At 38.3% G+C, this 144,179-nt stretch overlaps 2 protein-coding genes across 5 annotated transcripts in view; both read left to right on the top strand.

Annotated features, from left to right (window-relative positions):
• Positions 1-44,811, top strand: part of MRRF (mitochondrial ribosome recycling factor) — a 53,169-nt gene extending 8,358 nt beyond the window's left edge. For 2 of the 3 annotated variants that reach the window (XM_074211645.1, XM_074211644.1), the window contains exons 3-7: positions 4,608-4,763; positions 11,336-11,454; positions 20,808-20,899; positions 37,765-37,924; positions 44,170-44,811. In XM_074211645.1, the coding sequence (XP_074067746.1) occupies positions 4,697-4,763; positions 11,336-11,454; positions 20,808-20,899; positions 37,765-37,924; positions 44,170-44,247 (516 nt within the window). In that variant the 5' untranslated portion in view covers positions 4,608-4,696 and the 3' untranslated portion in view covers positions 44,248-44,811. The remainder of the gene's footprint in view (positions 1-4,607; positions 4,764-11,335; positions 11,455-20,807; positions 20,900-37,764; positions 37,925-44,169) is intronic. The other variant, XM_074211643.1, reaches the window with a different exon arrangement.
• A 25,721-nt stretch (positions 44,812-70,532) lies between these two features.
• On the top strand, positions 70,533-129,938 carry PTGS1 (prostaglandin-endoperoxide synthase 1). Of its 2 annotated transcripts, XM_074211641.1 has the most exons (11): positions 88,533-88,644; positions 88,954-89,025; positions 110,570-110,686; positions 110,849-110,989; positions 111,787-111,930; positions 112,592-112,773; positions 115,188-115,271; positions 115,971-116,217; positions 119,683-119,969; positions 123,735-123,882; positions 127,358-129,938. In XM_074211641.1, the coding sequence occupies exons 1-11, from the start codon at positions 88,638-88,640 to the stop codon at positions 127,711-127,713; spliced, it is 1,785 nt and encodes a 594-aa protein (XP_074067742.1). In that variant the 5' UTR covers positions 88,533-88,637; the 3' UTR covers positions 127,714-129,938. The 2 variants fall into 2 exon arrangements, with proteins under 2 accessions (XP_074067743.1, XP_074067742.1); XM_074211642.1 differs by lacking the exons at positions 88,533-88,644; positions 88,954-89,025 and adding an exon at positions 70,533-70,574.
• Positions 129,939-144,179: the final 14,241 nt, after the last annotated feature.

Here is a 144,179-nt window from a genome sequence, read left to right as displayed (position 1 = left end):
TGGAAAGCAGTCCTAGACATAAAATGCTAGAATTGGAAGAAGTCCTAATTCCAAGAATGATAGAATACAGAAGAGACTTTAGGTAAAAGGCTCACATCTTCATAATAATAACAAAAACAGTGATAAAATAGCTAACATTTCTATAGCACTTCCTATGGGCTGGGTGCTGTTTTAAGAGCTTTATATTTATGACCTCATTTGATTCTCACAATAACCCTTCAAGATGAAAAAACTAAAGCATAGAGGGTTAAGTGACTTGTCTAGGGTTATACAACTAGAAAGTATCTGAGGTCAGATTTGAAGTCAGGTCTTCCTAACTCCAGGCCTGAAGCTCCATTGTACCTCTAGTTTGGCTCTAACAGGCACTGAAAAAAATTATACAGTCATTCCTTCTCAAATCGCTTAAATACTTTGTATTGCTCCTGTTTTTACTCTTTTCTGGAGAATATTATAATATTTTATGTATACATACTTTATTGTAAACTGTATTTCCATCTCACAAACTTGTGGATATTTTCATTTATTTTAAATTTGTATTTTTTTAAAACCCAGTGACTCAAAATCTTCTCTTTCCTCCTTTTCATGCCTAACTTTTCAAGCATTTGACTTATATTGAAATATTTACTATATAAGTTGGACTAGATGATTTACAGAGGGGTCCCTTTAATAAAGTTCTGAAATTCTCTGATTCTATGAATATTGGAATTTTGGTAACTTCAGGGCATCACATTTTAAAACTATAAGGGATCTTAGAGAAGTCCTTTAGCCCAACAATCCCATTTTTATAAATGAAGAAACTGAGTCCAAGATAAGAAAAGACTTGCCTCATATTATATAGCTAGTTGATGGCCAAATCAGAATTGAATTCAGGATTTTTGGCTCTTGGCTGCAGTGTTCTTTCCTTTATACCACACGGCTTCATTTGAATAGTTATGGGAGTTAAACAGATTTTAAAAAGAATAACTATTAAATATCTATTTCTTAGAAAGCTTCTTAGTTTTCTTCGGTGCTGAGTTCTAAATTAGATATCCAGTTAAATTGATTCTTTAAAATGGTGGTTTCCATACTTTTTGGTCTTAGGACAATTTTGCAGTCTTAAAAATGATTGGAGGTTCCATTTTCCCTTCCTCTTTTGTTTATATGGGTTATATTTATATTTGCTATATTAAAAATTAAAATCCCTTAGTATTATATAGAAAGCAATTTTGACTTCATAGACCCCTAAAAGGATCTTGGTGATGTGGGCCTGAAAACATCACCAATCAAAGCTCTTAGATCTTATTTTTGAATACCTTTTTGCTACTTTTCATTTTGACAAAGCGATATTCAATGCTTACTATGTACAAGAGCCCATTCTTGATGTTGAGAACGCAAAGATGAAATAAAGATGATACCCATTCTGCCCTGAAAAAGCTTATGACTTACTAGGAGAATATGGCATGTAGCCAAATAAAGGATATATATCTATATCTATATCTATCTATCTATATCTATATAGATATAGATAGATAGATATAGATATAGATAGATAGATAGATAGATAGATAGATAGTAGAATGTCATAGCGGTACAAAAAGCTTCCAAAATATTTTTGGACAGCTGGGGATTAGGGATGGGGATGGGGATAAGCTGAGATGAGAAAGGGCAGGGATACTCTTTTGGCACCTGAACTGAGCATTTATTTATTTATTTATTGAGAGATTTTATTTATTTTGAGTTTTACAATTTCCCCCCATTCTTGCTTTCCTTCCCCTGCCCCCCCCACAGAAGGCATTCTGTTAGTGTTTACATTGGTTCCATGTTATACATAGATCTCAGTTGAATGTGATGACAGAGAAATCATATCCTTAAGGAAGAAAAATGAAGTATGAGATAGTAAAATTACATAATAATATAACACTTTTCCCCCCTAATTTGACGGTAATAATCTTTGGTCTTTGTTCAAAGTCCATAATTCTTTCTCTGGATACAGATGGTATTCTCCATTGTAGATAGCTCAAAATTGTCCCTGGTTGTTGCACTGAAGGGATGAACAAGTCCATCAGGGTTGATCATCACCCCCATGTTGCTGTAGGGTGTACAATGTTTTTCTGTGAACTGAGTATTTAAAGCAAAGAATTTCAGAGATAAGGGACAGACATACAGACAGAGGCAGAAAGATAGACATAGTCACACATGCACACACACACACACACACACACACACAGACTCTCTCTTTTCCAGGCATGAACATTATTTTCTGTATCACTCATCTGTCACTAGCTCCTCTATAATTTGTGGGACCTTGGGCAAGTAATTTAAGTCTCATAGCCTAATTTATTATCTATCAGATACGGATAATAATCCTTGTCTTTGCTTATCTCACAAGGTAATTATGAGAATGAATTTTTTTAACGAACGATAGGAATTTATTCATTCATTCATTCATTTATTTATTTAGTTATTAGAGGATTTTATTTGAGTTTTGAGTTTTACAATTTTTCTCCCAATCTTACTTCCCCACCCCCACAGAAAGCAATCTGTCATGTTTATTTTGTTTCCATGTTGTACATTGATCCGAATTGAGTGTGATGAGAGAGAAATCACATCCTTAAGGAAGAAACAAAAAGTATAAGAAATAACAAGATCAGACAATAAGATAACTGAGGTTTTTTTTCCTAAATTAAAGGGAATAGTCTTTGAAATTTGTTCAAACTCCACGGCTCTTTATCTGGATACAGATGGCATTCTCCATTGCAGACAGCCCAAAATTGTCCCTGGTTGTTGCACTGATGGAACGAGCAAGTCCATCAAGGTTGAGCATCACCCCCATGTTGCTGATAGGGTATACAGTGTTTTTCTGGTTCTGCTTATCTCACTCAGCATCAGTTCATGTAAATCTCTCCAAGTTTCCCTGAATTCCCATCCCTCCTTGTTTCTAATAGAACAATAGTGTTCCATTACATACATATACCACAGTTTGCTGAGCCATTCCCCAATTGAAGGACATTTACTTGATTTCCAGTTCTTTGCCACCACAAACAGGGCTGCTATGAATATTTTTGTACAAGTGATGTTTTTACCCTTTTTCATCATTTCTTCAGGGTATAGACCCAGTAATGGTATTGCTGGATCAAAGGGTATGCTCATTTTTGTTGCCCTTTGGGCGTAGTTCCAAATTTCTCTGTGAGAATGAATTGAAACAGCGAATGTGGACTGCCATGAACAAACAAAAATGGTTGCTTTTCTTTCTTCCCCATTCTCCTCCTTCTCCCATCACCACCACCATCTTATATTAATATTTTTTCTATGAATATTCTGACTTTCCATCTAGATTTAAACATTTTTGTGAGCTCCCACAGGAAATATTTAATGATAATAATAATTGTCCTTTACAGTTCTCTGTCAACTTATCCTCTTTTAGAGGTAATCCTAGGATTTTGAAACCTCTGCCATGGGATTGCGAATTTTGACAGGTTCTTACCAACTCAAAAAATCTTTGATTATGGGATAGAGCAGTGGTGGGGAACCTTTTCTCTTTTAAGGGCCATTTGGATATTTATGGCATCATCCATGAGTTGTATGTGGTCAAACAGTTGTTAATTCACCCCTAAAAAACTCCTAGATTTTTTTGAATTTTGACCCCCCCCCCCATGCTTGCCTTGGCAATGCCAGACCAATACAGCCTATGGGCCAGAGATTCCTTGCCCCAGGCTAGAGGATAGACTATGTTTGTTAGCTCTGGACCAGGATAAGTAAATTCAGAAAAACTCATCACCTAAAAGAGGACTCCTTGATGATGTGGATTGTTTTATTTTGGTTTTTGTTCAGAATGACTGCTGAAGGCTGTGTCCCAAAGCATGGGAGATCAGTGATCTGTTCTTAGTGATTGCCCATGCCAGTGAAATCTCTTGAAATAAAAGAGGCTCAGATTCTAGATCTTAGCATTGGAAGGACTATATACCTTTACCCATTTCTGAATAAAAATTTCTTCTAGAATGTCCCTGATAAGAAATGGAATCTCTTGTACCTTGCTATTTATTGTTTTATTTACCAAAAATCCCCGAGAAGTAGGGAGGACAGTTTGTTTGTTTCATTTTGTTTTATTTTTTGACAGGAACTATGATCTCATTGGACTAGGGAGCTCTGTTGTTTAAACTAACTTATTCTTTTAGTAGCTTTTAGTTAATGTTTGGCAACTTAAAGCCTGAGAGAATTCTCTAAGGCCCTAAAAAGTTGAGTGACTTGTCCAAGATCCCAGCCAGGAAGAGTCATCAGGGGAACTTGAATCTAGGTTTCCTTAATCCATTTTGGCTCTTCGGCTGCCATACCTCAGTGCTTATTTGGCAGGTTTTTACTATCCTTAATGAAGAAACGGAGACTCAGTGAAGGAAAATGATTTTTTTAGTATGTAAATATTAAGGGGTAGAGTTGAAACCCAGACACAGGTCTGAAGTCTCTCAAAGTCTCTTCATTTTGAGGTCAATTAACCAATTAACAAGCACTAGGGGTACTAAGAAGAGATAAAAATAGTCCCTGCCCTCAAGGAACTGAGATTCTAAAGAAGTCCAGTGTTTGTTGATGGTAGAGCCACTGCTGTCTGTATTCATTGCCTGTTTTATTCCCAGCCAAAGGTAAAGGACATCCCCAGCCCAGAATCAACATCAATGCATCCTTGGTGGAGGACATAATCCATCTGGAAGAGGTAGATGTGGAAATGAAGTCTGTAGTAGAAGCCCTTAAGGATAATTTCAATAAAAATCTCAATATAAGGACCTCTCCAGGTTAGTATCATATCTTTTGCTATCCAATATATAATAATACATTATTTCTATAAATTGAGTACATAGAGACAGGGGCTTAATCTCTAGTTTCAGTGATATAAGGCTGAGGAACTTTTCTCCACCTCTGCAATTTCTTGTCTTTGGGAGTGTCCCAGACCTCTGGAAAGTTGAGTTACTTGCCCAGGGTCACACAGCCAATATGTTTCAGATATAAGACTTGAGCTCAGGTTTTCCTTTCCCTTATGTCAGCTTTCTATTCAATGTGCCATGCAATAAATAATTAGAGCTTTGATCTGCATCCTAAGATTTCTTCTGGTTTATTATTTTTCATCACTTATTGGGGAACTGAATGACTATATCCTTGAAATTTCCAATTAAAGAGTTTCTTCCTGGGCTTGACCAGGAAGAATCCGTTTGGGTTAATAACTTCCTGAAAATGACTTTTTGTAAGTGGGAAATGTCAGAAATGTCTATGAGAACTGTTTGCAGATGTGACGAAGAGGCAAGTTGTCAGCTTGCACGTCAGCAAGGCAGGAAAAATCCAATTTCCACTAAATGAGCCTTTTGGAAATTGTCATCAGCCTAATGTCAGGCTCATTGGCATCTCTGGAGGTAAGGGAATATGGGCAGGGATCCCTCCTTCCATTCCCTTTCAGGATAGGCTGTTTTACATAAGAAATCTGAAAATATTTTATGAATTTGCTCTTGAGCAAACAAAGAGAAAAACATATGGTTCCATTTGTAAACATCATTATATACATACACTGAGCTATAAGATACAACCGGCATTAAGCAAGAAGACCATTTCACTCCTTTGTTAACCTTTGTCAGCTGGGACATAGCTTTCTTTGCTGACAGGAGAGCATGCCATTCAATCTCTTTAGCTGTTTATTTTAACCCTGCTTATTGTTTTTGGTTTGAAATGAATAAAAGGTTGTAGTGTTTCCTAGTGTATTCTATCTGCTGGTATTCTGTAGTTAAAACCAGAGAGCAAGTGGAGCAGAGAACTGGGAGAAATATGATACTTAAAATTCACCAGTAAAATCTACTTCACTTGACCAGAAAAGATCTGTTGGACTGGCAGAGAGAGAGACCATTGAGTGTTAGTTTGTTAAATGTTAACCTCAGGGAATGTGAAGGGCAGAAAAGGGGAATGGTGAGAGGGAGGCATTTAATATGCTATGGATATACCTAAGGGGGTGAGAATTAGTTGTCATTATTATAGATTAAAAGTCACACCATTCATTTTTCTTAAAATTTATAGTGTTTTCCGTTTACCAGACTTTTGAGGTAAGGGGGCAAAAATTATTCTTTACAAATTTTCAAGTGAGAAAATTAAGTGACTTATCACTGGTGTCACAGCTAGTTTGTATCTAACATAGTGATGTCATTTTGATCTTCTTTGATAACAAAAGACAAGAACCAATCTACCAACTAGTTTGTTTTGAATTGGGATTTGAATCTAGTTCTTCTGACTCCAAATTCCTTATTCTTCTCATTATGCCATGCTGCTTAAAAAGATTTCCACCAAGATCACAAAAGTACCTCCTGTGGCAAAGAATCTCTTGATAAATAAGCAGAGTGGAATTAAGATTCATCAGAAAGCATTTCCCCCCCCTTCGTTTTCTTAATTTTCTTAGGGATTTTTATTTAGTGATGATAAGAGCTCAATTGGCACCAGTTTGACAATTTACAGTTCTTTCCTCAAATACTCCTGTGAGGTAGGATTATAGATTTTAGACCAAAAGGAATCCTAAAGATCATTCCCAACTCACTTTAGAATGAGAAGATGATTTGAAGAGAGGTGAATTGTTTTACTCAAGATAACATAAAGTATTTTAACCCAAGCTCTATCTCACAAAGGGAACAATTCTGATGTGTAAGAAAAATGGGAATTGTTTGAAGGGACAAGTATAGGTGCACAGAAAACCTACTAATCAACGTAGACTTTAAAAAGATATTTAAAGGATAGAAACAAGGACAGATAACTTAAACTGAGTAAACCAGTTTTTTTAAAGCACCTGCTATGAGTCAAAGTCCAGAGATAGTAAGGAAAGGCAGAACTAATCCCCATCTTCAATTCTAATTGAAGATACAACATGTAGATAACCATGCACAAGCAAGATACTTAACAGTGAAAATGGGAGATGATTTCAGTGGGAAGGCACTAACATTAAGGAGTACCAGAAATGTTTACTTGCAAAAGTTGGGATTTTAGTTGAGACTTGAAGGAAGCCAAAAGACTGAATTGAGGGGCAGCTAGGTGGCGCAGTGGATAAAGCATCGGCCCTGGAGTCAGGAGTACCTGGGTTCAAATCCGGTCTCAGACACTTAATAATTACCTAGCTGTGTGGCCTTGGGCAAGCCACTTAATCCCATTTGCCTTGCAAAAACCTTAAAAAAAAAAGACTGAGATGAGAAGGGAGAGCATGCCAGATATGGGGAAAGCCATTGAAAAGACTGAGTTGAGGGGGTGGCTAGGTGGCATAGTGGATAAAGCACCAGCCTTGGAGTCAGGAGTACCTGGGTTCAAATCCGGTCTCAGACACTTAATAATTACCTAGCTGTGTGGCCTTGGGCAAGCCACTTAACCCCATTTGCCTTGCAAAAACCTAAAAAAAAAAAGACTGAGTTGGTGGATCTTATGTGAGAAATAGTGAGGAGGTCTGCGTCAATAGATCATAGACTATATGGAGGAGTGCAAGGTATAAAAAAGGTTAGAAGGGACTAGACTATGAAGGACTTTAAAAGCCAAGCAGAGGATTTTATATTTGAACCTGGACATAATAAGGACCCACTAGAATGTGTTAATTAGGGGAGTAATGTGGTCATATCTGTTACTTCAGAGAAGTTTGCTTTGATACCTTAGTGATGAACTAGAGTGGGGGAGAAACTTGAGGCAGGGAGGATAATTTAAAGGCTTTTGCAGTGTTGGCAGCATGAGGTAATAAGGAGTGGTGGCAAAATCAGAAGAGAGAATAGGGTCTGTATGAGAGATGTGGGAAGGGCAAATGGATAGGACTTGGCAACATATTGAATAATGGGGGTAGGGGACTGAGAGGAGTCAAAGATGACCTCTAGATTTTGAGCCTTGGTAACTGGCAGAATGTTGGAAAAATAGGAAGAGGGGGAGGAGAAAGACATGGGGTTCAATTTTGGCTACGGTGAATTTCAGATGTCTGTAGGATATCCAATTCTAGATGTCTATTGACCAGTTAGAGAAACTGGAGGTCAAGAGAGAGGAGATGAGGTCTGGTGAAAGGTTATGACTGGATGAATAGATCTGAGAATCATCTGCATGGAAATGATAGTTGAATCCATGGGAATTGATGACATCACCAAGCAAAATCATAGGGAGAAAGAAGAGGGTCCAGGAAAAAGCTTTCATGGACTTTCATACTCAGTAGTTATGAGGGTTCAGCAAGGGAGAATGATCAGAGAGGAGAACTAGAAGAGAGCAGTATCATAAAAACCAAGAGGGAAGAGATTATCAAGGAGAAGAGTGATTGTGTCAAAGGCTGGCAGAGAAGTCAGGAAAAATAAAGGTTTAGGAAAAACCATTAGATTACAATTTGAGAGAGAAAACTCTTGGTGATCAACACTGATATTTTGGTTTTGAAAGTGACAGGAATGGGGGAGTAGAGCCACACAGTGGCTTTGGATGGATGTATCCTCTTCAGAAGCAGTGACAGAATTGATTTGATTATATAGTGGAAGTGGGTGAGAGAGAGGAGTAGGCATTCAATGGCATGGCATCTGGTGGAGAAACAGCCAGGAAATGATCTTATGATACTATAACAACAATTTTAGAGGTGCCAATGCTCAGAATGAGTTATTGCTGCTAAGGAAAAATAGATACAAAAATAAATTGTTGTTTTTTAAATGATATTAAGGAAGAGAGAACCATTCCTTGGAGTGTATGGGACAAGAATAATTGACCATATAAAGAAAGTATAGCTGCTTAATTCTTATTTTGCTTGTTTTCTCTGCCAAAGTAATCTTTGCACTGAAGAAGACAGGACAGAAAACTTAAAAAAAAGTAATAAAGAAGTCATTAGAGAGTATATTATGGACCCTTAATGAATTCAGGACCCCTGACCTATATGAGTTACCTCCTTCATTCCTGAAGTAGTAGTACATATGATTTCTGAGACACTGTAAATAGTATTTGAATGATTTTGTCCCAGTTTTCAAAAAAGGGAAGAGAATGGAACCTGTAAATCATAGAACAGTGACCTTGACTTCAGTTCCTGGCAGAATTCTAGAAAATTATTGGAGATATGGCTAACCAACATCTGTAAAGGAAAGATGTGATGCAGCCTAGGTCTTTTCTTCTTCTTCTTCTTCTTCTTCTTCTTCTTCTTCTTCTTCTTCTTCTTCTTCTTCGTCTTCGTCTTCGTCTTCGTCTTCATCTTCATCTTCTTCTCCTTCTTGCCTTCTTCATCGTCATTGTTGTCTTCATCATCTTCATCTAATTCTTCCTCCCTTTCCTCCCCCTCCTATGATCCAGAAGGATCTCAACAGGTGAAATCATTGGACTTAACCTATTAAGTTGGAATACAATAGGAATAAGTGTAAAGTCTTAGATTTCTGTTCAAAACAGACTTTAGGGGCAGGTAGGTGGTGTAGTAGAAAATGGAAAGGAAAAGCCCTGAAGTCAGGAGGACCTGAATTCAAATCCAGCCTTGAATACTTGATAGGTCTGTGACTCTGGGTGAGCCACTTAACCCCAGTTACTTTTAAAAAAAAGAAAAAGAAGCAGACCTTAAGTATTATATGGAGAGAGTCATGGTTGTATGAAAAAGAACTAGGGGTTGTAAGCTCAGTTAAAGTTACTAGTGTTTCATCCAAAAAAGCTAATTTGATCTTGTGTTGCATTAAGAAAAATATAGCATCTGAGAAGAAGAAGGTTATACTTCTGCTGTTGTAATCTGTATTGATCAGGTTACAACTAGAATATCATGTTGGTTTCTTGGCATCACAAATTAGGGAGGACATTGATAGACTGGAAGGAGTTCAGGAAGGGCAACCAGAATGAGTGAAGGGCCTGAAACTCATATCATAGGAGGATTGGTTGAAAGAATGGGATAAGAACAGTCCCAGTGGAGGGGGAACCTTATAGCTCTCTGCTATGACCAAGGAAGTCAAGTAGTAAGAGCAGTGGAGGGAAGTGAAGAGGCAGATTGAGACTGGATATGAGGAGGAGCTATATAACAATTAGTGCCATTCAGAAGTGGAACGTACTGTATTAGAAGGGGTTCCTTCTAAAGCAGAAAACAGCCTACTATTAGATATTGTTATTGGTATTATTTTTGTGATATGGGCTGGACTACTTCCAAAATCCCTTTTTTCTCTGAAATTCTTTAATTCCATATTTCCCAATTCTTTTCTTTCTACTACCTCGTGGACAAGTGCTTAGATAATGATCACAATTTTACAGTTGAAGAAGCTAACGGAGAAGTCAATGGCTCACTATTCACAGGACTGGTGAATGATGGAGCTTATACTTTAACTCAAGTCTCTTGATTCTAAATCTGTTTCACCGTGATATTCAATTGGCCTAGTGGAATCACAGCCCCTCCATATACAGGGTACATTCCAATCTCTTTTCATCATCATTCAGTTGCCTGGATTTTTCTTTTTCTCCTTTATTTCCCTTTATCTTCTAGCAAAGTCCTCTGTAAAGACTGAACTCTTTCAGAGCAGTAGTCCCCATTATTTTGCTTTTTGGTAGCTAAATTAAGTAGTTTTCAACAAACTTACTATTATGAAAACAGTAATTTAGGATCAAGGCTTCAGCTCAGCTCTTATGTCCCTGGCAAGGTATATAATGACCCAGGATAGTCTAAAAGTTAGTTGCAAGTAAGCTTTTATTTTCTTTTGCTTTGTTTGATTCTCTCTTGAATCACAAAAGGTATCAGCAGCAAGTGATTCCTACTGTACTTTGTTGTGGTTGTATTTTGCACAATACAAAAGAAATTTAGAAAAAAACTTTTTTTGGCTTTTGATTATAGATGCATCTTTACCAAAAAACCTCTATCTTTGATGCTTTATAGCTATGCCAGCAAAATGCAAGTTAGGTCATTTGGCGATGGGCCCAGTGAAAAAATAAAGGCTGGTATCTGAGGACCCCTTAAAGTTTGGAGAGGAGTCACCAGAAGACTTGCCAAAATTGGAGGAGTCTTGATCTATGTTAGGGGAGAGAACACCAGTACCAATGAAATCACCAGTCTGTGAAGTAGTAAAGTATAAATAATTGTGATGTTTTTTGCTATTGTCAGGCTTTGCATTGTTATTTTCCAGAAGTGATCTTGGTGGTGACTCACTATAGTGATCAGTTTGAAGTGATAGTAATTCAGTTTAATTTAGACTTTTCTTCCTCTGTTATGTCAAAAAACTTGAGTGCTAGGGAACTACACAGCCCAACTCAAAATAGGTGCCCTTTTTGGAGTTTTTGGGTTTTGGGGGGAATAAGTGAGAGAAAAGGCTACAACATGTATTCAAGAAAGTGACATTTAAGCCTAAATCAAATAATATAAAGTAATGGAGATATGTGTAATGTTCTCTTTCAGGGTCCCTGGATCACATAACTGTGACAACTGGTGATGGGAAGTTTGCTTTAAATCAGATTGGCCAGATCTCCCTGAAATCACCTCAGCTAATATTAGTAAACATGTCCAGTTTCCCAGAGGTAAGATTGCTTTATTCAAAGGTTCCATTTGGGCTGAAGGTGGAGTGAGGAGGAAGGTAGAAAGGCTAGATCAAGAGGAGAAGGAAGCATTTCTTTCTTTGCTCTTACCATTTTTCAGGTTCAAGTAGAAATCAGAATAGAATAAACTTGCAGAGAAAACTTAACTTGAGGATAAAGAAAAATATTCTTGTTTTTGTTCAGTTTCTTTTTGGCTTATTATGGGGCAGTGTAGTGGTGCAAACTACATCATTAATTATTATTGTTGAGTTGTTTCCAACTCTTCATGACCCTTGTGGACTATAGTTTTTTCTTTTTTTTTTTTTAGAAAGATTTTATTTATTTTGAGTTTTACAATTTTACCCCTATTCTTGCTCCCCCCCCCCCCAACAGAAGGCAGTTTATTTGTTAGTCTTTACCATGGAGTTTTGTTGTTGTTGTTGTTGTTGTTGTTGTTTTTTAGTTTTTTGCAAGGCAATGGGGTTAAGTGGCTTGCCCAAGGCCACACAGCTAGGTAATTATCAAGTGTCTGAGACCGGATTTGAACCCAGGCACTCCTGACTCCAGGGCCGGTACTTTATCCACTGTGCCACCTAGCCTCCCCTACCATGGAGTTTTCTTGACAAAACTCACTGAGTAGTTTGCCATTTTCTTCTCTACTGAAGCAACAGAAGTTAAATGACTTGTTCAGGGTCACATAACTGGTGTCTGAGACCAGATTGGAATTTACAAAGACTGACTCCAGGCCCAGCACTTTATCTTTTGAGCCATTTAACTGTCCCTATAACCTTAATATACTGCCTTTTAACTGAAGTGATCGGATCATTTGAGAATAGAGAGACAGGGAATAAGTCTTTTTGAGGCCAGGCAAGGAAAGTAACATTGAATATGGAGTCAGAGTGTTGAGTTCCAAGTCCTAGCTATATTGTGCATCTTTGGGCAAGTAACCTCCCTTCACACCTTTAGGCTCCAATTTCCTCATTTATAAAATGAGATTTCCTTACACACCTTTAGATTTCCCTTTTTTCCATCCAAATTCTATAAAACTACCCATCTTTACTCCCTAAAATCCATTGTCATTTCTACATTGTGAATTCAGTCTATACTGAACACTGGACCATTCATAGATTCATAGAATTGAATGAGATCTTAGAACAGAGATGATAACCTCATCCCCCCTGCCCCTTCTCCAGTCAGATTAAAATTGGGAAATATTTAACAAAATAAATAAAATATATTACAGCATAGATAATTATAATTGATGGATTTCTAAGTCAGTATGGGACTTAAAGGGATCAGGTTCCTATTTAAGTTTGACATTACTGCCTTAGAGAATGTCTAATCTAAGCCATATTTTTGATTAAATGGAGATTTAAAACACCAAAAGTTCAAGTCATTTGCTCCATTGAGTTAATAAATAGACCCAGAATCTTCTGACTGCAAGGCTTTATACTATTACCATCTTGCCTATTCTTATACCTTCCTCAGTTATCTAGTTTAAGTTAGTTTGGTTTAAGGAAACAACCAAAAGTCACTTGTTTCCAAGTCAGTCAAATAAGATATATGTTCAAAATCAGCAAGTTGTAGGGGTAAATCTAAGGAGACAGGTGTCATATAATTGAAAGGACCCTTAATATAGTGCCAGAAGATGCGAATTAAATTCCAGTCATGTCTGTTTGACAAGGCATTTAGCCTTTCAGTATAGTAATATGTAAAAAAAAGAAATTTGAATTAGATTATTTATATCATCCTTTCTCAGCTCTAAAACTCTTTTCTTTTCTCTCCTTTTCACCCTTACCCCCCCGAAAAAGTCCTCCAAAGTAAGAAACAACATTGATTAAAGATCAGTGAATTTCATTTTTTTTTTGTGACATACAATTTGATTCTGAAGGTAGTATTACTATCACTAGAACAAATGTCCATTTTATCGAGCCAGAGACCACTTGATGAGCTCAATTATAGAAGGAAGTTTCTATACCATTCCTTACTCTTTCTCACTCTACATCCAAAGCCTTGGGGCTTATAACCCCCAGGGTTTATAAAACTGAAGACATGGGAGGTGGGAAATCATCCAACACCTGTGCTGAAAAGGCAAGCCTTTTCATGAGCATCATTGCTCTACTTTAAGATAGGAATATGGAGACTTATAACTGGAAAATATTTCCCATATCTGCTTCCTCTGGGGCCCTCAGCCATATCTAGCTAGTTTATTTTCTACCAATGATACTGTGGAGCCAATTTAGGGAATGGCCTCCTAATTGCACAGCTTGAAGACCTCATCAGTGGGATTGCTTTGCAGTTCCAGCCACTTCTATTATTAAATATAAAATGGCATTCACAAAGAAAGAACCTGATTGGCCACTGCAGGGTGATAGGAGGCAGGAAGAGGATCCATAGAAATTAAAGCACTTATTTTTTTTTTTGAAGTCATAGTGTCTTCATCTTTTCTACCACCATATCACTTTCATTTTCTGCCCATTACAACTTGATGACTTTAGAAGTTCTTGCAGATTATTTACAACAGAAGTTGTATTGTGAGGAAATACTTGTTCCTTTTGTGATTCCTTTGTGATGTCTGGGGAACAGAACTGCTGTAACTAAACATTTCCTTCCTATAGCTTAGAAATAGTACATAAAGGATTGAGCCTCCCAACTTTAACATGTTGACCTATTCTTCCATATGTTGACTTGATTTCTTTTCAAATTCAAAGATGTTTGATGATGCAACATAAATTTATATATATAAAACATCATAGAGTCAGAGTTCATAGGATTTAGAAATGAAAGAGGCCTTAGAAGGTATCTATCCTGGCTTTCTTATTTTACACAGGAGAAGACTCAGACCCAGAACTCCTCAGTTATCTGCTCAATACCTTAGATGAACATAGCAGAGCTCCAAATCTCTCTCCCAGTCTGATGTTCATTAGAATTGGAAGTGCTTTTAAGATTATCTAATGCAATTTCTTTATTTTGCACAAGGGCAAAATTGAGACCTAGAGAGGGAAAGTAATTCTCTCTAAATCACACAGCAGGTTTGTGGCAGGATTGTGACTTGAATCCAGGTCTTACAATTTCCAGCCCTGCATTCTTTTCACTGCACCATGAAAACAAAACAAAAAAAACCTCTTTTGCATTTGTTTAACATGTGTCTTGGCTGATAAATGATACAAGTTTGTAGCTGCCATTGACAGACTTGCCTGCAGCTAGAGTTAATGATGGGAAAAGAGAGGAATAGAAACCACAACATTTGGCAAAACAAGGCAAGAAGAAAAAATTTCAGTTAGTTCCTGCCCTCTCACAGCAGCAAAATTAACTAGAAATAGTGGGAAAAACACTGGATTTAGAATCTGAAGTCCTGGATTCAAATCTCTATTTAGTTGATTACTAACTGTGATCTTTGTCAAAATGCTTCATCTCACTGAACCTTATGATATTTGTACTGTTTAATGTGAGGGGTTTTGGGTGGCTAGATGGCGCAGTGGATAAAGTACCGGCCCTGGAGTCAGGAGTACCTGGGTTCAAATCCGGTCTCAGATACTTAATAACTTACCTAGCTGTGTGGCCTTGGGCAAGCCACTTAACCCCATTTGCCTTGCAAAAACCTTAAAAAAATAAAGAAATGAATCTCTTCTGTTTAAAGTGGCATGAAATCCCTGAGAGCTGTCCACCTGTACTGACCCTGAAGGTTTATGTGCAGTGTTCCTTCCATTGGCATGGGGGTGACTTGAACTTATCACTCACTCTTGGTTGGGATACTTCTCCAATAGTAGATGTCCCATACCATACTTGGAAGCTTTTTCAACTTGGAAAGACCTGCCAGAACTTGACTTTATTTTCATGACCTTTATATTATGGCAAGGTATTGGAGGAAGATTCAGCAGAGCTTTTTGAAGAATTTCAGTGGACCCATGACCTCATCAGTACAGATTATACACCTTTAAATATTCTTTTTCTATGTGGTTTTTGTTCAAGTCTTTCCATGATTCCTCCCAGAGTGATCTAGTTAAACCATCTAATATAGATGTAAGTAAGGAGAGAGAGTTTAAACAGGGCAAATCTGCGAGGAAATCTGGCTGAGAGTCAGGGAACCTATGTACTAGTCCCTGTCCTACCATTTACTAGCTTTGTGACCTTGAGTAAGTCACCCTCCCTGCTTAAGTCTGTTTCCTCATCTGTTATATGAGGAGGTATAGATTTTAATTCTTTCTAACTATTCATGAAATGAATATAATCAAATTCAAAGTATTGTCTGTGTTAGTGGTAAATTATACATTATGTGTGAAAATGAGTTGTTCAAATACATATTGCATAAAACCTTCCTCTTGCTCTTTGAAAAGTTCTGCCCCAATAGACTTTTAGTTTTCAAAGATGTTTTAGTAAAACCATCTACATATTTTGCAATAATTACCTTTCTCAAGTAAAAAGTTTTTTTAATTATATTTTTCCCTATTTGTGAAATCAGAATTCTTTCATTGTAGTTTTGAAAATTGGAATCAGAAACAACAAAATTCACTTTATTTGATGGCACATAGATGGAGTATAAAGTCATCAGTGTTTTTTAATGCATCATGTCAGAATCTTTAAAAACGATTATTGCTGGGGGGTGGGGTTTACACTGTAGTAATTTCTTGAAGTTCTCTACTTTTCACTTCTCATCATGTTCCCTCCCCTTTTTGCATAGAAGAATAGTCAAGCAAAACCAGTTGACCCAGAAGCTACTTATGATAGTGTTTAGGTTTCTGCTCCCTTAGTTCTCCACTTCTCTGTGAGAGGAGGGAAATCTGTTTCAGCAGCTCTTCTCTAGAATCAAGATGGGTTATTGAATTAAGCCTAAATTGAGCTAGCTTTTATTGTTTTCATTGCATTCTAATAGTCATTATGTATGTTGTACTCTTGATTAAGTTTTCCTCTCTATATCACTCGACTCAAAGTCATGTTTCTCTGAATTCTTCATATCCATCATTTTTATAGTGCATTAGAATTCCAGTATGTGTATATTCTATAGCTTGTTTAAGGATTATCCAATCAATAGATATCCACATTGTTTGCAGATTTTTGCTACTACAAAAGTGTTTGTTAAAAGTGCTACTATAAGGGGCGGCTCGATGGCATAGTGGATAAAGCACCTGCCCTGAAGTCAGGAGTACCTGGGTTCAAATCTCAGTGTGTCTCAGACACTTAATACCTAGCTGTGTGGCCTTGGGCAAGCCACTTAACCCTGTTTGTCTTGCAAAAAAAAAAAAAAAAACCTAAAATAAAAGTGCTACTATGAATATTTTGTTTTATGTGAGCATTTTCCATCTTTGTCTTCTTTGGGATTTGTCCCCAGAATGAAATTGCTGGGTCAAAAGGAAATACAGTTTAGGGCTTTCCTCACAAATTCCAAATTGTTTTTTAGAACTTTGTAACAGTTCATAGTTCTATCAGCATGTACCTTTTGGTTGATTGGACCAATTTTCATATGGTGGTTGTTAGTAATAACTGATAAAACTCTTGACAGTTTGAAAAGCACTTTATATGCATTATCTCATTTGATTCTCACAACAACCCCATGAGGTAAGTATTATTGATAATATTCCCATTTTAAAGATGAGAAGTTGCCCTTAAATATCTGGTGGTGGACTTCCAACCCATGACTTTAGACTTTTCTGAACCATATTTTGCAATTATTCTTTTGTAATCTGTTTGTTCATATCCATTGACCACTTATCTATTGGGAAATGACATTGGGGAGACTTTTAAAAAGTATAACCATAGGCATGAAGATCACAATAATATTAAGAAAAAACCTTTGAAAGATTTCAGAGCCTTAATCAACACAGTGATCAGTCTTGACTTCAGAAGATTTAATGGTGTAACAGTCCTGAGGTGATAGATTATAGTTGCATGATACATGACCCATGTGTTAGTGGGTTTTATTTGACAATATTTATTTGTTACATTGCAAGGCTCCTCTTGAGAAGAGGATTTGTTAGTGAGTGGTGAGAGAGGTGTCAAAAAAATAAAAAAGAGAAAAGAATATCAACAAGATTTAAAATACAAAGAAGGAAACAAAAAATTTCAGAAGGATTTTTTTTCTTATCAATAAACGGGACAATTTTGTTCCTGCCTTGTTAAATAAAACAAACTAAAAGAAGTTTCAAATACAATCTTCCTTTTAATTTTTTGTATATTGAAATGTTTGTTGATAATTATTAAGTTCATAAGAAAAAAAATTGTTGGGTACATCCTTCATCTGAAGGCTTTAGAGAAAAAAGATAGAGTTGTTCAGGATAAGAAAGTATGGAAAAGTAGTTATGTGTATTGCTCAAGGGGGCAAAAACACCAATTTCTAATCCATTAAAGTAGAGAACTATGTTTGTCCAAATGGATGTTGTCTCCTTTGAAATGTCTCTCTTGGGATTTTCTTTCTGCCTATCCCAAGATATAGTCTTTGACCTTAACTCTAGGACCAAATTATGAATCATACTAAGCCATGAGTCTTATAATTTTATAGTCATATCTCAGTTTTTGGCCCTAAATGAAATAACTGGTAGAATACTTTAAGACTTCTAGAGCATTCTCCTCTTCTTTTTTTTAAGGACAATGGGGTTAAGTGACTTGTCCAAGGTCACACAGCTAGTAAGTATCAACTGTCTGAGGCCGAATTTGAACCCAGGTCCTCTTGACTTAAGCTATTGCACCATTAACCTGTTTTGTATTTGTTGTTCTGCTGTTTAACTTGTATCTGACTTTCTGTGATTTCATTTTGGGGTTTTCTTGACAAAGATACTGGAATAGTTTGCCGTTTCCTTTTCTAGTTAATTTACAGATGAGTTGAGGCTAACAAAGTTAAGTGACTTGCCCAGAGTCTAATAATTGAACTCATGATGAGTCTTCTTGATTCAAAGCCCAGTGCTCTATTCACTGTGCCACCTAGTTGTGATGTATGCACATAGTAATTATCGTTCTTATTTTACAGATGAAGAAACTGAGGCTTAGAGAAGCTAAACCTAACTATAATCACACAGCTAATAAATGGGAGCCAGTTTTAGAAACTGATGACAAAGCTTGATCATTCATTTACACTTTATGTACCTGATTTAACAATTTTCATAAGTCAGATCCTTTTCCTCACAACTGCTCTTCATTCTGATCTTCCAACTTATGTTACTAAAAACGTTGATGAGATGTAAATATTGGGAGAAGACACAGACAGTTTGATATAGGAGAAAGTGAATTGTCCCAGAGAACCAAGCCTTATCCCTCCTCTGCCACTAACTCACTTGTGACTCTTGCTTTCACTCTCTGTGTCTTTATTTTTTTCTTAGTGAAATCAGGGAATTAGGTCAAATAATAATAATATATAACTCATGAGTTAGTAAGATTTGCCACCATTTAGGATTTTCAACAGAACATACTGAAGAGTCTGAGTCTAACCTCAAATAGACATTCCAAGACTGGCTTGAGCAGTAGCAGCATATTTGGAATAAGTGTATAAGTTTAGAGAAAAGTAATGTCAAAAAGTAGAGAGTATTGGCAGAGGAGTCTAAAGAAACCTGTATTAGATCCTGCCTCTGGTTCCCACTTAATTTTTTTTCTGAGGAATGGATTTTTTGCAAATCTAAAAGTATTGTATAAATGTTATTTTGTTTTTTATCTCCCAAGAGAACTACTTAGATGGATAGGGCAATTATTCAGATGAGTAAGTTTTGGTTTCTTTGTATTAAAGAGATACCTCAACAACAATAGTCATTGAGTCCTGTTAGTTCATAGTCACATCTTTTATAGAACTTGTACCGTGTACCTCTGAACAAATAATCCTTTAATGTTTTGTGAATAAATGACTATGGAAGCAAAGGTGTTTCTGGAATAGAAGGAAACATTTCATTCATTCCATCTCCTTCCCAGAGAAAGGCAGTCAACTTGAGCTTGAGACTCAGGGAAGAAGTACTAGACCTGGAATTAAGTTAGTGAGTTCTTCAATAGGATTTTGGGTGGACTTGGCTGTCAAATTTAACTCTCATAAATTGTCTTTGCTGAAGGCTGCTTTCATTAATTTTTCAGACAGTCAATGAAAGGTTCTCAGTTTTGAGCTGCTCTTTAGTATGACAGATCAGGTATAGCTGCAGCATTCTTAAGCATGAGAAAAAGTCATTAAAGGAGCTATTCAGATTTCCCACCCCAGCACCTGGAGCAGGGTTGTGAGCATTTTGGAGAGGCTTATTTGGGTTTCTATAATGGAAAATATCCTAGAGATAAGAGCTGTTCTGAACCAAAAAAGATTCCCCATTTTTATGGAGCCTGGACAACCACTTGTTAGGAATGCAACAAGAATGATTCTTGTTTGGATGCGGATAAGCTGGTTTATTCAAGGGTCTGTGAATTTTTTTTTAGTACTATGATGTGTCTTTCAATATAATTGGTTTCTTTTGCAGTCTTAACTTTTATTTTATTTATGAAATCCTTAGACTTCACCAGACTGCTAAAAGGGTTCATTACACAAAATAGGTTAAGAATGCCAAAACTAGGGGCAACTAGATGGTGCAGTGGATAGAACACTGGCCCTGGAGTCAGGAAGACCTGAGTTCAAATCCAGCCTCAGACACTTATAATTACCTAGCTGTCTGACTCTGGGCATGTCACTTAACTCCATTGCTTTGCAAAATAAAAAAAAAAAAAAGAATCCCCAAACTAGATGATCTCTGAGATGCCTTTCAACTTCTGAGTTGCTATAATTCTATGACATTTGTGATTGTGTTTCAATCAGTCTACAGGAGCCCTTTGAGACAGGTCATCTGCCCCATCAGGACTCAGAGACAGAATTCCTTGGACCCTTCAATACAGACATTCTTACCATGCCTGTGAACACACAAGCAGGCATTTCATCACTCAGGAAAAAGAATGAGTATGTTTGGCATGAACATAATCTAGCACCTAAGGAGTTAAATTGATTTAATCTTTCACAATCGGCACTGGAAGATTTCTAGTCAACTGGAATTTTTAACAGACAAAATCTTTCATCTGTCTTTACACCAATCTTTGCACAATCCAGCCCCCTCCCTGGAGGATTTATTGTGGTTTTGATCTGCATTGCCTCAAACCATTGAAATCTTTTCAAAGCAACAGAGGTTTTTTTTTTTCTTTTTTCTTCTTGTTACTTTTTTTCTCTTGCAGTACCCTGGTACCAAGAGTGGACACAGTTTGCTATTCAGCCTGATCAAAGCAGTCTGCACCAATGTAACTTCCTGATCTTACAGGGAACAGAACTAAATGTTTCCATGTTCGGTTGAGATGGATCGCCAACTGTCGACAGAGCAGTTGCATCTGGCAATAATTATTTACTAATTCTACTTACCGTTTGATCTGGTTTGCAGTGTACAGCTGCAGCTATCAAGGCCATAAGAGAAAGTGGAATGAATCTGAACCCAGAAGTTGATGGGACAGTAATTCGGGTGCCAATTCCCAAGTAAGTTAAGTGACTCTCAGGTGAAATTCATACAAGTTCAACTAAATTCAGCAAATGTTCATTAAGTACAAGACCCCACAGAATTCTAGGCATACAGAGATAAATGGTTTTATCTTCTAAAGGACATCTGAGATGGAAGGGAACTTAGGGAAAAAATATCAGAGGTTGAAGAGACTTTAGAACATCCAGTTTTGAAGATGAATAGAATTTTAGAAAAGTTAGATATGATAGACTTCTGGAGAAAATTGAATGGGGATTAAATAGAATATACCTTCTTCTCTGTGGTACTTGGACCTACCTTAAAATTGACTATGTATTAGGGCATAAAAGCCTTACAGTCAAATGCAGAAAAGCAAAAATTTTAAATGCATCCTTTTCAGAACATACAATATTAAGATTTGAAGGGATAGAAACTATCCCTTTATGTATCATTTTATGCAAGGAAATAAGTCTAGAGTTATCAGATGACTCACCTTTAGTCAAGTTTCCTGTAAAAATCAATAATTTTTATTCGATGACCAGTATGTTAAAGGTCCTATTTAGGGCCCTGAGCAAGTTTGATTGAATAGGGCACAGGCCTTGATCTCAAGTTGCTAATGTCAATGTCAAATAATATATATATATATATATATATATATATATGTATATATATATATATATATGTATGTATGTATGTATATGTATATATAGATGGATAGATATGAAATATGAAAGAGAATTAAGATAAGGTCAGTTGGTCAAGTGCTATGAAAATCAAGGCAAAAGAAATCACTATTGAGGAGGAACAGGTTTGTGCATATGACTTGTTTTATATTGGGCTGGAGTTGGACTCAAAGGGAGCTGGGTGCACATTCTGTTAATGGTCCTTACTACTAGCCCTGTGGTTTTGGGCAAGTCACCAAATATTTCTATGCCTCATTTTCTTCAACCATAAAGTATGCATAATAGTGTTCACATCATAGGGTTTTTATGAGCTTCAAAGGAGCTGGTCTATATAAAGTGTTTTGTAAACCTTCAATATCAGCTTTGTTAGGGTCATCATCCATACCCTATTCACTTCTTTGGGAATACCCCAGGACTCTGTTCTGGACTGTTTTCTCTCTTTACACATTTTATCTTCATGATCTCATCACGTCTTTGGGGTTCAACTATTATCTCTAGGCAGGTTATTTCCAAAACTACTTATCTAGCTCTCTTTTTTTTCTGAACTTTAGAGGACTACTAATAGTGTGCTGGACAGCTCCACCTGATATCCCAAAGGCGTCTCAAACTCATTTCTGAAATTTAACTATCCTTTCTCCCCTAAACCTAATCATCCTATTTCTTCCAGTTATCTAGGTAATCATTCTCAATACCTAAATCTTGCCAATTCTAATTCTACAACAATGTCTTATATATATTAGTGTATTTAAGTCCTTCTCTTCATATATCCCATACTACCACTTCTCACATGGGCAATTGCAGTAACTTCCCAATTGGCCTCCCTGCATCCATTCTTTTGATCTCTGTCTTCCATAATCTATCCTCCATAACTGCCCTTTTAATATTCCAAAGGTACAGGTCTAACCATGTTTCTTCTCTACTAAAAAAGTTTCAGTGGTTCTCTATTTCTTCTATAATAAAACACAAACTGTTTGGTTTTCAAACCTTTTATGAATCTTTATCCTATCTTTATAAAGTAATTTTAATTCACCCCTTTCACATACTTTGGTACCTGCCAAATTGGCCTCTTTGTTTTCCTTCATGTACAATTCTCTATCTCTCTCTTTTTTTAAGCTTTTGCAAGGCAAACAGGGTTAAGTGGCTTGCCCAAGGGCACACAGCTAGGTAATTATTAAGTGTCTGAGAACGGATTTGAACCCAGGTACTCCTGACTCCAGGGCTGGTGCTTTATCCACTGTGCCACCTAACTGCCCCTTCAGTTCTCTATCTCTTGCTTCCATGCCTTTTCACAGGATATCCTACATGCTTGGAATATTCTCTACCTCTTATAACCTCTTGATCCCTCAAGACTATGCTGAAGTACCACCTTAAAGTGGCATTTCTTGATTTCCCCTGGGTTGTTAGATTCCTTCCTCCCAATTATTTTGTATATGATTCTTGTACGCAACTTATTTGTGAACTTGTCATATCCATCCAGTAGAATTATAAACTTCTAGAGGTCAGAGGAATTCCAGAAGAATTTTTCTGTTTGTATCCTTGTACTCAGAACAGTCCATAGCACAGTCCATGGCACTTAATAAATGATTGTGGTTTGTTTGTGGGTTTTTTTTAAAAAGGCTTCAAAGATAGAACACCTAATGAAAAGTGGTGCTGATTTCCAACTCAGTTCAATGAAACAGAGATCAATGTAAGACCTATAGAGATTACAAAGGAATACTCTTTCTAGTCCCCAGAGAGATTATAATTTGGTTTGGGGAATTGAGACAAGTATACAAATAATTATAACAACAAAGCAGAATATAATAATGATAGCAACTCATATTTGTATATAACCCTTTATCAAGCATTTCCTTACAACAATCCTCTGAAATAATTAGCCTAGGAATTATCATCTCCATTTACAGACAAAACCAAAGCTATTTGATTTACTAATTGTCACATAACTAGAAAGTGACAGAGGCCTGAACTTGAGGTGTTCTAACTTACAAGTTGGTTACTCTATTATACCATTCCTGCTTCCTAGATCCAATCAGTATCATAAGACAAAAACAAATTTTTAAGAGGGCTTAATTTTATGTTGCCCTCCTTTGTCAGAGGAAAGTCTAATTCCTTTGACAGGAAAGTCTAATAAAAGGAGTAGCATGTGAGATAGGTCTTTTGAGGATTTTAGGTGGTGGAATTGGGCAGGGCATTCTAGCTAGCAGAACCAGAGTATGGATTAGACAGTAACTTATTTTTTTTTTAATAGTAACTTATTGATGGATTTTTTTACTTTAAGATCCTATTTCTTAAATGTGTCTGTCATTTTACCTGTTTTTATAAATGGTCAGAGTAGCTCAGTGTGGTGCAAAGATAGTTAGGACATTGTTTCTAGACATCATGAGATTAAGATTTCAAAATTCTTTCAGTTTGTGCACACACACACACACACACACACACACACACACACATACACACAAGCTAATCAGGTTCTTCTCCCCTTCCCCCTCCCCTCCATTTTAGCTTCTAAACAGATGCCTGAGTACTCTTATATTAACATTATTGCCAGGGTTAGTAGCATATTACAGAGGGATGAGCTCCCAGCTAGGAGGCAGGACCTACATTTTTCTATTTTGAAAATAAGAGGTTAGACTATAGGATCTTCTACAGTCTCTTATAGCACTAACTCTGTTTTCTATGTTCTAGAACATTTAACATTTATTACTTACTATGTGGCAGACATTGCCTTAGATACTACGGATGTGGATATTATCAAGCAAGGCAGTTAGTTCCTTTCCTCAATGAGCTGAATCCTAATGGGGGAAGTTAACACAGGAAAGGGGAGTTGAAAGGTGAGGTGCCAGGGGTGGAGAGATGGTTGGTTCTAGGCAAGATAAGGTAAATCTCACCTACTTCACCTGGTGTCCCAGGGGAGGGTGATTGCAGGTTGGAGAAGATGATGTTGGCTACTGTGGAGATGATCTTTTTAATACCTATATTCTATGAGCAGTTTTCCACTATTGTATTTTAGAGCCCTGCTAGCTCTAGTGTTCAATGCTCTTAAGTTCTGACATTTTTCAAGGTCTCTTGCAGCTCATGCTGTCTGTTAGATAATGAATTTATTATGACTAAACAGACATTGTTGTAATGGATCCATCCTCCAGTACTGAGGCTCACTCATTAGAATATTTTTATGTCAAAGGTCTAACTTGCACATTATGGAATTCTTTAATCCCAGAAGAGTTCTTCTTCCTTAGAGTACTCACACATATATCAATAATGTAACTTCAGATTGAAGGATTGGGGAGTTTAACTACCATTTACATAGGCACAGGAACCTGTTATGTTGCATTGGAGTAGGGAATGGAAACAATCCAAGAGAAAATGACAGAACAAACCTTTCTATTTTGATAAACTCCCATTTTATATACTCCTATCCCCCCCCTTTAATAGGGTATGTTTTGTAGAGTTTTCCAATTAGAAATTGATTTCTCTATTCTTTATTACAAAGGCAAGATAGCATGATTAAGAAAATTAATGTAGGAGTAAGGTGACCTAGGCTCTTACTCTGCCTTTGCCCCTAACTCACTTGGTAACTGTCTATAAAACATTGTCCTTTGTGCCCAATTACCTCCTCTGTAAAACTGACAGACTAGTGCATGGTAACCTAGAAGAATAATTTTGGGGGGGGAGAACAGAGATAATGTATCAAATGCTTTGAATTCCTAAGAAACTAAAATTATATATTGTAATATTATTTATTATAATATATATAATATAATAAGATATAATATTATTGGGAAAACTTCTATTACCTTGTATCCATTTAATGGTATCCATGAATTAATTGCCCCAACTCACTAAACACATGAGTTATTAAAGTAGAACTGTAGAATAGATATGAATATATATTCTCCATAGGGATCCTCCTGATGCCTTATTTTGACACAAAGGTGTGACCTTGAGATCTCAGAGCCTTTGCCATGGAACACAAGCCCTGGTCAGTTCCATCAAGTTGGAAAGACTTTGAGTATAGGCTTGTTGATAGTCTTAACTGTCTGACTTCTTCTGGCATCCAAATACTGTCTCAAATACAAAAAGGCTCATTACCAGAGAGTTGGTCATCTGAGGAAGGTAGTGATTGGTGAGCAAGTGCGTGTGTGTGTGTGTGTGTGTGTGTGTGTGTGTGTGTGAGAGAGAGAGAGAGAGAGAGAGAGAGAGAGAGAGAGAGAGAGAGAGAGAGAAAGGAGATGTACTAGCCCTAAAGTCATATTACCAATGAGGGATAGTAAAATGAAAACCCTAGATGCTCCATTGGCACGTATGAACCAGAGAAAGGCCTTTCCTGGAAAACTTACAAAAACATTGATAAATGTTACTCAGCATGAGGTGGCTTGGATAGATTATGATCTACACCAGTTAAGAGAGTGCCCACACAAATGAGAGTGTTTTTAAAGTATCTATAAATCTATTCTACTGATCTTTAATAATTCATTTGTATAGCGATTTAAAGTTTACAAATAAAGTGCTTACCTCATAGTAAACTTGAGGTGTAAATGTCATTGTCTCCATTTTACAAAATGAAAACCAAGAATGGGAATGATTTCTTATGCCATCTTTTTTCCTAGGTCTCTTTTCCTTCTCCTACTTTTTGGGGGATTGATCAGCTCTCCAGTTACCTTTGAATTGGCTTCAATTCCAGCCCATGTTTCAGTTTTCATATCCTTTCCATCTCAACTCTCAAGCCATCCATCCACCTATCCATTTCTCTCTTTCCTAGTCACCACTCCCCTATTTATATTGCTTTATCATAAGCTCCTTGTTATGAAGCACTTACTATGGGCCATACACTGTGCTATGCACTTAAAAAATATCCAATCCTTACAACAGTCTTGTAAGTTAGGTCCTATTATTATCATTCCTATTTTACAGTTGAGGAAACTGAGGCAGACAAATTAAGTGGCTTGTCTAATAAGTGTCTGAGGCTGGATTTGAATTCAGGTTTTCCAGATTCTGCATCTAGTGCTCTCTTTGCTAACCTCCTTGAGGTTAGGGATTGAATTTGTATCCTCAAAACTTAGCACAGTGCCTTTAACATAAGTACCTAATAAATACTTTTTCATTCATTCGGTTCAGACTACTGAAAAGAAGTTTAATTTTTAATGAATATACAGTTTGTTCCTTGAATAACTAACTAACTAATAATAATAACTAACTAACAACTAATTATATTTCTAGTAATATCTTTATTTATTTGACAAAGAAAAGTTTAGAGATCTTGGTCCTGTTCTTTTAAAACTCACTTCTGTGATCTTTCCCCTCAGGATTCTTTTAGTCCTTTGACTAAATTGAGATAATTGCTGTCATTTCCCCCTGTGAATTGGAAATTAATGTATCTTCTGCCTCTTTGAAGGAAGGGCCTGATGATCAAGAAAATCCCACCCAGAACCTCCTTATATAGTTAAGACTTTTCTTCCCCAATTTGGTAGGCTGCTGACCATAAAGTTTCATTTAGTATATGGGGAAGAAAAAAGTGAATTAGAATAAAAGTAATTGATTTCAGATTTCAGTTCTGCTTTTTCCCCTGTGGGACCTTGGGATGATTGAGCCTCAGTTTCCCTAGAGGTGGTTGGACTAGATGTGCTCTTTAATCTCTTCACATTCTAAATCCTGTGATCTTGACTGAATTACTATAAGCTAAATTCAATCTTTCCAAAGCTATTTTCCTATAATCTGATGAGCCCAAAATGCTGCCCTTCTCCATTTATGTGCCAGCTACTATATCTGTCTTGTGGTTGATTGTGCTAGAGGGATAGTGTGTTTGAATTACACATTCCAGGAAATATTGGTAATATCCTCTCTTACACACACATACACACACGCATACATGGAACTTTGGCATTCTTTAAAGAGAAAATCAGTTAAGAATGACTCAAAGACCTCATTTTGGATCAAGAGCCCACAATTTCCTTTGAGCAACAGCAGCTGTTTATAGTGGAGTTTGCTACCTCCTTCATTACAACCCAGATACCAACCATTGCTGTTCATTTCTGAGTAATTCATTCTGTCGGATGATTTTCCACACATAGTCCTTTTTTAAAACAAGTATCTGGTGGGCTTCCATCAGTCTGCAGGACTCTTGCTTCCTTTTATGTGGCCTTGCCATATCCAAAAGAGAACCATCTTTTCAAGAAAAGCTTCATACATTTAAGCTCCAGAGAGGCCCTCACATCTCCATGCTTTGCCTTGTGTGTATAATTGCAGCACACTCCCAAGACAGGAGACCCAGTGTTTAGGCACCTGCCTGCTGATTGAAAGACACAAAGAGAAGCAATCAGCTTCACAGACACACTTCTAAAGGAATTGAGCTTTCAACAGAAACTGGAGAGAAAGTTGTCACCAACACCAATGCAAAACGTTGCATAAATAAGAGGCCACTTCTGTCCTCTTCTCTCTGATATCTTCTTCCATCACCTAATAGACTGATTTAAAATGCGAAGAAAGTTGCCAGCAATCTTCCAGGTTAGATAGCATCATTAACGTGTCTAACCCTTCTGAGCAGACACCCCTCCTGCCACACTCAGATCGGAAGAGGGACAGGGACAACAGTGACTAATTACACATCGACATGGGCTCAGAATTTTCCAGTCTCACTGATGGGGTCACAGCATTGTCACAGCACAGTTCTCTTACATACAGCAGGGCTGATACGATAGCCTTGCTCAGATCGCAGTTGCTGTGCAACATTCAGTTCTGGGGGGCCACATTCTAGGAGGGATGTTGACAAGCCAGAGTCTGGTCAGTCATTGGCTAGGTTGGGGGAGTAGATCGAAGGAACTGGAAGTGTTTAGCCTAGAGAAGAGAAGATTTGGGGGACGATATTGGCATCATCTTCAAATATAGAAGAACTTGTCAAGACTCAATTTTCTTTTTTTTTAATTTGTTTTTATTTTTATTTAAGGCAATGGGGTTAAACAACTTGCCCGAGGTTACCCAACTAGGCAATTATTAAGTGTCTGAGATTGGATTTGAACTCAGGTCCCCCTGACTCCAGGGCCCGTGCTCTGTTACTACCTAGCTGCCCCAAGACTCAATTTTCTTGACCCTTGAAGGCAAAAACCAGAGTCAGTGGAGAAGAAGTTATAAGGAGACAGGTTTCAACTCAGTGAAATCTGGTAGGACTTCTTGTCCAGAAGTGGATGGGCTTCCTCAGGACGTAGTGAGTCCTACCTCACTGGAGGGTCATCAGGTACAGGATATATTACCACTTATTTTGGATACTCTTCCAGGTTGAGGTAAAAATTGGTGACCTCTGGGGTCCCTTCTAACTCACTTTAGGATTTTAGTATAATGGAAAGAGGCCTGGATTTTGAGTCAGAGATCTGTGGAAATTTTGGTTTTGCTACTTAGCAGTTGCATGACCTTGAACAAGTTGCTTCACCTCTCTGCCTCAGTTTCTTCTTCTGCCAGATGAGGGGATTGGACTCCATGACTTCTAAAGTCCCAAGAATTAGATCAATTCTCCTATTCTAAGAACCTGTCATTGTTTAGGGGTACAAAGGTTACCAACAAAAGGTCCAGTTTATTAAATGGGAGATGGCACTGGTATTTGTTAGATAGATGGGGATGCATGAGTCTGTGACCTCAAACCAAGATGCAAAGGAAATCAGGCCACCCTGCACAAACAAAAACATTTCCTTCAAGGCCTCGGAGCCCCAAGTCCCCAGGCTGCCCCTGCTTGAAAACAATAAAGCTGGTGAGTGTGCTCATGGCAGATTGCCGTCCTGCTCTTTCCACCCCTGGGGAGGGGTTCTTTTCACAGTATCTCAGCAGGAAGATGGCTAGATTCACACTCCTCTATTTCTCCCTGCTCCGTAGAAGATTAGAGATGAAGTACTGGAAAATCCCTTTCTCTGGAGCAACTGGACATTCGCTTTCTCTGGAATCCATTCATATCACCTCTTCTGCTAGATCCTAGGCCTAGAAAGTTTAAAGTACAACAGTTCTCCTTGAATATATAGGATGATTTCAGGATATCTTTTAGGTTTGTAAGCACCTTGCTTACAGGAGCATTGTATTATAAGGGTAGAATTTCATGAAGGTACCTGAGTTGTTCCTTGAAAGACAAGAAGTATTCCAACAAATAGAGATGGGGGGAGGGGGGCTTATGCCAGAGAACAATGGACACATAAATGCAGGTGCAGGAGATAGCAGGAGGAGATTGGGCCCCTATGAACTGTATAGTTTGGCAGGAATTTTGAGTGCATGAAAGGGATGTAGTGTAGAATAAGGAGGGCTGGGAATGCAGGACTAGGAGTTTGTATTTTATCCTGTAAGTCTAATAAGATTGTTTAACTTGAAGTTGGAAAAGGACCCTGGAAGAGAGATCACTTAAGTCAGTTCTTTTAATTTACAGATAAGAAGTTTGAGACTTACAGAATGTATTTTTCAAAAAGTTATGCAAGAAAAGGTTTCAGTTTCATGAAAAAAGAAGTGGATATACTGATGTTGTATTTGATTAGACTGAGCTCCTTGAAGACAGGGACTGTCTTTTGCCTTTGTTTTTAAACCCGGGCTTAGCACAGCCTGGAACACAGTAGGCACTTCATAAATACTAGTTAGCTTCCTCCTGTGAATTTGTGCCTTAGCAGCTAGGGTACTTGAGAGAAGGGAAGGGTTCATTCATTCATTTTTTTTTTTAGGGTTTTTTGCAAGGCAAATGGAGTTAAGTGGCTTGCCCAAGGCCACACAGCTAGGTAATTATTAAGTGTCTGAGGCGGAATTTGAAGCCAGGTACTCCTGACTCCAGGGCCAGTGCTTTATCCACTACTTCACCCAGCCACCCCTCATTCATTCATTTTATAAAATACTTTATAGCCAAAGATATATGGAACATACCAAGATTACTTAAGTATTGACTTATAGCTGGATATCATGGATCCCTTTGCCAGTCTGGAAAATCTTTATAGACTCCTTTCTCAGAATAACATTTATTGCCTGCATTCCTAATCAAAGTTAGAGATTAGTTAAACTATAGATTTTTTTTCCATCTAAGGTCTAAAAACTTAAGGGTTCTCTGGACCCTAGGTTCAGATTTCTTAGTTTGTAGACTCGTACCATCATGGTGGCTAGTGGAAAAAACTAGTGGAAAGAACCCAATACCAGATTGGGATGTTAGAAAGTTTGGGTTTGAATCTTGGTCTTCTTATTAGTCGGTGTGAACCTTTTTTTTGGACCTCAGTTTTCTTAACTGTAAAGGTACTGAACTGGTTTTAAATCCTCTTCCAGGGATGGAAAAGCTGACAGTGAATCTAGAATTGAGGAACCAAATATAACAAAGCATAATAATAACATACAGCATTTTGGGAGTGCTGCATGGTTTTCAAGCACATGCATTATCTCGATCTCTGAGTTGAAGATCTCTCCAGTTCTGACACTTAGGGATGTGATCTTGGACAAGTTCTTCTCCAGTCCTCAGTTTCCTCCCTTGTAAAATTGTTATGTTGGTTCTTAGCATGTTGTTTCATAGAGGTGTTGTGAGGAAAGTGTTTAGGAAACTGTAAGACATTTTTTAAAAAAATGTCTAAATAAAATACATTTTTCCAGTTATATGCAAAGACAGTTTTCAACATTACCTTTTAGTAAGATTTTTGAGTTCTACATTTTTCTACCTCCCTCCCTTTCTTCACCCTTCCCCACAACAGTGAGTAAACTGATATAGGTTATACATGTACAATCCTGTTTAACATATTTCCATATTAGTCATGTTGAAGAAGAATCATAATTAAAAGGGAGAAAAACCATGAAAAAGAAAAAATAAAGCAAGTTTTAAAGAGTGAAAATAGTATGTTTTGCTCTCCATTCAAACTCCACAGTTTTTTTCTGGCTGGCATTTTCTATCACAAATCTTTTAGAATTATCCTTGATCATTGAACTGCTGAGAGGAGCTAAGTCCATCAAAGTTGATCATTACATAATGTTGCTGTTAATGTGCACAGTGATCTCCTAGTACTGCTCACTTCACTCAACATCGGTTCATGCAAGTCTTTCCAAGCTGAAGCAAATGACCTATTTTTATCATTACGCCAAACTCTAAGCTCTGGAGGCATGCAAACTTTTGAAAACTCTGGAAGAAATCACCAAGGAAGTTTCCATGTTCCTTGTTCCTTGTGCCCAACTGAAAGAGATATCTCCCTTCTTAAATTTATTTTAGGATTTTGCCTTGATGTCTGCCTGGAGCTACTTACTTTCTTCTTTGAATCATAGTTCAATAATTGGCTATCTTCTGTCCTCTTAATAAAGAACCAGGATGGGGAGGGCAGAGATGTCACTCCCCTGCCCAGTGCCTTGCCTTAAATGTAGTAGATATTTGCAAAATTGGACTTTGCAATTTAACTTAATTGGAAAAATGTTTATTAAATCCCTGTTTTGTGCTGAATATTGTGATGGAGAAAGATAAGAAGTATAAGTACAAAGTCATTACCTAATATATATCAGTTTTAATGTCTCTGGAGTTGTGTTCTCCACCAATATTGTACTCTAGTGCCTCATCACACAGAGATGACCCTGGATTGTTATAGACCCTGCCCATTGGTGTTTGGCAAATGGTGGCAGATGCCACCAAGCTGAAAAGACTCCCAAGTGTGGATCTAATGAGGAGCTAGATGTGTTGGTCTCTGAAGACCGATATATCAAGATTCTTGAGACCCATCTCCAGGTTGACTGTAGGGTAATGCAAGTCTTGCCAGTAGCATTTTTCAAAGACCATGGAGTAAGTTGCAAAGGAGGTTTTGTTCTGTCTTGGTAAAAGGAGTGCTCTCCTGGAACCCTGTAGTATTTAAGTATTATATCCCTAGTATGTGACACAGTGATATGATAATCAGTATAATTCAATACACATATTAATGTCTGTGGTATGTAAAGCACTGTGTCAGGTAGTAGGGGAGATGCCAAGTTTAGGCACCTAGGTTCTTTTGTAGATGGATGTTAACTGAATTGAATTGAAAACTAGTTAAGATCATTTCCTATAAGTATAATGAGAAAACCATTTGAAGTTGAAGCAACCATTATATCTGTATGCATTGACTTCTCCTTCATCACCTGCTAGATAGCTCTATGTACATTTGTCTCATTGATGTGTAAATAATAGGAAGTACTTATCTTACCGTGGGGACTCTTATCTGCCTCGTGTTGGGAGTGGGGTGTGCCCTTTGCACATTGTTTCAGGGGATGTGTTCTAGGAGTCCAGGAAGGTGTCTGTCTTGGATGTATCAGGAAGACCTAACCAACAAAGTTTGTCTAAACAATGCCTCACCCTATGGCCAGGGCTAAACCTGCTGAGTGGTTAAAACCTTTGCATTGTGTCATGGGGGATCTCTGACCCTGACGGAAGGGGCTGCTGTATTCATCAACTGGCCCAAGGCCCAGCTGGAGGGTGGATCCTGTGCTGTCTCCGAAGCCCTTCTGCACTAGGTTGAAGGAGAAATGGAATGAGGGGGATACTAGCCCTATATTCTGCTCTAGTGCACCATTATATACCTGCCCTGAGCAGAGCACACCCAGACTGTTATTTTCACTTCTAGGCACAGCATTTGAGAAGGGACACTGACAAACTAGAGCCATTATAGAGGGCAGTCAACATGGAGAGAGCACTTGAGATGATAGAATCACAGGTTTTAGAGCTGGAATTTACCTTAGAAATTTTCTAGGTTCAAGCTTCCTTATTTGAAGAGAAGAAATTGAGGCCCAGAGAGGTTAAGTGAATTTTATATAGATTATAGCCCAGCTGGGACTTGAGCTCAGGTCCCCTGATCCCAATTCTGATGTTCTTCCTACTATACTATTCTACCTCACAGTTCACAGCAGCATTGGACCTAGATTTAGAGCTGGAAAAGACTTTAGAGGCCATTGAATCCAACTCCCTCATTTTTCAGGTAAGGAAATTGAGGTCCATAGAGGTTAAATGACTTTAATTAGGGTTACACAGCCTATGTCTGAAGATCATTTGAACTCAGGTCTCCCTAACTCCAGTTTTAGCATTCTATCCTCTTAGCTGCCTCATTGAAAGATCTAGACCAGGAATGGTGGCCATGCCTTTGGTTCTTGCTATTGGGGAGGCTAAGGCTAATAGATTGTTTGAATGTAGGAGCTCTGATTTATAATAATCTAAATAAATGTCCAGACTAAATCTGATATTGGTACAGTAAAACCCAGTAGGCCCCCAATTTAGGGGTGAAACTACCCAGAAAGGAAACAGTATATCAGGGCTCTTGTGCCTGCCTGTCTTTCGTGGAATTGAACCTGGAGATGATCACTATGCTTTCAGCCTGGGAGAACTAGGGAAACCCAATCTAGAAAGAAGAAAAGACCTAGTATGTTTAACCTCTAGAAGAGAACCTTGAGTTTGTAGACCTGGGTTAGGGCGATGGACAGTGACAGAAAACAATGTTGAGGCTTTGTCTCCAGGGACAGTATAAAGGACTTTTACAGGGAAGGAGGATTCAATTTTAATTCAAGGGACAGAATTAGGAGCAATTGTGACTACACTCAATGCCATTTGCACTGTACTATTTATTCCTTCCATTGTGCTGCTATGGATCAACTCATATTTGTCCCTCAGAGCCTCGGGAACAACAACAACAACAAAGAGAGGTATAGTGCAAAAGATAAGTCGTTTGTAGATCCATTTCAGTAGACTTGATAGAAATCAGTATTTTATATAGATTTTTAGTTCCCTGAACAACCTTATGATACATTTTGTGCTTCAAAACTGAGGACTTCTAGGAAAAACTCCACTTATTTATCAGAATATTGCTTTCTTCAAAAATTCTCTGGTTCACATGGTAGCATAAACTTCCAGTTTTTTTACAAAGCAATTTCCTCACAATAATAGTAGGTAATAGTATTATTATATCTAGCTTATAGATGAAAAACTAAAGTTCAGAGAAGTTCAGGGACATACAACTAGTAAATATCCAAACCTGGATCTTGGACCACAAGTCTTTTGATTCCAAGATAAATTTCTCTTTCGTTATATCAGATTCTTTTCTGGTCTTTTTGCAATAGAAAATAAATTACAGTAAATATGATTGATAAAATATCTTCTATATACAGTAAGTATGTATATTTTAAAAAAGAACTATTTGCTATAAACATCTTTATTTTAACCTTTTCTGCAGTTTATCAAACAACAAATGTCTGCATTATAGATTCAGTAGTCTGCTCTCCTGTTGCCTAGTCTTCTAAAGACTTTTAAATATAGGTTGGATGTCCATGTTGTTTGAGCAGACCTGACTGGAGTTTTTACCCCATTCCCATTTATATTAAGGACTCTCAGCTTTTCCTTCTTAGTTTTTTCCAGTACTAGGCAATAGTAACAATGAATACTCCTGTATAATTCTATCAGAATGAGTAGGAGAGACAGAAATTTCTTTGCAAAGTAAAAGAAGGTGAGAGTGACTAAAGAATATATGGAGGAATTTTGATCAGGGTATAGACCTCAGAGGATCCGAATGTCTGACAAGGAGAAATGACTATTCCAGGAGGAGAAAGAGTCATAAGAAATGCTATGAAGTTTACATTGTACAAAGGAGAATATCTATATGACTTAAACTGAAGGTCCTTCTATTCCTCAGTGGACTATAAGCATCCTGAGGGCAGGGACTGTTTTTCCTTTGTTCTTTGACATGCCTAGCACGATGTCATGCTTAATCAATACTTGTTAGATTGGATGAATGAGCCTCTTGAAATGTGAGAGAGACAACTTTGTTTTAGTATCTATGCTGAGCCCAGCAGTTTATAATAGTGGTTTCGTCCCTGCCAAGAGAAAAGCTGATACTCAGGGTCATCATATTTTATTTTATTTTTGCAAGGCAATAGGGTTAAGTGGCTTGCCCAAGGCCACACAGCTAGGTAATTATTAAGTGTCTGAGATTGGATTTGGACTCAGGGCCTCCTGACTCCAGGGCCAGTGCTCTATTCATGCACCACCTAGCTGCCCCTCAGAGGGCCATCTTATAACAAAATTGTAAATTAAAGGAAAAGGTTATCTTTACTTCCCCTACAACCTTTGCTGTTTTTGCCATTTTACTTCCTCTGTGGGGCTTTGTGATTGAGAAGGCAAGATTACAACAATCATGACCAACAGGTTAGAAACCATTGACTTGTTCCTTAGTAAAAATTGAAATAATTTGTGTCCTATTTCCATCATGCTATTATGGATCAACTCCCATTTGTCCCTCAGAGCCTCTATTGGTAAAGTAGTAGTTCTGTTGATGATGATGAAGCTGTGGTAATACCAGCCCTATAGGACCTTACAATTTTGGAATTATATTCACAACTTTTATCTCATTGGAACCTCACAAGCACCCTGTGAGGTTGTTAGGGCAAATAGGGTTTTCCTCAGAGATTAAATGACTTCCCCAAAGTCATATAATTATTGAATGGTGGAGCCAAACCTTCCAATTCCAATGCCAAGACTCTTTGCTATATCTCTGTGGTCTGTGTTTAGAAATTTAAGCGGCTTCCCACTAACACAGATTATTCATAATGTTCTTTCTGGCATCACAATATGATTAGGGCTTTTTCTTTTAATGGATCAAGTTTCAAATTTCCATGTTTCTTTTGCTGTACCAAAAAATAGAACCTAAAAGAAAAATATCATTATGATTTCCATTAATTGGATTGAAAATCATGAGGACAACAAGAACCAATCCAAATTCCTAAACTACTGATATGGTTGGTTTGATCCCACTTCAGCTCTGGGATTCATATTTTTGACTTTGAAACTGTATTCTTCCCAGAATACTCAAAAACACTCATTTATACACAACTTAGGGGCCCAAATGTTTATGATTTATGAACAAGACTCTCTTCCTTTTCCTGTGAGTGGGGTATCAAGCATTCTGGCATAGAATTTTCCTTATGGTATGCTATTTGCTCTTCAAAATGCTCCTTTTTTCATTGCTTTGTAAAATCCTTTAAACTTTTAACAAGGAGGTTGAATGAGTTTTAATTGAATGTTTTAAGGAGGGAGTGTAAGAGTATGGAAGTATAGGAGCAGACAGGATAAGAAGATTCCCACATCATAGCTCACAGGGAATCTTTAAAAATCACATATACTAAATCCAGAAAGTTTGCAGACCATGATATTATTCAGTAAGGTATTTTTTAATGAAAAGAATCGGGTATTCTGGGAATTAAGAAATCTGGACTCTAGTCAGGAGTTCAACTCTGCCACTGACTGAAGTGTGTGATTTTGGGAAAGTAGCATAACCTCTTTGGGTCTGTTTCCTATTCTGTAAAATGAGAGTAATAGTTTTTATACTTACTCTTCACAAAATATAAAGAAAGTGAAGTATAAGCTATCAAAGCAGCCCTGTAAATAAACACTACTATTGGTCTGGAGTGGTGATGTCATTGGTGTAAGGGAACTCCCAGGGTGAAAACTCCCTGCATCAAAACAGATCAGCAAGTTCATCCTTAGCTCCTAGCCTTAGAGAGTTGCCTGAGACACTGGTCATGGTGACACAGCCCAGTATACGTCTCAGGCAGGACTTGAATCCAGGTCTTCCTGATATAAGTGTTTTTGTCCAACACTTCTTCCCCTCTTTTTCTAGCCCTGCTGAGCTACTGTTACCTTTTTCTAAGTTGTATTGTAAATTTGCCAGTTGTAGCTAGCTATTGGCATAGATGGATGTTTCCTCCCTTTTTATAAAGATAGGAGCTGTACCCTTCCATTTTTGTATCCTTGGCAACAGGCAAGGGGACCTACATATATGTCAGTGTTTCATAATCACTTGTTGTATTGAGTGCAGTGCTTTATAGTTTTCATGATGCTTTAATGTCCCTTAATTTGATCTTCCAAATATGTGTGGGAGTACAAATAAATCATATCTCCCCCTTTTAAAGATAAATCACAGAATTATGAGAGTTCAGAGTACTCTTAAAGGTCACCCATACTCAGTCAAAAATTTTTTCTCTTCTATTATATGATAAATGGCCATCCAACCCCTGCTTGAAACTGAAGCTCAGGGTTATGGACCATATTCTCTAAAGTCTCATAGTGCTCAAAGCTTTACATTCACCTCAGGGTTTCTCTATAGTGGCATGGACAAACTTTCTAACTCTTATTTTTCTCTTTTCAGCACTACCTAAAATACAGTAACAAATGTCTGTCTAGTTTTTTTTTAACGCTCCCCTGCCCCCTTTTTTTTGTTGATCAGAGTTACAAGGGAACACAGAGAGATGATGGTCAAGCTTGCAAAACAGAACACAAACAAAGCTAAGGATGCCTTGAGAAAAGTGCGGACCAATGCAATAAATAAACTGAAGAAATCCAAGGACACAGTGGCTGAAGATACAATTAAACTAATAGAAAAACAGGTAATGGCTCTTTTCAGATCAGTGCATAAATGTACAGAAACTGTATGTAACTCAAATCTCTTGATTCCAAATCTGTTTCACTGTGATATTCAATTGGCCTAGTGGAATCAGAGCCCCTCAATATACAGGGTACATTCAAATCTCTTTTTCATTATCATTCAGTTGCCTGGATTTTTCTTTTCCTCCTTTATTTCCCTTTATCTTCTAGCAAAGTCCTCTGTGAAGACTGAACTATTTCAGAGCAGTAGTCCCCATTATTTTGCTTTTGGTAGTTAAATTAAGTAGTTTTCAACAAACTTACTATTATGAAAACAGTAATTTAGGATCAAGGCTTCAGCTCAGCTCTTATGTCCCTGGCAAGGTATATAATGACCCAGGATAGTCTAAAAGTTAGTTGCAAGTAAGCTTTTATTTTCTTTTGCTTTGTTTGATTCTCTCTTGAATCACAAAAGGTGTCAGCAGCAAGTGATTCCTACTGTACTTTGTTGTGGTTGTAACAGGGCATGTAATCATTTCAGGTCTCATCATAAAATGCTTCACGTGTGGCTAAATGCTATCTTTACGACATCCCAAGTCGGTAGTGCATATATGGTCCCCATTTATTGATGAGGAAAGTGAGGCCTGAGGAGGGGAAGTGACCTGTCCAAGGACATGCAGGGGCAGAGCCAGAGTTAGCGTCAAGGCTGGAATGGAGGGAGAGAAGAAGGACCACTGACCTTAGAGGCCATCTAGAGCTTCACTCCTGTTTTACTTATGAGGAAACATGTTAAGTGATATTCCCAGTAAGTCACAGAGCTCCTACCTCCACAGTCAGTGGTCTTTCCTTGCTTCTCATTCAGGATACCTTTCCTGGACTTTCCCATTAGAAGGCGTTGAGATTTGGGGCTGAAGTCTGGAGGAGAGCTGTGCCTTAAGGAAAGAAATTGTGCCAAGTTTATGCAGTGTTTACTGCCCTACAGTGCCCCTTTCTCCTAGACATCCTGGGTGGGTGGTGAGTAAGCTGAGCCTCAGGGATGCTAAATGATACAGCATGGTGACACACCTCCTAGGTGTCAGAACTTGACCCAGTTTCTATGACTAGAGGAGTTAGGGCAAGGTCATGAAGGGGATGCCCTAGGGAGGGTCCCTGGGGCTTGAGTGTCCCATCTACTGTATGTTGGTGAGAGATCAAGGAGACTAAAACTCAGGTCAAAAGTCTCTGGAATCAGAAGATAGAGCCACACTTCAGTCCTAACACTTAGACTAGCTATGTGAATATGAGCAAGCTCCTTCAACTCTCTGAATCTCAGTTTTATTATCTGTAAAATGAGGAAAATCATACTTGTATGACATGTAGCTCGGAGTTGTTATGAAGAAAAGGTTTTATAAATTCAGAGTGTTATAGAAATGTGAGTTATTATTTCTACCAGTAGAAAATGCTCATGGAGCTATAGACAGGCAGGATCAAGGACCTAAACTGAGCCCAGTGGGTTTCAGTAGCATTTTGGGCAGGAGAAGGAAGACTGCACACTCCCTTCTCTGCATCAGTAAATTGTTGCCACTTTCCTATCAGAAGCCCTGGAACATTTGGGACTGGCAGACTTTCCTTATTTATCCAGAGGCCTCTTGCCCACAATAGTAGCAGCAGAAGCAGGAGAGCCATTTGGGTAAGAGAAAATACTCCAGGAAGCTTGTCCAAGGAACTCAGTCTATATTTTAATTGATACAGAAAACTCTTGCGTGAGGAAACTCCCTCAACTTCTCCAACTTAAGAGGCTTAGTTATCTCTTACATCTGAAAGTTTAAAGACTTGTCCAAAGTCAAAGGAAGAACTTGAACCTGAGTCTTCTTGGCTCAGAGGTCAGCTCTATATTGCTTTTTTATCTATTGGATGTTATGTGTTAAAAATGAAAATATAGAAATAACATTAAAATATTGCTGGAAGTATTTTGAACCCGAAATGTTGGGACATGGAATATAGACTTGGAATAGACTTTTAAACATAAAACATTAACCATGGAATGACCTGGAAGGGATCTGAAAGATTATCTGTAGTTTATTCACAAACCCTGGTAACTCTTCCCAAGCTAGAAAGACAAAGCTCTGTTTCACCCCACATTTAACAGTATGCTTTTTCCAGACAGTAGGTATCGAATCAGTGTTTGTAGTAGTGCTTTATTATAAGTATAGGCCCTATCTACCTATTGTTTCTGACTCTTTAAACCAATTTCCTCACCTCTATAAGGTGATACTCTCTCTGAGATCCCTTTCAGCTTTATTCTATGGTCATTTATAATTGCCTGTTGTAGAACTAGTCTCTCCATGTAGAGAGGCTCACCACTGCCACAGGGTGGGCCTTTAGATAATTAATTTTTTGAACAAGGCAGTTCAGAAAGACAACTACTAAATCATGGAGGAATTTTGATTTCTCTTGGTTGTGGGGAATACCCACAAGGGTGAAATCATGGATCTTTTGAAGTATACCTTTGTTTATGGTTTCATTTCCTCTATTCGTCATGTAAAACATTGAGCTGGAGTTTTTGTTGATGAGACAAAAGCCAGCAATAATGCCATCAAAGGGCTATGATTCTTTGTGGGGTGTTTTCAAAATTTTTCAGGGTATTGAAAATCCCTTTCTAAATCTACTCTATGTATACACAGGTTCTAATATGAGGCTAGTATTCCAAATCTACTCTATGTATATGCAGGTTTTAATATGAGGCTAGTATTAATTCATTTAACAGCTTGAATTTCAGTTGCATATTATAGTTTTAAAAATGCATTTTCTTCACAGTAGCACTGAGATAGGCAGTTCAGGGATTATTGTGTCTATTTTACAGGTTAAGTAAATTTTGACCCATAGACAAGGCCTGACTTTTTTAAGATCCCTCAGCAAGATAGTGAAATAATTTGGGACTCAATTCAGGTCTCCTCATTCTAGCCTATTACAATTTCCGCTACCCTGTGTTGCCTTTCCAGGTAGTTCCTCTTGTCATATTTGCCTTTTCTGCAATTGAGAGATGGTCTTTACTTCTCTTGAAGAAGAGGTTAACTGCCTACTCTTGGGTTTCTAGTAAAGAAATGATGCAGTTCTAGACTTCTGTCCCATTAGATTTAATTTCCCTCTCCTCCCTCCTTCCCTTCCAGTCTCCCTCAGCTCCTTGGCCTGGCAGAGCTGTGCTGAGTGAGGCCTGGGGTCCTCCACTCTCTGGCTCCGACATCTGCTGGCCTTCTGTTTTTACCTTCGCTCTGTCCTGCTGCTGAAGCAGGCTGCTCAACATGAAAGTCTTGGCAGCCTCTGCTGGCGTCTTTGGCCAAGAACCTTTCACTACAAACCTTTCAGAGGAATGAAGCCACTCAGAAGTAAACTAACCGTGTTGCCAATGGGGACAGAGAAAGAATTGAGTACTGGCTGCTCTGAGGTGGAGAAGGAGGTTCAGGAGCTTCTCCTTTCCCCAGACTCTCAGGCAAGTTTGAGGAAAGGTAGGCAGGAAGGCTGGCTTGCCTTGGAGACGACTTTGAGCAGCCCACTCCCCTTCCTTTTCCAAGCCCAGCCTGGGTCTGGGCCAGCCCAGAAATCCCTGGAGTCTGAGCACAGCTCATACTGTTCAAGAAAGAGGTCTCAGTTCTCCCAAACCGAACTTCTTGTCTTTTTCTGCCATTTAACTACTTGTGTGAACTGATGTAAGCTTTTCTTCTTGACTTCAGAGTTCTCACCCATAAAATAAGGGAATTAAACTAGAAGGTCTCTGTGGGCTCTTACAGGGATATAGAACTTTCAAAACCACCTATAAATTAGGTGCTACAGGCATTGTTAGCCCCATTTTAACAGATGAGAAAACTGAAGCTCAAGTTTACAAGCCTATAGTCAGATAGAAAGAAAGAATGATAGGGAGAATATCAGTCTAATTCTTCCTAATTGAAAGTCTAGCAAGACTTGAAAACAAGATGTTGGATGGATTAGTAATATGGGCACAATAGAAAATATGTTCCTGGTGGTCAAAAATTGTACTATAAAATTTTAAAATAAAATAAGGGGAATTCTATAGGACCAGAGAATTAATCACTGATTGAACAGTGCACTAATCATTGAGTATACAAAGAAAAAAAACAAAAATAATCCATTCCCTCAAGGAATTTCCATCTAATGAGGGAGTCGACTTGGATTTTTAAAATTTTATTTATTTAAGGCAGTGGGGTTAAGTGACTTACCCAAGGTCATACAGCTAGGTAATTGTATCACATATCTGAGGTTGAATTTAAACTCAGGGCCTCCTGACTCCAGGGCCAGTGCTCTACCCACTGTACCACCTAGCTGCCCCTGGAGTTGACTTGTTAACAACTATGCACATAAGATACATTCACAGTAGAGGAAAGGTAAACTTTGGGGAAAAGGCACAAATAACTTGTATACATACATAAGTATATGTTGAATAGAATGGAATAGAGGAGTTTATAACCCTATAGAATTTTCTCCCCTTCTTCCTTTTATTTCCTTTCCTAGTAGAATATAATATCTTTCCTTCTTTATCCTTTTTATCCTGTCCTTTCATGCATTTCTCCTCCTTTTCCCTTTTATAGAAATATATATATTTTAGTTGATCATTCAACAAACTATTATTAGGCACTTGTTGTCTTCAGAGTCCTGTTGTAGGAGCTAGGAACAATAGAAAAGTTAGATAAGACATGCTTCCTTTCCTTATGAGTGTATAGGATAAGGGATACACACAGGGAACTGTTAATGTACGATATTTTATGTTCAATGCAAAGTGCTATAGAAAGTTCAAGATCATTACCTATAAGGAGGAAATGAAAGAGGAATAATAGAGTATGTGGTAGGTGGAGAGGTATAGAAAATGAAGTAGTCCAGTTTGCTTGGATTCTAGAGTAGGTGAGGGGAGTAATAAGGCTGGAAGGCTTGGATACTATAGATTATGTTGTGCCCTCAAATGTTAGGCAAAATATTTTTAAATTTAAATAATAGCTGATAGAGATCTACTGAAGATTTTTGAGCAGATGAATGACCTCACCAGATCTGTGTACAGAGATGATTATATTGGCAGTAGTTTGAAGGGTAGATTGGAAAGAGTGGAGGTGGGAAGACTTATTGGAAGGCTATTGCAAAAATGTAGGTAAATGATAATAGAATAGAACAGCACTTTGATCCTTTTATGCTCTTAAAAAATTATTGAGCTCTCTTCCCAAGAACTTTTGTTTATATGAATGAATATATTAATATTTACAATATTGGAAATTAAAATATTGGGGCAGCTAGGGGGTGCAGTGGATAGAGCACCAGCCCTGGAGTCATCAGGAGAATCTGAGTTCAAATGTGACTTCAGACACTTAATACTTACTTAGCTGTGTGACCTTGGGCAAGTCATTTAATACTATTGCCTTGCAAAAGTGAAAAAAATTAGAATGCTTTTTGTGTTATTATGAAAATAATCTTCTCCTTTCAGACCCCCTAAAAGTATTTTCAGCACCCTTAGGGGTCCCCATATCACACTTGGAGAAAGAATATCTTTACCTGGTAAAATCTGCTCTTCTTTCCTCTCTTCTCTCTAGGGCCCAGAGGTGGAGTGGGGCATGGGAGTGACATCTCCCCTGGCCTTCCTTGCAACTAAATTCTTTTTCTAAAACTCTAAAATTTATTTTATTTTCAGTTTCTAATACTCACCCTCTGCCTTCCCCCTCCTGACCCATTGAGAAGGCAAAAAAACCAAAACTCATTGCAGATATGTATAGTTATGTAAAACAAATACTCCCATTCTCCATGTCCAAAAAAAGAAAGAAAAAGTAAGAATGAGAAAAAATGAGTCCATCAGTTCTTTATCTGAAATGTATAATAATATTTTGAAATTGTGCTTGGTTGGTCATTGTGTGGTTGGTAATTGCGATTGATTTTCTTTGGTCCTGTAGAATTCCCCCTTTTTTATTTTAAAACTTTATAGTACAATTTTTGGCCACCCAGGAACATATTTCCTATTGTCCCCATATTAAGAAGTCTTTCAAATCTGATTAGCCTTATAGTTTTTAGCAGCCACTTTTTAAAGAACAAGACTTGATGCTCCCCATCTTCCAAAGGGGCAAGGCAGAAGGAAAAACAGGATTATAAGAAATCTTTGGATTTTCATGTGTTTATATCATTATCACAAAGTGATGTGGGCTGGTGCAACATCACGGGGGGGGGGGCATCCTTGTATTGGGGCATTGAATTTGCCCTGTATTGGAGTTATACTCTCTTTTGTTTTGTCTCACTACAGATTGGACAAATGGCAGATGATACAGTAGCTGAGATGGACAAGCATTTGGCATTGAAGACCAAGGAACTCCTGGGATAAGAAAGAAGCTTCCAATGAGAATTCCACAGAAGCAGCAGTGCCCTAGACTGTGGTTTAGGTCAAAGCTTTAGAGCATTGTAGTTGATTGCGTTCTTCTGTCCTGTGCTTTTTGTGTTACTTTTAGGGGTGTCCTTTGTGGACCAGAAGATTGTCTCTGAACACAGCATCAACTGACCATCATACATCTTAGCTGACTTTGTTATGGACTGGTTTCATTTTGGAGGGGCATATCAGGAGGGGCAGCCTCCACTAAGTTGTGAACTATTCCCCCGCCAGTCTCAGTTTCCTTCATTTGATGTTCCTGAGGAAGCAGGAAGTTTAGTAAATTTGACCATCTCCCTATCTTCTGTTAAGCACTATCTCAAGGAATATTTAGTGTGTATTTCATACAACTAATCACTCCTGAGGTTGAACTTGCTGTGTTTTACCTATAATTCATATTCTGAAGCCAGGCCTCAATTTTAAATGCCTCTGTATTTTGCCTGTGATGAGTTTTCATTGATGAATTAGGTCTAAATAAATGAAATGAATAAAAACAATCAAGAAAAAAATTATCTCTTCTCAGCCACTAGTATTTGATTTGAATTACACTTGTTTCAGCAAATAAAAAACAAAACAAAACCAAAACCAATTGGAATAACCTACCTTCAGAAATTCAGTTAAATTAGAAGCATGGAAATAGGAGATTTTAGAACTGAAAGAGATCTTAGAAATAATATACACAGAAATATTTCAAGACAGATTAAGTGACTTGCTCAAGTTACTGTATTTATATTTATCAAAAGATATAATTGCTTGGGCAAAAACTGAGAAGGTCAAACTTATAACAGAAATGTTGACTCTCACAATCACTAAGTGGATCTTTAGAACATACAGGTTTGAAGCTGAAAAGGAACAGAATCTATAATGTAAAGCAAAGAATATAGAAGGTGAATTGTGTGAGAGAGAGGTTAGAATGCATTGAATTTTAGAACAGAACAAAATTTAGAGGTCAACTCCAGCTCTTCCAAGTTTATAGATGGAGAAAAATGAGGCTCATAAAGGTGGGGTGACTTGTCTAGGGTCACACAGCTAGGATTTATCTGAGGCAGAGTTCAAACTCAGGTTATATCATGCTACCATTCTGAGGCATCCCACCAATCTTAGAGCAAGTATAATTCCTTCCCACAGTCCACATGATAGATGCTTTCCATTCAGTGCCATAGCTGTAAGACACATTCCTCCCAAAAGATCTTCATATGAATCTGCTATTGTCAGATGGTGGCCAAAAAAGCTAATGAGATCTCCTACTACATGAAGAAAAGCACTGTGTGCAAAGTGAAGAAGGTGACAATCCTATTCTACTTTGCCTTGGTCAGAGCACATCTGCACTAATATGCCCAGTTCTGGGTCGCAACATTTCAGGAAAGGAGAGTGTTTAGACTAGGAAGTCAATTGAGGTTGTGAAAGGGTTTGAAATGTCATATGAACAGCAGTCAAAGTAAGGGCCGGGGGGGGGGGGGCGCAGTGGGGAGAGTGTTGGTGATTTGTCATAGAGAAAATTGAGGCAAGAATGGAACAATATAGTTGTCTTCAAGTATTTGAAGCAACAGATTAGATTTGTTCTATTTGATAGGATCAAGGAATAGAAGTGGCAGAGGGACAACCTTAGGCTTCATACAAGAAAGAACTTTGGAATATTTAGAGCCAACCCAGAGTTGTACAGGCTGCCACAAACGGGAGCAAATGTTCCATGTTATAGCAGGCTTTCCTGGTCAGGAATAGGTGGCATTTTTTGGCCTCTGAGGTCCCATCCAATCTTCAGATTCTGCAATAACTGCCTCTAATTAGTGGCTGAAATAGCCCTCTAACAGCAAATAGACTTCCCCAAAATGCAGGATTTTTTTTTAATAAACAGAGGAAATGATAAATTATGTAGTAACTCCACTCCAAAGGCATTTGGTTCTTAACAGCCGAGTCCTCTGTAGTCTTTAAATAAACAAAAACTTATTTTGTGAACAGACAGGAAAAAAATGAAAGATTTTCTATACTCGGGTTCCACATGTCAACAATTTCTCCCCTGTGTGTATTTTGGCCAGAGCCCTATATCATGATAAATGAATAAAGGAAAACGTAGAGCCCAAGGCAGTCCAGACAGCTCAGCAAATGGCTTTCAGCTGATTATTCTATTTCAGTTGACATTTATCAAATAGTTTCTTGGTCCCTCTCTGTGTCTGTGCTGCAGGGGTAGCAGAGACTGAAAGACTTTACCTGCCCAAATATGATGAGAAATTCTGGAACAAGTGATTTTGTGATTTTTATTATAAGGGGAAAAGTTAGGTCAGAATGGAGAAGCAGCATACTATAATGTAAAGATCCTAAATGGGTGGGGGGATGTGGTGTCAAAATATCCAGATCCAAGCCCCAGCTTCCTCTAATTAGAAGCATATTCTTGAGTAAATCACTTCCTCCTCTGGACCTCAGTTTTTTTTTATTTGTAAAATGAGGGAGTTAGGCTCTGTTGTCTATGTGCCAGCACTCTTAAGTTTTCTTCCTATATTTTTTCTCCAAGGTCCTTTCCAACTTCACTATTCTTCATTCTAAGGCCTTTTCTTGCTCTTATATTGTGTTCTAATATTCTGTGGTCTAAAAAATTTTTCCAATTCTAATATTCTAACATTCTAAAATAAACTTAAAATAATTAGAGTTTAGATACAGGGTGTATGGAATACAGAGAAGCTATTAAAATAAAATAGATGCAGTAACCAGGGGTGGGGTGGGGTGAAGGAAGGGCACAGGCAGCAAGAAATGAGCCAAAATAGACAGTTTGACCTGAGTGGGCATTAGATATTGAGTGGGTGAGCTAAAAAGTTATCACTAAAAAAAAAATACAATAATCAGGGAGGTTCTGCTGAAAGTACAGGAATCTCTTGAGTACATAGTTTGAAGGAGTGATCCCATAGGGCTAGGTGGCAGCCCACAAGCAGTATTAGGTTGTTAAGAGAATCAAATCCATAAACCTATCAAGATGAAGATTTTATGAAGGCTGCAAAGACTAGATAAGGGGAATAAATGAGCAGAAGGTGTTGATCCTGCCAAAAGAATTATGGGGAAGGAAAGGCTTTGACAAATGAAGGAAGAGAAATTCTAAGAAAGTAACCTTTTATTAAGGAAGGGGATAGAATCAATGGTTTCATTTTTTGCCATCTCATTAAGAGAATAAATAATGAAAAAGAAGGACCCAAAGTAAGGAAGATCTTAGCCTTGAATTCAAAGACTAGTAAGAGACAATGTTGTAGTGGAAGGTTCATTGGATTTGGAATCAAGACTTGAACATCAAATCTTGGCTCTGACACTCGCTGGTTGTGTGACCCTGAACATTTCAGTTAATCTTTCTGTACCTCAGTTTTCTTTGTAAAATAAATCATTGACCTCATAACAGAAGAGGTGCAGAATGAGATACACATTTTTGAATATGTGGATTTGTTTTGCTTGACTATGGTTTAATTTTTTTATCAGAAGGTTAAATTTGGGGATGGGGGGACAAGGCTGCGAAGAATTGAATGAACAGCCATGGCGTATGATGATAAAATAAAAGTGATGAGCATCAGCGAAGCAATAAAATGCATAAAAGAGAACAGAATGAGTCTAGAAAGAATGAGTCTAGAAAGAACATAGATGAGCAAGAACTTTGAAACTAATATATTGAATTATTTATTTGCTAAAAACCCCCAACTTGTGCATGGTAGAAATTCACTTTACAATTCGCTTTTTCTTATTCCTATCTGAGAATGCCCATATTTGTTAATGTTTGTCATTTAGGACATACATGTGAGTGTGTTTGAGTATGTGTGTGTGAGTGCACATGTATTTAACATGAGTGGTTGGACTAGCAGATATCTGAGGCCCCTTCCAATTCTTCAACTTGAAATATTGCTGATGACTCATTTAAGATGGTAGCAGAGTGCTTTTTTAATACTGTTCTCACAATTCTATGTGGGGTAAGTAGGGCTGATATTCTTGTTTCCATTCTGTGAATTAAGAATTTGAGGTCCAGTGATCAATGTTGGAAGGAATGTGAGAAATCTGGGACACTAATGCATTGTTGGCCAACCTTTTGGAGAGTAATTTGGAATTACACCCAAGGGGCAATAAAAATGTGAATACCCTTTGATCCAGCAACACCACCACTGGCTCTATACCCTTGAAGAGATCATGAAAAAAGGGTAAAAATATCACTTGTACAAAAATATTCATAGCAGCTCTGTTTGTGGTGGCAAAGAATTGGAAATTGAGTGACTGTCCATCAATTGGGGAATGGCTGAACAGGATGTGGTATATGTATGTTATGAAACACTATTGTTCTATTAGAAACCAGGAGGGATGGGAATTCAGAGAAGCCTGGAAGGATTTGCATGAATTGATGCTGAGTGAGATGAGCAGAACCAGAAGCACATTGTACACCTTAATATCAACATGGTGGCAATGATCAACCTTAATGGACTTGCTCATTTCATCAGTGCAACAATCGGGGACAATTTGGGGGTATCTGCAATGGAGAATACCATCTGCATTCAGAGAAAGAACTGTGGAGTTTAAACAAAGACCAAACCCTATTACCTTTATTTTTTTTTAAAAAAAGGATATTATGTATTTTTTCCATAAGGATATGATTTCTCTCAACACATTCAGTTTTGATCAATGTATGCCATGGAAACAATGTAAAGATTATCAGACTGCCTTCTGTGGGGGATGGGGGGAGGGAAGTGAGATTGGGGGGAAAATTGTAAAAATCAAAAAATGATTAAAAAAAGAATTTGAGAGGTGGCTAGGTGGTGTAGTGGATAAAGCACTGGCCTTGGAGTCAGGAGTATCTGGGTTCAAATCCAGTCTCAGACACTTAATAATTACCTAGCTGTGTGGCTTTGGGCACACCACTTAACCCCATTTGCTTTGCAAAAACCTAAAAAAAAAAAAAAGAATTTGAGGTCCAGATCAAGGAAATGATTTGACTACAATCAAGCATTTTATCCTCAGAAGTACTTTCTTATTTATATGTTTTATTATTTTGATTGATTATAATACTGAATAATATGTAATATTCTATACCATAATGGTAATACTGTCATTACTATAATGACATAACATGATATTGTTTTGTTTTTCCTATCATCTCTTCTCCACTCATTCCTGTAATGTCATTCTATACTCAGTGTCCAATGTCCACACAGATCTTACTGTTATTTTTGTCCCATTTCTTGTCTTCTGATTCCGAATCTATTATTCTTTCTACTATGCCCTGATGCCTTTCAGTATGCCTTTTTCTAGACTCATACTTATTCCTAACTCAAACTGCAATGTAAACCAGTTTATTATGGTCCAAATCATTTACCACTTAGTAGATTTGCTTGCTGACATGATTGTTATCTCTTTCCAGGTTGAAATTTTTTCTATCTGGTACTACTATTATCTCTAATATTCTATATTTTGTTTTAATATTGTCTGTGTTAATATCCTCTTTTTGCCATGGCTTTTATCCTCTAATATTTTCTTTCTTTCATCACTGACATTTTATGTTTTGATGAATCTCATAAATAATATATGACTCAGCTATTATAAGTGGAAACTCTCCTCCTATAAACAGTGTTTCACTTTATTTTCCTATAGCATCCAGGTTCTAAAAGGTACTACTGGAACCTAAGCAAATCAGCACCATGGTCAGCAGTCAGACTGGTGCTGATAGCATCGTATTAATAAGGAAAAAAGTCCTGGGTTCAATTCCTTCAATTGGTGAATTAATGTTACTTTCCTGCAAGCTATAAAGGGAGATAGGGGTGGGGAGAGAGATAATACTAAAAACAACACCATTGTGCCAGGAGTAAGGAGGCCTGTTTCTTCAAACTCTTTTTACCAATAACCAACTGCATGACCTTGGATGAGTCATTAAACTTCTCTGGGCCTTAGTTCCCTCACTTGTAAAATGAGAGGCTTAGATCTAATATCTCAGAATCTTTACAGTTCTAATATGCTATTATCTAAAATACTTTTCAGCTCAAATATTCTATGTGCTAACATTCCTTCCAGATAGAACATCCTCTGTGTCCCAAGATTCTAGGTAGCTAGATTAATAGATTCTGAGTTTGAAGGGATCTTAGGGGACAACTAGGCCAACTCTCATTTTACATATGGAGAAGCTGAGGATCAGAAAGGTTAAATAACTTGCCAGAGTTCACACAGGAAGTTACTGACAGGATGAGCATTCAGGTCCTTTGCCTCCAAGTCTCCTGACTTTTCATTGCCTGTACTATTTCTAACAACCTTTCCAATTCTGACCTTACATAGTTTTATATTCTGTGCTTTATTTTCCCTTTAATCTCTCATAATCTTTTTTGTTTTCTATTATGCTGTGTTTTAAGGTCTTTCCAACTGTACAAATGAAGTTTTGTGTTATATTTTAAGACAACATTCTGTGGTCCTATGTGATACCCAAAGTACATTTATAACTGAAACCTGGAACCTGAGATGTTCCTGAAGCACAGGGATCATTTAGATTCCCCCTCTCCTGCCTTCCTCATCCCAAGACTGGCCTGCTGAGAACACAACCTTCCATGGAAACAGCAGGGAGAAAAACCCTTAGGACTCTGGCAAGCTCTTGACATGGTTAAAAAACCAACATTGCTCTTCAAAATAGATGTGATTGGGCTCCTTGTGATCCAAAAGAGACACTAAGATTGCTTTGTGCAGGGATGAGCCATTCGTCTGATTGTGCGCTTCCCAGATTTGTATAAAACAGAATACGGATGGTGTGTCAGAGTTTACCGCTCACAGACATTTTCTGTGGCAAGCTCTGCAAAATGTATCAGTCCAATCTCTGCCTCCTATATTCAGTGTTGATTAGACACTATTTCTGCCTGGATTTTCAGAAAGCTCAAGTGCTTTTTTAATCACTACCGAGGCTCATTACTGCTCTGCAGTGACTCTCATGTCCTCCAGTTCTCCTTTCAGATTAGATTCTATAGTCAGATGAATATTGGATGATTTCATTACATACAAATGCAATCAACAGTTTTGCATAAATTTCTTCCCTTTTCTTGAGTTTCAATTGACCCCAGCACCCATGGCGGCAGGCGCAATACACATGTAAATGAGATGGATTTGCAGCAAAGACAGGAGCCTATAGAGATGGGTACAAACACAAACTAAACTACTGGGGTATGATAAATGTTAGAGCTGAATAGGATATTAGAACATAGACCATAAAATACTGAAACTAGAAGGGGTCTTAAAACATAGAATTTAAGGACATATAGCATAGAATATTGAAGAGCATAAAATATTAGAACATAGAATTTCAGAGGTGGAGGGGACCTTAGAGGAGCCCTTCTAGATTATTCCTGACCCACATTCTGCTTGACCACCTAGAGTTCACATACAATAGAAATTCTCTTTCAAAACTTATTCATGCTGGCCAAAAGTGTCAAACTCAGGGCTACCATTTTAGAGACAAATCTCCTTTAATGCTCATTCCCAGGAATATTCTATTTTAAGGATAAGGATTATGGTAAATGCTTAACAACTAACTCTTTGAAATGTATGGCACACTTTTCAATTTAATCTAAATTATTAAGATTTTCTCAACTACATTCTTAAGTCTAGACAACGAAATGATAAATCTAGCCCTGATTTGTAGCATTTGATAATTTCCAAGGTGCAAATGCACATACTGAAAATTTAACTGCCAGTTCAAGAGCTGGTACAAACCAACTCCAGCCCACTTCTGAGGACTATTTTAGGATTGCAGATTTGCAGGTGGAAGAGACTAAACATTCAGGACAGTTATGTGGGTTGCTCAAAGTCACATGGACATTCAGCATCTGAAGTAGGATTGGAGTTTAGGTCTCGTTACCACACTTTACCAGTGAACCATTGCACTATGTCCTGGCTGCTCAGGCCCCTCATTTGACTGATTAGGCTGATTTGCCCAGTTTTTACAGTACATTGTCCCATCCCCCTCCCCTCCATTCTCTGTGAACTGGAGGATTGTCAAGAGTGGGATTTCTGAAGCATTGAGACTTAAGATAGGGCAGCCTCGAACTCCTAGCTTTGAGATGGCTAATAACCTTTGAGGCCTTGTTCCAATGAGTCTGGCTACCTTGATCTATCTAGTATACCCAGGCAGGCAGATGCTTACAAGATTTTGGGGGATGCTAATGAGCATGCACCTGCATATGGCTACAGACAGCAGCCTGGCAGAGGATGCTCCCTGTTTCCTAGTTATTTCTGAGAGGTATCACAGCAAAGAGTGCTGTTGGTTGAGGAGCCAGAAGATCTGGGTTTGAGTCTGGCCTCTTCACTTAATCGTGGTGTGACCTGTGGCATGTCACTTCATTTTCCCTCTCTGAAAGAGAGAAATAATGTTCCCCTACTCTGCCTCCTTCACAGGGTTGTTATGGGAATCAAATGAGATACTGCATACAAAGCATTTGTAAACTAATACTTATACACAGACATTTGTGAATCATTACCATTATAACCAATTTATTCTCAATGTAAAGTTAAGATAACTGACAATCTTAGTTATGAGGCCACCAGTCATAATGCAGAGTATGGTGGAAAGATCTTTGAACTAGCAGGAGAGCCAAGTTCTAGTCTCAGCTTTGTTACTGAGTCTTTGTAGGTTCTTAGGAAAGTCATTTCCATCTCTGGGCCTCATAACTAAGATTGTAAAAAAAGATTCTCTGTAAAATTAGGAAGTTAGACTAGATGACCTCCAAAGTTTCTTCTGACTCCAATAAAGAAATAGCATATTATTTAATAGTATACTATAGCTTAATAATAGCAAAATAAATATTCTAAGGTCCCTTCAAGTTCTAACCTTCCTTGTTTGAAGCTTTCTTCTTGATTAAACATTCTATATTCTGCATTCTAATATTCTTTTGTTCTAAGGTCTCTTCTAACTTTAATAAAGAAATATCCAATGATTATGCAGTGAGGGCTACCACCATGTTCCAAATTCTCTCTCTCAATTGTCATCCCTCCTTCCCATTCAGTGACTTTCTTTTCCTCGCTCTCTTTTTTGTCTCTGACTGCTTCCCCCCCCGTCTGTCTCTGTCTTTCTCTGTCACTCTCTGCCTCTATCTCTGTCTCTCTCTCTCTCTCTGTCTCTGTCTGTCTCTGTCTCTGTCTCTGTCTCTCTGTCTCTCTGTCTCTCTGTCTCTCTGTCTCTCTGTCTCTCTGTCTCTCTCTCTCTCTCTCTCATATCAGCTTCCTTTGTTTGCCTGCCTCGCTGCCTGTCTCTTTAGCACTCCCCACTGTATCTGTAGCTGAGTGAGAGCTGACCTCCCCCCTCTGCAGGTCTGAATGGCCTTTAGGAAGACTGGAATGGGGGTGGGTAAGGCTCTGAACTTTGAGGAGCCCCGTTGCAGTGACCTCCTCCCGGCTAGGGTAGAGCCCCCCTGGCCATCCATCTTCCAGTAATGTGAGTTTCTCTTCTTCCCCTGGGATGGTGTTGGGGGAGGGGAAAGGCTTCTAGAAAGCCATCACTCTTTCTCTCTTCACAAACCCATTTTATTACAGTTCCCAGAGTTCGACTGGGATACATCAGCGCTGAGGTCACCAGAGAGGGGTTTATATGGGGGAGGAGCAGAGTAGGGGAGAACAGCTTTCCACATGGAGGATCTTTTTTGTGGCGCCTCAGGCAAACATTTATTTCTTGATTCCCCCTGCCTCAAGTCTTGTTCTTTGGTGAGACCCTTACTTTCAGGATGTCCTGAGACTGCCCTGTTCCTTTTCCCAGGTTGTGTGTGACCTAAAATATCAGAGCATCAGAATGAGAGGAGATCTTAGAGACCAACCAGTGCAGTGTGCTGAAAATTTGGAATTGGAGGATCAATGGTTCAAATTTTACTTCTGCTAATTATCAATAGTGAAATATTAAGCAACCCATCTCACCTCCTTGGACCTCAGTTTCCTCATTTGTAAAATGAAGAGGTTAGATTGGATGATCTTTCAGGTTCTTGTTCTCTCAAATATCAGAACTTAGTTTCAAGGAAGACAAGTGACTTGAGGTCACCCAGTGCCTGGGTGAAAGAGCTAGCCTCTTTGGCTTCTACCCTATGATGTGCCCCCCCCCCAACTATGGTACTCTACAGTGCCTCTCAGCCCAGGTCTAGCCCCTTGCCCACTCCCATCTTCAGAGAATAAATTGCTCTCTTATTCTCACTGATAAGGAAACAAGCATTTCTGAAATGCTGGTGACCAGGGCTTTAAAAAGATCATCTTTCTTGTCTTGCACAAGTAGGTCCTGATATTATCATCATTTTACAGATAAAGAAACAGGCTAGGGTCACACAGTTAGTAAATATCTGTATCTGTATATGAACTCAGGTCTTCCTTCCCTACACTACTATAACTACACTGTAGCTGCCTCTAGGTAGGAATGGTCCTGATGTCATTTCAAGGCCATCCACCATTTACCTGTCTCTTTATTAAGCTTTGCAGTTTGCCATTCTCTCATATATACACCTGTCATTCAAGGCTAAACTGATCAACACTCTTTTCCCTCTTTTTTCCTCCTCCCCAACCTCCGCACCTCCCACCAACCAGCTTTTCTGCCTACTATTCTTCTTTACCTGATATGCCTTTTCTTCTCCTCACTCCACCCAAGACCCACTTTTTCTGTGGGCATTTCCTCTAGTCCCCATGAAAAACCTAAATGACCCCTTTCTCCTCAGATGTTTCTTGCCCCTTTTTGTACCTATCTCATCTGTCATAAGATATGTTATGTCCCTGCCTCTCCAAACATTTTCCCCCTCAACACTTGACTGTGACTTCTACAAGCAGCAACTGAATATTCTCCTTCAGTGTCCACCATATAGCTAAACACAGACCTGAATATATAGAAAATAATAGTACTTATTAAATGAATGGGTAAATGAGCTCTGGAATGCTCCAAGGGTAAGCAATTCAAGAAAAGGACCTTATCTTCTTATTTTCTGTGACTGTGTGATCTTGAATAAGTCACTTCCATGCTCTGGGGCTCAGATTTCATGCTGGAAAATGTCAAAGGTGGATTACAGATGATTTTGAGGTCCCTTCCAGCTTTGATTTTCCATATTCTATTATTCCATGTTCTGAGGGTCATTCTGGCTCCAATTCTTTTCTGGGTCTCTTCCAGATTGAAAACTCATTACCTTGATAACACTGGACTTTGTAGGATTTTTGCTAACTAACTCCTCTGGAGTTCCTTCCCTCCTCGACTGAGGTTTTGACAGAAAAGTCAGTGGCAACTTGAACCGGCTTTCTAGGGAACTGGTTAATTCCCAATTTCCTGTATTTCTTCCACAATGTGGAGAGCTGCAGGGTAGGCAGAAGTAGGCAGTTTGAAGAGGTCGGATAGGATAGGGTCTAGGAGAAGGCCCAGCTTAGAGCTTGATTAAAGTAATCCCTCAGGTTCTGGGGGAGACCTAGGAAGTCTGAGAGCCTGAAATCAAATATAAGCATGTAGGAAAAAAATCCAAAAGATGCTAGTTTCCCCTTCAAGGGAGAAACTACATTTGTTCATTGATAGGATTAGAAATAGGGCCAACTTTTGATTACAGATGCTACTGGAGCTGGGGGCCATTAGTACAAATAATTGGAAATGACAGATTAACTGAATGGCCTTTCTAAGTGCAGAGGCTAAGTCTGAGCCCTAAAGTCCATCACCTTAGAATAGAAGATTCTGTTCCATTGCTTCCTGAACTGCTTTTGACTTTATACTAGTGGGCCACAAAGAGAATTCTAGGCCTGTAAATGCTATCTTTCCCGTGGGTTTAAAGGACATACACATGCAAGACCAGAGTTAGTTTCCTGACTGAAGGCAGGAGGAGGGTTAAGATGAGCCTTGAATGTCTCTGCTGACCCTTGGAGTGGTGTGAATTTTGGAGGATTGTGATAATAATAAATTCACATTTATATTATGCTTTGACTACTGCCCACACATAATGTCAGGACTAGTCCTGCCTAGAGATTGTTAGGGAAGCTCAGAAAAATCAGTGGCCTTGCCCATGATTGGAGCTCTGCCCATGATTTTATAACTAGTTAGTATCTGAGGGAGAATTTGAAAAGTTTCTCCTCCCTCACTCCTAATCCCCCACAAGATTCGAATTCTTTCCATTGTGCTCCACACTACCTCTTCATGACAAGGGAGTAAAAGGGAACACTTCTCAAGAACTTCTAAATAATTCCAATGGATGAAGGACAGTATGGCATAATAGAGTGAACTTTGTCTTCAAACCTGGCCACTTACTACTTGCAAGTCATTCATTCATTATTCTCTCTGGGCCCCAGTTTCCTCACCTATAAAATGAGGCCACTGGATCTGATGAACTAAGTTTTAAATCTTTAATCCTATGACTTCTATAGGCCTGCCAAAATGAGATCCCACTTTAAAGCATTACCTAGTTGACTATTGGTTTACTAGTCAATGATTACTGGCAAGTTCTAATTCATAGGAAAAAATTCTCCATGAGGAAGCTGATGGGCATCATTAAACATGATCAAATCTCCCAAGATTTAGCATGTTTTCTGGATGCCCAAAGCTCCATTCAGGGGTTTTTTTAGGAGAGGAGAAGGGAGAAATAGACTTCTGAAGATGTGCTTAGTTGACTGAAAGTGCAGGATGTCCCTGGAAAAACAGTGACCCCACAGAGGTGGGAATCATCACATGAGACACAGATACTAGCTTTAACACAGGATTCTTTTCTGGTCACTTCCTCACAAATACTCACCTGGGAAAGGAGGCAGAGAGGTCTGTCAGCTGGACACTCCATACTCAAATCTTCTTAAGTGTTTTTTAATTAATAGGAACAAAACTCTCTCCAATTAGGAGCCACACGGGAAGTTGGCAGGGGGAGGGGGAGTGATCTCTTTGGTAGTTTTAGGTACATTAGACAGAAACCTCTTGTCCTGAGAATTGGGTATGTTCCTCACCCCCTACCCCCACCCCCACCCCAGCCTGGGGGAGACTTGAACACTCAAGCAATTTCTATAAAATAAACTATATAATCAGGTAAATAAGTCCATAAGGTAGATTGTTCCTTTCCAGCTGCTCATGTCCCCAGTCGGTAACCTGTCTAATCTCAGGGTAATGTAACATGTGTCCAATTACGACTGGATCTCCTTTGAGAGTGGTTTGGGGAGAAGGCCAGTGTAGGAGATTGCTGGGGGAGGGGAGCCTCGAAAGCAGAATTAAAACATTTAAACTGTCAATCCGAATCCTGGAGAGGCCTGATTACCTGGGCTGGGAGGAGGACTGGTTTGGTTTGGTGTCTGCTACAATTTCCTGGCCTCCGGCATTGACGCTGGATGACTCCTTCCTTCCAGGGAGGAAGCCTTCTGGCTACCTGAGACCTGGGGGTCCTTGGGGGTGGAGTAAGGTCTTTCCCTCTGAACCCAGAGTCAAATCCCCCTATCCCCCTCCTTTCAGCCTAGCTCAGTATATCTGGCTTGTTAGCAGGCTGAGTAATATATACACACACACACACACACACACACACACACACACACACACACATGTATATATATGTATATATACATATATGTGTATATATACATATATGCATACATGTAAAAGCATGAATGACCAATGTATAGGATCATGAACTAGTAGAAAGAGCATAGGTTTTAGAATCAGAATCTGGATTCCAATTCCATTTCTACTACTTAGTGGATGACCAAGTCACTTAACAGTTTCCTTATCTGTAAGGATATCTGTATCTGACATATAATAATACATTCTCCACTTCGATCCTCCTCATTTGTGAATGTTAAAATTGGCAGTGAATGAACTGGTAATCACATTGTAGGCATGTAAGTTGAAAGAGCTTGGTTGGGACATATAACCTGGAAGACAGGAGATATAAGGTGAATTAATATCTACAAGTATTTGAAGAATGGGAAAAAGAGTTTAGATTTTTTTTTAATCACCTTATAACAAGATTATTGCAAGTAGCCTTCTTGTCAGTGTCCCTGACTCAAGTCTCTCCTCTCTCCAATCCATTCTCCACTCAGCTTGTCCATAATTTTCCAAAAGTCACTCTGATAATTAATAAATTCTGATGGCTCTCTATGACCTCCAAGATCAAATATAAAATCCCATTTGGTTTTTGAAGTACTTTATAACCTGATTACTTCCTACCTTCTCAGTCTATCTATACTTTTCTTTCCTCCATGTACTTTGTTATCTACTGATACTGGCCTCCTGGCTGTTTCTGCACATAATACTCCAAGCGCCTGACTTTTTCTGACTGTCCCTTAAGCAGGAAATGTTCTTCTTCATCTCTACCTACAGATATCTCTGACTGTCATCAGATCTCAGCTCAAACCTGACCTTCTGCTAGGCTTTCCAATTCTCCTTTGATATTGATGCCAGTGCCTTCTCCTTGAGTTTACCTCCCTCCATTCACCCTGTATAGTTATCTCATATAGGCATAGATGTTTGCATGTTATTTTCTTCTATGTGATTAGGAGCTTTCTGAGGGCAGGGACCAGTTTTTGCCTTTCTTTTATATCCCCTAGTTCTTTTCACAGTGTCTGCCACGAATTAATTACTTCAATGACTTTTTGACCAGGAGAGCAGAATTAGAAGAAATTGGGAGAAGCTATAGAGAGGCAGATTTGGGCCTGATGTAAGAAAAATTGTCTGATTGAGAAGTCTCCAAAAGTGGAATGAAATGCCTTAGGAGGTAGTGAGCTCCCCCTTTTTCTTCTTCAAGGGAAGATTGAATAACCATTTGTCTAGAATGTTGTGGAAAGGATGCCTGCTCAGGTATGGTCTGGGATCTCTTTCAGTTTTCAGCTTTTGTAATTCTATGATTTTGATAATGGGGGTATGTGTTTGCATATTATACAACCACATGGTGGTATACAAATATAAAAATGTACTAAAATTATGTAAGAGAGATGCATAAGGATATATTATGGATATCAGAACATATCTGTGATATATTTTCAAGAACGAATGAATGTGATATATGAAGTATATCATATATAAACATGAGATATATGTATATTTCTGATACATGCACATGAGTGAACCCTGTTCACAAGCTAGTAGAATGTAGTTTTTAGTTTGTATGATATATACACAAATGTATAGCAACTAAATGTGTGATGATTAGGCAGGATGCTAAAAGAGCAGCCTTCTTGGTCCTTGAGAGAGAGAGAGAGAGAGAGAGAGAGAGAGAGAGAGTCAGAGAGAGAGAGAGACAGAGAGACAGAGAGACAGAGAGAGAGAGAGATATTCTCAGGACTTTAGCTTGATGCTAGACCCAAAAGCCTTGTTCTCACTTCCATACCTACTCTCCTGAGGCTTTCTGGGAAGGGCAAATAGAAGCAAACGCTGACTTGGCCTAAATCCTGTAATGGAAGGAAAACTGGGTTTGTAGTCACAAGTCTTGAGTCTAAGTCTCAATTCTGCCTAACTTCATATGGCCTCAGGCAAGTTATCTCTCTCTGGATTTTAGTTTCTTCCTATGTAAAATGTGTGGGTTGGAAGAGAGGATCTTGAAGGTTTGTTCCCATCACCCCCACCCCCCAGCCCCACCTCCATCCTATGGGGCTAGGCCCACATTCCCCATCCTTGCCTCTTTCCTCCCTCCACCCTCTTTCCCCACCCAGCTGTCCTTGGACTCTGTCCAGGTTTCCCTGCTCCTTCTCTCCTCCCCCCTCCCCCCACCAGAGGCCTTTGGGTCTCATTGGGCAAACATTCCCCTCTAAGGCTATTGTTTCTGACCTGTAGTCTGGAGACAGGAGTTGAACAGGAGAGGAGGGAAGCGTGGCAGTTGGGCAGGCCCGACCAGATGAGGACCTTCTGCCCCTAGAGAGACAGTACAGGCCAGGCGGGAGACCTGGCAGGGCTGAAGATTCCTTAGGCCAGGCAACAGGAGGAAATGCAGCATTGTTCACTTGGGGGGTGGGGGGAGACAGGGAGGGGAAGTGTGGCTTCCTTCCAGGGAGTTCCCTCTGCCCCGTTGCACATAAAAGGAGATAGTCGGGGGAGCTGGCCCAAGGCCTCTTGGAGAGGAAGCCCGACCCTGCTCCTCAGCTAGCATCTCCATCCTTTCAGTCACCTCCCCCCACCTCCCCTACCATTTCCCCAAACATTTAGGTCATGACAGGGAGGGAATGGGTAGTGTCTTTCTCCCTTGGCAGGGTAGGCCACTTGGAACTCAGGTCATTCATCAATGATAGGCCACCTTCTTCCATCTGCCAAATCATGGTATAGTGATAAAAAAGAAATACTCCTCTTGGACAATGAAGACCCAAGTTGGAGCCTGGGTTCTGATTCTGGTTAGGTGTGTGACCTAGTGCAAAGCAGTTTACTACTCTGGGCCTTTGTTTCATATTTCATCTAATGAGGATAATAATAACTATACTAACCACCTACTTATCAGAGAATTTAGAGCTAGAAGAGATCTTAAAGGATTGAGTACAACTAGTTTATTTTGCAAATGAGTCAACAAACCCAATGATACAACCAGGACACATCTTCTGACTCTACATCTACTGGTTTTACCAGTATTTTGAAGCAATCTCCCACTCATTACTTTTGGGGAAAACATTTAGTAAGTCTCTAAAATGCTAGAGAAATGTGAACTGTTCTTATTTTTATGAGGATGTACATGAGTCTGAGCTCATATTTCCCAGTGAACTATAAGGGAAAATTAATGATAGTCATAATCATTCCTTGTGTTTGTAGAGCATTTTATGGTTATAAAAGTCAGTACCAAATATAGTCTTATTTGAGCATTCTCTTTTGTGCTCAGAAAGGACAAAAATGGCATCACTATGTTGGGGTCAAGATACATAGAGTGTCAGATTGTGGCTGGTCAGACAATAGATGTGAACTCAGAAGGTCTACCATAGGTTGGGCACAAATAGTCCATATGAACATTTGGAGTAGAGTTGTCTCTAAATTTGTACACCTCATGTACTATTGCATTGAACTACAACCATTATGCTTTGTTCATAGAACACAGCACCTTCTTTGATTCAAGCACACCATGGTAGATGATGTCTTATATTTCCCATGTCTCACAATTGATTTCAAAATTATTCAGAGGGGTCTTGAGAGTGTCCTTGTATGGCTTCTTCTAACCTCCATGTAATCACTTACCTCACAGGAGTTTTCTATAAAATAGCAAATGTATATTTGAACAACATGACTAACCCATTGCAATTATGCTCTCTATCCTATGAGGGAAGCAGTTCAGGATCAATACCTCCATTTTACAGATGAGGAAAGGAGGCCCAGAGAGCTTGAGGGATGTACCTAAGGTCAGCAGAAACCAACCTGCTTAGTTTCTAGTTCAGTGATATTTCTATTTTATCCTTTATTAGGATTGCAAGGTAGAGGGGTGGATAGAGTGGGGGTCCAGAAGGAGTGGGTGGAGGGAATGGGTTGTGGAGTTTAACCTACTCAACAGAACCAACTGTTTCCAAGGAGGATTTTGCAATATACCTTTTTTCACAAATTAGTCTGGGAATTGTGAATGCCATATTTATCAGTGAAGCAGGCCTAAAAGAGTCTCTGCCAACTGATTTTAAGAACTTTAGTAAAAAATTATTGTCAGGCCTTTTACAGATTGTGTAAGTCTGGGGAATATTTCCTGTCTCTGAGCCCTAGTTTCCTTATCTGTCAAATGGATTCAATAATATACTAAAAACACTCTGGAAGGGAGAGTTATCTAAACTCAGATTAATTGAAGTTACCAATTTTGTTCTCAAAGGACAGTTGATGAAATATATTTCTCTCCTCTCTGTAGAAAGATGTGGGACTACAGATTCAGAATGGTGAATATGCTATCAAGTCACTGTGGTGGTTGTTTTCAGAGTTGCATGACTGTCTTTTGTTACAAAACTATATAACTCCTCAATGCTGAGGAGTTATATAGAAAAGTTGTACATAAAAATAAATGATATTTTTAAAAAGAGAGTTAGGATTATTCCATTCTTTGTTTTTTTGTTTTTTTTTTTGGAGACTGGAGCTCCTTATCCAATCAATGGTTTCTTATAAACCTAAAAATGTTGACCTGTTCTTTCTGCCCTGAACTGGTTCAGCCCTTCTTAGACAGCCCAATTGCCCTTTCCAAACACCTTATCTGGTTAGTACACTGCCACTCAGAGCTCCAAAACTCAAGCAATCCACCATCCTCAGCCTCCCGTTGTAGATGGGATTACAGACATGCATCACCATCCCTGATCAATTTTTGACTTTGAAATCCAAGGTCTAAGACATACAGCAGATGCTTATTAAAAACTGTAGATTGATTGATCAAAAAAACCCCTCAAACCTTAAGATGTTAAACAAAAGAAGAAATGAGAGGTATCATAATTAATGGGCTCATTCATTTATTCAATAGATATTTCTTCAGTGCCTCCAATCTTCCCCTCTAAGATTACCTTTCATCTGCTTTATATGTGCCTTACATTGCTTATTTAGGAACATGCCTCCTTCCTTGGAATGTTACTTTCTTGAGATCAGAGATTTTTTTTGCCTTACTTTGTATCTGAAGGGCTCAGTTTAGTGCCTGGCCCCTTAGTTAAATGCTTGTTGATTGAGTGAGAGGATGCGGTTAATATCTTGACAGAGAGACAAAGTACTTGGGGACTTCAGAGGAAGGAGAGATCTTTCCTTCCTAGGAGGGGACCAGGGAAGCTTTCCTAGAAAACTGCTATCTGCACTGGTTCTTAAAGGATAGGTTGAGATTCGGTAGGTATATTATAGTCGGAAAGAAGAACGTCAACACACAGGGACTGGACAAAAAGGGATAACAAGATTGCCAGTTTAACACATATTTGCTTGAAGTTGATTAGTGAGGGATAAGACTGAAGAGACTTGGGTCATTTCATAGAGGGCTATGAATGCCAGGATAAAATATATTGGACTTTATTTAGTAGGTAGTGGAGAGCTATTGAAGATTCCTGAATTAAGGAGTGATATTCCCAGAGCATTTATTAGAAGATGAATCTGATGACTTGGGCAGGATAGGTAGGAGCCATGAGGCAGATAGAGCAGTTAGGAGAATATTATAATATTCTTCTAAGGTTAAAGATTATAAAGGATTGTAATCTCTTCACTGTCAGTCCTTGTTGACTGTTATTTGACAGCACTCTCATAGTACTTTGTTAATAAGTTGCTTTATAAAATTGAAAGTAATAACTCCTTAAGTTTTATAAAATTTTATTGGTGCCTTGTGTCTTCACATTATAGTTATTTCCAGATATCTCATCCTCATAAGATTTTCCTTGGGGCAAGGGGGGAAACCAATTGATCTATCCACCACCTTTGACAGGATATGCAACATTCCACATCCATAGTCCCCAACCTCATCACTGAAAGGAACAAGCTATATTTCTTCATCTTCTCTCCAGGGCAAAGATTGACCATTGCAATTACTTAGCATTCAGCTTTGTTTTATTGCTTTTCCATTTTCCATTGTTGTAGCTTTTATGTATATTGTTTTCCTCATTCTGCTTACTTCATTCTCTATCAATTCACGCAAATAGTACCATGTTTTTCTGAATCCTTTATATTCATAATTTCTTATGGCACAATAATATTCCTTTATATACTGCAATTTGTTGAGCTATTCCCCAACCAGTGGGTGCCCATTTTATTTCTAGTCATTTGCTACTACAAAAGTGTTCCTATGAATATATTGAAATATAAAGAACTTTTTTCCTTTCTGTTCTTGATCTCCTTGAGATAATATGACCTGTGCTGGGATATTTAGGTCAAGGGATATGAACAGTTTTATTTTTTTCTAGTTAATTGCACATTTTTTTCAGAATAGTTCATTCAGTTTGCAGCTCCATCAATAGCATTGTGCTTGTCTTCTCATGACCCCTCCAACATTGACTACAAAAAGAGATGGGTTCACATTTTACTTCTAATACTTGGTTATTCCATGACCCTCTCTTTGACTTCATTTATAAAATGAAGAATAATCCTGGTGTTACCTATCTCATAGGGCTGTTGTGAGAAAAGTATTTTGTATAATTTGAAAGATATCTTTATGTGTAAATCTGAATGACTATTAAGAATAACACTATTAATAAAATCCTCCTCTGATGTCCCATAGTGTGAAGATGACCCCAGCTCTTCATAGTTCTATCACTAGAGACTAAATTTTGGCTGGTTTTTCTATAAATTGGAGGAAGCTTTGAGTATGGGTTATGGATGGGTGTCTTTTGCCCAAGGTTCAATGTAGATAAATAAAGTCTAAACAGACTAGACAGTGGTAGATTTTTTTCAGCCTTAATAATTCATGAAATTATCTCAACAGTTTAGTAGCTTAGTGAAGGGTTTGGAGTCAGTAAGACCTGAGTTGATATTTTGCCTCAGACACTTAAACTATATTTTTTTCTGGGCAAATTACTCCCTGCTTGCCTTAGTTTTCTCTTCTGTAAAATGAGAACAATAACATCTACTTCACGGGGTTGTTATGAAAATCAAATATGCAAAGAACTTTACAAATTTTAAAATTACATGTAAATTCTTCTTTTTTCTTTTCTTCCTCTTCCTCCTCCTGCTTTTTCCTCCTCCTCTTTCTCCTTCTCCTTCTTCTTCTTCTTCTTCTTCTTCTTCCTCCTCCTCCTCCTTCTTCCCAGGGGGCTTGCAGTTTACACCCATGAAAAGAACACTTTCATGGATGAAATTGAAGATATTTGAAGGACTAAAATGACTTTGCTATGGTTCAAACTTTCTACTAATTTGTACTGTTTTCTCCTGGTAGTCTGAAGTACTGAGGCCATCATTAATAAATAACAGTATTAAATATTAATACACAATGTATTGGCACTGATAGGGACACCTATTGCATCAGAAAGATTTAGTTAAACATCTCAGCAGTGCAGAGGAGACAATAATGTATTCGGCTTGGTCTGTACAGTCTGAGGACATTAATATGTAATTAGCAAGAGAAATAGGGACTAAGCAAACAGCAACCCCTGTGGTTTCCATAGCACCATTCCATCCAGGATTGCAAAGTGGTTTTGTATTTTCAACTCATCTTGGGGGAAGGAAAAAGGATGAGACTGAATCTCCCCAGTTAATACTGAAGTCAAATGACTTAGAATTCTAGAATGTCAGAGCAGAAAAGACTATAAGAAAATAGAATGCTAAATATTCAATATTTGAGCTGAAAGGGTCTTTTAGAACACAGAATGGCAGAATATCGACTATTTGAGCATCAAGAAATTTTAAAAGGATATTTGTAAAGGACCCTACCTTAGATAATAAAATGTTTGAACTTACAGTTTGAACCTGAGGATCCTGAGACTACAAAATTATTAGATGATAGAATATGCAATGAATACTAGAATTTGGAAGGGACCCCTTATTTTATAATTGGGAAGACTAAAACCCAGAGGAATTAATAGGTCAGAGAGCAAATTGGGTTGGGACCTCCTGAAAACACTTGGAAAATTTCTTGCTCCTCCAAATCTCTCCCTTTTTCACCAGGCAATAACAGAGCAACTTCATGTGAAATTTGGGGAGCTTATCCAGGGTCCTCCAGGGCTCAGCCTTGGTGTGTATATTAGGAACTGTTCCCCTATATTCTCCTTCCCCCACCCTAAGCCATGGAACCCTATACTAGGGTAGTAATTGACATCAGATGCTTCTGTGACCTATGGAATCCACCCAAGGAGCCTGGAACCATTTATTTCTGGAAGCAAAACCTCTAGCCCTCTATCCATCTCTCTACCACCACTACCACCATCACCACTACCACCAACACTCCCTCCCTCCCTCTCTGCTCTAGGTGGATTGGGCAGGAGGTCTCTACCTCCTTGCCTCCCAAGCTAAACTTGGCCTGCCCCAGAGCCAGGAGGCTGAGTCTGATGAATATGATTGCTGAAAAGCTCCTTCCTGAATTCCCCTTTCCTGGGGATAGGGTTACAAGTTGCCAGACTTCCTGTCCAGCCTGGCCTTTTCATTTTGGATCGGTTGCCTTTTCAAATGCTGTCTGTCAACCTTTCTCATTCATGCCTCCAGCCCCAGCCCCCAATCCTGGGATGGTCAGGGGAACAGAAGAAGGTGAGCCACAAGTGAGGTCCTGAGGACTGAGCATCATCCCCTGCTTCTCCTGCTCCACACCCAAGGTCCCTTTAGAGCAGGCTGGGCATGGGTACCACAGACTCCAGTTTCTACTCAACTCTACTGGTCCCATAGTTTAACATTCCTTCCATTTAGGCAATTCTGAATTCTCATGTTCTATATCACGCATGCCTTTATTCTGACCACAAGTGCCTCTGACTTGGACCTTCCAGTCCCTTCCTGATCTCAGGACCCTTTCTCTTTCCAATTGGAGCTGAGCAGCTGGGAGAGCTGAGTTGAATGGTGGGAGGGGAGGGAGACGGCTGGCCAGTGGTGGCGGCAGCAGCAGCATCAGTAACAGCAGCAGCTTCGGCAGCCCCTTTGTACTGGGAAGAAGGGACTGTAATGGCCTCAATTATGGGCAATCAGGATGCATTGGGGCGGGCTATGGAAGTACTCAAAGAGAGGATGTTTTGCTTGAATCCAGAGTAATTGAGCGATTTTGACTCGGGGATTCAGGTGCCCAAAGTTTGGTTTTTTTGTCTTTGTCCTGGACAAAGCCATACTAATGAGAGAAAGGCAGGGCTTCCACCACTCCCACCATCCCCCTCCTGCACACCTTTACATAGCTCCCATGATTCCTTTAGCCCCCAGTTCCAATTCATATCTCATGATCCAGCCATGATCCTCCCCAACATGGTCCCTTCTCATTCTAGCTCATTTGACTCCTAGAATCCTAATACCCAGGCCTTATGCTTGTATCATGCCATGATCTCTCCAATGTACCCAACCCCAAGTCTCCCCTTAGAGAATCTAGTTTCTCCCCCACTCCCCATCCCAACATGTACACAGGCACATATGCAAATCTAATGATTCAAAAAGGGTCTTGGTCCTGAGAACACCAAGGTGCTCCTAGGAGCCAGGGATATCAGGGTTTTGGTTTCTTTCTGTGCATTGATATGATAAAATCTTCTGAAATTCAAATATGGCTTCAGACACTCAATATCTGGGTGAGCTTGGACAAGTCACTTTAACCCTGTTAGCCTCAGTTTCCTCAGTTGTAAAATGAGCTGGAAAAGGAAATGGCAAACTATTCCTGTATCTCTGCCAAGAAAATCCCAGATGTGGTCATTAAGAGTCAGACATTACTGAACAATGATTGAACAACAACAACCACAAAGGTCCTTTCCACTTGTGAATCTAAAATTTCATAAACCTTACTTCAAGTTCCCAAATGAAGAGCAGAAAAGATAATAGCTTTGGAGTCAGGACCTGATTCTTGGCTCTTTCACTTACTAGCTGTATGACCTGTGGGACTTATCCTCTACAGATCATCCATAAGTTGAGAGGGTTGAACTTGGCCTCTTAGGTCCCTTACAACTTTAATGATCTTCCTGACTCTAAATGTAATATACATGGACAATGATCCCATAGGCATGGATGGTTGGTGTAGTCTGAATAGTTGATGGGGATATATCCACATTGATGAGATGAAATTCTTCCTAACAATTATCATTATCTAAAATGATTATTAAAATGGGGAAGGTTTTGCTTCTGGGAGTAAATTACCCTTCTTAGGGATTCTTCAAGTGGAAGCTAGTTGGGAATGTTGTACAGGGTACAAGGTGGACCTTTGAGTGCCTCTCTGGCACTAAGGTTCTGAAAGTGTTTGCTGGCTTTCACTTATCCAGGTTTCCCTTTTCTTGAATCTGGGGCAAAGCCATGATCTCCTCAGAGCCACAGGGGCACCTATGGGAAGCTGGTGGGCCCTTGAGGGAAGAAGTATTGGAAACTACACAATGAGTCCCTGTGTACGGGACTGACCCTTTCATCAGGAGCTGTTGGATTCCCTGATTAGGTGGCTGCGTGCTGCCACCTTGTGCCTATTTGAGGGATGTGCATCGGGACTAAGTCTAAGCTGAGACAAAACATTGGGAATCATTTCTACAAGAACTTCCAACTGCTCTGATATAGAGACTTGAGCTTGCTGAGAGTATGTGATGTTGATGATGTTTGTCCTTCATTCCCAAAGAAGACCATGAAATCAGGGAGGTGATGCCATGACAAGCACATGAATTGGATTTGAGTGAGGGGGTGCTGTCACTAACCTCACTTCTTCCAGAGCCATTTGGGTCCAGTGGCCAGATAGGAATCAGGATGACTGGAGATATCCCTGGATGGGAGGCAGTGGGGGTCAAGTGACTTTCCCAAGGTCACAGAGCTAGTAAGTGTCAAGTTTCTGAGGCTGGATTTGAACTTGGCTCTTCCTGACTCCAGAGCTGGTGCTCTTATCCACTGAACCACCAACTGTTTGACAATATACTTGATGCCATCCTAATGGAGGCCATTGATCCAAATGTGTGTGGTGGAGAGGGGGAGGGTCTATCCTACTATAAAGGCACCCAAAGTAACCACATTTTGGAATTTTAAACATGATATCAAAAGCCCCAGAAAATTTCTGGCAACTGTAAGTGTTCAATCTATATTGCCTATTAACTTCTAAGACAAAACTGAAATCTTCCATTCTAAGGTCTATTGTTACTAAGTTGACTCAAAGATATAATTTCAAAGGTGGCAAAGTGGCTAGAGTATTAGGCCTGCATTCAGGAAGGCTTGTCTTTCTGAGTTCAAATCTGGCCGCAGACAGTTACTTGTTGGTTAACAATGGACAAGTCAGTTAATCTTATCTACCTTAGTTTCCTCAACTACAGAAGGAAATGGCAAACCACTTCAGTATTTTTTGCCAAGACACCCCCAAACAGTATCACAAAGAATCAGATATGAATGAACAACAATAATTTCATAATTTTGATAGGGTATGGTCAAATGACCTTAGATCTCTTTGCCTGAGAGTGGTGTTAGTTTCTCAAACTTCAGCACTTTAGAATTTTATCATAATTCTATCAGGACTGATAAAATCTTATGACTCTGAAAGTCTGAAAACTTCCCAGATAAGGACAACTTTTCTACTTCCCCATCCCCATTCAGTAGGTTATTATTATCATTATTATCTATTTTTTGAGCAAGTGTATATGCAATTAAATATTTGTCCACATACTTTAGTAGTTAAATGTATATCTACCATCATTCAGATAAAGAAAAAAATTACTTTTCTAATAGCATTTCTGATACAATGGATTCCCAAATTTCACAATAGGACTTTTTTTCTTAAAGAAACACAATGGGAAGATACACATATCATGTACTTAAATTGTGAAACAAACTAATTCCCAGTGAGATGACATCAATTTAGTTGAATGAATTTCCAAATTATTTTGCACAGAAAATCATTCATTTGATTGATTTGGCATTCTATGGTGATTGCATTCAAGACCAATAGAGAGTTCTTTTACTAACATTTATATAGAACTTAGAATGTGCAGGTACTGTATTCAATACTTTACAATGATTCTGTCATTTGATCCTCACAACAAACCAGCTATTATTATTCCCTTTACAGATTAAGAAACTTGGGCAAACAAAGGTGAAGTAACTTGATTAAGGTCATTTAGCTAATACATTTCTGAGACCAGATTTCAACTCAGGTTTTCCTGATCCAGGAATATGCCCTAATGCCAAATAGTAAATATATTTTGCATTATGTTTTTGATTTATCACAATTACCCTAATAGAATAGGTCCAATTTGATCCAACATGGCCTAAGATGGGTCTTGAAAGTCAATAAATCTAGCAACTTTTTAACTTCAGCTTTTAGTGACTAGATTTAAAATTAAAATTAATTTTAATTAAATGTTTGAGTAAATATAGCCCTTTAATAATGTTATAAATATCAAATTGGTCCTTGGCGAAAAAAGGTTTTTCTCCCTTGTAAATCACACTTTAAATGAGACCACATTTTGATTTAGTTTCAGGACAAACAAACCAAATCAAATCTGGATTTGGATTCATTAATGGTAACTTTCAAAATCTTATTTTTCTCAAAGGTCATTTGCTGCCAGCACCTCAAGTTTTTGGAGTTTACTGTGTCGATGCAGTTCATGTTAAAAAAAAATTAGTTAAACAGAAGAACCAAGTTCAAGCTGGGACAAGTCTAAATGCATTTAAACTATGTGACTGGATTAATAAGACTATAAAATCAAGATGATATCTCACAATATTATGACATCTTCTCCAGTGTTTTGAACATAAAGGTGCTATGGAAACATGAAAGGGAGGCACCTTTGACCTGGGGCTTACTTAGTTTCATTAACTGTTGTCCTGATTCATAACTGGTCACTGGACCCAGATGGCTTCAGAGGAGAAAGTGAGTCTGATGATTTAGCACAGCAATCCCTAACTCAAATCCAATTCAGTCGCTTATCATGGCATCACCTTCCTAATTCATGGTCTTTTTTTAAAATTTTATTTAAAAAATATTTTTCATGATCTTCTTTAAGAATGAAGGACAAACAAGTCTTATGGGCACTTTTAATGCCCAACTCCTTCTGCCCAGTCTTAATCTCTCATCTCTCAAGAGGCCTGTGGCCCCTTGCAGAGAGACAGTTAGGTGGCAGTAAGTACAGCATTGAATTTGGAATTAGGAAAGTCTGAGTTCAAATCCAATCTCAGACACTTATTATGGACCCTGGGCAAGTCATTTAACCTCTCTTTATTCAATTTCCTCAACTGTAAAATGAGTATTAATTAGCACCTATCCTCAGAGTTGTCATGCAGATAACATGAGATATATTTGTAAAATACTTTGCAATCCTTTTTTTTTTTTTTGCAAGGCAAATGGGATTAAGTGGCTTGCCCAAGGCCACACAGCTAGGTAATTATTAAGTGTCTGAGACCAGATTTGAACCCAGGTACTCCTGACTCCAAGACCAGTGCTTTATCCACTATGCCACCTAGCCGCCCCACAATACTTTGCAATCCTTAATGCACTATATAAGTCCTAATTAATTGTTATAATAATAATAATTATTATTAATAAAATCAGTGAGGTCTCAACCAGACAGAATGTTAAAGCTGAAATTGTCTTAGATTATGGTGTGTTAGAACTGAAAGTCACCTTAGAAACCATCTACTTCATTTTACAGATATAGAAACAGACTGGAGAAAGAAAAGTATTTACCCAAGATCTTGCAACTAGTGAATAGTAGAGTCGGAACCTAAGTCTTCATATTCCAAGTTCAGTGTTTTTTTCATTCTGCCCTTCCTATGTCCTCTCTTGCACTGCCCAGGGAAGGAGGGGGGCTTTGGGTTGGAGGAAGGCTGGCTGGGGAAAGGGGAAGGAAAATCAAGCTGAGGTCAGAGTGAGAGAGAGAGGAAAAAGGAAGGGAGGGGAAAGGGTGGAGACTGACCCAGGGTTTCTCCTAGAAAGAAGGAGATGGGGTACAAGATAAGGACCCAGAAGTCACTCAGAAATAGGCTGGAGGATTTTAGGAACATTTTAACTGTTTACTCAAATAAAAGGTTCTGACCCTGGTTTCCCTCATTAGGAAAAGGGTATGTTCTGGGATAGGGAACAAGTAGACCCTGTCTCCTGGGTAATAGGCATCTGTGTCCCTTGTTGTTCAGACCTGGGTACAGATGGTGATAAGGGTCATTTCTCCTATGAAAGAGCAAGTACCTGAACTCACAATGTATTCAAACCTCCTCTGATGAAGGGGAAAGAATACCCCTGAATTAGGAATTACTGGATCACAGGATCTTGTAGATTTTTTAAAGTTTAAAGAGACATTTGAGCAGGGGTTCTTAATTTTTGTGTGTGTCATGAATGCCTTCTTTGCAGTCTGATAAAACCCATGAGCACCTTCTTCCTTGAAAGCCTATATTTGGATAAAATAAAATACATAGAATTGCAAATGGAAAGTAGTTCTATTTAAATGTAATTATAATTTTTTTAAAGAAATATATTCAAATACTCCAAGTTAAGAACCCTAGAGATAATCCTGTCCACCCCCACCCCTGCCCCCATTACCTTATCTAAAAAGACAAAAACATAAAAATAAAGCCTGCTTTAGGTAACATAGGCAGCCTAGTAGGAAGGCAAGATTTCAATCCACATTTCTGACTCTAAATCTTATTCTTTTTACATTATATCAAACATAAATTATTAGACTTGGAAGGGATTTTAAAGGAAGTTGAGATAGAGATAGATAGATAGATAGATAGATAGAGAGAGAGAGAGAGAGAGAGAGAGAGAGAGAGAGAGAGAGAGAGAGAGAGATGTGCTCTAGGTCATAAAGGTAACTAAATAGCTAAGCTGAGATCTGGGGCCAGGGCTTTTGAGTGAATTGAGGGATGTTTCCATTATTCCATCCTACTTACAGTCTGGGACTTGGACTCTTATTAGTTCCACCTGTGCCACCAGTTTGTCAACTAATCCTAAGCAAGTGCCTTTCTGAACCTTCCTTTCATAGTCCCTTCCCTTTTCTGGACTTCAGACTTCCTCTCTGCAAAGTAGAGGAGAGATTGGGGTTTGCATTTAAGAATCAAATCTAAAAGGTCACTTATTATTCTAAGATTCTGCAATCTGGGGAATATAGTTATTGTCAGAACCAGGCAAGGAAAAGGAGTCTGAGGTCCTGGGATTTCCAAGGGAGTTGAGAGTAGTTTGATTTAGAAGAGTTTTGAGGTAAAAACAACTGGATACTAATTTTCACCATCCACCACCCTGTTCTCCAGCTTGTAGTCGACCACCCAGGCCACAGCCATGTGCTTCTGCTTTCTATTTTAGGACTTCTCAAAGTTCTGAAGAAGGCCTGGAGAAGAACTCATTCCCTGTTCCTTTAAGCTGTAGGAAATGGGTTGAATAGGGGTGTCAACCAGAACTCGAAGGAGCAGTCTTGTTGTCAGTGGATATGGATTAAATCTTGGCTCTATTTACTATTTACTACCTGTCTATCCTTGGCCAAATCCCTTAATATCCCTGGGTCTTAGTTTTCTTATCTGTAAAATGAAGGGGGTGGACTCAGTAATCTCTAATAGTTCCTTCTAGGTCCTAACACTAAAATTCTAGCTCTTTAGACTTAGGAGCTAGAATCCTTCCAAAGAAGCCTCTTTCATCACAACAGAAGGGAACAAGCTTAGGTCATCCATTCAATCAAATCTCATGTCAAACTTAAATAGAAACAGATTCCTGAAAGTCACATGTTTACTTAGAAAACCACAAATTAACATTATCTTTATTATATTTTATTTTTATTTTGTTAAATATTTATCTGATTCAGACACAGTGAGTTGTGGCCTAGGCACTGTCCTTGGTGCTGGAAATAAAAAGACCACAAAGAAATAGTTTTTGCCCTCAAGGTGCTTACATTCTATGGGTGTATATAAATATGTATAGAATATATACATTTTAATAACATATATAATTTAATATAAATTTTGGTAAGAACAATGTAGTAGTGACTCATTTGGACATCATGGAATCTTGGGAAAGGACTCTTCCATGGATAGAAACAGTTTGTTAGAATAAAGATGTGAGAAGGATTAGGAAGTATTTCATCAATTAGTTCATGTCCTCCCTTGCCCCCCTGAATATTAGCCTAGTTCTAATGGGTGGAGTAGAAGTTGGAGGTGAAGGAGGAGTTCTAGTTGGAGCCCTGACAGACCTAGTTTCTGGGAGGGTGAGGCATGTGGCATCATCTCCAGGGTGGGGCATCCTGGGTCTTGCCATACAGCCCAGGGGACTGAGCTTATGGGGAGGGGGTGAGTAAATTGTGTGATAGTAATGATGCAGAGAAGGAGAACATAACAAATGCTAAAAAGCCTTTCCTAAAGTCACACTTTGGAAGTGTGTGGGAGGGTGAGGGATTGGGGGACTAGAGGGAAGGAAAGCCTTGTGAGGGGAGATGTCCTCAGTCCTCCCATGCCCAGTTTCTAAACTCAAAGGAATCCCACATCTATTTCTGTTCAACTCTCTGGTTGGTGAGTTATTTTCCCAGAACAATGAGGTCTCCCCACCCTTTGCTTTCTTAAATTCAGGAACAATGGGCCCTCAACCCCTCCTTCTTCCCAGGGCCAACTGACTGGGAGCTACAGGTCCAGGCTTATCTGAGCCTTTCCCTTGGGGCCCATGGAATATCTGCTGACTGGATAAATTAGAAAATCTGATATTTGGCAACTTCCTCAATTTCCAATTTCCCCCTCCAAACTGCCTGAAATCCCACCATTAGCTATCTATTCTTTTGTGTTATCATTATAGCAAGATTTAGGATAGATATCAGGAAGATACTTATATATTTTCAAGGCATGTTGAAGTTTACAAAACACTTTCATCACAACTATGTGAGGTAGGGGTTATACACAGTAATGTCCTCATTTTGTAGATGAGGAGATAAATTATCAGACAGGTTATGTGACTTTGTTATGGTCATAAAACAGTTGGGTATCAGAATCATGATTTGAACCCAGTTCTCCTAATTACAATTCCAGTGCTCTTTCTGATTATATTACCTCTCCTTCCAGGTTGAGTTACTGTGAGGTTATAGAGGGAGGTCTTGACCCTGAGAGGATCAGAACCAAGGTCAGAGCACTCTATACTCTACCACCCAGTGGGAGAACACTTAGAGTGGAACTGACTGGATGCTCCCTCCTTGTCTTCTTGCTGCCATAGAGGCATCATGTTTTCTCTAGTAGTTATGGTCCCATACCCAAAGCCAGTCTTAAATGAACTGAAAATTCATTTATTTTATAGTGAGAAGTTAGGGATCTAAGAACCTCATAATCTAGACTGTCTAAATTGGAGATTTAGGTGTTTTGTAACCCTTGGTCTTTGTCATTACCTGCTTCTGCTTCTACTCCTGCTCCCAGGGGTCCCCACACTGGGAATTAATAAGTTTGTCATTGGAGTTTTCAAGAGAAGGCACAAAGTGCTAGGATCCTACTTGAGAAACCTGACCCTCACCCTTCTATGCCAATACTCAGGGGAGCCAAGGGGAACTTGATTAGGGATATGCAGGTATTAGACATTTTTTCCTCCTGAGGCATTCACTAACCAAGTGTGCACTAAGTGTAAACTGATCTCTCACTCATAAAGGAAAAATCCAAGATATTTAAGGACTCTCCATGTACTCTGACTTGTTAGAGATGATAAAGAGTTACTCTTCAGGGTGTATGAAATAAACAAGAAGGAAATCAGGAAGGAAGAGATTCTGAGGTAGCAGACAGGAATTGAAACCACTGTCATGGGATTAGCAAGTGGAAGAATGTGGCAGATAAGAACAGGAAGATGTGACTGGGAGCCACTGAAACTGTACAAAAGGTATGAAGGTATTCCCCCAAAAGGATAAAGTTAGACTTTTTGAGTCCTCGTATTCTAGGGTCCATTTTGGAATGTTTGTAGGCCTGACTTGACTAATTAGAAGGTATCTTATCTCTGAGGATACACTTCTGAGAGTAATAGAAATTCTATTAAGATCCCTTTAACTTGATAAATGCAATTCACTACTGCTATTGGAGGGAGAGGAGGAGGTAGAAGAGGGATTGGGGGGAGAAAGAGAGGGAAAGGGAAAAGAAGGGGAAGAGGGAGAAAATCTAAAGTAGTTAAATAAGGTTGGCAATCCCTTCATTCCATTCAATGAGTAATTAACATATTCTTCCAAAGACCATATTTCCAGAAGTAAGTGTCATTGGAGATGTTGCCCTAGTCAGCCACTTTTTGTATGCCTCTCGATGTGGGAGCATCTTGCTACTCTGGGTGGTAATTTAGAGTTTCTTAATGAGAAATCCATCCTTAAGATACCATGCTTCTAGCATTCCTGTTCATATAGGCCCTCTGCTATACCCTTTGATTTCCTTGGGTCTACTCCTGCCTCCCAGAGTTTCTTAACTTGGGGTTTATGGGTCCCATGTGGCTAGATTTCATGGGATCTGAGAATTTAGAATAAATCATATCTTCATTTTCACTAACCTTTGGTTTTCTTGCTTGTCCTATTTATTTTATTTTGTGCATTTAAAATTGTGCATTACTCTGAGAAGTCCATTGACTTCATCAGATTGCCAAAGGCCCTTGTGGTATCCAAAAAGCTTAAGAAGTCCTAATCTCTGAAGCTCATTGAAGATTTCTTACTTGAACTGTAGGAGAAACAAAACAAGGTTGATCACCTCGTGCAAAAGCACAGCAGGGACCAGAGTTTGGCTCTAGAACTAAGGCCAAATTCAGGAAATAAAGCTGAGGGTAAGAGTAAACCAAAGAAAATACAAACTAGCATCAAAAATTATTGTAAATCTAAAGATTTCTAAAAAAAGAGGAATGAGTAGTTTTGCTAGTGCTTTAAGCAGAGACTCAAAACACATGAAGAAAGAAACAAAAACTATCAATATCTAGAAAAAAATGAAACCAGAGATAAAAATAAAATAATGTGAAAGATTAAGTAGCTTAGAAGACACAGTGGAAACTTTATGCAAGCATGGACTCCTTGAAAACTAGAGCAAACCAAACAAAACTCAGTGACTCTGTGAGACAGTAATAAATAAAACAAAATAAAAAGATTGAAAAAAAGGGGAAAAATTTAAGATGCCAAAAACAATTGACTTAAAAACAGGTAGGAGAAAGACAATTTAAGAATCATTGAAGTCCTTGAAGACCATTATTAGGGAAAAAAAGCCTAGATCCTATATTTCTGGACAGTCAGTTAATAAACATTTATTATGTACCTACTAAGTACTGGGGATACAAATATTTAAAAAAGGCCAGCCCTTGCTTTCAAGGAAGAATCTCCTAAAGTGGGGGGATATAGAGGTGGAAAAGGTACTTGACTTGAGGACATTGCAGAGAAGCCAGTCGGGGAAGTTCCAAGTAGGTACAGCCAGTTGAGAAATAAAATGTTGTGAATGAAATTTCCTAGATTACATTCCCCAATTGATAAATTGTCAAAGAACATGAATAAACAGTTTTCAGATGAAAAAAATCAAAGCTATCTATAGTAATATGAAGAAATGTTCTAAAAAACTTGATTAAAGAAATGTAAATTAAATCAGAAATTGAGGGGATGTCCATCAATTGGAAATGACTGGAAAAGCTGTGATCTATAAATGTATTGGAATACTATTGTTCTATTAGAAGTGATAAGCAGGCAGATTTCAGAAATACCCGGAAGTGCTTATATAAACTGATGCAAAAATGAAATGAGCAGAGTTAGGAGTGCCTTCTACACCGGAACAGCAATATTGTATGATGAACAACTATGATGGACTTAGCTCCTCTCAGCAATTCAAGATAATTCCAAAACACTCATGATGTAGAGAAAGAACTGATAGATTCTAAATGAAGATTGAATCATACTATTTTCACTTTCCTTATGTTTTGATGGTTTTCTTCTTTTGGTGTATTTCTTCTTTTACAACATGACTAATATGAAAATATATTTTACATAATTGGATCTATATCAAATTACCATTTGAGGAAGAGGGGAGGGGAAGGATAGAGGGTGAAAAATTTGGAACTCAAAAATTCTGTAAAAATAAATGTTAAAAATTGTCTTTACATGCAATCTGGAAAAAATAAAATATCATAACAATAAAATTTCCTAGATTTTTTTTTTTAGAATCAGAGGGCAAAATGAAGTTGGAACAGCCCACTGGTCACTGAAAAGAACCTTAAAAGGAAAAGTCCCAGGAATCTCCTAACCAAAAATCTCAAACTCTCATACCAAAAGAAAATACTAAAGAACTCTCAAAGAAGGAATTTAAGTACCAAGGAACTACAATTAGAATTACCTGGAAGTTTTTACTATAAACCAGAAGAGATTCTAGAAGAATATTTTAAAAGACAAAAGATATAGATTTACCTACCCTGCAAAATTGAGTATAACCCTAGAGGGAAATATAGTTAATCTTTAATGAGATAGAGGACTCTCTAGATGAAAAAACTTTTGCTGAATAACAACTTTGAATTGCAAACACAAAAATTCAGAAAAACCTAGCAAGCTAAATTTGCTTGAGCAATTAGGAAGAACTATATGATGATATAATTGAGTTGTATGAGAAGAAGAATATGCAACCTTGGAGGAAGTAATGGGAAGAGTGGCATCATATGAATACAGGGTTGTGCTAATAAATGTTTAGCAACTAAAAATGTGCTGCATAAAATTTTTAAGTTTAATCTACATTATTGATATCCATTGATATCCATTTAATTCTAGATGACCAAAATCAAACCTTGGTTTATAATATTAGTCATTGACTCTTGAGTAGTGGCTCCTACATGCCTCAGAATTAACTTACTCTGAAACAGATAAAAGACTTGATCACACACAAAAAACAATTTGGTATAGAAAACATAATGCTCATCTAGGGAAAGAGTAGGGATTGGAAGGGGTAAGAAGTAGGAAAATACAAGCAAGCTAATCATAGTCTCAAGCAAAACAATCTGATCCTAAAATGAAGTTTAGAAAGTTGGGGTGGGGGAAGGGCATAATTTAAGCAAGTATTTTACATATCCTTTTAGACAACCAGGGAATGGTCAAACAAATTGTGATAAGTGGATATAAAGGAATATTAATGTGCTGGGAGAAATGATGAAGTAGATGATTTCAGAGAATCCTGTGTATTATGAACTGATGTAGAGTCAAGTGAGCACAACCAAGAGAACAGTTTATATAAAGACAGCAATCCATTATAGAGAAAATCCACTTTTAGAGTTAAGAGTGAAGTTAAGTGAGTAACCATGTCTCTAGAGACCTATGATGAAACAAACTTTCTGAAAGGGAAGCAGGTGATGAACAGAAGGTTCAGAGAGACATAGTTTGGGCCATGGCCACTGTACTATTTTTGCTTGAGTCTTGTTAATTTGGTATAAGAGAGTGTTTTCTTTTTCATTTTCTTTTTTTTTTTTTTATTGTGGGGAGGAGGAAAGGGAAGAGGTTAGGGAGATTAACAGTAGTTATTCCAAAAAGAGAGTGCCATTGAAACTTTTTTTTAATTCATTGATATCAACTTAAGGAAGTTTAGAAAGAAACATAGACACCCAAGGCAGTTTTGAGATCTACATGTATAATTTGCTGTATTTTTTTTTTAAAGAAAAAAGGACAAGTAGAATGAAATGGAGACTTGAAGTTTCAAAAGGGATCCTTTTTTGATGTATATGTGTATATGAAAATGCTCTTTTTTGGTGCTTAACTTCAGAATAAAAATTAAAAAAATGAAATAAAACACAAATCCAAAAGCAATTAGGAAAATATGAAGCTGTAGTTCTATTTTAGTGGTCAGCAGGATCAAGAATAAATTTACTAAACAGGAAATAATTTGACCACAGCCAAAATGAAACAGCAAAGTTTAAAAAAAAAATTAAAAAGGATTTGCTATATTCAAAGTATTGCCCTTGGTACTAAGGAGGTAAAAATGGAAAAAAACCCTCATAGTTCCTACCCTCAAGAATACATATTAACAAGAGGGATGAACTCAGGGACAAATAAATATGGTTAAGGAAAAATATGAGAGAGATGAAGAGAAGTTAGACATATTAGACAAAATATTTAGAGGGAAAGGTTACTTTTAACTGAAAATAAAGGGGGTGGGAGAAAAATGTCAAGAGAAAATTGTAAAAATGGAAACTATGACCTGGCAAAATAGAAAAGGATGACTCAAAAGAACTTGAATGTTGGAGGATGTTATAAAAGATTAGGCAATAGGCCTTAGGCTTTGCTAATATGTCAGTTTCCTGAGGATTCCAGTTTCTTGGAATGGATCCCAGGCAGTTTTCCTTTCACTATTTTCTCCCAGTTCTATCTAAAAAGTTCAACTCGAGGTATCATCCATCTTCCTGACTTGCTGGTTTCCAAGCCTTGCTTGACTCCTAAGGTTCAGAGGGTCTTTGGTATCCCTTCTCCTTAGCAGGATCATCTTATTCAGTGGCTCTCCAATGTTTCAGTTTCTAAGGACCCAGGGAGTTTTTTTATGTGGGTTATTGATATGATTGGGATTACTATTGATATTAACTGAATTAGAAATGAAAATATTTTATCATTATCATGAAGATAATGTTGACCTTGCAAATCCCCTTAAACTCTTGGAAATCCACCTCCTGGTTTACTAGACTTCCTTCCAGTTTTGGCTAAAGTTTCCTCTCATCTAGGAAGTCTTTCCCAGCCCCCCTTAAAGTTAGCATCTTTCTTCCATTGAATAACTACAATTTATCCTGTATATATTTTCTATGTACATAATTATGCAGTTCCTGGAGAGTAGGGACTGTCTTTTGCTTTCTTTTCGTTGGCAACACAGAAGATATTTGATAAATGTTTTTTGATTTACTGACCCTCAAAAGTTTTCAGACTATACTTTGAGACCTGTTGAACTGTCTAACACTCATTTACACAAGAGGAAACAGAGGGGCAAGGAGATTAACTGGTCTGGCCAAAGTCACAGAAGTTACAATTTGCAGATCTGGAATCAAATAACACTGATCTTTTCACTACACCATGAAATAAATACCTTTCCTGTTTCTCCTGAATCTATGAAAATAAGTCATTATCAGCTTCTGCTTCCTGACCCTCTTTTCTTTGCCATAACTAATCTATCCTGGAGTTTAAACAAAGATATTTCATTACAGTTTGGGCCTTTTTCATTTTTGTCCCTGTGTCTTCATCCCCTGTCATAGTCACACACTGTGACTGATTGACAGATTCTCCCACCTGATCACCCTAGCTGGAGCTCATTGCAAACCCAGGCTCACATTGGTCAATCATGTTTCTCATGAAGTTGTGGCAAGAAAACTGACCTGAGAATTAGAAGTCAGGGGTTCCGAAACGAGGTTCAACTTAGCTTGGTTAAGTCATAAAGTTTCTCTGAACTTGTTTCCTAATCTAAAACATGAGAAAATTAATGAAGACTGGAATAGTTTATTATGTTTGTTTTTGCCTGGCAAAGGGGTTAAGTGACTTGCCCAAGGTCACACAGCTAGTTAATTATTAAATGTCTAAGACCAGATTTAATCTCAGGTTCTCCTAACTCCAGGACTGGTGCTCTATCCACTATACTACCTAGCTTCCCCTGGAATAGTTTATTTCAAAGATCCCTTCCAACTCTTAGTCTTGTGATTCTATTATTTGTAAGAGAAAATAGTAATTTGAAGAAATGAAATACTATTACCTTTAGCTCAGATTTCTTTATATCAATGCATTGAATATGGGTTGAAAGCAAACCAAATTTAAATGTTATTTCACAACCTCATAAGGCATAATTAAAATTTTGGTGGCATGGCACAGTTACTCTGCCTTTTTAGAATTTTTGGTAATCGAGACAAAGAATCCTGAACATGTATTTGGACTCAAGGCTTTGGGAGAATGAATTTAAAAAAGTTTAGAAAAGAGATAGCTATGGGGGAAGAAGGCTCAAGAGGAAACAACAATAACTTTCATTTCTCTACCTAGAAGGCTCTGGGCTATTCTACATGGCCTGGAAACCAAGCCAACCAAGGACTGTATGTCCTAACAGAATTCAGACAGAGCTCTTACCCTTCCCTCCAGTGTCTGGCCCTGTGCCAAACCACTAGGAAATCCTTTCCTGGAAGGTACTTTAAATTTGCAAAACTTGATAGATTGACACTATAATCATGCAGTGTTAGAGATGTCAAGGATCTTAAAGATAAACTAGTCAAAGCCACTGATTTTACAAATGAAGAATCTGAAGCCTGGCGAGCTGAGTGATTTGCAGCAAATAAATTACAGTCAAAACCTGAACTCAGGGCATAGGATGCAGAGGAGTTTTGTGTTGAGAAGAGCTCAATAAACTAGCACTGTTTACATACTTGATTAGATGTGTTTATTGGCTACTTGTAGATAATGACTTTAGAATTTTTTTTATTGTATCTTTTGTCTCTGGCTGAACTCTGTATTCCCCAAGGGTAGGGATCATAGATTTGAGTTGAAAAGGATATGAAAAATTACCTAGTCATTTTTGAAAATGAGGACACTCAAGCTCCAGAGAAATTCAATATAATAACTTGGACAAAGATACAGAGCTACTAATTGGAAAAGTCAAAACTCAAACTCAGGCCCTCTGACTCCAAACGCAGGGCTCTTTTCTCTCTTCTAGAGGGTTTAATCTTCTTCCTCTTCTTTCTTCTTTTCCTCCTTCATTATCATCTCTCACTTAGGGACAGCTAGGTAGTGCAGACAATAGAACACTGGCCTTGAAGTCAGGAGGACAGGAGTTTCAATCTGGTCTCAATACCTGACACTTACTAGCTGGGTGACCTTGGGTGAGTCACTTAATCCTTAAGCCTCAAGTCTGGAGTCATCTCCAGTTATTCTGCTTCATATCTGGCCACTAGACTCAGATGACTCTGGAGGAGAAAGTGAGGCTGGGGATGGAGCACAGCACCTCCTCACTCAAATCCAATTCATATGCTTGTCATGGCATTACCTCCCTGATGTCATGGTCTTTGATAATGAAGGACAAACATCATCATCACCACCGTCTCTGGCTTTCCTTTGGGGGGACTGGCTGTCCTTTTTCTCTCTTCCTAAATCCTGATTTTTTTTACCCATCTGATCTCTTGATTCTGACTCCTTTCCTCTACTCACATAGCCACCACCTTGGTTCAGATTCTCATCACCTTTTGCCTGGATTATGGCAGTTTCTCTCTTCCTCAAGTTTTTCTCCATTCCAGTCTATCCTAAACACTGCAGCCCACATGATTTTCTTTAAGCAACTCAGATCTGACAGTATCACTCAGTCAACTCCATTGGCCCCTAGTGTCTCTAGGATAAAATATAAACTCCTTTGTTTAACTTTTAAAACTTTCACCACTTATCCCTGATTAATCTTTCTGGCCTCAGAGGACATTCTTCCTCCCCCACTGAGGATCTCATCAACATGGCCTTCTCTTTGTTCCTCTAACAGCAGACCACCTCCCATTTCTGTGCTTTTGCACTGACTATCCCAGGTGCCCACCTCTGCTCAAAGAATTTCCTCTCTTTTTGTCTTGAAAGTCAATACTCAAACTTTCCTTTTTCTTCACTTCCCCTACTAGTGGCCTCCCTTCCAAGCTACTTTGATAGATAACTGCTTTGTATTTATTATTTTTTCTTTGTAAATATTATTTCAAAAATATTAATAGATTTAGAAGTGGAAGAGACATTAGAGGTCACTGAGCCCCCCCTCCCCATCTTTGTAGCTGGGGAAATAGATAAAGTGACTTACTCAAAGTCACACAGTTGTAAATGGAAGAACTTGGATTTGAACCTTGAATCTCTGCATCTATTGATTTTTCCCACTTTAAGACATTCTTGATGATTTTGTAATTACTTTATTAAAATTAATATACTTTATATTTGATTAATAATTTGTAAATTGAAAAAGAAAAAATAGAATTAACACCAAAATTCCATGAAGTCTTTGAGAAGCAATATGTTATTGGGGAAAATGTGTATTACCAGGAGTTAAGAGGCTACCACTTTCAAATCCTTGTTCCCACAATTATTAGCTGTTGAGCTTGGTCAGGTTACTTCATTTTTATGATTCACACTTTCCTCATATGTAAAATGGTATGATTATCATGGCACTACCCAGTTGACAGAGGCTGTTGAGAATGTAACAGAAACTTAAATTGCTACAGAAAAATGAGCCATTCTTTTCCTGTGAGCTTTTAAGTCTCTTTCAACTCTGAGATTCTATGATACATTGATTTGTGGGTTTGCTCAATGTAGGACTATTTCTAGGCAGAAGGAGACCCAGAGTTAAGCCATGTATCCCTAATTTTATGGAGCTTATCAACTGGAGATAGATATGAATTTAATTACAGAAACATTTTTAAAAATTGCATATTATGTACAAAGCATGGTAGGGCATCAGGGTTACCAAATAATTATGACTTAGGTCCAACTCTAAGTTAGTTTATAGTCCATTGAGAGAGAAGAACAAATAAACTAATAACTCACATAGGAAAATGATATGGGGGGGAAGTGAGATCAATGCAAAGTGAAGGTTCAAAGATTAAGTCTTGGAATTAGCTAACTGGAGTTGTATTAGCATATTGGGGGACCAAAAAACTACCATGCCTTTATAAGGTTTCCAGATGAGAATTAGAGATTCCAAGAGAATTAGGGATTAGAAAAAAGAAGAGTAACCATAATTCAGATGCAAATATAGTATTTTGAAATTTACTAAATTTACAACAATCCTGTGAATTAGGTAGAATTATTTTTATTTTCATTTTTTTTTGCAGAGGATAAAACTGAGACTTGCTTGTTGTTTTATAGATAGAGTCTTAGACTAAGTACTGTAAGAGACCAGAGCAATGGTTAGCAGATTTTTAAAAAATAAATTTTTATTGATAAAATTTGCTTTTAAGTAGACTACATTTTCTCATGCATCCCTCCCACTTTTCCTCCCAAAGAGTCATTTCATATTAGCAAGAATATTTTTAAAAGAATAAAAGGGAAGATGAGCAAATATAATTAGCAAAACTGATCAATACATCAACAAAATCAGTCTAGTCTCTCTCTCTCTCTCACCCTTATTTAGAGTCATGCTTGTTCTTTTTAATTTGGTAATATTCATTTTTATTTATTGTCCTTTCCCTTTACATTGTTTTGGTGATTGTGTATATTGTTTTCTTAGCTTTGCTTTATTTCACTCTGCATTAGTACATGTATTTATTTCTAAAATGCTTTTCAAAATGGTTGGACTAATTCATAGCTCCATCAACAATGCATTAGTGTGCTTATACAACCTCTCCAACATTGCCTATTTCCATCTTTTCTCATCTTTGCCAATTTGCTGAGGAGGTGAGACCTAAGAATTGTTTAAATTTGTGTTTCTAAACTTTAAGAAAAACAACAATTGTTCTTCCTGCTCTTTCGACTTTCAGAAGCAGAGGCTTAACTGTAGGAATTAATAATAACTCCTCCATTTCCTATGTCCTACTGAAGATCCTGCTTGTTTTCTGAGTAAAAATTTATCTGTTTTTCAGGAGTACTTTGTCAGTCCTTGGTGTTATTTTTCCTTCTTGACCATGTTTTTCTTTGTGTTTCTCAACTGATCTTTTTTCCTTTGTACATTCATCTATTCAAGTTCATTTCATAAACTGGGAGTATTGCACTCATCTCAAGTTTTCCTCCTGGTACTAATTAGGTCAACCTCATTGAGGAGTCTAACAATATTCTGAAATTCTTTGAGATCTAATGATTTATAATAGATCATTAGAGGTGGAAAAGTTTTAGAACACAAAATAAACTTTTTGAAGGAATCTTGGAATATGCTAATAGTTCCCATTTATATACCATAGAATATGAAATCTGCTGGAAGAGAACTTAGAATATAATAATAATTAATCATATTTATATAGCCTAGAATTTGAAATCTTCTGGATTAATAACAACTCACTTTAATATAACACTTTAAAGTTTGCAAAGCCCTTTCTTCATAACAACCTTATGAGGTAGGTAGTGTGAACATTATCCCCATTTTACAGATGAAGAAATAGAGCCACTGAGAGTAAGTGATTGATGGTCTATGATGACACAGAGTAAATATCTGAATGTTGCTCTCCTGACTTTAGATCCCAAACTCTTCAGATTATGTCACAGTGCCTCTCAAATATTAAAGAATATCCAAGTTGAAAAGGATCTTAGGGAAGAGAATATTAGTTTGTGGAACATAAAAAGTTAATATTAAAAGAGAATCTGGGAAGCTAGGTGGCACAGTGGATAGAGCACTGGCCCTGAAGTCAGGAGCACCTGATTTCAAATCCAACCTCAGACACTTAATAATTACCTAGCTGTGTGACCTTAGACAAGTCACTTAACTCTACTGCCTTGCAGAGAGAGAGAGAGAGAGAGAGAGAGAGAGAGAGAATTAAAGTCATTAAGTGTCAGAATTGGAAGAGATCTCCAAACACCTATAGGTGAAGCAATTCTTAATGGTGCTGGGTTTACCAATACAGGCAAGTGAGACCATTCCTTCTCTTGAAGAGATCAAAATCTAAAGGGGAGGGAGAAGGAGGGAGTGGGACACAGAGACCCCAGCACAGCATGGAGATGGCTGGAAATGCAATAAAAGCCTGTTTGTTCTGGCCAAGATGAGACCAGAGGACATGGGGCAAATTCCAATTTTGGAAGTGGGGAGGAAAATGAAGATAATGGTTGGAGTATAAAACACTGCATGATGAGAATGTTCTTGGTAGTGGTTATATTATTCTGATAGAAGTAGAAAGTACCTTAGTGATCAACCAATCCAACTTCCTCACTTGCCTAATGAGGAAACAGGTCTAGAGAATGGACACATGATACAAGAGAATGGACACATGGAAACAGGTCTAGAGAATGGAACATGACACTAGAGAATAGACACATGACATTACTAGCAAAATCTGAACTAGAAGAATCCAGGTCTCAAGATCTGTAAACCTGTTCTCTTTATTTTTTATTTTTTTAAATATTTTATTTATTTTGAATTTTACAATTTTTCCCTTAATCTCACTCCCCTCCCCCGCAGAAGGCAATTTGCCAGTCTTTACATTGTTTCCTTGGTACACAATGATCCAAATTGAATGTAATGAAAGAGAAATCATACCTTTAAGGAAGAAACATAAGTAAAAGAGATAGCAAGATCAGTTTTTTCCTAAGTTAAAGGTAATAGTCCTTGGTCTTTGTTCAAACTCCACAGTTGTTTCTCTGGATACAGATCGTATTCTCCATTGTAGACAGCCCCAAAATGTCCCTGATTGTTGCGCTGATGGGATGAGTGAGTCCATCAAGGCTGATGATCAATGTTGCTGTTAGGTTGTACAAAGGTTTTCTGGTTCTGCTCATCTCGCTCAGCATCAGTTCATACAAATCCCTCCAGGCTTCCTGAATTCCCATCCCTCTGGTAAATCTGTTCTTTTTAGACTAGGCCATGTTACTTTTGGGAGGAGGAGTTAAACCTTTAGGCACTAGGAAGTAGCAAGTTTATCCTGTACCATTCTTTAAAGCTTCTGTGGTAGCACCAGCTTCTTATGAGAAACAAGGAAGGGGAAGCATGCTATAGGATGTTCAAAGTCTTCTTTCCATAGGAGAACATACTAAATCCCTCAGCCAAGAACTAAGCTCCTCCTCATAAAGTCTGAAGTGACAACCCCCTTACCTTTGCCTATGGAGTATCTCTGAGGGAAGAACTTTACTCTTGGTTGAATGGGAGGGAAAGCCTGTCACTATTTTCTCCAGAAGGTGAGCCTTGTGGTCTCCCATTCTTCCTTCTTCTCCTGTCTCACCTCTGAAATCTGTGCTAAGCCCTGAAGTCACTGGCTTTTAAGGGAGAAGCTTGGGAGTTGCCTGGGTGGGGACAGAAGTCTAGATGGCTCATGCTTTTCTGAGAATTATTGACTAGTTTTGGAAGGCAAAGAGATCTTTAAACATATTGGCTTTAAAGGAATCCTAGACAGAGTCTGCAACTATGAGATATCGATTGTTCCTTTACCTTTATTATTATAGAATTTAGAGCAGGAAGAGATCCCAGTCATTCTCCAAATGATGAAGCAGAAGTTCATAAAGGGTGACTTACCCAAGTTCATACTGATAGCCTGAGCTGGGATTCAAAGTTAAGTTCTTTTTAAATTTACTTTAAATTCTGTTCCTTTTCACTATTTTCTGACTTGCAACTGAAGGAACTGAAACAGGAGAATGGGTTAGGGAGAAAAATGAGAAGCAGACATGCCTGTTTTGTCAGTTTGGAGTCAGAGGACCTGAGTTTCATCCTAACTTACTTGTTGCTAGACTTTGGGCAAGTCACTTCCCTTCTTGGTCCTTTCCTTCCTTCTCTAGAAAGTGGGTCATGTTGGTTTACATGATCTCTAAGGTCCTTTCCAGCTCTAAATCTTACAATTCCATGATCCTGTTTGAGGAACAATAGTTTACGCAATGCAGGCAATGGAAAGATTCCAGAACCACCATACCATTTGGGTGTGGGAGAAGGGAAGAAGATGGGAGAGGCAGAGTTCAGCTCAATAAAAAGAACTTTAAAAGAATTAATTTATCATGAAATTGACCACAAAAGGAGCTTCTTGCTTTTCCCAACAGTAAAATATCCATTGCTGGAAGGATTCAAGCAACCTTTAGTGAGGGATGCTATAGAGAGCTCTGAGCGGGAGTTTGCATTTGCCGTTCCCTTCCACTTTTTGTGGAACTGCAAATTCTAAAGGTCCCGGAAAGGCTCCACAAATTCCCTGTCTAGTTCGGGGCCCCTCTGGGCCCCATTCCACCTCCCGCTGCTTGTCCGAGGGGTGGAGCTGGCAGGAGAGTGGGAGTGCTAGGAGCAAACGCCTGGGAGGAGCCGAGGCGGGCAGTCGGGGTGACAGGGGGGTGGAGCCCGCACTGAGCTGGGCTCCTGGTACTGAGCGGACCAGGCCGGCTGCCCGCCAGCGTCTCGACTCTCTTTATATCCCCCGTTGCCCACCATGAGCTGTGAGTTCGGTCAGGACGGCCCACTGCTCCCAGCCGGGGCTCCGCTGTCTCCCCACCGCTCTTCTGCGCCCTCCCTTTCTCCGTACACTTCTCCCTCTCTGCTTTCCTTCCCCTTCTCCCCGATTTCTCTCTCCACCTTTCCTCTTATTCCCGCCCCTCCCTTCCAAGTCCCCTCACCTCCCTCCACTCCTTCCATTATCTTCTTTTCCTTTCCCTACCTTCCCTTTTGAAGTTTCATCTCCTTTTCTTTCCGTTTCCCCTTTGTCCTCTTCTCCCCATCCTGACTTTTCTCACCTCTTTCCTCCCCAGGGTCACATCTCTTACTAAGTCTCTTGCTATTGTTGCAAACTGTGTCTCCTGCTCCAGGGACCCCTGCTACAGGTAGGGCTCCTTGGGGGCATTCCCTTACTGGGAACCTGAGGGTGGGGATGTCCAACCCTTGGATGAAGTTGGGAAGTCGGGAAAGGGACTGCAAATTCTGAGGGTCAGAAGAAAAGCAAGAATTCTAGTGGTCTGTTGAGTTCAGGGGTCAGGGAGAGGGTGATTTTCCCTAATGGAAACATTTGTACCCATTCCCCAATTTCCCCCCTTTCTTTCTCCATCATCTGGAATGTCACCTCTCTCTAGGCATCAGTTTCCTCATCTGTAAAAGGAAAAAGTTGGAATAGAAGGTCTTTAGAGTTTAACTTTAATATTATTTTTTGTTCAAAGGAGTTTTTCAGCTTTAACATTTTGTGTTCTAATGTTCATAATTTTATGTTTTCAGGCTCTTCATATCCAATGTTCTATGTTCTAAGTTCCCTTCCAGGTTTCATACTCTATATCCTAAGGGCTAGAGGAGAAAGTAGATACTGCTGAGTGAGGGAGGAGTGCCTAAAGGCATCTGAGTTAGATTAATTCACTCTGTTTCCCAAGGGAGACTGTTTTGAAGGTCTGTGGCTTAGTTAGAAGAAACTTCCTCTCACTTCACTTTCTCCCCTTCTCTCTCTCTCTTCCTCTCTCCCCTTTTTCCCTTCTTACCACCCCACCAACGAGTTGTCTCCGTCCCTTCCATTTGCAGGCACTGTCCTCAGGGCTGTTTCCTTCCTGCCACCATAGAAGAGAAGGGCACTGGGGAAGGGATGAGAGGAGAAGGAATAGAGGGGCTAGAGCAAGTGTTGCCCTTCTCCTTCCCTTCCCCTCTCTAGGCAGAAGGAGGAAGAGTGTGGTGTTATCCTAGTGCCCCCTGAGGATCCCCTTACCCTCTCTTCTCATGGAAATGAAGGAAAGGATCTAGGCCCTAAACCAAGATCCCATAAGGGAGATTGCTGATCTCTTAGCCCTTTTCTTGTCTTTCCTTAGCTTCTACCTTCTCAGTCTCATAGACTTTCTTTCTCTCTTTTCTCATCCCCATCAAAATGATTTAATGAATTGATTGCCTTCCTGGTGTGACACTAGTATCTGTTTACATTGGGGTTGGACTTGATTTTTTCCTCTGTGAAATCAAGTAACCTCATGTAGTTTTTCAGGTGCTTTTTTATATACATATCTGGGACTCCTACTCACATCTGAGGGCTTATAGGACATTTTGCTTCCTCTCAAGATTCTTCTCAAATCTTTAAGTACTTGCAAAGTACATTAGAAATATTATCTCATAACATCATCTTTTACCACAAATCTGCCTAAATAATTCTGGTTCATATCTTGGGGTCCATTTTGTAAGGGTCAGGTTTGAATTCCAGTTCTATCACTGACTGGTTCTATGAATTTTGGGCAAATCTCATTTTCCCTCATTGTAATGAAATTGATTGGTTTGAACTAGATGATTTGTAAGATCCTTTCCAGCTCTCATATTTTGTGTTTGTCAGATCATAAGAGTTAATGTTTAAAACTGGGAGGAGTCTTAGAGATCATGTGGAGATTGTCTAGTTCCACTCCCTTATTTTAGAAAGAAAATTGAAACCTGAGCAATTAGATACAGAATATGAATTGGGAGTCAAATTCAGAAGAAAAGGAAATCCCTTGAAATAATCCTGTGAGATAGTTAATGTTATCATTGTTATTATTATTGTTGTTGTTGTTGTGAGGCAATGAGGCTAAATGACTTGCTCAAGGTCAGAAGCTAGTAAGCATCAAGTGACTAAGACTGGATTTGAACTATGAATGGGGATGGATTTGCAACAATAGAGGGGAAGGAGAGAACATTCTGGTCAAAGGGGAGAAGGGTAAGCCATAACATGGAGTCAGAGAACTAAATAGTGTGTAAAGAATACAAGTAATATTAATTGTCCCCATTGTACAGATGAGGAAACTGAGTCAGAGAGTTTGTGACTTGCCAATGGTCTTACAACTAAGTTTTAAGGCCTCATTCATATTTTAAATATGACAAGCCTTCTTATTCACTTTGTTAAAGCCACAGCCTAGGGACTCTTTCCCCCCCTTCACTGCAACTCATTTCCTGATGCTTTCTTGCCCTTTCTCAGGGCCCTGAGCTAGGATTTATTTCATCATCCTGAGCATGATGGGGAAAGTGAGAGGCTCAGAATTTCCTTCCTTCCAGTGCTAGGTGAAGCAACTCTGGACCTGAGAGTCTGGGCTGGGTGTCTCAAAGCCACAGTCACGACAAATTGAATTCTAGAAAATCACAGCATCAAAGAAATTAAGTGGAGGAAGGAATTTTAGACTTTGAGAGCAAGTGGTTTTATTCTCATTACATATATATATATAATATCTATATATTATATATATGAGGAATTTTTTTATATGTCTGGGGAAATTGGGGGAAGTACTTTAGTTTCTGCTCTAAGGTTCTTATGGCTCTAACATTTCATGCTCAGTGATTCAACTAGACAATTTCTAATCCACCTCTCCATTGCCTTGAGGTGAAAGATTGTTGGACACCCCTGCAGTATGTTCAGCCCCTCCACTCTATGCCTGCAGCTTTTGGAAGTAGTCCAGAAGGTGAAGATGACTTGCCCAGCCAGGGTCGCACAAGTTAAGGATTAGAACCTGGGTTTCTTCACTTCTGTGTTCTCATGCAACACATTTTTATTCATACTTCAACTTTCAAGATGCTGTCCTAGGAAATGAATCATATTCAATTTTATTCAATTTTATACTCTCTCCCCAGCATCTATCATCTGTCAAGTTTTGATGAGTTTTGCTTTAAAAAAAAAAATAAGGGGCAGCTAGGTGGCGCAGTGGATAAAGCACCGGCCCTGGAGTCAGGAGTACCCGTAGTCAAATCAGGTCTCAGACACTTAATAATTAGCTAGCTGTGTGGCCTTGGGCAAGCCACTAAACCCCATTTGCCTTGCAAAAACCTAAAAAAAAAAAAAAAGTAAAAACCCAAACACCCTCACTTATCTCTCCTCCTTATCACTAACACCATAACTATCTTAATTTAGTCCCTTATCACTTCTTAGCCAGACTTAGCCAAACAGTTTATTAATTGTTCTCCTTGCCTCTAGTCTCTCCCCTTGATAATTCATCCACTATAGTTTCTCACTCAAAAGACTGGTTGTCCTGGGAAGAAAATATGAACTCTTCTGCTTAACCTCCAAAGTCCTTCTTGGTCTGGCTACAGCTGATTTTTCCTGGGTTATTATGCATTCATCTCCATCGTGCATTCTGTTTCCCAGCCTATTTACTGCACATTGGCTGTAACACTTCATCTCCTACTTCTTGGCTGGTACTCCTTGCCTGGAATGTACTCCCTTTTTTCTCTAACTCTTGGAATCCCTGGTTCCCTTCATAGCTCAATTCAAGTATTACCTTCTAGATGATTCCTTTCCTAAGCAATGATAGTACACTTGCTCCTCATTTGTATTTTTTTAGGTGAATGCATATTGTTTCATCTATAGAAGGTAGGGACTTATGCTTTTGTCTATGTATCTCCATTACTTAGGATTAAATGCCTGGCAGATAGTAAGTACTTAATAAATGCTTGTTGATGGATTGATAGAAGGGTTTCAAGACAGGCTTATCTTTCCACTTGGAACTTCAGTTTGGAGAGTGACTGTGTAACCCACGGCTCCTCACTAGTCTTGATTTCTTCATCCTCAAATAAGGGAGTTAGATGAAATGATCTCTAAGGTCCCTTCAGGACCAATGGTTAGATTTCATTATGTAACATAGACTAGTATATGTTCTCTTACTTCCAGTTGTTGCATTTGCTATTCTAATCTTTGTTGTTTTTTTTTTTGTGAGGCAGTGAGGTTAAGTGACTTGCTCAAGGTCACACAGCTGTAAGCATCATGTGTCTGAGTCTAGATTTGAACTATAAATGGAGGACGAATTTGCATCAACAGAGAGGAGGGAGAGAACATTCTGGTCAAAGGGAAAAGGGTGAGCCATAGGATAGAGGTAGAGAACCAAATGGTGTGGGATATGTGTGTGTGTGTGTGTATTCATGTGTGAGTGTCTGTGTGTATATGTATATGTGTCTGTGTGCATGTGTGTCTCTGTGTGTATCTTTGTGTATGTGTGTATCTGTGTGTGTGTTTCTGTGTGTGAAGCTACATAGCTCAGTTTGACTGGAACATGGAATTTGTGGAAGAGAGGGGATGATAAGAAAATATGGAAAGAGAGATGGGAACCAGATTAGGTAAAGCCTTGAAGACTATTCTAAACAAGAAGTGATAGGAGTTGGGATCTTGGTGGAGACCTTGGAGTAGAAGAGGAGACAGAGCTAAGTTTTCATATGAAAGTGTCTTGTTTTCCAAAAGAGAATGAAGGAGCTTGAAGGGCTCCCCAACAGTGCTTAGCCCCAACCTGGGTGCATAGCAGGCCTTAGTCTATATTGGATCTCTTCTCTATATTGGATCTCTTCTCTCACTCTGCTGAGGCAGAATGGTCTCCTCCTGCCTTTCATTGTACCCCACCCCCCACCAGGGCACATATGGGCTTTATACCTGCTTGTTGGTCCTCCAGTCCAGCCAGCTCCTTCATATTACAGTGGAGGAATCTCTCTCTTTCTCTCTCTCTCAAAGTTTTTGCAAAGCAATGGGCTTAAGTGGCTTGCCCAAGGCCACACAGCTAGGTAATTATTAAGTGTCTGTGGTCGGATTTGAACTCAGGTATTCCTGACTCCAGGGCTGGTGCTCTATCCACTGTGCCACATAGCCACCCCTAGAGTGGAGGAATTTCAAAGAGAAAGTGTCTCAAGTCAGAAAGCTGCAGAAGGAGAATTCAAACCCAGGTTCCTTAGACTCAAAGATCAGCACTGCACTATGATTTGTAGGGTCTCACTTGTCTCACTCTGTGTAGACAAGATACTATGGCAGAATGAGATTGTTTACTCATAGAAAAGCAAACCCTTAGGGATTTTAGTGCAGATAATATTGTATTTACTCCTAAGAGGACTGTCCCTCACATTTTAAGTGAGGTATGTAGTGCTTAGAATGACCATATCTTGCCCTAGAAGAAACACTAAAATTCTTGGATTAGGGTTGGGGGAGTTCCTTTTTTTTGAGAAAAGCTTCTGCTTACTGGGGGAATGATATAGGGGAGAAGAGAGAGAAGGTATCCCTGAGTCTAGACCAGGGTAGGATCCTAGAAGTCCTCTGAGCACTAAATATTTCTGCCCTCATGACCAGTGGAGCCAGGAACTGGGGAAAGGTATACTTCTGTGAGGAGGGGTATGGGTAGGGGTTGAGAAGTCCCTGATTCTATTATTATTCTGGGATCTTACTGACAGACCCTGTCAGGGTGTGGAGAGACCCAGGCAAAGTCCAGGTGTTTCTTGGGCAAGTGCCCATGAGGAAGGAATGTGAGATGACTGCCAGCACTGCCCATCTCAAGGCACCCCACTTACAGACTGTAGTCAGGCTGAGGCTGCATTCTAACCAACTTTTACCCCCATCCCCAGCCTTTTCCCTTCCCAGTTATATGAAGGGCTGGGAGGAAGGAGGAAGACAAGATTAGGGTTCCTTTTAGGCCTCCTTCCCTCTTCCCTCACTCCCATCCAATGGTGCTCCAGTTATTTGGAGTCAGGCTATACTGAACAGCTGTGGGTTGTTTGCTGATGATTACAGGCCCTCTCTGAATAGCCTGGCCAGTTGGAAGGATTAGGTAAGTTAGACACCCCGCCCACCCCCACCATCCCAGAGGAATCTAGCATCTCTTGTTTATTCTATTTCAATATCTTTGAAACTGGACTTCAGCAAACTTCTCTAAATATTATTCTTAGTAGACTGTGGTAAAGCAAATACAAGCTTTTCTTCACCTTACTCAAGACTGGTTGTTACCCCCTCTTTATCCCAAAGAGGCCTCTGGAGACTTGATCCTCATCAAGTCCATGTACAGTTATTCAGTTTGAGCTCTGAGTTTTTTGATGCCCCAGGGATAGAGGAGGAAAGGTCAGATAGAAAAACTAGATAAGATGAGCTGAAAACAGAGAAAATCAAAGGCTTTTGCCCTGGAATGATGTTTGTTAGAGCTAGACAGGACTTTAGGAATGAACTTAACCAGAGTCAGACATTGAACAAGTGGTTTTTGAGATGCTGGTTGGGGTTCTTACTTCAACAAGTGATGTGAGATCCAAATGATAGCATGGGAGTTATAAGTTATATAGAAAGGGTCCTTCCTAAGTGGGGGATGGTATGTGGAGGAGCCCTGGGCTGAATCCTCCCTCCTCATAAAGTTCATTATCGTGAGAACATCTCTCCCTTCTAGGCTGGTGGAGGAGGGTGGATATTGTACAATCTTTCCCCACCCCCACCCCCACCCCCCCATGAAGAAACTAAAAAAGGAAAACTTGGAAAGAACTCTGTTAGATTGAATTCCAGGTTTGCCTATGGAGTTGACCTAGGAGATTCTTGTATTTATTTGTTCAGGATAACAATGATGTGTAGATTTTTCCTGAAAATGGGGAAATGGGTAATATGACCTTCTGAGGTCATTTCCACTGGTCAGGGTTTGCAGAGATCCTGAGAATCCCCCTTCCCCAAGCTGGGCCTTCTGGGAAAAGGTGAGAAGAGCAAGGCGATGTCAAAGCCAGGACATATAGAATAAGCTAGATCTCATAGCTGTCCTGATTTCATCCTCTTGAGAATTCCTAGCACTGTCCATTCCATGCAGAGATCATATAGATGCTGCCTTGCAGACAACTTTTGGAGAGAATAGGAAGTGTATAAGGGGGAGGGTTAGGAAAAGGAATTGAGGGAAATGTATCTGCTGAACTTCTGCTGGGGGTAAATTTCATAGCTCCTCAGCTATGTGACTAAGAGATGTTTAAATGTCCTGAAGCTCCTGATGTTTATTGCAAAAAAAAAAAAAAAAAAAGAATAAGATAAAAGGAAGAGGGGGAGGGAAGAGAAGAAGAAGGAGTGGAAAAGAGGAAGGAGGAGAACAGGAAGGTACAACAGTAAAGAGGAAGTGGGAACTAAGATTAAGGATAGAGTAAGGGTAGAGAAGGAAAGAGGATAGAGTAATTGGGTCTTGTTGGATGGGAAAGAAGCTTGTCTATTCCTCCACAGTCTCTCTGCTGCTATCTTAGACTTTCTGAGGACACTGGGAAACTGGGACAATGTGGATGGGCATTAGGGACCTGAACCCTCTAATAACTCAGTGACTGGATTTTGTAGAGCAGAACTCAAGGTTGTAATAGAAAATAGTTAGACTAGAATATAATGCCAGGGCTTAGCTCTCTAAGATCTGGGGCCATAGGATCCTAGAATGTTATAGCTGAAACAAATTTTAGGAGGCTGAACAGTATGACACCCTAACTTTACAAATGGGGAAACTGAGTTCAGAGAACAGAAGTGACTTGTCCAAGATTGTCTGTCTAATTACTAGCAGAGCCATGAGCGGAGCCCCAAGTTCTTGACTTCCCATCTCAGTGCTCTTTCCAACATTTGATCAATTCATGGAATTTCCATGGCATCTTGACTCAGGGTCCAAGACCTAGGTTTCTGTCCCAGCCCTGTCACTCACTGTCTGAATCATCTAGTCCCTTCATCACTTTGAACCTTTGTCTTCTGTGCAAAGAGTAAATCACAAAAAAAATCACATAATACTGAACTTCACTCTAAATAAAAGGGAGATCAATAATCCTCGTCCTTCCTTCCTTACAAGTTGGGGGAAAATGTGCTTGAGGAATGGGAGATATTATTAATATTGTTCTTCAACTAGGATTTTGGGTATGGGAAAAGGAGGGCTCCGAGTAGGCAGTGGTTGGAAGCTAGCAAATTCTTAAGCACAGTATTTTGGATAGCATATGGCAGTACTATCAAGGGCCTTTCTTTTGGGAAGAAGGTAAAAAGGCTAGTATTTACTATGTCCTGGATTCTAGCCCAGATACTGGTCAAGCCTGATCTTGTGTGGGTTTGATTGATAAAATTGAAGCTCACAGGAACTCCATCCCTTACTTCCTTCATTGACTCTGAATCTTCCTTTTCTTCAAAGACCCCCTCCTATGCTTCCTTGCTCACACCAAACAATGTCCATTGTGCAATCCATTCAAGGATTAAACAGAATTATTTGCATTATTTTCTCATGCTTTGTGTGTGTTTGGGGGTGGAGTAGGACTTGAACATTGCCCCTTCTCTTTTCTCTCCCCTACTTTTCCCGAGCTGTAGGATCACAGATAGGAGAGCTGGAAGGGACCTCAGAAGCTCATTTACTGGAGGAAAAATTGGGGCCCAGGAGATTAGGTAATTTGCCTAAATTCAGAGGGGTAATAGTCACTGGTAGGAGGCTTTTAATCCAAGTCCTTTGAATCTTGAACCAGAGCTCTTCCCTTGGTACCTGGTTATCTCACCTTGGATGGAGATCCTGTCTGGGATGGGGATGGCTATGGTGTCTGCCCCCTTCTCCTCATTATGTCTACACAGCATTTGTCTTCACCTCCCTCTGCCTTATAATAGATTTATAGATTATTAGAGCTGACAGAGACTTTACAATGTCAGAGTTGGAAAAGACTGTGGGATATGGAATATAAACAAGATAGTAAAACAAAAATGTCCTAACAGAAAATAAAATTTTAAAGCTGGAAGAAACTTTCGAATATAGAACTGATGGCTACTTTAGAATAAAGCATTTTGGAAGTGGAAGGGCTTTTAGAAATCACATATTCCCTCTACCCCATTTTATAGTTGATGAAATAGGCTTAGAGAAAGAAATCACTTAGCAAGTTATTAACTTAAAGTCCCTAATGGCTGATTCATTATTTTTCCCCTTTTTTATTTTTATTTTTTGCTTTTCTGAACTTGAAATACATCAACAAACATGAACATTTCTATTTTCAGAAAAGAGCAGAAGAGGTTTGCATATGAACCTGAGATTTTATTATATACAACTTAGTAAATAAATAAAATATTAAAGCTGTCTTTCTTGTTTGCCTTTTCCTCTGAACTTCCTTCTGTGAAATTCATTTAAACACTGATTAGTTTCATTCCATTCGTTTTCTGGCCTTATTATTGCTGCTAATCTCTATCTTCTCTGAACTCCTATTCCTTTCTGAACAATTAGATTTAAGCTAAGAACAGGCAAGTTAAACATCTATTATTCACTGTGAGCCAAAGTGTATGTCACATTCAGCATCCTTTCCTTTAGGAAGGTAGACAGTTTGGTTTATCAATGGTTATGTAAAGAAGTTTTACTCATTGTAGTAATCAATTCTTATTTCCAACTTGTTTTTCTTTACATAATTTAATCTGAATCTGTTCATTTTGCTCAGTATCAGTTCATATAAGTCTTCCTCATTTTCTTTGAATCCATCCCTTTAATCATTTTTTTTATGATTTATTATTCCATTATAGTCATATTTTTTCCTTGGAATTTTCTTGGCAGATATTGGAGTTGTTTGCCATCTCCTTTTCCAGCTCATTTTCCAGTTAAGAAAAATGAGCCAAATAGGGTTAAATCACTTTCTCAGTCTCACAGCTAGTAAGTGTCTGCCAGTGCTCTATTTACTACACCATTTATAATTTGATCTCTCATTCCCAATTGATGAATAGTACCTCCTTCTTTTCCAGTTCTTTGCTGCAGTGAAAAGTCCTGCTGTAATTAAATTTGTACATATCTTTTCTTATTTTCTTTTCTCTCTCTGATAACTATGCATTGTAGTGGTAGGTTAATAAAGGGTTTTTACAGTTCAGTGTCATTTAGTTTCAAATTGTTTTCCAGAATACCTGGATCAGCTGAATTCACAACTTTACTAATAGTGCATTATAATTACTCCAGCAATTATTATTTTCCTTTTTAAGTCAACTATGCTAATCTAGTGATTGTGAGGTAGAATCTCAGAGATTTTTTTATTTGAATTTTTCTTATTATTAGAGATTTGAAGCAGTTTTTCATATGACTATTGATAGCACAGGTTTCTTCCCTTGAGAATTGCTTGTTTCATATCTTCTTGACCATTCACTATCTATTGGGAAATGACTCTTATTCTTACATATTTGAATCAGTTCCTAAGGTATCAGAGGAAACCTTTTGCAAAGACTGTTTTCCTTTGTCAGAAGCTTTCTATGCATTTATGTAAACAATTATGTTTATTGTTTGTTATTAATATGGTATATTATATTTATAATTTTTCTCATATTGACCTAATAAGCCTATATTCCAAGTATAAATGCAACTGGCTTATGCTGTATTTATCTTCTTACTATGTTAATATAACCTTTATATTAATATTTTATTAAATATTTTTGAATCTTTGTTGATTAGAGATATTGTTCTATATAGTTTCTGTTTTTTTTTTGCTCCCTGGTTTAGTTATCAAGGCCATAGTTGTGTAATAGAAGAAATTTGGTAGGATATTTTCCTCATTTTGCAAATAATTTATATGACTTTAGAATTCATTGTTGTTTATTAGAATCTATTTGTAAATGCATTTAGTCCTTGGTTTTTTTCCCCTTGGAAATTCATTTATGTCTTGTTCAGTTTCATTTCTTGCGAGTAGGTTATTTAATTTTCCCATTTCTTATCTGTTAATTTTATTAACTGACACCTCTACTGGGTTAGCTACCTCTAAACCTATAAAAGAGAAAGGAGAAAGAACTATTTGCAAAAATATGTAGGATGGATTTTTCATAATGGCAAAGAACTGAAAACAATTGAAGAATAGCTGAACAAATAATAATATGTGGATGTAATGGTAAATGACATAAATATAATCTATTGTTCCATGAAGTTCAGGAATGGGATCATTTCAGAGAAGTTTGCAAAAAGTCTTGCATGAACTGATACAGAAGTCAATGAAACCAAGGGAGCAATTTATCTAATAACATAATCAATAAATCAATTCAAATAACTCTCAAAAATTTTGATATCCAGCCTCAGTTTTGAATATTATTTGAAGAAATTCTCAATGGCTTGCATGATTTGCTTTTGGCCCACCAGTTCTTTAGCATTAAATTATTTTCCATTTTAGTTTAAATCATTTATTCAGAAGTCCTTTATTGATTATACTTTTTCTTGTTGTGTTGTAGTCAATAAAGGATATGTATAGTATTTTTTTCCTTTTTGCATTTGTTTGTGAAGATTTTATGCCCTATCATATGATCAGTATTTGTAAAGGTGCCATGAACACCTGAGAAATATGTATTATTTCTCTATTTATTGTTCACTCTATTTCTTTAGAATTACAAGAAATTTGACATGTATAACTACTCTAAAGTTCTGTTCAGGTCTTTATCATTTTGTTATTTATATTTTTCTTAATTCTCAAGGCTTGAAAAAGGTTTGTTAAGATGCCCACCTATGATGTTTTGCTATTCCCATAATTTGATTAATTTCCCCTTAATATGTAATGCTAAGCCATTTCATGTATATATATAGATATATCTATATCTATCTATATATATATACATATGTTATGTTCTGATATGATTTTATTTGGTGCGTGATATTTGAAGTGTCATATGGTTTCTCTGTTTATCTTTTAACCAGTCTATTTTTATAGTTCCTTTGGTGAGATCATGAATGTTCCCCCTGATTTTTAGAAGTAACTTGAAGTATGATAAATTTTTGAAGCATGATAAATTCAGTCCTTTATTTTATATCTATGAGAATTTTTATATTTCAGTCGTGTTTCTTCCAAATAATACACTGTTGGATTCTGCTTTATAAACCATTCTGCTACCCTCTTTTCTGTGACTGTTAATTATGTATTTCCCTACATCATATACTCTCACAGTCTTCCCATTCTTTATCCTCACACCCTTTATAAAGAAGGTGGTGAAAAAGGAGTGTAACAGTAATGATCTATAATTGAAGTGATTTTCTTCAGTTATCCTGACCCTCTTCTCTTCCCCTTGCCCAGACACCAATCACTAGTTCTTATTCTTTATTTTTTTTCATTTTAATTCCCTTAATGATACATACTCTGAAGTACCTTCCTTTTAAGATTTCCTTTTCCTCTTCCCTATCCCTGCAAATCTCCTTGTTGAGTTTACTGTATTTTTTCCACCAATGGATATGTTCAGCCTTTATATGTACAATTCACATAAGAATGGTGTTCATGTGAAGCTTCTTCCCCTTCATCCCCTTTTCCATCTTTTTTTTGTACTTTTCTTCTCAAGCACCTTGATAATGAAAAATATGAAATTCCACCCCCTTCTTCCACCCGTCTTCCAAACATATTCCTTTCCCCCGATTTTTCTTTCTTCTCCTATGATTATAAAAACAGAACAAAATCATCTCAAGGCCTTCTCTGTTTGACTCCCATATGTGACCCTTAGAGACATTAGGTTTGCAAAATGATACTTGGTTCTTCTTTCCTTATTAAAATGTATCATTATTTATCTATTTACAATTGCTTAAATAAATTTACTTTTCAAAAAATCTGTTGACTTATTTGTTTTTAAAAGTTTCTGCTATATATGCATTCCTCTGGGATGCTTGAAATTGACCTGTTTTACCAAAAGTATATATTTTTCCCTTTTAGGATTAGTCTTTGTTTTTCAGGGTAAGTTATTTTTGATTGTAAGCCCTTATCTTTAAGCCTTTCAGAACAGTTCAAGATTTCTTCTTCTTCATAGTAGTAGCTGATATGTATATATATATATATATATATATATACATATATATATATATATATATATATGCACACACACAAATATGACTGTAGTTCCTTGGTACTTGAATAGTTCTTTATGTATTTATATATAATATATATTATATATTCTGTTTTACTTGGTACTTGAACAGTTCTTTATGGTTTTCTATTTTTTAGTTTAACCTATAAACTCTCAATTTAGTCTATGCCATTCCTGAATACTCTGAGGTTTATTTCAATAGATGTTCAGTAAATTCTTTCTATTTTTATCTTAGTCTAGTAGAAATTATGAATTTTCATCTTTGATTTCTTGAAATAAAGTATCTATATCTATATCTATCTATTTAAATCATGATCTTTGGGCACTCAGATGATTCTTCAATCATCCTTCCTTGACCTATTTATGAGGTCTGTTATTTTTGATAGTAAATAGCTTACATTTTCTTCACTTTTTTAATATTTGGATTTGTTTCTCCTAAAAGGTATACTAAAAGTCTTAATGAAGTTTTAAGCTATAATATTGATGACAGAGTCACATATTAAGTTTTATCACTTAAAACTATTAGCTTAATACTATTAATAATGACTAAAATACCTGAGTTCAGTTTTAAGCCTTTAGTAGCCATGCCATAGTCACAGGATAAACTTTAATAACCTAAAACAACACTAAAATTTTGGAATGTCCTTTCTTCCTTTTTTTTTACCTTTTTGTAAGGCAAATGGGGTTAAATGGCTTGCCCAAGACCACACAGCTAGGTGATTATTAAGTGTCTGAGGCTGTATTTGAGCTCAGGTACTCCTGACTCTAGGGCTGGTGCTCTATCCACTGTGCCACCTAGCTGCCCCCATCCTTTATTTCTTATTTTATAAAGTCAGTGATTTCTGTTTAATCTATTGTAAAATTTAAGGAATTTCTTTTTTTGGTTAGGTTTCCAAACCTTGTCTTTTAAAATTTTTTGTATGCTTTCCACTTCTTTCCCCTAGGACTTTAATTTAATTTGTATTTTATTTTCTTTCTTACTTTAATTCTTCCAGATATTTTTCTAGTCCTTGTGGCTGACACCTTTTTTCCTCCTCTGAATCTCTACTTGCAATTATTGGAGAGATACTCTTTCCTTGTGGGTTTGTCTTTTGACCATCTCAGGGTCTGTAAGTTTCCTCACAGCATTTAGTGCCTTTTTCTGTTTACTCATAATGCAAACTTCAGTTCATAATTTGAGACTTTGTATCAGATTCAGGCTTTGCATCAACTTCTTAGATGGAGTGGTGTGGTGCTTCTTAATCCAGACCTTGGTTTCTTATGCATTCAGAGCTCTATTCTGGCAGGTTTCATGTAGTCCCCTCCTAGATCAACTAAATTCAGAGTTCTGAAGTCTTCAGAGCTCTTTGGAGCATCCCAGGCCACAGAATTCTAATCTCCAGCAGGCTGATCTGAGAGCTGTTCACTGCCAGGATGCTATTCCCCATCTTACTACTCCTATAACCCTGAATCAAAGAACAGATTGCTACAGGCTTCATGTGAATCTTCAGGCTACTGCTGAAGACTTTTAGCTTATCTTCACTTTCATTGACTTTTTTTTTCCTCTTTTTTTTTTTTTTGGTCAGAACCTCTTTCCCAATGCCTGGCTGGATTAAAGCACTTACTTTAGCTTTTCTTTGCATTTCTTGATCATTACTTGGTCTTATATTCTTTTCAAGTCTTTGCTGAAGTCAAGTGAAAGCTAGGATGCTCTGCCATCATTAGCTAGAAGTCAGTGAATTCACATCTAATTTCCCAGTGCTCCCTCCTCCAAAACCTCCAAACTCCTCTATCCCTTATGGATTAAATGTGATCATCTTAATTTAATGTCTGTCTGAACCTAGCAAAATAGAAGGAAGCCTGGGTCTACTGATAAGAAAGGATAACTAAGTTGTGAGACTCCTGACTTTGGACAAATCATTTCATATTTTTTAGGTCTCAGTTCTCTTAAATGTAAATGAGGAGCTAAAATAATCCAATACGATTTTTTCCACTGCTAGAGCAGTGATCTTAGGTAATGATCTGTGATCTTAGGCAAACTGTTGTCTAATCTTTTAATTTCTATAGATAAGAAAACTGAGGCCCAGAGGTGAAGTAATTTGTCCAAGATCACAGTTGTAAGTGCTAGTACCTTGAGGGCTTCTAACCAAGTTTCTTAGACCTCAAAGCCAGTGAATTTCCCACTGATTCACTTAGGTATATGTGTATTGTTTGTTCCTGAATGTTTTGGTGTTCTGGGAATGGGAACCAGACTTTTAAAGATTTTTCTTGCTCTGAGAGCCTATGCACATTTGAAAATTTCCAAGTGTTTCTGTTTTCTTGGCCTCTTTCTTCTCTCCCCTCCTGCACCTTCCTCCTTGACCTCTCTCCTGCACCCCCCCCCCCCCCCCATCCAGTAAGAATGTGGCGCCAGCCAGAACTGGGTGTGCCCGGCTACAGCGTTAGGAGATGGGAGGGAGTCAAAATAGAGTGACTTCCCAGAAGTCAGTCCTATTATGCCTTCTCTTGCTTTCTCACAGTATTCTGGCCATATGATTGTTTCTTCTGCCTGGGGGTTGGAGGGGGCTGTCATTTTCCCAACTGCTTTCCATGAAAGAAAACTTTAATTCCAGATGTAGCAGGCTTAGTTCACATCTGGCGGGGAAAAGGGTTTGAGAGTAGAGGTGGAGAAAGGAGGAGAAAGAGTGGGAAGTGGGTATTATTTTGAGTGTGGTGACACTCATTTCACTCATTTAGAAATTGGGTGGGAGGAAGAGAGAGCCAGGTCTGTGCCGGGGGAGACAGATTAAGATAGAGACAGGACAGAGGACAAGAGGGTCAATCTGACTCAGTGTTGACAGAATATAGGTCTTTGCCCATTATTCTTTTTCCTGAGACTTGGGGAGGGTGGGATGGTATCAACAAAGGTTAATATAAGTGGCAATCAGGTCATGCAATGGAAAGAGTGCAGGAAGACCTGAGTTCAAATCCAGATTCAGACACTTGTGGGCTGCTGGGTCAGTCACTTAACTTTTCTTAGTCTCAGTTTCTTCATCTGAAAATGGGGATAATAATAATAGCAAATGTCTTCCAAGGTGGTTGTAAGCATAAAAATGACAATATTTGGTTAAGGTTTATAAAAATAATAAAAGGCAGCTAGGTGGTACAATGAATAGAGAATTGAGCTTGGAGTCAGAAAGATTTGAGTTCAAATCTGCCCTCAGACACTAACTAGTTGTGAGACCCTAGGCAAGTCATTTATCTTCTAACTCAGTTTCCTTACTGTAAAGTAGGAATGATAATATTAAGCACCTACCTCCCAGAGTTGTTGTAAAGTGTTGTAAAGTAACTGTTACTTATTCTGCATGCTTATTCCCCAATTCCTTTCCCACTCTTTGGGAGATTAGGAGCTCCAGGGTTTGTTCACATTCACTCTGGACTCTCATTGAGCTCATGAGCTTTTGGTTTTAGATTTAAGCTTCTGTCAAAAGGGATGATGACTATTTTACTTTACTTTGCAGAGATATTGTGAAGATCAGATAGATAATGGGTTTTAAATATTTTGAAAATTGGGTTTTAGAAAATGGAATGTGTGAGTCAGAAAGAATTTTAGGACATAAAGTCTCTCATTTTATAGCTGAAGAAACTTTGACCCTGAGAAATCAAGGTGTTTCTCAATGTCCTTTAGTCAATATCAGCAGACAGGACTAATTCAGGCACCAGTTCAGGATGATTTCCACAGAGCTATTCTGAGGACCAGAGTAAATTAGGCACTGGTTTTGTTGGCTCTTCATCTGACTTTACAGGTTCTTGTTTGCTGGGAGGACAGATCGAGAACTTGAGCTGGGGAGATGGAGTGGAGATGACTTGGGCAGTTTCCCTTCCAAACTCTCTAAGCCCCAGGCTGTTACCTCTGTTCTGTCAGTTCTGCCCCATATTTCTTATCCAAAGCCCTGTCTCTTCAAACCTTGCTTTTTCCAGTCTAGTGGGTCTGAGTCTGACTCAGCAGGAAATGGCTGTTGCCAAAGTCTGCAGGGTAGCCTCTTATCAGTTGTCTCCTAGCACTTGATGCCATGCACCAGGCCTTGAGAAGCAGTAGAGGAAGTAACTTTCCTTGGGAGATTGGGGGGAAGGGAGGAAGGAGTGAGTTGTGAAGGATACCTCTGCTGGGACCTGCAGAAGTCAAAATCAAAGTGATTCCTGTAATGGGGTCGGAGAATGGCAGAATGGCTTAGAAGCCACTGTGAACTTTCTCTGAAGAAGAATGCCCTCACCACTGGTCCTTCCCCTCTTCTATAATCACACCTGTGGTCACATTCTCCTGTACAGTCTCAGTCTCAAGGGAGAGTAGGCTCAAGTATGATTCAGTATCTACACTGTATCCCCTCCTTCCATCTCTCAAGTTCACTTCCAAATGCAGCCTGGCTAATAAGTAGATTACTATAAATGAACTCTAGCTGGACTGGGTTGGTTAAGACCCTTGTGATTTGGGTCTTCACTATCTGACTTTGGGCAAAATGTCTGCATGGAGTCTTGGAACTTTGGTGGCCCCTTGTCAAATTTATTTGAAGCTTACCACATCAATAGCCATAACTTTTCCTGTAAAATAGGAGAGAAAAAAGGCTCATATTCATGGGTCACCAGACAGTCTTGGATTGGGGAAAGTCTGAAGCTTCTCCTCTGTCTTTTTCACCAAAATAGCAACTAGACAGGAAAAATTCTATCTATCTTTCTATCTTTCTCTTGGAAACTTGGGAAGAACCCATTCATTACTTTTTTTTTTAAAGTTTTTGCAAGGCAATGGGGTTAAGTGGCTTGCCCAAGGCCATACAACTAGGTAATTATTAAATGTCTGAAGTCGAATTTGAACTCAGGTACTCCTGACTCCAGGGCCAGTGCTCTATCTACTGTGCCACCTAGCTGCCCCTGAAGTTTTTTCTTTACAATGTTGTTGCCTTTATAAGTATTTTTCTTTAAGTTCTGCTCACTTCACTCTCTACAAGTTACTAATTCCCAGGATTCTCTTTTGCTATTTCTTATGACATAGTAATATTACATTTCATTAGCATACTACAATTTGTTCAGCAAATTCCTTGAATGCTTGTCACTTAGTTCCCAATTTTTTGTTTTCTTCTTTTAATCTTTCTTTCTAGAGCAGGAAATTTGATTTGATTCACTCCCTGATAATATTCTCCCTCTTAATTCTCCTCTCCCTATTCTTGCCAGTCCATCTGTTAGTTTGATATATTTATACACCAATCTCTATGTGTGTTTGTGTGTGTGTGTGTGTGTGTGTGTGTGAACTCCTTATTGTCTAGTTCAGATAAGAATGATGTTCATCTGATGCATGCCTTCTTTACCCTTTCCTCTAAAAACTTCAGAATACCCTAATTATGAGAAAAAGTTAGTTCTGCTACTTTCTTCCTCTTTAATATATTCATGTGTTCCTCTTATCTTCTCTGTTGTTTCCCATCTGAAACCCTCAGGACACTGTTCTTCTTCAAAGTGCTTTGAACATATTAATGTTCCAAAGAGATACTTTCTTTTTGTCTTCCTTTTAGAATGTTAACCCTTCATCATCATATAACCTCTTCTAATTCCTCAAATAAATTTATTTTTCAGGGTTTCTCTTGAGATTTAGTTCCCATTTCAAAATTCCTATTCAGTTCTTGACTTTTCACTGGGAATGCTTGTCTTTAAATATCCATTTTGTGTGTGTGTGTGTGTGTGTGTGTGTGTGTGTGTGGTAGTAGTGAGAGAGTTGTGAAGACTGGTTATATTCAACTTTGCAGGGCAAGTTAATCTTGCCTGCAAGCAATTATTTTTACCTTTTATAATTTCACTCCAAGGTCTCTTCTCATTTGTAGTGGAAGTTGTCAGATCTTATATTATCCTGACTATGGATCCTTGGAATTGGAACTCTTTCTGTTTGCTTACAATATTTTTTCTTTGACATGAAAGCTCTAAACTTTAGCCATAATATTCCTGGGCATTTCCATTTTGGAATTGCTTTTCAAAAGGTGATTAGTGGTTTCATTCTGCTTTTATTTTGCTCTCTATTTTCAAGATATATGGGAAATTTTTGATTTATAATTTCTTGAAATATATTCCTTAAAGCTGGTTAGTTGGTTTGTTTTTAAAGCATGATTTTGGGGAAGTTCAGTGGTTCTTGGGTTTTCTTTCCTTGGTCTCTTTCTATTTCACTTATTTTTAATACCAAATATCTTACTTTTACTTTTATTTTTTTTCAATCTTTTGATTTTGAGTTAAAAATTTCACATAATTAAATGGAATCATTTATATCTGTTTGGTCAGTTCTATATTTATCACTTTCTGTTCTATGTTATTTAAAACTAAGCTCTTTTTTATTCTAAGCTATACTCTTTTAATACTTTACTCCAAATGTAAATCTTTTGTTTAATTTATCTCTTACTTTATTATTTTATTATTATAAATAATTATTCATATTACCTATGTATAAAATCATTTTTTCCCTTTTAGTCTCTTCTTATAGTGGCTTTGGAGTTACTTTATCATTTAGCTGATGCATTAGAAAGAGGGCTAAACATGAAGTCAGGAAGACATTAATTCAAACACAGCTTCTGACACATAGTCTATAAAACACTGGACAAGTCACTTAACCACTGTATGACTCAGTTTTCTCAACTGTAAAATGAGGATAATAATAATAGCATCTCCCCTCATAGGTCTCTTATGAGGATCAAATGATATTTTATTTTTAAAACACTTAGCATGATGTTTGGCACAAAATAGATTCTTTTATTTTTTAGTTTTTTAGTTTTTTGCAAGGCAATGGGGTTAAGTGGCTTGCCCAAGGCCACTCAGCTAGGTAACTTTTAAGTGTCTGAGGCTATATTTGAACTCAGGTAGTCCTGACTCCAGGGCTGGTGCTCTATCTGCTGTGCCACCTAGTTGCCTGGCAAAATAAGTTTTAATAAATACTTGTTGCATGCCTTACATTTTTCCCAGTTGGATTTTTAGATATCTCTGGATCTATCATAACTCATTAGAGTAGTCTATACATTCTTGTTTTGACTCATGTCTCTGGTCTTAGTCTCTGAATGGAGACTTTATACCAGATCCAGGATCCATTTCCTGCTGTTCTTTTGGCTGGGGGTAGTCAGCCCTGCTTGATCTGGATCTTGACTTCAGTAAACTCTGATAATAGTAAAAGTAATAATTATAATAATAACAACAATAACACTAAGTCCATACTATGTATTAGGTACTGTGTTAAATGCTTTACAAATATTATCTCATTTGATCATTATAACAGTCTTAGGAGGTAAATGTTATTATTAACAGTTGTAGAAACTGAGACAGAGATTAAGTGACTGCTCAAGGTCACACATCTGGTAAGTGTTTGATACCAAATTTGAACTCACGTCTTCTTGATTCCTGGCCTAGCACTCTAACCACTGTGTCATCTTGCTGTCTGATCTCTGTTTGACCAGGTTTTATATCCCCCTGGACCTTTGAGATCTAGATTATTGGATTTTTAAGGTCCTTTGGAGTATCTTGGGTCAGAGTTCTAGGGGTCTTGGAGCTCCTTGAAGCTCTACTGCCATGGTTGGACTGGTTACTGTCACTGCTGCTTGTCTCCAAGATCCTTGATGGTGGTTTCTCATTTCTCCCCCCCTCCCCCCATGGGGATTTCTTATAGGAGTATCTCTTCTTACTGCTTCTGAATATAGATCCTCACAAGAGCTTGTGAGGGAGATGCTCTTATTCTCATTTTACAAGACTCTGATCTGTTTGTGGTCACATTGGGAAGTTTGTCTTGTCACTGGTCCTGGCTTTTTCTTGCACCTTCTTTTCCTATTGCCTCTATTCTGCTGATTCTTTGTACAACTCTGGGAGAGATTTTCTCATTGGATTTCTTGATCATTATTTGGTATGATATGATGTTTTTAGATTTCTGTAGGAAGGTTATGGGAGGAATTGTATTATAGGAATGGCTATTTTCATTCAGGCAGTAATCTTGACTGGATTTAACATTGATCTTCAGCATGTTGAATTTGAGATGCTTAAGGAGCATCCAGCTGGAACTATCCAACAGGAAGTTGGAAATGCAAAACTACAACTAGACTTTCTCACCCTAGAGAAAAAGGAGGGTTAGATGTATAGGTTTGAGAATCATTTGCATAAAGAAGAGGTGTTGCCTTGGAAGCTGATAAGATTATCAAGAGAAGATGGATAGAGAAAGAACAGGACAGTACCCATAACATAACCCTTGGATAGGGGTGTGGCATGGATCATGATGCTGAAAGAAAAACTGGTCATGCAGATAAGCAGAGACCCACCAAATCTCTATGTCTGAGAGAAAGGCATTAGTGGTCTTACCCATAATTGTTGAGTTTGGATGTCTACTTATATATGGGGGGTTGGGGAGGAGGTAGGTGGGAAGCAGGTGGTATCAGGGTGGTTTTTGTGGTGGGAAGAAGGAAGGCTGGGGCCCTAGCAGATTCCTTTTAGAGAAGCCCAGTACTGAGTAGGGACAGGGCAGGGCAGGGAAAATTTGGTTTAATGGATTTCTAGTCAAAGGACCTGGGAATGAAGTCTGACTGCTACTGACTATTTCTGTGACATTGGAAAAATCATGGAATCCCTCTAAGTCTCCGTTTTCTTAATTATAAAAGGGGCAAGTGGATTCTGTGTCTTTTATAGCCCCTCTCAGCTCTAATTTGCATGATCCTATGTACATGTGTTAGGGAAGGGTGAATATGACTGAGGCACAAGTCAGGGGAAAGAACATGACAGTTCTATTCTTCTTGTGCTCTGACCCCAAATCCAGACTTCTTTCCACCACATCACAATAGGTCTTCTGAGGGTTGCTCATTGGTGAATGTTTGGGGAGTATTTAATGGAATACTCAGAGATGCATTTTTTTTTTTTTTACAATTATGTATCTTATCTCCCCACAGTGAACCCTTGCTGCTATTTTCCATGTCAACACAAAGGAGTCTGTGTGCGTTTTGGCCTAGACCGCTACCAGTGTGATTGTACACAAACTGGCTACTATGGCCCCAACTGCACTATCCGTGAGTACTGCTCCCTATATCCCCATTCATAATCATTGCTTCACCTCCCCTTCCTTCCTTGATACCTTATCCTTCCCTCCCTTCTTGCTTCTCCACATCCTTCTGAGCCTGGGGAAAAGGATATCTGATGAGAGTTCTGCCTGCTACCCCCTCCCTCACCAGCGGAGCTATGGACTAGAATCCGGGAAGCCCTGCGCCCCAGCCCTTCCTTCTACCACTTCATCCTGACACATGGCAGCTGGATATGGGACATTGTCAACTCTACCTTCCTACGAGATATTCTCATGAGACTTGTGCTTACGGGTATGTCTTTGCTCCAAACCCTATCACATTTTGAAGGGATCTTTAACCATGAGTATCCTTCTTTATCCTTTTACCTGAAAGGACCTGGAAGGAAACTTTGAACATAGAGTGTTAGAAAATAGAATATAGTGTTTAATCTGAAAGGCCCCTTAAAACGAAGTTAGAAATTGGAAAGTTAAAGTTGGAGAAATTACAATGTTAAAACTGGAAGGGACCTTAAGATATAGACTACCAGAAAATAAAGCCAAAATGCTTGAATTCTCTATCCCAATTTGTCAATACTCCCTCTCACCCAGAGAGGCCAGTGAGTAGGTGTTGTTCTTCTGCAATGATATTGGTGAAGGCACAGCAGTTTCAAAGGGAACTATGAATTTGAGTTGGGTCTGGGATTTGGGTTCCAGTTAATCTGTGGAACATCAAATTAAGATATCCTGCTTCACTAAGTTAGAGGAATTCACAGCATCTGATAAAGCTCAGTAGATATGAATACTGGAGGCAGTTTGATGTCAGATAAATCTTTATGAGCCAGGCTGGAACCTTGGGGTTCCCTTAACCTTATGTCCCCTATCTTCTATTAGACAGGGGCAATGTTGTTCTTGCAGGGGAGAGTCTGTCTTCCTTATCAGTCTGAGCAGCTTCCTGAAGTTAAGGGTTATTTCTCTCTCCCCTTTCCCCTTCCCACTGCGTATACTCTGCACACAGGAGTCCTATATCCCTCTCCTATGGGGAATCCCTGTGGGCAGTGAACTGAAGGCCTGTATGACTAAAGTGATTTTTCTGTTCCTCTACTCCCAAAGTTCGAGCAAACCTGATTCCCAGCCCACCGACTTACAACTCCCAACATGGCTACATCAGTTGGGAGTCCTATTCCAATTTGAGCTTCTATACTCGGGTCCTACCCCCTGTACCTGAGGACTGTCCTACTCCCATGGGAGTCAAAGGTAATTATTATTTTTTTTTGCAAGGCTTAATTGGCTTGCCCAAGGCCATACAGCTAGGTAATTATTAAGTGTCTGAGGCTGGATTTGAACTCAGGTATTCCTGACTCCAGGGCCAGTGCTCTATCAACTGCACCACCTAGCTGCCCCTAAAGGTAATTTTTTACCCTAGAAGTGGTGTTAATGATAACAACCCAGAGACCAGCATTGAGTAATGACTATAATATAGTCAGAGGATTTTGAGCTGGACAGAACTTGGGAGATTATCTGGTCCAACTCCTCTATTTACAGATGAAGTAACTGAGGCTTAGAGAGTTTAAGTGACCCAGAACTCAACAAAGATGGGATGTGACCAGGGCAGAAGGCAGCAAAACAACTATCTACCTCCCTTCAGTCACCTCATCTACCTTGTGATGTGGTGGAAAGAAATCTGGATTTGAGGGTTAGAGTACGAGGCTCTGAACTCAGGAGCAGCTACTTCCTTCCTGTGTGACCTTGAGAAAGTCACTTAAGTTCCCTAGGCCTCAGTTACTTTATCTTTAAATAGAGGAGTTGGACTTAGATGGGGTGGATGAACCCTAGAGGTTTGAAGGTGAGAGAAAAGACCAGACAAATTCTTCTGGTTGCCTCCTCACTCTCCCTTTCCTGATTCTTTTCCTCACAGGAAAGAAACAGTTGCCAGACCCAGATTTACTGGCCCGACGATTCCTGATGCGGAATGAATTTGTGCCAGACCCTCAGGGGACCAATCTTATGTTTGCCTTTTTTGCCCAGCACTTCACCCATCAATTCTTCAAGACATCTGGCAAGATGGGTCCTGCCTTCACCAAAGCCCTAGGCCATGGGGTGAGCCCCTCCTAGATCCTCTGCTCATTTCAGGGCTGACCCTAGGGGGATACACTCCTGACAACATTTTTTTATATATAGTAAATATAGCACGAATTAATGTAAAGAGCTCTACATTTGTGGTCAAAGGATTTGACTGTTACCTTGAGCAAGTGATTTCTTCTTGGGATCTTAGTTTCCTTATCTTTAAAACCAGAGGAATGAACTTAATTGTCAAAGTCCTTTTTGGAGTGGGAGTTAGAAAACAGGAGAACATATGGTGTAGTGGGACAAGTGTACAATTTAGAGTCAGATAACCCAGAGTGGAATCCTGACCCTGCTCCTTCCTACCTATGAGACCCAATATCCCTTTTGAGGTCTCACTTTCCCCTTCTACAAAATGAGGAAGTTAAGACTAGGTGAGCTCTGAGGTTCCTTCTAAGTCTAAATCTATGACCCTGTGTTTGAGTTGTCATTCTGATGTATCATCATAATATTTAGAACTGGAAGGGTTCTTTTTTAGTTTACAGGTGGGGGAAATTGAGCATGAGAAAGGGTAAATTGTCCAAGGTTACCTGGGTGGGAAATAGCAAACTCTGAGCCAGATGCATGTATGTAGGTGTGTCTTTACATGCATGAGTATGTGAGCAAATTATGCTTTTGTGTATGCCAATGTTCATGGGTTTGAATAAAAGGTATATGTGTGTCTCTATGTGTGTATATGCATTCTTATGCATCCAAGAATTCCAATCAATAAACATTTTATAATCATTAATCTGTGCCAAGTACATTAAGCACTGGCGATAAAAGACAAAAACCTAAACCAAACTACCCATTTACTGCTCTCAGCACTTACTTTCTTTCAGATGACTCAGGTTATCATCCAATCAAAGTCAATCTATATCCACATCCTCTATATATTTATACTCTTCTAACTTCCCTGAGAGAGACAATCCTTAAGAATTACAAGTGTTTCTCTTCCCATGTAGGGTTATAAACAATTTAACTTATTGAATAACATTTTTTTCTTTCCTGTTTATCTTTTTATACCTTTTTTGGATCTTGTATTTGAAAGTTGGATTTTCTATTCAGTTCTGGTCTTTATATCAGTAAAGTTTGGAAATCTTTATTTCATTAAGTGTGCATATTTTCCCCCAATAGATTATGTTCAATTTTACTGGATAGTTGATTCTTGTAATCCTGGCTCCTTTGCCTACCAGAATATTATATTCCAAGTCCTCTGCTCTTTTAATGTGGAAATTACTAAGTCCTGTGTAAAACTCTACAATAATTGAATTGTTTCTTTCTGGTTGGTTGCAACATTTTCTCTTTGACCTGGGAGCTATGGAATTTGACTATAATATTCCTTAGAGTTTTCATTTTGGCATCTCTTTCAAGAGGTGATTGGTAGATTTTTTCATTGTTTGGTTCCAGTATATTAGGGCAGTTTTCCTTGATCATTTCTTGAAAGATGCTTCTTAAGCTCTTTTTGTGATCATGACTTTCAGGTAGACCCAAAATTTTTAAATTTTTTCTCTTGGATCTATTTTCCAGGTCAATTGTTTTTCCAGTGAGGTATTTTACATTATCTTCTATTTTTTCATTCTTTTGGTTTTGTTTGACTGATTCTTGATGTCTCATAGAGTCATTAACTTCCACTTGCTCAATTCTGATTTTTAAGGAATTATTTTCTCCTTCTCTTTTGTACTTTCTTTTACTTTTAGCAAATTTTATTTTTTTAAGAAGATGTTTACTTCAGTGGATTTTTTTTCTTCCATTTGGCCAATTCTACTTTTGAAGGAATAATTTTCTTTTTCTAAATTGTTGACTCTTTTTTATTGTTCTCTTGCACCACTCTCATTCCTTTTCTCTCTTATTTGATTTTTAAAATTCTTTTTTGAGTTCTTCTAGGTAAATTTTTTTATACTTGAGATCAATGCATATTTCTCTTTGAGGTTTTGCATGTAGGCATATTGCCATGTTGACCCTCTTTTGAATTTGTTTTTTGATCTTCCTGTCATGATAGTAGCTTTCTATGGTCAGTTTCTTTTTGTGTGTTTTTTTTAGCTACTTTCCCAACTTATTTCATGACTTTTAATGTTGAGCTCTGCTTCTGGTGTGTAGGGGCCATTGTCCCAAACTTCTTGCACTGGTATTGAACTTGGTCACTGGCTTTGTGTGCATAGGTCTCTGGGGCTGGTGGATTGCCTGCTGTGCCAGGAGCTCTAGGACTGGTGTTTCACCCACTAAACTGGGATTGCCTGGTATAGTTGTACTTGGGGTTCCACAGACTCCTTAGGTTGGAACAGTCTTCTTGTGGTCATTTACTCTTTTCCTTGCCTATGTTCCTAGTATCTGTATTTTGTTCTCATCTTTCTCCAGAGTCCTAATTTATGGACAGGACCATAATTGAGTTCCCTCTCTGCTCTCCTTAGGTAGACCTTGGACACATTTATGGAGACAGCCTAGAGCGCCAGCACCAACTCCGCCTCTTTAAGGATGGGAAGCTCAAGTTTCAGGTAGTCCTGGGGTTCTGAGAAATGAGGTCTGAGCCCTGAAATGACCAGAAAGAGATGTGGAGAATTTGGTATGGGGGGTGGGATCAATCTGCCAGGCCCCAAAGGGTTTCTTTTCACTTTTGTGTACCTTGGGTGAAAGGCATTCAACCAGGAGGTAGAAAGTCCTGATGATCCTGGTCCACAACTCTCCTCCATGCTATATGAAATAAAGCCCCTAAGAGTCCAGCATGTAAAATGAGGAGATGGAGTGGCTTCAGGGACAGAAACAAGGGGCAGGGTTCCCCAGTGGGTGGAGAGAGTACATTACGACTGACTTCAAATCTCTATAAGGTTATCATGTGGGACAGAAATTTACATAGTTAACAGAGACACATTTGATTTGGGGACTTTTTGGGGGGTAAGGCAATGGGATTTTAGTGAATTGCCTAAGGTTACACAATGAGGTAATCATTAAGTGTCGAGGGCCAAAGGTCCTTCTGATTCTAAGGTCAGTGCTCTAACCATTGTGACACCTAGCTGCCCACAGAGACACATTTGAGCTCAGTATGTTTTCTTAAACTGTCCAGTATTAGGGCTGGCTGTCTTAGGAGTTATTGAATTCCCTGATCACTTGCCAACATTGTTTCTGAGATTCCTATTCTGGGTAGGATGTTAGAGGATACCTTCCATAGGTAATCAAGTCCTCTGATTCTCTTGTAGATGGTGGATGGGGAGATGTATCCACCATCAGTGGCTGAGACTCAAGTCTACATGAAGTACCCTGTGAATGTGCCTGCAGCTCAGCAGATGGCTGTGGGACAGGAGGTATTTGGACTACTCCCAGGACTAATGATGTATGCTACAATTTGGCTTCGGGAACACAATCGTGTCTGTGACCTCTTAAGAGCTGAACATCCCACTTGGAATGATGAGCAACTCTTTCAGACTACCCGACTCATTTTAATAGGTGAGGAGAAGATCTGGCCCTAAGTACAGATTCCTCAAGGCAATGTCAGACTACTTTCTCTAAAGTCTGCCCTTGGGAGCAATAATATTGGTGAACATGATGAAACAAAAAGCATTGATTTTTTAAAATTGGTATTTTATTTTATTTTTCCAATTACATGTTATAGAAGTTGTTCAACATTCATTCACTTGTATATTTTTAAATTACACATTTTTCTAACACCCTCCCCTTCCCTTCCCCTCACCTTGTTGGCAAACAGTCTAGTAAAAGGTGTATATGTCCATTTGTGTTTAGCACATTTACATATTAGTGATTTTGTATATGAGGAATTAGGACTAAGGGAAAAGAAAGAAAATCATAGGATAGGAAGGAAAAATATAAAAGACTTTTAAAAAAAGTGATCATAGTATGCATTCATATTCTTTTTGTTTCCCACTTCTGGATATGGGCATGGTCTAACAGGTCTCCCAGGGTTATCCTAGCTCTCTAAACTATTGAGAGGAGCTGCATTCCTCACTCACACTATTGTTGTTAATGTGTGCAATGTCCTCCTTCTCCCTTCACTTAGCATCAGTTCATGTAATTCTTTTCAAAGGCACTGGTCTTGAGGTTAAGTTTTTGCTATGTACTAAGTACTACTGCCTCACCTGCCTAGATCTCTAAGGACTCTTCCTTTGTTGACATTCTAAGTTCTGTTTTCTAACATTTTGTGTGTGGAGTTCTCTTCTAGGTAGGTGGTTCAGTGGCTAAAAAGTAGACCTGGGGACAGGAAGACTTGAGCTCAAAACTGGCCTTAAATACTTATGGTTATATGACTCTGGACAAGTTACTTAACCTCTGTCTGCCTCACTTTCCTCATCTGCAATATGAGAATTATAATAACCCCTACTTACCAGGCTTATTGATTTTGAGAAATAAATGAGAAAATATTTGTAAAGTGCTGTGAAATTCTCAAACTGCCACATAAATACTAGATATTATATAAAGCCTATTCCTTTCCCCCACAAGCCTGTGCTAAACAGGCCTGCCTCTAGGAGACTAGGCCAGGGAAGATGGTGCCCCAGGGCTTAAGAATCCCAATTGTTTCTATTCCTCTAGGAAAATTCAAAGTTCTTATTGGTCAGGGTATCTCCTGGCTACAACTGCATTCTTTCCCCAGGGAACATACAGCCCAATATAGACAAGGAAGTGAATTAAATTCATTAGTTTAGTTTCCCCTCTTCTAAATTTTATTGAGTTAATGTTTCTTAGTGTTGGCATTAGCTGGATACATAGAGATTCTGATAACCTTTTATTTACAAGTTAGCCAGTTATAAATATTTATCAAATGCCAATTATGTGTAAATCATTGTGCCAAGGGAAACACAATGAAAAACAAAATACAGTCCCTCCAAAAGCTTTTAATCCAATGGGGAGATAAGTGAAAATAACTAGATACATGCAAGATATGCACAGAGTAGATGGAAGATGGGCAAAATCATCAGTCAGAGGATAAAGGCATAAACAGGACAAGTCCTATATAGATTCACAAGCTTTCCAGTTGCATGTACTGCCATAATTAGTAGCATAAGTTTTAAATTAACTTTTTTATGATTGAAGAATAAAACCAATAATTTGTTCATTAAAATTTGTGAAGCATTGAATGTCCATGATGTACAAAGTAACACTTTAGACATTTGAAATAAGTTCTTTCCAAGATGAAAATGAGAAAAAAAATCTCATCAGGTCCAAATTAACCTTAAGATATCAATCACTGCTGTTGAGCTTGAGGTTTTAACCTCAAATTTAATAAGCTCTTCAAAGTTCATAACACTTCCAAATCCCCTGCTCCAGATGGAAGAGGCTTCTGTGTCTCCCACAAACCACTCCTTCTGGGAGAGAGAAAGACCCTGGCAAGGAACTCCATTCTCTCTACCAAGCTATGCAGCAGCCTGTGTGAGGCTCTCTAACTAAGGTTGATTTAACAGTTCTTTTGAACCTTTCCCACCTGCCTGCTTCTTTTTGGTCAGGGCAGGGATGATTCAGAGCCTGAGTATTCCTGGGTTGGGAGCCCTTGTTGCCTGATCATTTCCTGCTCAGTCAGCCTGAAGGTTCCCTCCCTGACATACTCTGGTCACCTTCTCTTCCCCCCTCTTTTTCTCTGAGTCACCAGTTCCTGTCCTTTTGAAAAGATAGCCTTCTCTAGGGAGAAGTTTATAGGGTGAGGAATTGTCTCAACTTGAATTAGTATGATTTACTAGGGATGATTTGGAGGAGGAAAAGGAAAAATCCAGGAAGAGGAAGAGATGTTAAGATAAATGGACAAGCAAAGGTTGAGTGATCTCTAGTGGTCCTACAACCATGTCTATCTTCCTCACACCCTTCCTATCTTTTATTCCCTCAAGCTAGAATCTCTATGTATCAAGGTAGTCAGTCTTATTTCGTTGCTAGGAGTACCCCTATCAGAGACCTCTATTAATTAGCTAAAGGTCATTTAGCAAACTGGATAGAGAACAACTTATGATTAAGATTCATAGAGGCAGCTAGGTGGCACAATGTATAGAGCACTGGCACTGGAGTCAGGAGGACCTGAGTTCAAATTTGACCTCAGACACTTGATAATTGCCCAACTCTGTGACCTTAGGCACATAGCTTAACCCCATTGCCTTAAATAAATAAAATTAAAAAAAAAACTCTTGACCCCATTCTGGGGGCTCTAAGCATTTCTTCTGTGTTTGGCTGAAAGAGTGAATAGATATTAAGTAGTCAGTGTAGTGACATGGAAAGAATGCCAGACTTTGGAATCAATCAGGGGACCTGGGTTTGAATCCTGTTACTTATTTGTAAATTTGTTTTTTCAATTAAGCAATGTTTTCTTTCTCTCCATCTGCTTCCCTGGCCCATTACTAAAAAATTAAAAATATGAAAAACAAAGCCCTTTTTTTTAAACAAATATACATCTATGCCACTTATTTCCTATATTAACTTGGGCAATTCCAAAAATTATGGCTATCCACGACCCCATTTTCAATAAATGAGATTCAGTACATCTTTGACATTCTTAGATTCTACCTACATGATCAAAGATAAGTCAATTCACTTCAACTTCCTTATCAGCTAAAAAGTGCTTTGCTTTGCAGAGTTAGAGGTTGGTTTTCCCTGTGTGATGGTGCCTGAGATCCCAGATGGGTCCATAGATTTGAGATTTTGGAGATCATCCAGTCTAATCTTTTCATTTTATAGATAAGAACATTGAGACCCAACTGTCGAGGAATTTATCCAAGCTCCCAGGGGTTATAAGTAGAGGCCATGAGCTCAGGTTGTTTGATTCCCCTGCCCCCTCCCAAAAGAATCTGGTACTCTCTGTGTGACATTGCTCAGTATCTTTATAAACACTGTCTCATGCATGACCTTAGTTCCAAAAAGGAAGAAACCATGCCTGTTGTCTCTCTCCTCTGACCCTTCTGTCCTGATTAATCCCTCCAGGGGAGACCATCAAGATTGTCATAGAGGACTATGTACAGCACCTCAGTGGCTACTTCTTGAAATTGAAGTTTGACCCCGAACTGCTTTTTGGAGTCCAGTTTCAGTATCAAAATCACATCTCTGTGGAGTTTAACCATCTCTACCACTGGCACCCGCTCATGCCTGACTCCTTTATGTTGGGACATCAGGAATACAGCTATGAGCAGTTTGTGTTCAACACCTCCATGCTTTTGGACTATGGTGTGGAAGCCCTGGTGGATGCCTTCTCCCGACAAAGAGCAGGCCAGGTAGGTCCCAGGTCGGCATTGATCTTCATTTCTACTCACCTGTTCCAACTCCATCCTAACCAAAACAAGGTGTTGATGAAAAGAGCAACAGCAGTGGGTTCAGGCAGCTTGGGTTTGGATCCTGACTCTGTCATAAGAAGGTACCATTCAGGGTACAAGTACCAGTTGTTTCAGTGTTTCATTGAGTTAGAGTTGTTGCTTTCTAAACATAATTGACCCAGAAAACAGTTATTTTATTCAGGTACTCAGGAGTAGATACTCTTTCATTCTTTGGTTCTAGTTTTTCCTGTGCACAATGCCAGTCATATTGTAATAAAATCATAACATCTCTCAATTACATAATACTTAAAGGTTTGCAGAACACTTGTCCTGTGTTATTTCATTTTATGCATACAACACCCATTAGGTGGGTGCTATTTATCATTGAGGGCAATGAGGTGGCACAGTGAATAATGTGCCAGGCCTGAAGTCAGGAAGATTTATCTTCATAAATTCTAATCTGGCCTTAGATACTAATTGTGTGACCTTAAGCAAGTCACTTAACCCTATTTGCCTCAGTTTCTTCATCTATAAAATGAGTTGGAGAAAGAAATGACAACCCCCCAGTAACTTTGCCAAGGAAATTCCAAATGGAGTCATGAAGAGTTGGGAGATGACTGAACAATAAATTTATAACCCTCTTTTTACAGATGATAAAACTGATACTGAGAGGTTAAGTGACTTACTGAAGGTCACATAGCTATTAAGTGTCTGAGGCAGGAGTCAAATTCAGTAATTTCTGATCCCAAGTCTATCAATCTATTCACTACTTTACTAGAGCTGGTTAGTGACAGCCGGGCTGTACAGCAGGTGATAGATTGGGGAAGAGAGGAGTTCAAACATTGCCTCTGGCTACCTATGTGATGCTGGGCAAGTCACTCAACCCAGATCAGCCTCAATTTCCTCTCTAAAGTGGTGTTAATCCATAGCACTTAAATTACAGAATTGTTGTGCAGCTAAAATGAGTTAACATATATGTAAAAAACTTCTGCAAACCATACATCACTATAAAGATGGTAACTATAATTAATTGTTGGTTTACTACTTACTGTTTGTGGGAAGACTCGCCACCAGGTGGCAGCATATGATAACTGCAGATGCAACACCTAGGCTCCTGTAAATTCAAATTTCCAGTTTAAGGCTCCAGCAGGACAGCCACTGTGCTGTAGTGGACGGGCTCTGCCTTCTGGAGTCTGTTAGACCTGGGTTCAAGTCTTATCTGACACCCAGACAATACTGAGTTGCAGAGAAGGTTCAGAAGATCTCTGTTGGTAGAGGGGATTTTCTCATTGGGAGGTTTTTTTGTTTTTGTTTTTACAAGGCAGTGACTTGCCCAAGGTCACACAACTAGGTGTCTGAGTTCTCATTTGAACTAAGGTCCTCATGACTCCAAGGCCAGTACTCTACCCATTAAGCCACCTAGCTTCCCCCTTTTAAAAATTTATTTATTTGAGGCAATTTAGGCATTTATTTAAATGTCTGAAAGTCAGATTTATACTCAGACCCTCCTGACTGCAAGACTGGTGCTCTATCTACCACAGCACCTAGATGCCTCCTCACTGGAAGTTCTTTATCCCAAAACAATCCCTGGTCTAGTATGTAAAAAGGTTTGGGAAGGACAGAGAGGACTGTTCTGTGGGGATTGCAACATTCCCATAGCAGGTCTCATCAGTTTGTAGTGCAATGGTGGTATGAATTTGTCTCTAAATAAACAAGATATTACTGAAATGAAATCCTGTGAAAGGAAATAAAAATATGTAGCTATGCCCTGAAAAATGGTAATGGAGAAAAGATGTTGAATTTGGGTTCAGATCCTGGTTTATGACTTATGTGCCCTTGAGCAGGTCACTCTCAGGCACCCAGAGCCTTGTCTGTCAAAGGAAGACCTTTGGGTGGAGTCACCTCTTAAATGCCTTTATCATCCTTTAAAGCCTGGATTGAGTCCTTGGATTTGTCCTCTCTGAACCTCAGTTTCCCATCTATAAAATGAATCATAAAGTTAAGCTTGCTTTTTATATGACTTTAGGATTTACCAGTTGCTTGTGAGATAAGCAGAGATAACCTCTATGAATGTGACCAGACCCCAAAGCAGTATATTGGTCCAAAAATAAATTCTATCTTTCACCCCTAGAAATTCCCCAAATTGCAGCATTAAAAATTACTAGAATACTAATGAAATATGTGGTCAATTTGGTAGTGCAGTGAATAGACCACTGGATGTGGACTCTGGAAGATTTGTGTTCAAATCTAGTCTCAGATACTGACTAGTTGTGAAACCTTGAACAAGTCACTTAACTTCTATCTGCCTCAATTTCCCCAACTCTAAAACAGGGATCCTAATAGCACTTATCTCCCAGAGTTGTTGTGTGGATGAAATGAAATTAATTTGTGCCTTAAGATTTGATATACCTTACCTTAAGGTACCATATAAATGCCAATTATTATAATTATTATTGTTGTCATAATAATAATAAGCTATTATTAATTCCCAACTTTATTACTTATAATTTGTGTGATTCTAGGCAAGCCACCTCCTGCTGAGACTCAATTTTTCTCATCTGTAAAAATGAAAAGTCTGAATTAGATGATCTTTTGGGTCCCTTTCAGATCCAAATACATGATCTTCCGAAAGGCTTGGATTTTCACATCCCTTCCCATGGCATTTATTGTTCTTGTGCAGTTATGTCTAACTCTTTGTGACCACATTTGGAGTTTTTTTGGGACAAAGATACTGGCATGGTTTGCCATTTGTTCCTCTAGCTCATTTTGCAGATGAGGAAACTGAGGCAAACAGGATTAAGTCACTTGCCCAGAGTCACATAGCTAGGAAGTATTTGAGGCAGATTTGAACTCAGATCTGCTTGACTCCAGACCTAGTGCTCTGTCTGCTGTGCCACATAGCTGCCTTTATTGATTCCTGACTGTTTCATCTAGTTAATATGCTGCCAGTAGATGGATATAGCTGGTGGTTTCTGACTTCTGGCTTCTGACTTTGTCATCCCAATAATTATGCTTCCTAATGGTACAGGTAAAAGGTGATATTCTCCCATTCATCTATGGTTTTAAAAAACAAGGAAAAATAATTTTTTGTAGAAAATCTACTGACATTTTTCACCTGATGAATTTATTCCTTTACAGAGTGTAAAGTGGAAAAAGAGTCAGAAAACTCAGGTTTTTCAGTCCTAACTCAATTATTTTCATCTGGTTTGGGCATGTCCCTTAATGTTTCAGGATCTCAGTTTCCCCATGTGTAGAAAGGGAAGGAAGAGGTCAGGCTGTTGTTCATTTGTTTCAGTCATGCTTGACTCTTTTTGACACCCTTTGGGGTTTTATTGGCAAAAACACTTGGCGTGGTTTGACATTTTCTTCTCCAGTTCATTTTACAGATGAGGGACTGGTGAGGCAAACAGGGTTAAGTAACTTGCCTGGTATCATACAGTTAGCAAGTGTCTGAGGGCAGATTCGAACTCAGGTATTCCTGATTCTAGACCTGGCATGCTATCCAATGTCTTAACTATCTGCTGAAATCAGACCAGATGATTTTAAAGGTTCATCCAGTTCCAGATCTAATGAGTACTCCTATTACAAAGGAATAAATAGCCACAATTGGTTCCTAACTCCCTAACCCTTATTTTTAATGAATCAAAAATTATAGATTTCTTTTTTAAAATTTGGACACAGCTCCTATTCTTTGGACTTGACAAGATTGTGTCTCATCTTCCCCAGATTGGTGGGGTCAGGAACATCAACCACCATGTGTTACATGTGGCTGTGAGCACCATTAAGGATTCACGGGAGCTGAGACTGCAGTCATTCAATGAATATCGAAAACGGTTTGGTTTGAAACCCTACACCTCCTTCCAGGAGCTCACAGGTCAGTGGCCCCCATCTAGGCATCCTCCAACCTCTGACACTATGTTTCTTGTCTAGGAAGAGAGTAACCTTATGTTGTGTGCTGAGCATTGGGACAGATTGGGGAAGTGAGAGACTTTAGGAATAAGAATGAATTATAATAGTTTTAATACTGGTAATCATAATATTTCAGGTATCCCTTCTTGCTTGGGAGGTGTCTTTATCCTTTAGTATATAGTAAATGATCTTCCTGAGTTTCTGTGGCAATATTTTGATTATCTGTACTGAGGGACACTTAGACAATGGATTGATGGTCTTATTTTTGGGAACATGAGTGAAATCTTTTCAATTTTGTGTAGGTCCTACAAATACTTTAGATGCTTGGCCTGTGAATCCCCAGGGTCACCTTTAATACAATGAAACCTCAAAAGGAAGACTTTAGAGGAGGCATATTACTATTACTACTATTATTGCTTCTACCGCCACTACCACCAACACCACCACCTCTATACTACTACTACCATTACTACTACCACTATTACTACTACTACTATTATTACTACCACTACTACTACTGCTATTACTACTACCACTATTACTACTACTACTACTGCTACTACTACCATTACTATTGCTACTACTACTATTACTATTAGTACTACCACTACTATTACCACTATTACTGCTACTATTACTGCTACTACCACTACCACTACCACTACTACTACTACTACCACTACCACTATTACTACTACTACTATTACTACTACCATTATTACTACTGCTACTACTACTACTACTCTTACTACTACTACTGCGACTACTATTACTACTACTACTACTACTACTACTACTATTATTACCATTACTACTACTACTATTACTACTACTGCTACTACTACTATTACTACTATTACTATTACTACTACTACCACTACTACCACTATTACTACTATTACTATTGCTACTACTATTATTACTATTACTACTACTACTACTACTATCACTATTACTACTACTACTACTACTACTACCATTATTACTACTACTATTACTATTTCTACTACTACTACTACTGCTACTACTATTATTACTATTACTACTACTACTACTACTACTACTTACTACTACTTACTACTACTACTATTATTACTACTACTACTACTACTACTACTACTACCACCACCTCTTCTACTTCTACTACTACTTTTGTCTAGCATGGAGGCTATAGGCAACTGCTTCTAGGAGTCAAAGAAGCTCAGGGTACCTGGTTTTCCCATTCTATAATCTAACCATCTGCTTGTGTGCCAGAGACTTTGCTAAGGAAGCCTGACTGCTACTCAGAATAATGGGCTTTCCACTCTCATATTCAGAAGGCTCATCACATTCATCCTAGCTAATTCAGAGACAAAATTGTTTTAGACTGTGGCCTAGGATTCCCCTTCCCCCCAAAAAAAGGGAGAATAAAAGTATAGATACTGAAAGTAAAAACGTGCATTGAAATTAGGAGAGCTAACAAGTCATGCTTATCATAGCATACATGGCAAACAGGGAACATAGCATCCAAGGCATAATAACCAGAACAGAATTCAGAAACTCATGTGAGATGTTAATATTCAAGTCCCGTTGGGATCTAGAATAGTTTGTGCTAATCAGCCATGTTATTTTCCCCTCACGTTGAACTTATTCACATCAGTCAATCAAACTTAATCTCTCTGATGCAGATTCCAGTTTTGGTGCTATTCTAACTTTGACTTTTTGTTGTCAGAAACTGCTTCTGTAGATAAACCATCTCTGCTGCTATGGCTGTAGGTTTCCAGGTTCTTTGGAGTTCTTACAAGCCTCTATAGGTACCTAAGGAAATAAAATATAAAAAAGAAGGAGGCTCCATCCCAGGTACCCCTTTCCTAAGCCTCTAAATAGTTCCAAGTTGTCTTTCTTTTAAATGGGCACATGGAGCTCTGTATCAGCAGTCAATGATAGACCTTAACCCTGTGAAGTGTTAGCTGTGGATCATTCTAAATTTCCACATGGTCATCAGGAATAGTACTTGAGCCCTATGGGGGGGGGTAGTCAATATTTGTATGATGTTTTATACTTTCCCCAAAACTTTCATATCCCTTTACCTTCTATGATCCTAACTTTTAGTTCTTGGCTTCTCCTTGAATCAAGTCATGGCCCTGGGGACTTGGATGCTTGAGAATTTAAGCATTTTGTATAATTTTATGCAGTCATTTAATGAATATCCTGAAATTGGAATGGGCCAGTGGATTGGATTCTGAGCCCAACTCAACTTTGTTGTTCCTTGACTGGGCTATATGTAACACATATTATTACTGTCCTTGTCATCTTTTTCTCTTTGCTTTCTCTTCTGTGTCTGAGTACCTGGCAAGTTCTAATTCTCTTTACAGTAGACAGAGTCAAATTCATTGGTAGATATTTGATTTCTAACTAGTGCTAGACTTGTTAAATGGTGGATTTGAAGAGCTTCCTATGTAATGTTGATTTTAATCTTTCCTGAAAACAACCATTTCTTAGTTCAATTTATCTGCTGCTCATGGTATGTATTTCTCTTTTTATTTAATGTTTTTAAAAGGCAAACAGGGTTAAGTAGCTTGCCCAAGGCCACACAACTAGGTAATTAGTAAATATCTGAGGCCGCATTTGAACTCGGGAACTCCTGACTCCAGGGCTGGTACTCTATCCACTGTGCCACTTAGCTGCCCCATCAGGGTATGAATTTCTACTGAAAACCCCATGCCCTAATTAGACCTTTGGTACCAGTCTTATTCTAATATTCCTATGCTAAAGAAGAAATTAAATCTCATATATAGAGCATGGGCCCAAAGAATCATTGGATTAAAGCTTGATGAGTCCTCAGATGACATTGAGTCCAATGATGAGGAAACTAAGACACATAGAGTTTAAATGAATTGCCTAGAGTCACAGTTAGTGAATGTCTGAAGCAGAATTTGAACTCAGATATTCCTGACTCAAACACCCAAACTGTTGCTACTATGGCATGCTATCTCTCTCTATTGAATGCCCTGCCCAATATTACATGGCCCAGAAGTGACAAATCTAAGATGACAATGGTGACAATGATGATATATTTTACCCTTACAGAGCACTTTAAGGTTTACAAAATGCTTGAAACATATCATCTTGCTTGATTCCCTGACACAATTCTGTGAGATAGATGCCATTATGATTATTTGCACTATGCAGGTGAGGAAATAGGCTGAGAGTGGTTAAGTGACTTTCTCAGATTCCTACAGTTACTATGCATCCAAGGTAGAATTTGAATTCATGACTGACTCCTAGTCTGACACTTTATTCACTACTCCACCAGATTGTCTGATCCCAACTTGTTTGTTCTTTCTGATATACATTTCTTCTATGGGTGAATAAGGAAAGTCACTTCAGAGTGTTACATTTAAGTATTTCCAGGGTGGGGTAGGAACTGATCTGGTTTGTTTCCTTTTTCCCTTTTGTAGGAGAGAAGCAGAATTCAGCAGAATTGGAGAAGCTCTATGGAGACATTGATGCTTTGGAGTTCTTCCCAGGCTTACTTATAGAGAAAGCTCTGCCCAACTCTATCTTTGGGGAGAGCATGGTGGAGATCGGGGCCCCCTTCTCTCTCAAAGGGCTCCTGGGGAACCCCATATGCTCTCCTGAGTACTGGAAACCAAGTACATTTGGTGGAGAGACTGGCTTCAACATTGTCAAGACAGCTACATTGCAGAAGCTTGTTTGTCTCAATGTCAAAACATGCCCCTATGTCTCATTCCGTGTGCCTGACCCAGACCAAGTGGACAAGCAGAAGGCGAAGAGGCCATCTACTGAGCTGTGAGAGAAGCAGGCATTCCAGAAGGCTATCTATGTGTGTTTCCTGCTTTTTGATCTGGAATTGAATTCTTGGTTTCATGTTCCAGAGTGTTGGGTCCTTAGTTGGTTTTCCCAAATGTTCTGGTTCACTACACTCTTAGCTAGCATTACAGAGTGTAGGATTTCTTGGTTAGTCTTCTAGAGCTTTTGTTTCCTGATAGACATTCCGCAATATTGGCTGACTTTCTGGAACCACCAGATCCTAATTTGATTCTCTAAAGCACTGATTTCTTCTGTCCTCTTCAAATAAGTCACTAAGAAAATTTGATCACCTAGGGAAAGACTATTCCATGAGCTCAGGATCCAGGGAAATGCCATTGGCCTCAGGTCTGGGAGAGAGTTGCTGAGGAAAGTGGTGGAGATAGGATCTCTTCATGGCCCCCAGGTCCAGCCTAGGTATTTGCATTGTGGATTTCTGTGGGACTGTTTGTGTGTTGGTGATCGTGCCAATGGATAGGCAGAAGGGAAAACTGACCTGTATTTCTCTGACAGTAACCCTTCTTCCCTGATCCTGAATGTCCCATGATGTCATGGGAATAAAATGATCTTTTCAAAGTTGCTTCCTGTTTGCCTCCTGCTAACTTGGACCTGTACCACCTTCACTTCCTTTTTGACCCTAGAAACAGGTGTATACATATCACATGTGCCTTGCCCCTTTCACTTTTCTGTTTAATGTGGGGTGAATGACATTTTACCTCTAAACTTCCTTGATTTACCAATGTTGTTCATAGTTCTTTAAACACCATTATGGTTCAAATTCTTTTCCTAGCTACTAACAAAAATCGAATTTTTTCTCTCTCACTTCTCCTGCCACTAAAAGAAGGGAAAAAACCCCCCAAAGCTATTGCAACAAATATACAGCATAACAAATCCCCACAAAAGGTATATCTATATCTATCTATCTATCTATATTTTATATATATATATATATATATATAATATATATATATTTTTTTTTAATTCTGCATCCTGAGTTCATCCATCACTTCCTTGTCAGGAAGTGATTAGGACTGATCAATTCTTTGGAATTGTAGTTGGTCATTGCATTGATTAGAGCTTTTTGGCCTTTCAAATGTGTGTGTTTTTAGTGTTATTTGTTATTTTATAATTGTTTTCTTTACACTCAATTAACTCTGCTCATACAAGTCTTCCCAGATTTCTCTTAAACTGTTTCATTATTTCTTATAACAATAGTATTTCATTGCTTTCATATCTATAATTGGTTCTCCTGTTTCCTAAATGATGAATAAATATGCTCTTTGTTTCCAATTCCTTGCAACAAAATAAGTACAGCTATAAATATTTTCATACATGTGATCCTTTCCTTTTTGTCTTTGATCTTTTTGCAGTCTATGCCTGGTAGGAGTAATTTAAAGAGTATGTACTATTTAGTGACTTTTAGGGCACAATTCCAAGCTTGATATCTAGAATTACTGTACCATTTCCATAGTTCCACTAATTGTTCATTAACAAGTCTGTTTCCAAACAACCTCTTCAACATTTATCATTTTCCTTTTTTAGTCAGCTTTCTCAGTCTGACGAATGGGGTAGGACCTCAGACTTTTTTTGATGTACATTACTCTATTGTTGACATGAATTTTTTTCCAATATGTTATTCATAGCTTGGATTTCTTCCTTATATACCTATCTTTTTAATGTCCTTTAGCTATTTGTTAATTGGGGAATGACTCTTACTCTTAGAAACTTGAATCAGTTTCTTTACATGTCTTGGAAATGAGACCTTTATTATAAAAGATTGCTACAAAGATTCCCTCCCCCTCCCCCCCATGACCAGTTTCCTTTTTATTTTTAGCTACATAAATTTTGATCTTTATGCCTTTTCATTGAGCTCTTCCATTTCTGGGTTTTCATAAAGGGTCTTTATGACAACAACAACAATAACAATAATTTTACAGTGCTTTTCATTTTACAAAGCAATTTCTTCACAAAACCCTATAAGGTAGGTATAGAAGTATTATAAGGATCATCTTATGCATAAGAAAATTGAGGCCAATAGAGTTAGGTGATTTTCTCAAGTTCACTAATACCTTGATGAGAAGGAATTTGTAAGATGAGATGTTTTCCTCCTAGGAAGATGAAATTTTGTGTGTGTATGTGTGTGTGTGTGTGTGTGTGTGTGTGTGTGTGTGTGTGCATGTGGGGGGGAGTATCAGTGTTATCTCATCTGATCCTTACAACAACTTTATGAATGAACTGCATAGAGAAGAGAATTGTTATTCCCATTTTCTAATTTGGGAAGTTGAGTGTCACAGCTAGGAAGATTCAAATCAAGGACTATTAATTAATAATATTTCCAAAGCACTTTTCTCACAACAACTTGTGAGGTAGTAAGTACACTTATTATCTGATTTTACAGATAAAAATTGAGGAGAGATTTAGAGAAGTTAAGTGGTTTGTTCAGAGCCACCTAGGTAGTATATGAATCTCTGACCCTTTGACCATTATTCTTTCTACCATACAGTTGCTGCCTAGAAAGGAGGTAGCCCAGAGCACTGAAGTCTGCTTATTGCTGGGGAGGAGGATGGTAGATATAAGGTCTAATTCTGGCATAATAGGGTCATGGAAAAAATGATAAGAATCTAAGCATCTTTTATTAGCTTAGTAAGATTGAATAACCAGATATGAAAATTGCAGAGAAAGACTTGAGTATAATTGAATGAAGCAATTCCTAACATTTAAAGGGCCCAAAGTGGAACCAGTTGCCATCAAGGCTGGATGCTCCTGGTTCAGGGGAGTTGTTGAACAGTATTCTGGTAAAGGTTGATCTAGATCACCTCTAAAGTTCCTTTCATTTTAGAGATTCTTGGCTTCTAAGCCTAGTCTTAGGCTAGGTTCTAGAGACATCAAAATTTATGGAATCATATAATATAAGAACTGAAAGGATCTTTGCATATGAAAGATTAGAAATATAAAGGACCTTGTGCAAAGGACCTTGGAGGTTATTTAACTAATCTTTTTGCTTTCAGGTTGAGGAAACTGAAGTCCAGGGGGTGGGAAGGATTCAGTTAGGTCAATATTTGGTTTTTGACTCTTGCTGAGATTTTATGATCTCAGAATTGGCAGGGGTACAGGGAAGTAACCTGGCCTTTTCACTGAATATCATAATGGGTGGGCCAAAATCATAAATCTCTAGATGGGAGGAGGGGAAGAGAGATCTCCATAAGGGATATGAATGATTGATCCCCCTGGTCTCTTAGAGGACATGTTTCTGTCTCCAAGCCCAATGAGGGAGTCAGGCTCCTAGTGTGAAATGGCATCAAGAAAACTTTCTTTATAGTAAAGTCCCTAGTGTGATCTAGCTAACAAGGCCATGGGAAGATCACTCTGGAGACATCTTTTTCTTTGATTTTGACACGAGTCCCTTAACTTGGGGGAGGGGATTTCTATCACTCAATTAATTGAATTCATTGGGCAAAAGTTTCACTTCTGAGCAAGTGGCTGATTGGAAACCCATTGAATGTAGACCCTCTCCATATCCATTTCCCTGAACCTGCCACAAAATCTACAATGTTAGAGAGATGTTTTTCGATAACATTCTTTAATTCCACATCATGCAGACCCATTTCATACCTGAGAAATGCTACTGCCATCCTGGGATGTTTTTGATGCATAGATAACCCATCTGGGTTCTTGCCCTTGGCTCTATTAATAATCTGTATATAAATCACTTATACAATTACTATGTATAAATCATTTCCTTTGGTTTCTCCCTTGTAATATACTCAATCTACTCACCTCACAGGGTTGTTGTGAGGATCAGATGAGACAATGTTTGTAAATTTTTTTTGGTAAATTAAAACACTATGTAAATGCAAAAAGTTTTCACACTGTTTCATCCAGTCCCCTGGGTTCTAATGGATTCTGCCCCAAGGGATTCTGCCCCTAATTTCCTGTGTGATTTGAAGTCATTTATCTGGCATCCTCTTTGGTATCAATTTCATCCTTATAAGGCTGGCTGGGTAAATCTAAAGTTTCTTCCACTTCTGAGATCCTGTGTTCATTATAGGTTTTTATATCTAAAGCTTGAAGAGACCTCTGATATCATCTAGTCCAACTATTTCATTTTATACCCGAGGAAATTGGCTCAGGGAAGTACTGCTAGGCAGTAGCAGAGGTGGCTTTTTGAAATTAGCTAATCCTGAATCCAAGTATCCTATCCACTGTACTATGCCATCTAAAGTTGTGTTCTTAACTTCCAACTTTAAGCTTTTATGGGAGTATTACTGTCAGACACCTGGAGAAAAGGCTGATCTGTTGAGTATTTTGAGACATTTTCCTTGTGCATATCTTGTCTCCACAAAAAAATATCTATTCAATTTAAAGTGATATTTAAGGGATACCTGAAATTCCACCATGAGTGTTTCTCTTCTTTGAGATAAAGCACTGTCTCCTACTACCATGGAAATACAGTGGAGTGTGGCTATAGTGATTGATTGATTGATACTTCTGTGTGAATAAGCTGAGCTGATGACTGGTTGGACTTCAGAGAATTGAAAGAGAGTGGTGAAGGAGAGCAAGCCTAAGTTCAGGACTGGGAGTGTTTAGGATTGGAAGTCTGGAGAAGACTAAAAGGAGGTCTAACTCTTGGGAAGGGTGGGACCAACATATACAAAGGATATTTCCAAGTACATATCCGGCATGGTCTTTATTATTACTTTCCCTCTTTAGCTTCAAAAAGAAAGACACCCTTATGTGAAGGGCAGCACTAGGGTCAGAACAGCAGAAGCTGACAGCAGCCCAGTCAACCTGGGGTCTACTGTTAGGACCAGGTGGGAGCATAGAGGATTCAACGTTTTGCCCAAACATTTGCTTTTCCATTTGTTTCCAGAATCACCAGGGACTTCAGAGGCCATCTATTCTAACCCATTCTCAAATAGGAATCTCCTCCAGCAGACCTTACTAGTAGTCATCTGGCTTCTTGCAGAAAGCTTACATTGAAGAGAAAATCCACTGCTACTGCAGATATCTATTCCACTTTTGAACAACTCTAATGATGTTTTCTGTAAATCAAGCTAAACTTGCCTCTTGGTCACTTCCCTCCCTTTTATGCCTTATTTAGTCTTATGTTCCTAGTTCCCAGCTCATCTTAAGAGCCAAGCAAAACAAGTCTAATCTTTTGCATACAGAGCCCTTTCAATTTTTCCCCCCCATCTTCCTCCCTCCAAGTCTTTTCTTTTCCAACACCCTCACACCCTCAGTTCTGGACCTTCTTGGACCTTAAGGCCCTTCACCATCCTTATTGACCTCCAGAAGCTCTCCAGTGTATTAATATCCTTTCTATGATATAACATCCAAATGTAGCTTCATCCTCCATATATATAGTCATGCATCCATTCACTATTTGGTGTAAGGGACTGTTGTGTGTGGTAGTACTAAGTAAACTTTTAACACCTGTTGTCAGCAATCACCAGGCATTGTTTGATTTGTAATTAGAGAATGCCTTGGGATTGGGAGAAGAACTTTCCATCTTTGTCTCCTGCCTCTTCAATGTTCATCTGAGTAAAGGATAAGCTGGCTGGCAGGAACATAATAATTTGGTTTTTGGAAAAATTCTAAGTCTCCACAGATTGCTTTCAGGGCATTCCCCTTCCTCTACCCCAGCCATGGGGACCTTTTTTTCCTACCAAGGGTCATTTGGACATTTATAGCATCTATCAGCAGTCATATAAAATTATCAATTTAAAAATTAGCTTGCTATATTTGATCTAAAAAACTCCTAGATTTATTGAATTTTGAGACCTGTCTGTGGTTGCCATGGTGATGCCAGACCAAATGATTTTGTAGCCCAAGGGCCTTAAATGGCTTTCAGACTTCTCCCTTTATACTAATGTGGAGTTTCAAGAGGAATAAGGTGTAAGGCTGTGTTTAGGGAGAAAATCTGAGGTATGGATGCAATTATTCAGACAAAATGCAAGCACTTACTATGTGCCAGGGATTTCCCTTGATATTGAGAATATAAAATAAAGAAATGAAACCATTCTTGCTTCAAGGAGTTTACATTGTATCAGAGAAAGGCATACAATTTCTCTATTGGTAATATATACAGAGGAAATACAAAATAAATACAGAATACACAATTGAGATAGAACAGAAAAGGCCTCATGGTGGTAGAGAATTTGATTTTCATACTGAAAAGGTCTTTAAATGGGCAGATGGTAGGCACTAAAGGGAACATGTATTAAGCAATTGTTGTTTACAGAATAAAATTCAATGGACTGAAGGGAAAATACATAAGTAAAGAGTTAGTAGTCCCTGCACACAGAATCCCAGCTTATCAGTTTGATATAGACCTTTTGGGATCATTGAATGCAACCCTCTTTTAAAAAATGAGATGACTGAATCCAAGAAAAATTAAGATCACATGAGGAGTGAAGTAGCCAATCTGGAATTGAAACATAGGGGGGATCTCAGTTTTAATATCTGTAAAATGAGATTGTTAGATTGAATTATCTCTAAGGTCTCTTCAACTTAAAATTCTATGATCCTATGGCTTTGGATTCTTAATTAAGTGCTCTTTTCACCACACTATGATACCTCTCTTGGCTTCTGCCCAATGGGAATTCTAAGTCTTATGAGAGGAGGCATGGTTCTGGCCTAAAGGAAGTTTTCAGTTTCATGAAAGGATTAGTAATTTTTGCAAAATTCTGTTAGAAGGAATGGAAAGAATGTGATTTGATAGAAAGAAGGAATAGGGGAGATTGGGTAATAGGAATCATAATACAGATAAAAAGTGGTCCAACTAGATCCAACCAAAGATCATATGATATGAGATTACAAATAGTCTGGTCTGCCTGCTGTATGTGAGACTTAGAATGTTCAATGAACATACTTAGACAAGATATTCATGCACAGAGAGTGACAATCTTTGCATTTAACTTTGAACAGTAAGATCCAGAAAACATCATGTTTGAGTGGAAACTAGGAATTTTTCTCTAGGAATGGAAGGAATAATCTAATTAGATTTAGAACTTCATCTTGCCTAGAAACTTGCACAGATCCTACTTCATGTCATCATTCCTAAAGACTGTACATGAATGGATGAAGCATAGAAATGGTGACAGTATAGATGAGCAGCACTGTCTTGATTGTATAATCTAGACAGAGACCAGAAATCAATCTCTTCTCTCTCTCTCTCTCTCTCTCTCTCTCTCTCTCTCTCTCTCTCTCTCTCTCTCTCTCTCTCTCTCGTCATCATAGTGAGGTAGGATCCATAGATGGGAAAGGTTCTTTGTTTTTTTATGATTGAGGGAATCTTAAAGATGGTGATCATTTTTATAGGTGAAGGTAATGCACAAAAAAGGGGGCTATCATATAGACTGTACCTTCACCATTCCCTTAATTTCATTGATGTAAGTGGAGGAAAAAGAGAATAGGTTTGATATTATGGATAATTCTCTATGAAGAAGAGACATCAAGAAGGAGTTAAAAACAAGACTGGGCTCATGAAATCAGTCTGAAGTGGAAATATTCTTTGGGTACTGGTAATAATAGCGATTGTGAGAAACTGTTGGCTAGAGGATTTTCTTGGCATTTTAATCCCATCTTTAGGATGAATGTTTTTAGTAAAAAGTGTATACAGTCAGTGTCATGTCATATTTTGGAAGTTTATATATATTTACTTTTATCAATCAATAAGTATTAAGTATAACATGTGCCATAATCTTATGCTAAGCAAAGGGAATACAAAAAGCAAAACCAAGAAGTTCTTTCCATTAGGGACAAATTATCTAAATATGTACAAAATAATTACATATATTTTTTTTTGGAATTGGCTTCACATAAATGGTATTGTTACAGCTGAACTTTAAAGGAACTAGAAATTCTTAGAAGCAGAAATGAAGAGAGAGTAAATTCCAAGAATGGAAAACAATCTAAAGAGTAGGAAGGATACCAGTTCATTTGGGACAATAGAATGTTGAAGGAGACAATGTTTAATAAGTTTGGATGGGTAGGTTTGAACCAGGTTGTAAGGATTTTAAAGGTCAAAGAAGTCTCTTTTTGATATTAAAGGTAATAGGGAGCCACTGGAGTTTATTAAATAATGTAGTAACCTCTTGACCATATGACATGGTAGGACATATTTAAGGTGCTCTAACACGTAAAATTTAGAAGACCATGTAATGCTAAACAGCAACTCAATCCTTACCCTTCTGCAGAGAATCTCTGTTCAATTCACAGCTCAGTCCATTGGGAGGCCTTGTCATGACCCTCATCTCTTAAAGTATTCAGAGTTACTGGGTTAATTGCTGCCAAAATTCAGTTGCATTATCTTCTAATAGTGGATAAAGCCATCATTAAATCAAACAAATATTTTTCAAGAGCTGGGTCTACATATGTAGGGTATTATTGGATTAGTAGAGGAGGAAAAATATTAGCGTTGGGACCAGAAGTCTCAGCCTCTGGAATTGTTGCAATCTATTCATGAAGGGCACTCATGCTAGAGGAGCCTGGACAACTACAATCTTAGATGTACCATTTTCATTTAGTAATGGAAGAGTCTTGTCCCTTACTTATCTTGTTAGAGGGCTCTTCTTGAAATAGCCAATTTATAAAGGGCAATTCTAGTGATGATACAGTTCAGTAGCAACTAGGATTCAATGACATGAAAGCAATTTATTTTAAAGTAGCATAATATTATGAACAGAGGTCTCTAGGAAGATAATGTCCTTAGAATCACAAGAACTCAAGAAAAGAGATCACTGAAAAACCTCTTTAATTCTCTCAGAGCTGTAATCTGACCCCCATTTAAAAAGAGGCAGATTTACTAGTAATCCAATAAATGACAGACAGTAGAATACCCAAATGTGTAAAATAAGTTCTCCAAGGTTCAAGGAATGCCTCCTTCTTATTCTTTCAAAGAGCAATTGTTCATAGTTTATTATAGATGACGTTTGGAACGATCTGCTTTCTTCTCATCCAATATAGCCCTAAAACTTAACTGAAGAGACTGAATCCTAAATTTTCTTTGGGTTTATCTCCCATCCCTTCTTTCTTATATAAGCCACTCTCTGATCTAAGGGTTTTGCTGGCATTGCATTAACTACTTCAATTACCAACATACTTCAATATATGGTAGATTTCGATGCTCCTTGGAAGTAGGACCACCAAATCATTGTAATATGGAGAATTCAATTTTTCCTGGAAAAGACTGGTGAAAATATATTGAACTCTTTCCTAGGAAAAATAAATTGAACCAAATGCTGATTGGGCTCTACTCTTCCTCTGATTGCATGGAGTTGAGATGCTCCAAGTGCCTGCCCAGTGACTTGGGCAGCTTATCCACACAAAGGTGTGAATAACTAATCATTGTAGCCCCACCCAACAGTATTTACATTTGAGTTAGGGGGAGAGTGTTTTAGCTCAAAAGAATGAAGCTCTAATAGTGGGATTTTCAGGCAATGGGGTTATGCTGGTACCTCATAAATCACAATTTGTGATCCAATAAGTCATAATGGCTGTAGAGATAAGATGGATACAATGAAAATTTCTTCATGTCTTCAAAAGGTCATTAGATATCAGAAAGTTCTTCCCAGTTCTATTTAAGGAATACAAGATAGCTTCCTCATCATTTCTCATGTGACTGTTCACAGGAACTTCATCGTAGTCTCTAGGAATTTACTTTGTGCAAAATCACATCAACTCAGAAAATCCTCTCCTTGGACCCCTCCTTTTTTTTTTTTTTTTGATTAGAGAGGGCAGAGAGTAACTATGGAAAATGTTCTCCCAAACCTCTATTTAATGAGAGGGTTCAGGGGAATCACTTCATTTCCAATCTGGTTGTAAGACTTCATCAAACTCTCTATGCCAGATATTCTCTCTCTCTCTCTCTCTCTCTCTCTCTCTCTCTCTGTCTCCCATGCCCCTGGTTTTCAGCTTCTTTTATGTATTATTATTCTCCATTAAATTATGAGTTCCTTTCTTTGAACTGCTAGTCTAATGATACAGAAGCTCTAATCTGCTATGTTTTTCTGACCTGGGCTGGTTCATACCCTTCCTTAGGGCGACCGTTGCTCTCACATTCCTGGGGATTCGATGTATTAGTGCATACTTGGTGCAATTATCCAATTGATTTTAACTCTTCTGAAACTTAGAATTCCAGAACCTAAGCAATTTACTGACCACAGTCTCATTCAGTTACAGCAATTATAGGCATGGGCAACCATTTGCATATAAATTACACCAAATTTTTTCCCCCTTCCTCATATTGAAACTGTGCTTCATTTTGAAAATGGCTATGGATGGAATTCATCTTTATTGGGTCAAGTATACAGAATGTCCAATTTTATATACCTACAAAGGACTCAAAGTCCCCATATGGGAACTCCAGTTGATTGAACTGATTTTTTTTTTTTTTTTTTTTTTTTTAGTTTTTGCAAGGCAATGGGGTTAAGTGACTTGCTGAAGGTCCCAGAGCTAGGTAATTGCTGTGTCTGAGGTCAGGTTTGAACTCAGGTCCTCCTGACTCCATGGCTGGTGCTCTATCCATGTCACCACCTAGCTGCTCCATTAAACGGATTTATTTAAAAAAGATGATCATACCTAATATCTGCCAAATTGAAGGGATTCTTCAACTAGCATGCTGTAAATCACTCTTATTGGACCATATTTCCTTAAATCATTGCTCTAAAATTTCACTAACTTGTTTAATTTTTTTTTTTTAGTGAGCAACAGTTGAAGTTCTTTAATATTAAAAATTGACCCACTCTCAAACTATAACATACTAGAAGACTCTCCCCTGGATATAGTATGGGATGGGCAGTGGAGTTAATAATAGGATGAATGTAAAGCTCTTTTATCACCTTTTATTTACAATCATGACCACACCTATTATCTTGTTTTACACTTCTAAATTCCATGATATTCAAGCATTTTCCAGAAAAACCTCTAGATCAGAAAGCATTTTTTTCTGTTGTTATTCAGTCATTTTAGTCATGTCTGGCTATGAATCTCCAATTAGAATTTTCTTGGCAATGATACAGGAATGGTTGTTCTTTCCTTCTTCAACTCATTTTACAGAGGAGAAAACTGAGGCATCAGGTTTAAATGATTTGTACAGGATCACCTAACTAATAGTGTCTGAAGTTGGATTTGAACTCAGGTGTTCCTAACTCCAGGTCCAGTATTCTATTCACTCTGTCCCCTGACTGTCTCATACTTTATTACTGTTGTCTAATTAAAACTTACCTTTTCATCTGGATAATCAGCAAAACTACTAAACTGTCTTCTGATTTACTGAAATAAAAAAACCTTAAAATTACTTTAAAAAAAGAATTAAAAGCCTATTTCTTCTGGCTCTCACTGAAATAGTTATATGTTAACAACAACAACAATAACAATAAATCAGTGTAAAACTTCTTTAACAAAGTGTTTAAAAGAATGAATAAAAAGTATAAATCCAACTTTCCTTTTACATTATCTGTGTCAATTATAGAGGAAAGATCTTGAGGTAACAGGTAGACATTGAAAGGAGGAAAATTGAGACATGAAGGCAAGGAAAAACTCAATTATCTAAATATGGAGTTAATTGTGTAATGAAGTAGTAGTGTTATTGTTTTTTGTTCAGTCTTTTTCAGTCATATCTAACTCTTTGTGAGCCTATGTGGCGTTAAACATATCGGAGTGGTTTGCCATTTTCTTCTCTAGTTCATTCTAAGGATGAGGAAACTGAAGGAAATGGGATTAAGTTATTTACCCTGGGTCACACAAGTAATAAGTGTCTGAGGGCAGATTTGAATTTAGGAAAATGAGAATTCCTGACTCAATGTTTGACACTCTAACCACTGAACCATCTAGCTATTCAAAGAAGTAGTAAGTGCTCCATTATTGAACATATTCAAATAAAAGCTGGAGGATACTTATTGGCAATGTTGTACAAAGAAATCTTTTTAGACATGGGTCAATTCAGTGGTTTCTGAAGTTCAATGATTCTGAATAAAGAAGAAAATAAGGAGAACAACAAGGAAATGTTATTGGGTATACATGTCATCAAAAAGCAAATGTCAAATTTAAATATATATATATATATATATATCCATAATTATCCTGCAATAAAAAGTATAAATTAAAAGTTCAAATTTTTGAAATAAATAGTTAAAAACCAATTATACTAGAGATTTTACTACTGTCATTAAAGCATGATAAATTCAACAAAAATACACATAAAAAACTAAACAGAATAATAAATGAATCAGAACTAATAGATACATGGAAAGGATTTAATGGGAAAGTAGAGAATATATATATATGTATATGTATTTTAAGCACATCAAAAATTTATAGAAAAATTTCATCATATTTTAGGTCACTCCGAAGATATATATATATATATATGTATATATATGTATATACATATATATACATATATATATATATATATATATATATATAGAGAGAGAGAGAGAGAGAGAGAAATGCAGCAATTTCATATACAACATTTACACAGCATAATTTGATAAATTTAATAGTAAGTATTATGAAAAGAATGTATAGGCCCATGTGGAAACCAAAAATTAAATAATACTTGATTGCAAGAAGAAATTATGAAAATAATTATAGATTATGTCATAGAAAATAACTCAAATACTATATGTCAAAATTTATGACATGTAGTCAAAGCAATATTGTAGGATGTAAATTTCTTGAGAATAGGGTTTATATTTTTTTAGAACTTATCATAGGGTCTTGCATATATTTATATTGAGTGATTAATAAATGATAGTCAAATTGAATTTAAGTCAAGAGTCTGAGGCAGATTCAGGTGTAGAATTCCTAGATCATTAAGCAAAGGGAAAAAAAACAAAGTTACATCTCTACTTAATGGGATTTAGAAAAAGGGACAAAGCAAAAAGCCAACACGAAATAGGAGAAGGAAAAATAACTTAGATACTACCTGAGAGCAAGATGATTGTCAATAAGAAATTAATGATAAATGAAACCTAAAACAATTTTTTTAAAGACCAATAAAATTGATTTTAAAAATCAACAAAAATTTAGTGAAAAAGAAGAGGTCAAGTCTCAAATTTCAAAATTGCAATGATAAACTTTTGACTTTGAAATATATCAAGGATATCATCAGAGATTACTATATGCAACTATATGCTGTTCTTATATATGCTGAACTTTGATTACTGAACAGGTCAGTAAAAAGATTGTTAGTAAGTATTTAAAAATAAAATGGTGATTTCAAAGAAGCAATCTAGACTTACCAATAACACATTTTTTCATTCCAGACTAACCTTAGTCCTTTTTTTTACCAACTTCTCAAAACTGTAGAACAAAGAAATGGAGTAATCATAGTTAAGTTAGACAATAGCAAAACGTTGGATAAAGAGTCTCTATTCTGGTAGAAAAGGTAGACAGATGTGTACTAGATAATGAGACAATTAGATCAATTCAGAACTGACTGAATGGCTGAACTCTGTCAATCTGGCAGATCTCCAGGGAAGAGTTCCAGGTATTTGTCCTTGGCCTTCCGTTGCTACACATTTTATCTATTACTTGGATGAAAGCATAGATAAATAATATGTTCACACTATTTTAACGATGATAAAAAGTTATAAAAGTTGATATATTGGATGAGAGAATTCAGCTGAGCTGAATCTAATAAGATGTAATTCAGTAGAATCAAATAGAAAATCTTTTATTTGCCTTTAAAAAGCAACTTTATAAGCACAATATGCTGATGACATAATTAGCCAACAATTAATATGAAAAAGAAAGGACTTTTGTGGACTGAGAGCTCAGTATGAACCAACAGAATCATGTGGCAGCTCCTCAAAATGTTATAATATTATTTTTGGGCTACATTCAGATAGGTTTCTAGAAATTCTAGTCTAGAATTCTTATTTCTAGTTTTCTTGTTTCTAGGAATATGGAAGTAATGGTCCTGTGACTTTCACTCTGATCAGATCACATAGGGTATCATGGCACTGATAACGTCAGGATATTGAATGCACTGGAATCCATGTCATAGAAGGAATGGATAAAGAAATTAGGACAGTTTGGTCTCAAGAAGAGAAGACTCAGAGAGGACATTATAATTGTCTTCAAATATTAGATGGTAACTACAAGGTAGAAGAAACATTAGACTTGACTGTTTGAGATAAAACTGCAGGAGGAAATTGCAAAGAGCAATATTTAGGATTTAGGATTTCTAGGCAAACATTTTCTAACAATTGGTAAAATCAAAATTGGAATGAGCTTCATTGAAGATCTTCAGATTGAGCTTAGATAACCAAACGTTTGATATTTTACACTGGGGATTACTTTGGAATAGAGACTGGACTAGATGGTGACTATGGACACAAAAGAATTCTGTAGTACTGTTAGCAAATTTGAAAAAAAGTTTTTCATGGATCTAAAGGAAATGGAGCATTATTTCTAAAGGTACAAAATATCCAAATTAACAAAACAAGAAGTAGACTTCTCATTTTTTTGAATATTTTTCCAATTACATGAAAAACAATTTTTAACATTCATTTTTTACAATTTCAAATTCAAAATTCCCTCCCTATTCCTTGAGAAGGCAAAATGATTTCATATAGATTATACTTGTGAAGTCATGCAAAACATCTCTCCACATTAACTATGATGTAAAAGAAAACATAACCAAAATAAAACAATAAAAATAAAGAAACTAAAAAAGTCTCCTTCAATCTGCATTCATAGTTCAGCAGTTTTCTCTCTGAAGGTTTACAGCATTTTTCATCATGGAACCTTTGGAATTATCTTGGATTACTGTCTTGATTAGAGTAGCTAAGTCATTCATAGTTAATTCTTACAATATTTCTGTTATTGGGGGGCAGAACCAATATGGGGGAGAGCAGCCAGGATCTTCCTTAAGCTCTCTTAGACTTCCCTCAGAAATAACATTAATCAAGTCTCTAAATGGATTCTGGAGCAACAGAACCCAGAAAAGAAAAGTGGAGCATTTTCTAGCTTAACATATCTGGAAAAGATTTCAGGAAAGGTCTATCTCACTAGGGTGTCTATCTCACATGATTTAGCATAGGGTGCAGAGACCAGTGCAGCTTGGTAACAATGCTGCAGAGGAGGTCAGCTAGAGGTTCTCAGCCATAGCAGAGATCTGTGGCTGGGGTCCCTGGGTCCTTGTTCAGCAGGCTAAGGGCACATTAGGCTGTTTGAGGGGATTCCTACACAGGAGCCCCAGACCCTCTGTGCAAACTGCATGACTGGACTGATGAGATAGTTGTTAGCATTCCTAAAGCAGTCTCTGAGCAAACCCCTCCTCAACCCAAGAAACTTGAGACAATGCCCCTGTGTCCCATGAGCAGAGCTCAAAATGAGTTAGAAAAGTCAGTGATGATAGAAAGTTACTATGCCAATAAGGAAGATCACAACCCTATCTCAGAAGAGGATGGTAGAAAAAGTACTGCATGTGAAGCCCCAGAGAGGAATATGAATTGGTCTCCACCCCTAAAGTACCACTTTGAAGAGCTCAAAAAAGAATTTTTAAAGTCAAGTAGAAAAATTGGGAAAAGAAATGCAAAAGAAATTCAACATTTTACAAAAGGAAACACAAAATTTGACTTAAGAAAACAACTCCTTTAAAAATATGATTGGAAAAGTAGACAAAGAAAAGAACTTTTTAAAAAATAGAATCAGGCAAATGGAAAAAGAAAATCATTCCTACACAAGACGGAGATGGAGCCAAGATGGCTGTGTGAAAGCAGGACTTCCCAGAAGCTCTCTTCTGAGATATTCTAAAAATCTTAACATGGTGGCTGTAACTAATTTTTTGAGAGGCAGAATCCACAGGAAGACCCAGTGAGGCAATTCTCTGGCCCAAGATAATTTGGAAGAGTGTGGGAAGGCTCTGTTCCAAGGGGTTGGAGGCACCAGCAACCAGGATCTTGCAGTGCTGGAGTGAATGAGCTCCAGCCTTCCAGGAACAGCCCACAGGGTTCATGGCAGCAGAAGCACTTTCCAGACCTCTTAACTCAGGGATCACCAAGAACGACTTGGAAGATCAGTGGGGAAACCTCTGCCAGAGTGAGGGTGGAGCCTGGGTCAATGTGGCCCTCAACACAGCCAAGGCCCTTTGTGCAACCCCAGTCTGGGGAGATGGAAACATGCCTGTGGAGCCACCCAGCAAGGAGCCACCCTTCAGCTTCTCCCAGAGCACTCAGAAGATAAGGGGGGAGGGGAAGACTATTGATGTCTCTCCTTTGTCCCTGGGACAGGACTTTTGTGTATTGTCTAAATTCAGACCTTGGTCACAGTCTGGTCTACCCTGCTCCTCCCCATTCCCATAGAGCAGGGACCCTCCTCACAGCTCCAGGGCAAAGGAGAGTGCTGGTGGTCATTCCCAGATCAGAGCACCGGCAGGAGAGCAGTCAGAGCCTTGAAAGAACTTAGTCCTTGCAAGGGTGTTCCAATAACACATAAAAG

Source organism: Macrotis lagotis, chromosome 1 (assembly GCF_037893015.1).
Source record: "Macrotis lagotis isolate mMagLag1 chromosome 1, bilby.v1.9.chrom.fasta, whole genome shotgun sequence".
Lineage (NCBI taxonomy): Eukaryota > Metazoa > Chordata > Mammalia > Peramelemorphia > Peramelidae > Macrotis > Macrotis lagotis.
This window is presented reverse-complemented; position numbering and strand designations above follow the sequence as displayed.

What these genes read in the sequence shown, in the direction of transcription:
- PTGS1 (XM_074211641.1), top strand. An exon ending in CATGAGACTTGTGCTTACGG is followed by an intron (nt 110,990 to 111,786) that starts GTATGTCTTTGC and finishes CTACTCCCAAAG; the next exon opens with TTCGAGCAAACCTGATTCCC. An exon ending in CTCCTTCCAGGAGCTCACAG is followed by an intron (nt 123,883 to 127,357) that starts GTCAGTGGCCCC and finishes TCCCTTTTGTAG; the next exon opens with GAGAGAAGCAGAATTCAGCA.